The sequence below is a fragment of the Calypte anna genome, chromosome 6 (genome assembly GCF_003957555.1).
Source record: "Calypte anna isolate BGI_N300 chromosome 6, bCalAnn1_v1.p, whole genome shotgun sequence".
Taxonomy (NCBI): domain Eukaryota; kingdom Metazoa; phylum Chordata; class Aves; order Apodiformes; family Trochilidae; genus Calypte; species Calypte anna.
The window spans coordinates 18001867-18145678 of NC_044252.1; the positions used below are offsets into that span (position 1 = coordinate 18001867).

General features: G+C 40.2%; 7 protein-coding genes across 9 annotated transcripts; 5 read left to right on the forward strand and 2 right to left on the reverse strand.

The window, feature by feature from the left end:
• The first annotated feature begins 169 nt into the window (after nt 1-169).
• Nucleotides 170-9587, forward strand: LOC103535917 (lipase member M). The gene is made up of 10 exons (XM_008502027.2): nt 170-235; nt 1534-1645; nt 2736-2853; nt 3583-3781; nt 4150-4259; nt 4951-5087; nt 5643-5789; nt 6482-6553; nt 8089-8160; nt 9342-9587. Exons 1-10 carry the CDS (start codon nt 219-221, stop codon nt 9573-9575), a joined length of 1218 nt encoding a protein of 405 aa, XP_008500249.1. The 5' UTR covers nt 170-218; the 3' UTR covers nt 9576-9587.
• Nucleotides 9588-18099: 8512 nt separating this feature from the next.
• Nucleotides 18100-28782, forward strand: LOC103535916 (lysosomal acid lipase/cholesteryl ester hydrolase). Its single transcript, XM_008502026.2, has 9 exons — nt 18100-18234; nt 19106-19220; nt 20669-20867; nt 21461-21570; nt 22652-22788; nt 23349-23489; nt 25534-25605; nt 27161-27229; nt 28232-28782. Exons 1-9 carry the CDS (start codon nt 18103-18105, stop codon nt 28463-28465), a joined length of 1209 nt encoding a protein of 402 aa, XP_008500248.1. The 5' UTR covers nt 18100-18102; the 3' UTR covers nt 28466-28782.
• A 1729-nt stretch (nt 28783-30511) lies between these two features.
• ANKRD22 (ankyrin repeat domain 22) lies at nt 30512-42335 on the reverse strand. 2 transcript variants are annotated; one of them, XM_008502025.2, is made up of 6 exons: nt 42315-42335; nt 36091-36282; nt 34256-34363; nt 33071-33148; nt 31340-31438; nt 30512-30621 (listed from the first exon to the last, which is right to left on the reverse strand). In XM_008502025.2, the coding sequence occupies exons 1-6, from the start codon at nt 42333-42335 to the stop codon at nt 30544-30546; spliced, it is 576 nt and encodes a 191-aa protein (XP_008500247.2). In that variant the 3' UTR covers nt 30512-30543. The 2 variants fall into 2 exon arrangements, with proteins under 2 accessions (XP_008500247.2, XP_030309445.1); XM_030453585.1 differs by lacking the exon at nt 42315-42335 and having other exon boundaries at nt 36091-36306.
• A 3112-nt stretch (nt 42336-45447) lies between these two features.
• Nucleotides 45448-54891, forward strand: LOC103535914 (lysosomal acid lipase/cholesteryl ester hydrolase). Its single transcript, XM_008502024.2, has 9 exons — nt 45448-45582; nt 46475-46589; nt 46828-47026; nt 47835-47944; nt 49778-49914; nt 50835-50975; nt 51934-52005; nt 53203-53271; nt 54658-54891. Exons 1-9 carry the CDS (start codon nt 45451-45453, stop codon nt 54889-54891), a joined length of 1209 nt encoding a protein of 402 aa, XP_008500246.2. The 5' UTR covers nt 45448-45450.
• A 2472-nt stretch (nt 54892-57363) lies between these two features.
• On the forward strand, nt 57364-82201 carry STAMBPL1 (STAM binding protein like 1). 2 transcript variants are annotated; one of them, XM_030453586.1, is made up of 11 exons: nt 57364-57665; nt 69205-69399; nt 70284-70501; nt 71888-71963; nt 73391-73486; nt 74942-75296; nt 75889-76013; nt 76853-76990; nt 78699-78811; nt 80261-80360; nt 81898-82201. In XM_030453586.1, the coding sequence occupies exons 2-11, from the start codon at nt 69316-69318 to the stop codon at nt 81952-81954; spliced, it is 1362 nt and encodes a 453-aa protein (XP_030309446.1). In that variant the 5' UTR covers nt 57364-57665; nt 69205-69315; the 3' UTR covers nt 81955-82201. The 2 variants fall into 2 exon arrangements, with proteins under 2 accessions (XP_030309446.1, XP_030309447.1); XM_030453587.1 differs by having other exon boundaries at nt 69312-69399.
• A 443-nt stretch (nt 82202-82644) lies between these two features.
• Nucleotides 82645-93151, reverse strand: ACTA2 (actin alpha 2, smooth muscle). The gene is given in 10 exon segments (XM_008502020.2): nt 82645-84067; nt 84874-85055; nt 85986-86177; nt 86434-86595; nt 86682-86712; nt 86714-86767; nt 87213-87323; nt 88597-88725; nt 90353-90524; nt 93096-93151. Coding segments are annotated over 9 exon segments (1134 nt in total). The 5' UTR covers nt 90482-90524; nt 93096-93151; the 3' UTR covers nt 82645-83923.
• An 8610-nt stretch (nt 93152-101761) lies between these two features.
• Nucleotides 101762-121071, forward strand: FAS (Fas cell surface death receptor). The gene is made up of 10 exons (XM_030453225.1): nt 101762-101768; nt 105938-106224; nt 114365-114530; nt 115106-115240; nt 117220-117331; nt 117818-117882; nt 118258-118320; nt 118455-118525; nt 119076-119103; nt 120590-121071. Exons 1-10 carry the CDS (start codon nt 101762-101764, stop codon nt 121018-121020), a joined length of 1365 nt encoding a protein of 454 aa, XP_030309085.1. The 3' UTR covers nt 121021-121071.
• The last annotated feature ends 22741 nt before the right edge of the window (nt 121072-143812 follow it).

Sequence of the window (143812 nt, forward strand, 5' to 3'; positions counted from 1 at the left end):
AAACAGATGCTTATTGCCAAGGTGCTGAACGACTGAGGAAAAAAAAGGTGCAAAACCATTTTTAAAAAATCAAAGAATCATAGAGTTGTTTTGATTGGAAAAGACCTTTAAGATCATCAAGTCCAACAGTTTTGCTGCCTTCTTTACCCAGCACTGCTTTCAAACACCCCGGAATAGAGTTTCTGTTCTTCTGTCATCTCAGTCACACAGCCAAACACATGATTTCTGGTGCAAGGTTAGTAATGCTTTAACATCTCTCTGACCAAAAACTGGTGAAGGATTTGTGGGAGCTGCAGAAGACTGGTAAAAAAATTTAGGCCTGAGGAGTTGCTTTATTATTTAAGAATATATTTTTATATTGTTTTTTTTTCTAACTCACATGGGTGAAAGAATGGCTATTTCTTGAAATATTCCTTTTGGCTAAAGAGTAGTAGCACGACTCACCTGGCCCAAACTTAGCTAAATCTGGGATAACATGAGAGGCATGGGAAAAATTCCAAGTGTGTGAATAAGATAGCAACAGTTTTCAACAAAACGAAGAGGGGCTAAGTAAAATTATATTTTTAACCTATCTGTTCCTTTTTCTACCAAAGGAGCCAAGTATTTCCAAGATTCATGTTATCAGAGGGTAGTGTGAGAAAGTTAGAATAGAAATTGTCCTGTGATAAGGAAAAATAAAAATATTATTTGGGGAAAAAGTTACAAAGTTTTGTTGACTGAGAAAACCATAAATGCAGTAGATTTGTTGGTTAATCCAGTCAATCTTAGATCTGTATCTCTGGGACAACAGAGGTTCAGGTGTGGTCTCCAGGGTGTTTTTTGGTGTAGAGAGAATGCGAAGTCAAGCACTATATTTTCTTCAGGCTAGGCATAAGTAGGTGTTCACAGGTGTGCATCAACTCTGAGAGAGCTGAGCAGGTTGGTTTCTTCTCAATTTTCTTCTTTCTCATTTCCTGAACAAAACTGGACATCCCTGCACTGTCTACATTGCCATTGAGCAGCTTTACAGAAATTATGCTAGACAACTATAAATAAGTGTTTTATTTAGGTTCCTAGGTTCTTAACTGAATTATAAAAAAATGTAATCTGTTTGTTTTCAACTGTATTTGTTTTTTCAGTTAACTATCCAACACCTAGGTTGTCTCCACTTTGAAAACTTCTCTGTGACAATTGTTTATTTAGTTATGAGTTGACCAGTAGCTCCAGTGTTCCCCAGAGTTAGACAGAAATGTTTCCTGATTAACTTACAGAACAAATGTGTGGCATGGTAATGCAAGTGACTTGCTTCTCAGAAGAACAAGTGAAATCCACTTTTCCAAAAGCTTTGCAACTTTTCTTGGAGTCACTGATAGTTTGATCTGTCTGATATGTGTTTAAACTCAGCTGTGTTCCATTTAATTAGTAAGTAGGGATTACCAAACCAGATACATTCAGTAGCAGGTAGAACTTCCCTCATCAAAAAAAGCACAGAACCTGTCTGGTTTATAAGTACAGAGAAGGACTACTGACAGATGAAAATATCATTCTATCCAGAGAGAAGATATGGCTGGTTGCTGCGGTGATATATTTGTTTCAGGGAATTACTTATTCAGAAGAATTCAGGACAATGAAGAGAGATACGAATCCTGAAGTATTTATGAATATTGTAAGTTGCTCAGTAGAGTGACCTGGGGATGAAAGGAATGCACATCTCACAGCACAGGGCTTTCTAGGAATTGGAAATAACCAGGTAGATGAGCTGCCTTTCCTTAACCCATCATCTCTAATCACGTTACATACCAATGCTTTGTCTTCTATTGTCTTCTTTCTGCTTATGTAACAGCACATCTTAGATTTGCTAGAAATTAAGGCAAACACCTTCCTTTGGTAAACCTTCAGACTTAATTTCCTTTTAAATATCAGTTACTGGTTTGCTATTGCTGACACTATTGCCCTATCTGAAAAAACAGCCTGCTGGAATGTCAACATTTTTGTCATCAAAGAGGACTCTAAACAACTCGTGGTGTATGTTTTCCCTGGTTTTGAATGGCCAGCATAGATCAGGAATGTCCTGCTTTTCAGACCACCTCTTGCAAAGCAAGCTTGTCAGTCTTTAGTAACTCATTAAAATCTTGTCTTTTCTGTTCTGTGTGATGAATTACATTGAGTAATTCAGTATAAGTTATAAAAAAAAATCTTCTTTTGTAACTAAAAAAGTTAAATGTTACAGGATAGGAGTAATATTTATTTCGGAGCTTGAGAGTGTCCATGCTATTGATTTCCTTTTTGACAAAGCAAGTTGTGAATCCTGGTTTTCCCCTCATGTAATCAATTTTTCAGTGGTATTCATTGCAACTGTGCCATTCAAAAAAGGGTAGCTGTGAAGTGGTCTGGAGTTCTCTGAAGGCAATTTAAATAAATTACTTTCACTTTCTCATATGCTAGTGATTCTTGTTTCACCAGAACGCAAGGTTTTGTGATTGTATGGCAGCAGTATAATGCAGGGGTTTTGTAACAGATTTTAACCAAATAGTCAAATCCTGGATATAACACAAGGAACGAAGGAAATTTGTTGAAGCTTTAAGGTTACAATATCCAATCTAATATTGCTTTATTCAGATGCTTAATATATGTAGACTAAATTCCCAGTTGTACTTCATTGTGAATTTGGCACATTTCTTCACTGTGAATATCTTATACATATTATATATGACATGGACTTCTGCAAGCTAATGTGTTTGTACCTACTCTTCTAGAATGAGCTCATTACTTACAAAGGGTACCCCAGCGAGGAGTATGAAGTTACAACAGAAGATGGTTATATCATTACAATTAACAGAATCCCTCACGGTATACAGAACCAGGGAAACCCAGGTACAGTTCTTTGAAGTGATACAAAGTCAGTCTAGATAGTACACATTCTAGAAAGAGATGTCTTTCCGTTTTGGTAAGATATATTTATAAAAATGTCCATCAAATCTTGTGTCCGTAAGTGAAACTTTAGTAGAGAATTATGGCTACCCTGAAGAGCCTGCAAGATCAACAGGATTTGAATCAATTGCATTTAGTTATTTTGAAAATCCACTCTAATAAGATGCATATTTCTCCATAATAAGAGGTAGTGAGTAGGAGTTTAAAAAAAAAATTAAAAAAATAGAGCTAAAGCTGTAATCTGCCGACCAGACTGTTTTGAGAAAGCTGTTTCAGCTTCTAATTTTGCTTTCCTTTTGCTGACACCTAGTTAATATCAATGACTAATTCATACTTTGGGTAAAGAAAACCTCTGCAAACAATCCCACACTTTCATTCTATATATCAGTGTTGAGAATCTCAAGCTACTGTGGTAGAGCTGGACAAACAATGGCTGTGGGATGCCAAGCTTGTTTCTGCTGATGTCAGCCTGATCTTTCTATGAATCCTTGCAGAAGTTCACAAAAAAACTTCTGTTTTCACAGAAAGGGACATTTTGTTCTTATAATTAGTTTTCTTTAAGTTGGTTCAGGAACAAATAACAATTTTGAATATGGGGCAGTAATGTCTCTGGACTACCATAAAATCAAGAAATGTTATAAAATGTTGTTTTGTTTCTGATTTGCTTTTCAGCTTTGAAACCTGCTGTGTTTCTCCAACATGGATTACTGGGAGATGCTAGCAACTGGGTCACAAATCTGCCCAACAACAGCTTGGGCTTCCTGCTAGCTGATGCTGGTTTTGATGTCTGGATGGGAAATAGTAGAGGGAATCGCTGGTCCAGAAAGCATCAAAATTATTCCATTTTTCAAGATGAATTCTGGGCTTTCAGGTAGATTGAAACATTGAAAAGCATCTCCATTGATCATCCTTACATATATATATATATTTAAGCTGGTTAAAAAAGTGGTTCAGCTCCACTGAAGGAGCTCTGTCACTATACCACCACCTCTTCCTTCTGTGTCAATTGTTTGAATTCATCCTGATGCTTCTAGAAGTTACAGTCCCTCTGTATGTCAAGAGAGAAAATCTTGAGTAGTATCTTCCATATACAGTGCCAGAAAATGACAGAGCCTTAAACAGCTGAACAATTCACTGAAAAGTTCATGTTGCTTCTTTGATTATAATTATGTAATTAAAATGTGATTTTAAATGGATTTTTAATTTCTGCATGCTTCTCTTTCAATCTCCTGCCTGCAGTTTTGATGAAATGGCAAAGTTTGATCTTCCTGCAGCAATAGATTTCATCCTAGAGAAAACAGGACAGGAAAAATTGTACTATATTGGCTATTCACAAGGCACTACCATTGGTAAGTTACACACAACAGACCCATGTTTCAGGAAACTAGGTTAAAAGTTGAGATACTGAATGTACATGAGGTTCTCATTAACCCTTTGCAGGTGTAAAAACACAGGATAAGCTGTGTTCAGCATTTAAGCATTTTTAATTTATTATAAACACAATAAAACAGAACAAGTTAAATGCACTACTGCTATACATCTGTTGCCTTAAAATTATACTGGAAATTATTGTTACTTTCCAAGATACAAGGGTGTGCCCAAAAGCAGATGGTTAATTGACCAAAATTAACAAACTAGGAAGATGAGACTACAAAATGAGAGGCTGGCCAGCTTGGACAGCACATGCACACAAGGAACAAAACATAAAATTGGATTGACAGGAAGAAAACAACTGCGCCTCCCAGTAACATTTGGTATGTGTGTATGTCCATCAGAGTTAGAATTTATGCTTAAATGGATTTGGAAGAAAGCTGCAAAGGCAAAATATAGGGAGAAATTTCTCTCTGAAGAAGGAACTAAAGCTACAATCTGGTGACACATGGAGAAGGGATTTCACGCAAACATAGGCTGAACCATAGTCTCTCAACAGCCAACAAGGTTACTTGCAGGTTTGAAATTGCAGAACAGCATTTATCATTGCTGAAAACAGTCTAATGTACAAATAATTATTCTCTTATCTCTTCTTTTTTGTCTTCTCAGGTTTCATTGCATTTTCAACAATGCCAGAGCTGGCTCAAAAAGTCAAATTCTACTTTGCGCTGGCACCTGTGACTACAATTAAATATGCTAGAAGCCCAGTGATAAAAGTCCTCTACCTTCCAGAAAAATTGCTCAGGGTATGTCATATCTTGGTTTTAACTGTGTAACCATATACTTGTTTGTTCAACTATGAAAATGTATAAACAGGAAGTGCAAAGCTTTATGAAATCTACTCATTTGCATGTGGGTAGGTTTACCTTATGGTGAAGCTTATTAGAAGTTCAGACTGGACACTAAGAAAAATTCTCTAGGGCAATAGTGTAGCACTGGAACAAGTTACACAGGCAGATACAGAGATATGGAGTCTCAAAGGTTCACAAGATTCTTCTAGACAAAGCTGCAATTGATGTGCAAGCTTAGAGACACAACACAAATTTGAGAAAACATTTCACACATCTCTTAACTAAAAGTGATGTAACACAAATTGAGTAATGATTGAGCAGGCTGATGCAATAGGAAAACACATGATTTGTTTCTTATTTATGGGAACATCATCTGAGAAATAAAAAAAATGCAAGTGAGAAGCAATGAAAATGCTGGAGAATAGGAACAGGACACAAACACCTTCTAAAAATGGCAGCCTAATGCACAATAGTACATTCCTAAGTGAAAGTTACCTTTGTATTTCATAGGGTTTGCTTGGAAACAGAGAGTTCCTTCCTCAGTCTGAGTGTCTAAGAAGGTTAATAGTCCCCTTCTGCAGTCAACCAGCTTTTTCCAGGCTTTGTAGAAGTGTCTTCTTCAGTCTGGGTGGCAGTAATCTGAAAAACATTGACATGGTATGTACAACTCTTACCAACTATACCAAAAGCTTGCGCTCCTGCTCCCAAAATTTACATTTTATCCCATGGTGTGAATTCTGAATTTGTTTTTGCCAGCATCACAGTGCAGGCAAGAGTAGTCCCCCTACTAGATGGCAATATCTGCTGGTTGCTCCTCTTTGCAGGGGACCACTGCTTCACTCCTAGCCAGGCACTTGGCAGCATCCCTACAAACAAGAGCTGCTCAAAGCCCCCCAAAACTCTGCAGTTTGACTTCAGCCAGACCTCACCTAGGGCATTGTCTCCTGGTTCATACTGAACTGTTGGTCTTGTTGGAGATCTTCAAATCACACCACCAAAGAAGAAATAAAACCCCTCTGTTTCAATTTTACAGGAGCTCTTTGCAATAGAGAAAGTAACAAAAAAACTTATAGTTTGGAGTCTAAATCTCTAAATTTCTATTCTGTTTTCCCCCTCTTCGATTTTTCTTAGATTCTCAGTCATCCTGGAAAATGTTCTGACTGGGGGCTGTTCTTTTGCTGTTACTCTGAACCTGACACACCACCATATCTGGAATAACTCTGAGAATGACTCTGATCATGCCACTCTAATTTCTGTTGGTTTTGTTGGTAGATCTGCTGCAGCAGGTGTTTTGATGTACATCTGAATGAATGACAGGAAGAGAATACTCACTGAATGTTTTCTTTCAGAACAGAATCGATATATATATCGCACAAACCCCTGCTGGAACTTCTATGCAGAATATAGTCCACTGGAGTCAGGTACTAACAAACTAGCAGTACTGGAAAAATAAAATAGGTACTTACCTCTGTTTGAATTGTATAGAGTGGATGTAGCTGATATCCTGCTGTGAAGCCATCACTAATTTTTGGAAACACATGCAATCTGTGGTTTATAATTGAAAGTTCAATTCAAAACACTATTTTTTCATTGACACTTCTTTTGCCACCAGGATACAGATATGACATAAGTGCCTTTGAATCCAACAGTTAGATTCTGTATTTGTGTAAAAACCTTTGCTGGAAGCAGTCTATACAGACATGTTTATCACTCTTTCTATTGTGTATCCAGTACCTTTTATAAATGATGCTTGTACAGAGCTTACCTTAAAAAATCATTTGTTTCCAACATGAAGTTAGGCAATGAGCAAGACATAAGCTGCTCTTTAAAATATCAAATTTTACTAGTAGAAGCCCTTGTAGCCTCAGCTCTTGTTTTCAAAACTGTGAGTTTTGACAGCAATTGAACTGTAAAGAAAAAATCCTTCATTTAGTACATCCATTACTTAAAATACACTGTGCTCTGTCACAGTACAGCCTCAGCAGCAGTGCTGATAGAAGCTACTTTTCTGTCTTTGGGTTTACGTTTTCAGGATTCATAAGATCTGGGCACTGTCAGAGAAGCTGCTGCATACAGGACAGGTTTCTTGCAGCACTTCAGGCTCTGGAGCAGAGCAGGAAGAATCTGTGAGCACTGTGAGCTTGCAGGAGTTTTAGTGTATTTTTCAACACAAAGGTTGATGGAATTTTCAGACACACAGGTGTGTTGGAGTGACATCTGTGCACTAGTATACTCAAAATCAAACAACACTTCCGCAGTGAATTGACCTAAAGTATTAGCACCAATTTCATTGCTTTTGTAACCTTGACCTAGGCCTGTACAGAAAAAGGGTACCAAAGGCACTGTGGGGGAAGCTCAGGTTTAATTCATCATCTAGCCACAGGCCAGCAAGTAAAACCATGTAGGGTTAATACTGCTAAGCCTTTGTTGTCATTGCTCTTATTACCAGTAAAGAAATGATTCTGTGACCTAACAGACATCCTGATTCAATATTAAGAACCCATTATGGTGATTCTCACAGTAGTAACAAACAATGCTGCAGGCAAAGACAAGGAGTACAAGGGAAGAAATAGAAATAGTGGCTTCTGAATTCAGACCAGAGAGGAAAGAGGAAACATATGAAGCAGCCACTCACAAAGCTCAGGGATGGCAACACCACTGTAACAAGAAGACATCACAGCAGCAGTGAGAGGAACTTGCTGGAGCAAGTTGTTAAAAAAAATCTTTAAACTAGAACAAATTGCCTGTGAAAGTAACCCAGAGTTGTTCTGCCAGGGCAGTGATTTTTTTGGCTCTGTCAAAAACATGACTCCTTTTCTCTGTGACTTCTAAGTTACTGTTCTTCTGCAGTTCTTGACAGAACTTCGGTTGAGGCTTTAGATTGGACTTAGAGGCTGAGCCAAAAACATCCTGAATGACAGCTTTGTAAATACCCTTCTCTTGTTCATCCTCTTAGGAGGCCCATTCAGGGAAGTTCCAAGCTTATGACTGGGGCAGTCCAAAGAAGAACGTGGAAAAATACCAACAGGTATATTTTAGTGAAACAATTTCATCACATTTGGACAACAGAGAAACTCAGGAAGACAGAAAGGTTGTAGCAGGAGGCACATTTTGAGAAAACAAGAAGATGGGTTTAACTGCCACCACCTCTATTGCTATTTCCCAATTTGGAAGTCAACAGAAAACTATGCAAGCACTAACAGCAATAACAGAAGAGAGCACACAAATCTTCTCAATTAAATGATCAACAGGAATAAAGAAGAAGTAAGGGCAGGAAAGATATAAAATGAATTTTGGAAAAGATTACATCTAGTGGGTCAGACCAAAGAGGTCTTTTGCCTACTAGCATGATTGACACAGTTGCAAATTCATGAGAGAGTGGGGAAACAATATTATGGAGCAGGCAACAGGAAGCCACTAACAGGTACCCCTAGATTCTAGTAGTCAGAGACATAAGGTACTCAACCAGTCCCTGACAAACCTTCCTCTATCCAAAACTCTAATCGTATCCTTGACCCTCCTGAGCTTTGGGACTCTACAGAAGCCTTCATTGAGTTACATGTTTCAATGTTGGCTTGCATAAAACACAACTTTCCTTGATTTGTCCTGAATTTGTTTGCCCCTGGCAAGTTCCTGGACACCTTCTAGGTTCTATGTTATGAGAAGCAATGGGATTACTACTTACTGTACTCCTCCTTCAGCCTTTTCATGATTCTATAACCCTGCCTTCTGTCCCTGCTCTGGCCTCTATTTTCCAGACTCAGGAGTCCAAGCTAAGTACCCTCTCCTCCTACAAAATCTTAAAGACCTTTTCATCCTTGTTACATGTTGTGTTTTATAACTAGTCCATGTACATCTTTTAGAGCCTAACCAATAGGCCAAAAGGATCAAACCAGGGGTTTATCCAGATGCATTCTGACATATTCTGACTTGTTCTGGACTCCTGTTCTATGAATACCAAGTTGATAAGGCAAAGACCCAACAGTAGCTCTTTGTCAGCTCGGGAGACATTTTCCTTAAGCTGTGATATCAGATGGGTCAGTCCTGCAAGCACAGACAGAAAAGGCAAGCAAGAGCTCTTCATTCCTCTTTGGCTCAGGCACCTCTACTTTGAACTGTGATAGAAGAAAATCCCAAATGAATGTTTAAAGTTTGATGTGCTTTCCTGTATGGCTTTCATGAATTCCTGTATGGCTTCATGTTTTCCAGGCTACTCCTCCTCTCTACAATGTAGAAGAGATGACTGTACCTACTGCAGTATGGACTGGGGGACAGGACTTACTCGCAGATCCCAAGGATGCAGCTGTTTTACTGTCCCAAATTAAGAAGCTGATCTATCACAAGAAGATTCCTGGATGGACACACCTGGATTTCATCTGGGGATTGGATGCACCTTTGCACATGTACAGTGAAATTATTGATCTGATGCAGAAGTATCCTTAACTCAGAACCAGTAGTCATATGTCACTCAATGGCACTTGCTTTCACTGGGTATGATTAAACCTTTTTGCATCAGATGGTTTCTGCTAGAGTGAGAAAAAGAATTCCTTCTGATGCTGCTTTCATACCATGTGTCACTGCAATGCCTTCTGTATCCTAATGGTGCACTTCATATTTTCTTTCAATTGATTGTCTAGATTCTGCAATAACCATACTTTGCTAATGTAAGACAGAGTTTTCTTGCAGTCTGCTCTCTGCTTTAGACCCTGTCAAGAGTGAAAGCACTAACTTTCTCTGTATATGGCCAGTGATTTCAAAAAGTTCTCTGTTCTTCATATTTTTTCTCAGTTTATTAGGCTGGCAGTTCTTGAAAGGCATTGTGTAAGCCAAGACTGATTCCAGCTGTTATGGTGTTGATTAATTTTGTTTTAGATGAAAAGAAGACCAAAAATTAAAAACTGAGTTCACATTAAAAAGTAACTACTGAAAGAAACATGGTTCATCTTTATTTGTAATAGAGCTGTTTACTTTTTTCGTGGGGAAGAGCAAGGGTTACATGGAGTGTAGACTCTGCAGAAAACAGTAGCCAGTCTGGTGGTTCAAGCATGCACCTGGACAGGAAACTTCAGTTAAAGGTTCCCCCTGAGACAGAGAAATCTTGGAAACCTCAGTCTCTGCTGACTAGACCCTCAGCATCCATGTAGATGAAGTTTTTGGAGTAGGATAAAGAAGCTGAGTTCATCTTGGCAATGCCAGCATTTCAGTGGGACACTTTGGTTAAGTTACACTGCAAACCCAGCCAGAACATCACATCTCCTGCTTTTTCACAGAAGCTACTGTCTACCACAGAGCTGAGCTATCATGGCTCTGAGAAGCCTCTTTGGGGGTTAAACAGTAAAACAAAAAGTACCCAAACATTGCCAGAAAGGATCCATTACCTCCATATTTAGAGCACTTTGCCAATTAGTGGGAAAGACTGCTGTGAAAACAATGCTGAAGAGACTGTCATCCTGTTGAACTTCCTGAGAGAACTCTGACTCTACCAATGATGTTTCAAATAGTTATTTGTTGTACAAAGACACTCATCTGAAGGGCAGCCTCCATGGTTATGAGGATACAGTAATATGGGTCACTGGGCCTTCAGAATCATATGCCATCAGCTTCATTACGTACAGGAACACAGTGAGCATGACACCCTATTCTCCATTTGAATCAGATATTCACAAGGGCCAAGTCTGGGGTGCTAACAAGGGTAGGCACAGCTGTTACACTAAGACAGTTCATAAGTGACCCTGTGTGACCAAAGAATCAATGTCTCACTCTGTGAAACAACAGATTAGCCAAACCATGGATGTGTCCCTTTCAAGACAAAAACCAGTCCTGATTCATCTCCTGAGCCCACTGCTGAAGCCTATCCTGTTCCCTTGTGCTCCATAAATGTAAATAAAGCTCGATCCAAATAAAATGTCTCTCCACCAGTCAAAGACATTTCTTATGCCAAATACAAGTTTCTGGGGACAAATACCCTCCAGGGAGTCATACCTTCAACTAAGTTAAAGCTTGTAGGGGAAATATATGTGGATCTGAGAACTACTTTATGAGTTATCAATACTTATTATGGGAAAAGCAGTAACAACATACCTAAAGGAAGATAGAGTATCTCCTGAATTTACCTAAGAAAGAGATTGCAATTGTGTAACTAGTTTAAAACTTGGGAGACTACAGAGGAGTCAGGGTGCTGAATTTTCTGGAAAATCAGTACAAACAGGTTAAACAAGCAGCATTGGGAACATCATGATGACTGTTGATCCCACCTTGGAACACCAGGAGGGATTAGACATCATGTTGCAGAAGCCTTTCTGAGTGATTTATTTATGTTTTGATGAAAGTTATTGTAGCAGCAGAGACGCTGAGTTGTGCTTTTCACTGAGAAGTTACCAGATTATCTTTTTCACCATCTGAAACAATATTCTCTACTTTGCATATAAAAAGGAGCTGCTACTGTGGCTTCACTGATATCCTGTTCTTATTTCACTCCTTCCTTTCCCCCACCACCGAAAGTTATCATATTATTTGCCAAGGTGTTCCTAAGAATACAACCCTTTCATCTGGTGTTCTGAGAAATGTTCAACAGACCAAGTTCTTCTGAAGATATTTTTGAGTATTTGGCTGTAAAGGCTGCTACTTATGTAGAGGATTCTACTTTGTAGCCTAAAGACAGAGAACATGTCCTTCTGCCCATGATCATCAAGCCAGATTCAGTCTGACTATAACAAATTCATCACTTAGGCAGAGATCTCCAAAGATACTATGTTTCTAATGTTGATGAAAATGTCTTGGGAGAAACAAGAACCTTTATTTGGTCCCTCACTGGGAGACAGATTGAGAGAGTTGGAGTTGTTCGTCCTGGAGAAGAGAAAGCTCCAGGGAGACCTTATAGCCACCTTCCAACACCTGGAGAGGGGCTACAAGAAAGCTGGAGTGGGACTTTTTACAAGGGTATGTAGTGGTAGGACAAGGGGTAACAGTTTAAATGTGAAAGAGGATAGATTTAGATAAGATCTTAGGACAAAATTCTTTACTGTGAGTGTGGTGATACACTGAAATAATTTGCCCAGGCAAGCTGTCCATTTCTTATCCAAGAAATGTCCAAGGTCAGGTTGGATGGGAGTTTGAGCAACCTGGTCTAGTGAGAAGTGTCCCTGCCCATGCAGGAGTGTTGGAACTAGGTGATCTTTAAGGTCCTTTCAAACAAAGCCATTCCCTCATTCTATGGAAGGTTATATCATGTATTCATGCCTTCTTTGGCACCAGAGAGACTGTAGAGAAGCCACGTCAACTCTGAGTGACAAATTCAGAATAAGATGAGTTCCATGAGTTGTGCCACTCATTGAAAAACAGACTTAGCAGTCTGTGTGTGATGATAAACTTGAAGTTAACGTAAACAAAAAGAAAATATCTGTGACAGTATTCTTGAGAAAAGCTGGACACTGCCTCCTCACTGCCTAAAAGATGACACTGAGACCAGTCCCCTGGTTGGGCAACAGTAAAGTTCAAGGTCTGCTACAGCCTCAGGGAATAGGAACACCCAGGTCTTATCTAAACATCCTAACCACTGATTTATAGGTTCCTAAACTGTCCTGCTCCACAGTGCATTTTGGGTTTATGAACTTAACCAGAAGATCTTTTTCATCATACAGATTTCCCCACTTCTAAAGCACTGCCAAATCAGCTCTGAAACACACTCTACAATACATGCTGCCAACTCATTACACTCACAGCTGCTGCCCTGAAGTACTCATTGTGTTTTGACTTCCTTTTATCGGCACAGGTTTTTGCCAGTGAATCAGTCTGCTAGTGGAGACCGACCAGGAACTGTGGCAGAAGGCACAAGCAAGGCTGTCAAAGCAGAGGTAAGTTGACTGTTCATGTCTGCTTATGGTCTTTTTCTCTGTTGCCTGTCTCCACAAAGATGAGCAGTCTTTATTTTGTGCAGTTGCTTGTAAGAATAGACAGCTTTTTTGCCTCTCTCATCTGTAAACTGACAGCACAGAAGAGATTGTTTGCTCATGTTAGAAGATATATTTGACTTTCACAAAAGGCAGAAAGAGAGCAACTATTTAATTTTCCTCTATGTGTTTTCTTCAACCTAAGAACCAGGGAATGAAGGTCCCAATGTTGCAACAGTGGTTGCAAACTGGACATCCTGCTCTTCCAGTGAAATGTAGATGCATTTTTTCCCAGTGAGCTGGGCGGTAGATTCTCATACGTATTGTCACAGTTGCTTTTCTCATTGGTGTGTGTATTTCTTACAGCTTATATAAAATAAATTATAGACTGCGTAAAGTACTAGTATAGATGGAAGGACTTTTGAAGGGCTTGCATCTTAGTTTCACAGAATCTTAAAATTACTAAAGCACTTTCAAGGGTGTTTCTCTATCTGACCTTTTTTCCTTCCAAGTATATTCTTTTATGACTGTTTACCATGTCCAATATTTCCTTATGACTTCATCTCACTAAAATAAAAATGATTGTTCACATCTCCTGACCTTCTTATTCCTGGTGGCTTGTCAAGACTCACATTACTTTATTACCTGCTTTATCTGGTTTAAAATACAAATGCCTGCAAGTCCATGAGCCATGCCAGCTAAGCCAGGTGATCTTAGAGTGCATTGAAAAAAATTGTCCCAAAAAGAGGAATAATTAGCTTCTGCATTGCCTCAGCTAGGCTTGATAGTGATTTGAAAACAAGCTGAGACACGTACTTCTTCCCTGATGAGATTCCCTGTGCAGGGAGGAGGCGTATTTTATTCCCATTAGAATAGAATAGAACAACAGAAACCAAAAGGTTTTGTGTAGACTGAATATGTAGTTTTGAGGCATCCTATTTGAACAACAAAAATTAAAGGGTATTTCATATACAAAGGAAATGGAATGGAATGTGTTTTGATGTCAAGTTTAAAGTTTTGGGTGTTTCCAAATGCTGCTTCATTCCAGCTGTCTTATGACTCGTGACGTTTGACCTCTTCAAATTCAGTCAGTCAAATTTTAAGATTGAACTGAATATCAGAAAAAGTCAAAACTCCTCCTATAAGGAGCTCTAGAGAGTGCAAAAATCACTTGAATACCCATCCCTCACTCTACAGAATCCTGCTCATCTTCTCCATTAGTTGCCAGGGAATAGTCTTTTATTTTCTCTTGATCTATAGCTCCATTTCCAAGTCCAAATAAATCTCATGGAGCAGCATGTCTCATCGTGTATTATGCTAGACGCAGACTCCAGAAACAAGTAGCTGCCTGTGAATCTCTGTTCTTCATTAAAAAGTGGATTCTCCACATCTAATGGACCTAGTGATGTATGATTTCAGGGAGACTTCTTTCCTGAGTATGCTGAACTTCCTAATGCAAACTGTAGAGCAGGCAGCTCTCTGATGAAATTCTCTCATAAACCCTGATGCCCAGCCATGCATACTGTGGCTGCTTTGAAGCTACAGACACTGAGAAGTTGGCTGATTCACTCTTGCTGACTGCTGAACCAGGTGCCCAACCTACCCCAGCTGCCTCTGACCTGCCTTCCCACAGAGGCACTCACCCCACTCAATAGTCCTCTCCCAGCAAACTGCTCAGGAGATCCTGTGAACCCCATTACATTACAGACTTGTATCTCAGTGCTGAGCTTGGCAGATATTTACCAGTGACACTGAAAGTTTATTAAAGGGTGTAAAGGAAGGTGAAAAAACGTAAACACACAAAGATCATAGAATTATGCCCTCTTCTTCTGAGGAAACCAAGCCTACAAGAGCAGTAATGTCCCCAACAATTACTGGTGTAGGAATCTCACAAGATGACTTCATGAGCTGAAGCTTTACAGCACATTATGTATCTCTTTTGTCCTGTGGAAAATTCTGTTGTTGAACATTTAGGTAGCCTGAGTGATCATTATGTTCTTTATCCACATGCAGAATGGCTGCTACTTTCTTCAGAGCCCTTATTCTCTCCTCATGCATGCAGGCACAATGAGAATATGTACAATGAATTAGACGCATAAGGACTTTTCAGGGCTTTTCCAGAATGTGTAAGCACAGTGCTGAGCTTACAGCACTGTAATCAAAATTACAGCATTGAATCAAAAGACTGGAGGGAAAAGTCCTATCTTACTTATCTGCAGTTCTCTTGTAGGCAAGGAGCCTACAAGAGGTGTCAGTATTTCTTTTGCTCTCCAAACAGTTTTAACTCCATCCCACGGAACTGGACTGTTTCTGGAATACAGAACCTGCTCTTTCCTTTTCTATGGAGCATTTGAATCAAAATGTGCATGCTTTAAAAAGGTCTGGGAAGCTCACAGAGAGTAGTATCCCTGCACCCACTGGCTGAGTTGTGGAAAATAAAGTCTTAAACCAGCAAGCATACCTGCTGTATCTGGCATAGGCATAAACCAGTGCTGGATAGATTGCACTCTTCAATTTCTGTTCAGAAAAGCAAACCTGATAGCATCAGTTAACCCAGGAAAGAGTAAAGGTTCACCTCCCACTGAGATCAAGATGAGATACGCCATAGGGACAGCTTTTTCTAAGAGATAAAGGAGACTTTCCTCCACATTAAGGCAATCTCAGCATTCATTGTTCGCTGCTCTAAAACCAAACAGTTCCATGGTTTCTTATGGCACCCATCAATTCTGAAAGACAGAAACTTTGGGCACAGAAGTATCAGCAGGAAAAATACCATTATCTGGAGACAGCAAAGCAGGTTTTTGGAAGAAGTGAAAAGTAATTTTATCCCAAAGGAGCAGAGGGCAGACACCATCCCAAAACTTTCTCACCTTGCTCCTGAGGAGACAGGAAACAAGTACTGCTTTCTTCTCCTTTCTTCTTTTCTGCTGGCAGAGAGGTGGAGGCAGATAAAGGCAGGCATCTGGGTGGTGGTCACTTCAGTTACTCATGCTTCAAAGTTCTTCTTGACTCATGCCAGGAGCTGCCCTTGTCTACCAAACACAGCTCTTGTCATCTAGAGAATGCCCAAGTACAGTCACAAAAGAAGTGTTTTATTCACCTGTTCTGCAGCTCTCCCTGTTACACAGCATGAGCTGTGGACAATCACTCACACACAGATACTCTTTGTGGAAACCCCTGGGGGAACACACCTTGGGCAACCTTCAAGACACGTCTCACTTGGCTCTTCCTCTGTAATTCCCCAGCACTTTCTTCCTAAACCAAACAAGTACTAGAAAATAGGAACAGACATGTTCACACTTCACAGGTTTCCTAAGGACAGAACACAGGAAGCAGGGTTGCTGAATTTCTATCTTTCACTCTTACATCATTCTTAAGATCTCCACAAAGTCAGGATAATTCAGAGCTAACTGGCCTTTGAATGCTGTGGTGCTCACTGAACAGAAGATTTAGGAATCTGTGCTCAGTGTTAAATTCATACCTTTCAAATCACTTGTGGTTTTGTGGGTTTTTTTCCAAATATTACTTAACAAAGAATTGTCCCTGAACAACGAGAAAATGGCAGTTCAAAAATCAAGGGGCAGGTTTGAAACCAGGGACTACACCAGCTTCTGTACAAACCACATTGTTCTTAGGTAGCAAATGCTGAGAAAAGTTGGTTCCTCCTCTTCATTCTATATGAATGTAGTTATGGCACTTGCTGAGATAGGCACCAGTATAGGTCAAGATCTATCATAGCTTCAGGGAACAGGAATCCCCTAGGACCCTGGTAAGTATCCTAATTACAGGTTAAGCACTTCTTCTTTCCTGCTTCACTTGATCCAATTTGATCTTTCCAAATGCCACGCCAAATTGCATGTACAATTGCAGCGTACCTCCACCCTTTAAATACTTGGAAGCCAGCTCTTAAACCTGATCTCCTTTATGTGCAGACACCACAGAGCACTCTACTGCTGCTCCTAAGTGAAATTTTGACTCCCTTTATATATATGCAAGGGTGTCTGTTAGTGAATCAGTCTGCCAGTGGGCACAGGCCAGGATCTGTGGCAGGAGGCACAAGCAAGGCAGTGCAAGCAGAGGTAAGTGGATTTTACAGATCTTTTCATCCTCTCTTTCTCTGTTGCCTGTACCCATAAAGATGGGTAGTCTTGTGGTTTTCTGTGTTTGCTCATCAGACTTGAGAGACTGCATCCTTTCTGATCTGCAAGCCTGATGCTATGCATCAGTGGATGTGGTTGCTAAAGATGAGGAGACAAAAAAGTCTTCGACCTATGAAAATTGGGAAAAGGAGTAACTCATGGTTTAATTTTGGTCTACTCATGTTGATGGGTTTTTTCTACAGATGTCTCAGTGAATGCAAGAAAATCTTGGTATGCAAAGTGTGTGCATCAATTGGATATTTTACTTCTACATTTTCAAATACACTTAAGCTTCCCCTGTAAGCTAACCAGGAGATTCTATTACTTACTACCCACATTTACTGCCCTGGTGCCTTTAGTCCTAAATACAATATAGATGAAAAAAAAATATCCTGACTCTCTCAGGAATGCATTGTTGACTTTCTATCTTGCCACTGGTACATCAGAAAATGTACTGGGTTTATGACCTCTCCATTTCTTTTATGCTGATTACAAAGTTGGCTACAGCCAAACAGCAGAGCACTAACTAATAGAATGCACTTTACAATTTCTATTCAAAAGAGCTTCCCTGGTACCATTAGTCAGTCCCAAAACTCCATGAAGAGAAAACGCTTCCTCCAGGCGTCTAAAACACTCATTTCAATAGCAAATAGGACAATACATGAGAGAGAAAGGAACAAACTCATGGCACAAACTAGCACCAAAACCATACATTCCAGCAGGTCAGTTCCCCATCTTCCTGGAGCCCTTGGCTCACTTCTGGCCCCTGCTACACAGCATGAGCTGTGGACAGTCCCTCTCACACCCTTTGTGGAAGCCCCTGGGGGAACTCGCCTTGGGCAACCTTCAGGACATATCCCACTTGGCTCTTCCTCTCTAATTCCACAGCACTCTCTTCCTGACTCAAACACCCCTGCGTGTCCTCTCTCATACAGCCCCAAGATGTGGTGTCTCCTCCTGCTGCTCTGCTCCCAGGGAATTGCTTTCTCAGCAGGATCCACAACGCCCTTCACTCCAAATTCGGACAAACGTCAGTACAGGAAAACTCCCAACCCCGAATGCTTTATGAATGTTGTAAGTTGGGTCACCTTCTCTCCTTTCCTTCCTAAACTGTCAGTCCCAGTACCACTACCACCCTCTCATCACTAACAGTCCCTGTCAGGAGGCTGGAAGTAGGGCTCTTTCAAAAGTGTTCCTCCAGCACTGGGACAGGGAGCATCCCCCTAGAAGAAACCTTGGTGCTCCTGCCAAGTAGTGTGAGCTGCTGAAGAGAAGAATTCCTTTGCAGTGGAGGCAAAAGTTGGTTCCCAGTCTCAAGGGAAGCAAAGTCCACTCCTTCTGCAGCAATCTGTTTGCAAGGGAGGTCAAACCTCCTTCTTCAGACTGCAGGGTCTCTGAACACCAAGTAATCCCAGAACCCTTGTTGTGGATCATCAAACATTTCTTCCTAGTACATGAAAAATTAGGTGTAGGTGGTATCATTAGCTCCTTAGTGACGGGAACACCACCCTTGTTTGCCTTCCCTGCATGGCTTGCCTAATCACACTTTGGCAAGAAAGGATGAATTATGGAGTAAAACACACTTTTGGCTTTGTCTCATGCAGATACTTCTATACATTTTATCTGTAGAAAGGTATGATCTCCATGAGCATTGCACTGCATGACAAACTATTTCCCAAAAGGTTAGTCACTCAATACAGATTATCTTTGTCCCATAACATGAGGTCCAATGCCAGACAACTACCACCTAAGGAGGTCTAGAGAAGATTTTGATGCTTTTTTTTACAAGACCTGTAGCATTTATTCGCAGCTGTGGTCCTTGTGGCCAGGGGCCTTGCATTATCGTCACAGAACAGCCCCCATCCACTCTGCTTATTTTGGTTACCCTCCAAAAAGAACAACGAACAATGTGAATGTTAACAAAATCTCTTCTGGCTTTCCACAGAGTGAGATTATCAGATATCATGGATACCCCAGTGAGGAATATCAAGTTACGACAAAGGATGGATACATTCTTGGTGTTTACAGAATTCCAGCTGGGAGGCACAGACAAAATACAGGTGAGACACAGATATAGGACATAAGGAGTGCTTGAGAGCCAGATAAATCCCTCATCTTTTCCCTTAGCATACGCTAAATGACATGTTCCCCACCTTTCCATCTCAATAAGACCACTGAGTCAGGATTGTGGCCCGAATTATGAATCCACAGTCAGTGTCTTTGTCCTTATTTCAAACTTTTTTAATACATTTGTCACATGCCAGAATTTGCCGCCATGTGGGCTAGCAGCGGGCTTCATAGATTCAGTTTAGGGATGTTTTAGTTTTGCACTAATATCATAGAATCATAGAATCATAGAATCATAGAATCCTTGGGGTTGGAAGGGACCTCGAAAGATCATCTAGTCCAACCCCCCCTGCCAGAGCAGGGCCACCTAGAGCACTTCGCATAGGAACGTGTCCAGGCGGGTTTTGAATATCTCCAGTGAAGGAGACTCCACGACCCCCCTGGGCAGCCTGTTCCAGGGCTCTGTCACCCTTACAGGAAAAAAATTTTTCCGGATATTCAACTTGAACCTCCTATGCTCCAATTTACACCCATTACCCCTTGTCCTATCACTGGTCACCACTGAGAAGAGCCTAACTCCATCTCCCTGACACTCACCCCTTACATATTTGAAAACATTGATGAGGTCACCCCTCAGTCTCCTTTTCTCCAAACTAAAGAGACCCAGCTCCCTCAGCCTTTCCTCATAAGGGAGATGTTCCACCCCCTTAATCATCTTAGTAGTATACATTTAAATTGGAAGCTTGATAAGAAAGCCTCTCAGGTTAGGCACATGAATATTTATTCCTGCCCTTCTGAAGGACAGAGATATTCCTAAGGATGTTAATATAAAATCACGTAATCAGTGAAAACCAAGTACATTTCATCAATTTCATCACATTTTCTAATTGGAATAAAAATATCTACCTGGAATTTGAGATACCTGGGATACCATTACTTTGTTTATTACTCCTTGTAAGAATTATAAAATAACTTATTTTAGACCCCTTCTCTTAGTTGGATCTCCCCACACCCCTGCCCTGTAGAGATCACATGGGTCAGCCTTGCTCACTTATCAGGGACTTCTCAGCCCTGCCCACTCAGCTACAGAATGCACCCAAGCAGAGATCTGCTTCTTTGAATAAATTATTCTTTGTTTTATATACACTAATATTCCCTCAGCAGTTTTCACCTGTAGGTAGATTGTTTCACCATAGGGAACCCATAGGTTGTCTTTCCAGATGCTAGACCTGTAATAAAATTGTTATGAAATGTCATGAAACAGTTCCTGCTTGCATGGAACAAGTACTTCAAGTTTCTCAGACCAATATCTATGTATAGTTCTCCTGTGAGCTTCCTGAAAAATGAAGATCTAAAACCTTCCACACACTAAACTCTGCAACACAATCTTAAATACACATAAACTACTCTTCTAATATAAGAATACTTTCATGTTTTCCAGGGCAAAAACCTGTAGTCTTCCTACAGCATGCTTTTCTAGGAGATGCAACCCACTGGATATCCAACCTGCACAACAACAGCTTGGGCTTCCTCCTCGCAGATGCTGGTTATGATGTCTGGATAGGAAACAGCCGAGGGAACACCTGGTCTTTAAAACATAAGACCCTTAAGCCCAGCCAGAAAGAATTCTGGCAGTTCAGGTACTCTGTATAGGGAGAATTACTCAAGACAGATACTGGAAGGGGACTAGGTATCCTCAGCCTGATGTTTTTCAACTAGACCAACATCAGAACTAGTCAAGAAAATTAAAGACCCAGACAAAGAAGGAAGCTTACTCCTAGTCAGAGTTGGGAGCACTGGTTGGAGAAGATATTTCAGACACAGGGAGATGAAACAGGATGCTGAAGGGGGGAAGACAGCACTGTGGGAGTGAGATAGAGAACTTCAGCTGGAATAGGCTGAGCAGACTTATGTAGAAATCTCTAATCTCTCACAGCTGAATTCAACCAAGAGAGAAATGTTCTGTGACCCATGGTGGTGAGAGCACTGATCACATTCAGTCCCTCAAGGGCTGCTGCTGACTGGTAAAACTGGGACCTCCCCAGAGAAAGCCCCAGCCATCAGGCAGCCTGGCAGTACAGCTGCATCCCTCTACTCAAGCAAGAATGCAGACAAAGCCTGCAACCTCATCTTTTAAGGAGTTCTCCTTAGTGCAATGAACAAAACAGACATTCAGTAACTCACACTGTGGTAGCTAAATTGCCTGCTGGCTTTTTGTGTTTCTACCCTGCAGTTTTGATGAAATGGGTAAATATGATATTCCAGCAGAGTTGTATTTCATCATGAATAAAACTGGACAGAAGCATGTGCACTATGTTGGTCACTCCGAAGGCTCCACATCAGGTAATGTCTGTGGTTCATAATCATTCATGTTCTTGTCTGATCAGTAGGTTGGGTCTCCCCCTTGACTCAGGTGTTTCACTTGTTTGTGAAGAGCTAGAAAATATAGAAGTGTCCTCTAAATGGAGATTTGGAAAATATACAAACTTTTCTAAAAACAGATTTTTCCTAAAAAAAAAAAAAAAAAAAAAACCAAACAGTTTTTTTTCTAAAAACAATTGTTCTAAAACAACTTTGTTTACTCTTAGTAAGCAAAGAATCTTAATAGCACATCTAAATATATTTACAGCTTTTAAAGAATTATAGACATAAAAGTGGTTATCTCCTGAGTGCTTCATGTTCTGGCACTGGCTATTTTTCTCAGAATCTCAGCAAGAGGAATTTTCATGAATTTCATCTTTTGCATTAAGCTATAAAATTTCTGTCCTTGTTAAAGGAAGCAAAAACTACAACAGCAAAATAGAGTAAATATTTTCAAAGAACAAAAAACAAGGAAAAAGAAACTCAGCATTACTATGTGACAGATTACATGTGACTTAATGGCAATGTAATCAGAATTTAAAGCATTTCATGACTGGCTATAACTAACAACATTACTGTTTAAAAACATATTGCTGAAGACTGTCAATTAGGAAAGAAAAAATATTAATAGCTTAATTTTTTGTAGTGTAAGCCTTTAGCAGTTAACTGTCTTCTTGGCCTCTGAGTCCAACCTTCTTTTAGCATTAGCTGAAAGTTCCTAATGTTTAATGGTTTAAAACCATGAATGGACATTGAACAGAAATGAGCAACTGCCAGTTCACTAGAACAAAAAACCCAGAAAAAATAAAAATAAATAAAAAAATAAAAAAAAGGAAATGTGAAAATCATATGTTGCCACAGTTCTAGACTTTGTCTTCTTGTCTTTCTTTTTCTCTTACTGGAGTTTTTATAGCCCCTCATAGCAAAACATGCAGCCCAGCCAAACACAGATGATGAGCTCCAAATCTAGGCTCATTTCTTGCTTCTTACCTACTGCTTGTATACTGATTTTACCTATTGAAGATGTCTTCACTAACTCAGGCTGTATATTCTGTATTTGCAGGCTTCATAGCATTTTCTACATACCCAGAACTGGCTAAACGGGTGAAACTATTCTGTGCTCTGGGCCCAGTAACCAGATGTTCACATGCTACAAGTCCTCTGGTTAAGATAGCAAAGCTTCCTGAGCCACTTCTCCGGGTATGTCAATTTTCTTCCTAAGAGGCCCAGTGCCTGACTTATCTTCCCTCAGCCTGGGATGATGTGTTCCCAAACAGGTGACATGCTTGGAATGAACTGAGGGTTCTTGAAAAATCTGTTCCCAAACTCTGTGGGGAAAAATAGTGGAGAAAAAAGGCTTGTGTCAGCAGGCCTCTGTGAAGCAGGAGACTTGAGAAAAATCTGTCTTGTTGCAGGACTCTTACTATTAAGTGATATTTTACTGGTCTCATGCAGGAGGAGCTAAAGCATCACTGCAATAAGAGCCATGACAGTCTCTGGAACTTCAGAAATTAATGAGCATTGAGGTCACTAATCTAGAACTGGCAGGATGGCTTCATCCAGGACTTACGGCAGTAATACGAAGATGGAAGAATATGTGATGCACTGTGGGGGAAAAAGTTTTCTAAGGGGTACTGGGGGGACAAGCTGTTTCAGCAGGTTTTGAATACTGAGTTAGGAGATAAGGCTCTTAGTAACATTTTTCTGCATGAAATGCTCCTGTAACGAGAAAAAAAGTGTTGTGTTTCTCCCTTCCTCAGTTAATATTTGGCTGCAAAGGAGCCCTGCACCAAATCGAATTTCTGAAAGGACCTGTGACAAAATTTTGTGCAACCCTGGATAAGTTTTGTGGCCACGTGCTCTGTTACATAGCTGGAGGCAACATAAAAAATCTGAACACGGTAAGTGTATGCAAGAACACCTATTCAAAACTAAGGCAACCTTGGAAGTTACATTTGTGCCGTCTATCCTTACCTAGTAACTGTCACACATGTAAACCTACATAAACCACAAGATAGTTCTCAGCAGACTGAGGGAATGGCAGCACATTCTGTGTTATTATCAGGGCTTAACACTAGGCTCCCACAGCTAGGCACATTCCAATCCCAGAAAGAAGAGACTGGATTCAATCTGGAGCTATATTGTACAGGTCAATAGATATACCCTCTTTTGGGACTAAGAGGACCAGATTTTTAACATACACAGATGATTAAAACAAAGACAATGCATGATGGAGTCAATTCCCAGTTTCCTTCCTTAGCATACAGACACCAGAGTTTTTTGAACACTGTAATAATGAAAAGACAAGACAAAGCTCCTTTTCCCACTTTCAGACTAGTTGCACCAGAACTCTGTCCCAAAGAACTACTGTAAGGGCCATTTTCCCATTTTTTTTGTCCTTAGAACTGAGCCAAACAACTAAATCCACAGCACACAGAGTTACAGAAGGTGCTTGCATTGTGTCTGAGGTCTGCAACACACCTACAGTGTGAATCACAGGAGAGCTGCTGTATATTTGCTAATGGAGGAACACTGTTGTGTGTCACAAATACCCATTACAGTGGCCAAAGTATACAGGAACTGACCTGGGTAATGTTTTTGCTGACTACACCAAACTTTGAGGTGAAGTCAACACCCTGGAGGGAAGGGATGCCATCCAGAGGGACCTTGACAGGCTCAAGGAGTGGGCTCATGCAAACTGCATGAAGTTCACCATAGCCAAGAGCAAGGTTCTGCACCTGTGTTGAGGCAATCCCATGCACAAATACAGGTTGGGAAGAGAAAGGATTGAGGACAGCCCTGAGGAGAAGGACTTGGGAGTCGTGGTGGAGCAGAAGCTGAACATGAGCCATCAGTGTGCACTTGCATCTTAGAGAGCCAACCATGTCCCGGGCTGCATCAAAAGCAGCACAGACAGATGGGTGAGGGAGGTGATTCTGCCCCTCTGCTCTGCTCTTGTGAGACCCCACCTGGAGTACTGTGTCCAGTTCTGGAGTCCCCAGCATAAGAAGGACATAGAGGTCCTTAAGCATAACCAGAGGAGAACAACTAAAATGATCAGAGGGTTGGAGCACCTCCCCTGTGAAGCCAGGCTGAGTAAGTTTGGGTTGTTCCCCCTGGAGAAAAGGAGGCTCTGAGGTGACCTTATAGGCACCTTGCAATTCCTGAAAGGAAAGCTGGGGTAGGGGCTTTTTTCATGAGTGTGTAGCAAGAGGACATGGGGAAATGGTTTAAAACTTGAAGAGGGGACACTTAGATTAGACATTAGGAATAAGTTCTTTCCTGTGAGGGTGGTGAGATACATTTTTCTCCCTCTATAACCACGCCAAAAGCACATACATGAAAGCAGTGAGACTCAAAGGTTCACAAAAGTAATTAAAGGCATTGCAGCCCTTTTGAATTGTAGAACTAAACCACTAAGTACCTTCCTTTATTTGGGTTAAGTCATTAATGTTGCTCTCAGGGCAAGATCACAAGTCTGATTAGGAATCCAGGGAGATGGAACTGGAAATCTCCGTAACAGAACTGTAAAAAACAGAAAAAAACCCCAGTTTGTTTTGTGAGCTGGCTTCTCTAGCAGTAATAGAAGCCAAAGAGAAAAAACAAAGAGAAGAGAAAAACAAATCTTCAAAACATTCCTGGGGGTTTCATGTGAGGTGAGGAATCTACTATGTAAGGACTGGAAAATTTTTTGCTACTGTTGCTGAAACACAGAATCCCACAGCAGTATTATCTTCATGGAAAAGATTTGTTTTTATGGGGAAAGTGTGCTCATGTGTAATAATAGCCAGTAACACCTAAATCCACTTCTCAGCTTTCTGTCTGGTATTTGAAGAGTATCAAAATAAGTGGGGTTTTAACACAGCAGTGATATGTTGCTCGGGTCCTTCAAAGATTTATTCTGTTCCAATTCCTGCCTTTATTACACTTCTGTTTTCTCTCCAGAGTCGAATAGATACATACGTAGCACATTCACCTGCTGGAACTTCAGTTCAGAACATTCTTCACTGGCATCAGGTATAACCACCTGCTGACACATAACCACTCTTTCTGCTGCTTTTTGTGCAACTGAAAACCTCTAGGGAAGTCCAGAGGAGGTGGATCTGGGATACTGCTTCTCACATCTTCTCACATGCTGCCCTGAGCACCTGCCCTGGCCATTTCCCATGGCTCACCAGACCATCCCCAGAGGGTTAATTGCAGCCTGGATCTCTTCCCAAAGCCAGTTAACCACATAAACCTTCCTGCTGGCACATCAGCAATCTAGGGAATCTCTTTATAACACTGCAGTTCATTACAAGCAACATTATTCTACAGGGATGTTCCCAATAGCCAGTTTTTTTCAAAATCATTTTAGTCACTCTTGCCATTTTCCTGATCCTGGATTCCAGTTCTCTAAAGATGGCTGACTGGTTATGCTTTGGCTGCTTCTTCTCACAGTTTGAATTAGGCCACGGTAAAACAGTTCCAGCCAAGAAACATCACTGGATGTCTCCAGGTGCACATGTTGAGCCAGGATGTATCTGCATACCCCATGCAGGCAGACTCCCCATTTCTGCAGACACTTCACATATATATGCAATATATCTGTGCTACTGAGGACATCCCTGATTAAAATTCCCTGAGCTCAATCCTTCAGGATACACCTACTAAGAGCCAGAAAATGGGTTCAAACCACTGGTAGCCAGTGGCTTTGCAGCCTATTTTTCCAGCCTTTAACAAAGTCAAGTAGCTAAAAAGAAAACCTGGGTGTAGCAGGACAGAATAATATAGAAAAAGCAACATATGAAACAGATTTTTCTAGCATATCCACAGCTACTTGAAGTCTTGAAGTCAAGGTTTTCTAAACTGACTTTATCTCACCCTGAACTATATAGTAATTCACAGAAGAAATTACTTGTCAAGACTGTGTGAAAAAGAAAATAAATACAATTTGATATAGCAATCAAACAAACAAAAAACCTCCAAATATATATGGACTTAATCCTTCACTCATCAGTCCTGCAGGGCATATATCATATCTTGTAGACAACTAAGACTCCAGAGAGTTGGTTTCTTGTGTCCAATGACCCACCTCAAAACTGCTGTCTGAACACAACTCATATTCAGCCAAACTCTTGTAAGAAGTAAGGAGCCTCTGGAAATGTCACAACCACTGTAAGCAAACCAGACAAAACTGACACATAAAAGACAAGGTGTTTGCATTATGCTAGATTAATAATAGATCTGACATATTCTAGACATTAAGGTCCTCTTTCTACATGAAAACTGAGCCTCACTCTCCATCACAGAGCCTCCAACTTTAGTTAGCTAAGATAGTCAGGAAAAATTTTAATAACATAACATACCAAAGGCATCAGTTGGGGATTAGCAGAGAGCATCAGCAAGGAGAAAAGCAATGAAACCTCTCACCCTATGATCCATCCTCAGTATCCCTGGAAACAACCAGAGGGAGGGATGAGTGTAACTCACAGTCCACTGCCAGAGCCTTGGCTTAAATCAGTCAGGACAATGAATCCTATGCTCTGCATCTCAGTCTCCTAACACTTAAATTTTATCTGTTTTTTAATAGCTGGCATATGCAGACCGATTTCAAGCTTATGACTATGGCTGTCAGGAAAACATGAAGAAATACAACCAGGTAAGGCAATATGGTTTTCCTTAAAACTCATCAGTGGGCCTTGGCAAAACTAAGAACAGAAAAATTCAGATTTTAGCACCTTGAACAATACAGAAAGGAGAGATTGGTCAGAGATAATTTTTCACCTGAACCTGTCACTCATAAGTGCAAAAGCCTGTTTTCAGACTTGACATAGACAGTTCCTAGCAGATAGCAGAAGTTCATTTTGCTTCCTCTACTGATGCAGAGATGTATCAAAAGGTGTGTCAATTTATCCATTCCAAAAGGCTAAGAGCTACACACAGGTCCTAGGACTGGATGAGTGTGGAGCTCTTCAGTTCCCTAAAAATCATCATCAAGGTGCCTTTATGTTAAAGGGGAAAATGAATACTACAGCTATAGAGACCTCTCTAATTGGCTGGCAATAATTTTTTTTTTTAAACAAGCACATTTGACTTGCAATATTCTGTGATGTACCTGGGCAAGCTTTTGACAGCTTTTCACAGACAGAAAGGCTCTAGATATACATTCTGTCACTTCTACCCAAGCACAGTATCTCAGAAAATTTCTAGGGTGAAATTATAAATGGTCAAAATATTTCCTTGACACTTAATTTCCAAGCATAACAACTGAAACCAGTAATTTCACTCCATACAACAAAATTTAAACATCTTACCATAGTAAATATATACATGAATAAATTCCACAGTCAGAATAAACTCCTAATCAAGACAGACTGCTCTTTCCACATCCCCACCTCTGAAGGGCACAAGCAGGTGTTAAACTGCAGGTAAGTCAGAGACAGGCACTACAAGAGGGCACAAAAACAGGATGCACCATCCCCTTTCACCATGGGCATGGAATGTGGTCAGAAAATAGACCCTACAGAGGGTGGCCTTGATCATTGCTGTTCTGCTGTAGAGAGTGCAAAAGGAAAAGAGAGAGGTGTTTGCACAGAATCCTTTCTCCAGACACAAGTTTTGATGCAAGAGCATTCACTCAGGTCTCCTCCCTTTCTTACAGTCTACTCCTCCTGCATACAAGATAGAGAAGATAAGCACCCCAACTGCTGTTTGGAGTGGTGGAGAGGACAAATTTGCAGATCCAAAAGACATGGCAAAGCTGCTTCCTCAGATTACTAATCTCATTTACCATGAGCATTTTCCTACTTGGGGACACCTTGATTTCATCTGGGGCCTTGATGCAACTGAGAAAATGTATCATAAAATCATTGAAATCATGACAAGATACCTTTGAAATCACACGTGGAGTGTCAATTCGCTCAGGAAAAACCTCAAAAAATTCTGTTTGGCAATAAGAGTGAACCTGGGGAAGCAATAAACATTCAGACATACATAATGGATACCAGTATAGCTATTCATCTGTTCTTGTTTTTTTTTTTTTTTCTCATATTTTGAGGTTTTGCAAGGTGTTACTGTGACTGTTGTCTTGCTCAGAAATTGGAGGTGTAGAGGAATGAAAGCTGAAAATATGGGCATATTTGAACACACACTTCAGGAATCATTTAATCTGATCAGCTGTTATTTCTACAAGACTGATTTTCCTGAGCCTAAATTCTGTTGTTCTTATGTGTATTTTACATATCCCAGGGCATTCCTGTTTCAAATTTCTATTTTTCCATGAAGTTGAAGTAAAACTGACTTTTGTTTATATTAAATCTTTTATCCACTTGACAGAAAACTTGGCTTTTTTTCCTTCTTTCCTGCTCTCATTTATTTACAGTGTCAACACAACTAAGAGATCTTCAGACACTTCAGATCTTTCAGCTCATGAATTATTCTTGACAGTGGTAATGAAACTGTAGCAATCACTTTGAGCTCTCAACTTTGACTTTTGCATAACTTTAACAGGCCTTGTTTCCAGGCACTTTCTTCAGAATGGGAAAGGAGTCATTTGTTTTCCCTTTTGAGCCATTATCCTAGAGATAACATCTTCATTATCTACACAAATGCCTCACAGATACCCACCTAAAAGTTTACTTGGTAGGCAAGAGTGTCTAGACCCAGGTTACACCCAAAATGTTCATTATTACATGCTCAGACAGCTTTCTTTCTTGGGGTGTTTCTGAATGGGACCTCAAGTTCTTTTTGCCCAGCCAAACCCCTTTGCAGTTCGACTTGGCATGCAATAGAATAGTTACACTGGAAATATATTTCTGTTTTCTGCAAGAAGGGAACATACACTAACTTGTCTGTGCACCCAGTCTAGCAACCACTGGCAGTGCTGATCATGGCATCTATCTTCCAAACTTATGACAGCTTAGAGGAAGTGGCCAAAACTATAAAGAAAAGTAAAGATTCACTAGATCAGGAAAGCAAGAAGCAGCAGCCTTTAAAAGGAGATTCTCCTTTATTGCTACGTTATTAAATCACAAAGCACAAGGGCACGTGCAATGCATTGCTCACCAGTGCAGGTTTTTTTCTGCCTTTGTAAGACAAGGTTCACAATGATGATAATTTTTTTTCTTAGTGTATGTAACCCCTGTGTCATACACCACTCTGAAAAGTGAGCTATCCTGTCCAGTCCCCTGGGGATTATATATATCTGGTTCCCATCAACAACATTTCACTTCCTGATATTTGTTTCCTTATCATACTGTTAATATTGGAAAGGTGGTCAAGAGACTTGTTTCTCTTCTGAGCCAATTATGATTTCATTATTATTTCCTATTTCATAAAAGCAACCTGGGAATTGACATTCTTTGTGTTCTCCAACAACTCATCAAATCTCTTTTTGCTGTTTCTTACATAAAAAAAATAAACATAACCTTCCCTTGTAGCGAAAGAGTGAGAATTAAGATGTGTGACATTTGTAGCAGGGATGGAAGGAGGAAGTGCTAAGCTGAGAGATCTATTTTTCCAGTCACTCACATTGTTGAAAGAGAAATACAAAGAGAAAGGGTGCCAGGTTTTGCATAAGCTGCTGTGGCATACTGTTCAGTTGTCAGGTGTATCCCCTATGGAACAAGTACCACACATTCTGATGTAAATTTTAATTTTGTATTGTTCACAATGTTACAAATGTGCAATATTTAAGCTTCCAGAAATGCTATAGCTAGTTTTCAAAATGCACAGTTTGCACAAGTCAAGTAATAAAACTGGGAAGCAGATGGGAAGGGCAGTATTTTGAACACTGATGTAATGATTCATGGCTTAAAAATCAAAGTAACTCCTTTCAGCCTGCATGACTGTGAGGTTATGAACAAATTTCATCTTTGTCAAGTAGCAGCTCTCAGCCCTCTGCCGGATTCCTCCTGCTGTGCAAGATGGATTGCATGTGAGGTAATTTTCTGTGTGTTCAGGAGTCCTTAATGACTAGGAAGTTTTCCTTAGCATGCTTTCAATGTCGTGGAACTTCAATCTTCTTGCTATATCTAAGGGAGTCTCCCCATCCTGAAAAGAAAGAGATGAAATGCATTGCAATATGGTAGATGTAAGCCATGTACAAAGAGCTTTCTTCAATTTGCAACCCAGATGCAGTGCCCTCCCTGCCTAAATTTCACTGTCACACTCTTGCTTAAAAGAAAAGTTTCAGAACTTAGTGAGTCTAACACCACTCTCAGTGAAGCAGGGTCAGAGTCCTCTCCACCTGTGCTGACAGCCATTCCACTGCTTTCCAGGGCTGCTGTCCTGGAAACATTGCTCACCTCAATTCAGTAATGTAGATACTCACAGGCCAATACTTATATGCACAACATTTGAGCTTTTCTGATGACAGAAGCAGCTAGGCTTAGCCCTTCTCAGAAGAATGGTGTTCAGTGACATGAAAAGCACCAAGGGAGGCTCTTACCCTGCAGCCTGCATCTGAGGATCAACTGCAGAGAACCAGTTAAGAAGAGGTACCAGAAAGGTAGCCAAGAGATCTACAAACACAGTGAACATGTAAGCAGTCTTTACTGGCAGAAATTCAGCAGTGAAGGATTTGGACTTCAAATTTGTTCCGGCCAGCAAAGGCAATGGAGCAAACATTGCTCTATAGCACAGAACAAACCAAGATGCTGCAAGGAGGCTGTGTACCCTTTTCTCAAGCTGCTGCACACCAACAAGGGCCTACAATGTACTAGTTCACCATCCTGAGAGGGAAATACAGATATCATCTTCACCTTCTTACCTGATTCTTTACAGAAGTATCTGCATGAGCTTCAAGCAGTAGAGGAATGACTGCCAGGTTTTTCATTTCACAAGCATAGTGAAGAGCTGTGCTACCAGACTGAAGGGAAACAGAAACAGATGAATTTAGTTTTCTTACTTCTTTAGTAGATCTTAAGCAAATGCAACTACGTGTAGCCTTATCAGTTTATCCCTAACATTTGGATGTAAAAGACACACCATTTCTTGTTACAGTATACTACACAGTAAAACCAATTTTTGCTTATAAGGGAAAGAAGTACAATAAAAAAAAAAAACAAACTCCCCAGGATGCAGCTCTTAAAATGGGTTTATTACCTTTATCCAGAAGACAGTAATTCTGGATAGTGAGATCGAGTGTACCCTCAGCAAGGTTGCTTATGACACCAAGCAGTATGGTGCAGTGGATTCATGGGAGGGAAGGGATGCCATCCAGAGGGACCTTGACAGGCTGGAGAGTTGGGCCAGTGCAAATCACATGAAGTTCAACAAAGCAAAGTTCAAAGTCCTGCACTTGGGTCAAGGCAATCCCTAGCACAAATACAGGTTGGGCAGAGAATGGATTGAAAAAGGCCCTGAGGAGAAGGGCCTGGGGGTTTTGGTTGATGAGCTTAGTATGAGCAGGAATGTTCACTTGTAGCCCAGAAAGTCATCAGTATCCTGGACTGTCTCAAAAGAAGCATGGTAAGCAGGTAGAGGAAGGGGATTCTGCCACTCTATTCCACTCTTTTGATATCCCACTTGGAGTACTGTGTCCAGTTCTGAGATCCCCAACACAAGAAGTACGTAGAGCCCAGAGTGGACTATGTGCTATGTACTCATGGAGTGAGTCCAGAGGATGAAGCTTGAAGCATGAAGCTTGTCAGAGGGCTGGAGCTTATCTCCTATGAAGACAGGCTGAGAGAGTTGGGGTTGTTAAGCTTGGAGAATAGGAGGTTCCAGGGAGACGTTATAGGGGCCTTACAGTATATCAAGGAGGCTTACAGGAAAGCTGGGGAGGGGCTTTTTACAAAGGCATGTAGTAATTGGATGTTGGGAGGGTAGTTTCAAGCTGAAAGATTGAGGTTAGACACTGGCCCAGCTTGCTCAGAGAAGTTGTGAATCCCTGGAAATGTCCAAGGCCAGATTGGCTTTGAATAACCTGGTCAAACAGAAGGTCTCCCTGCCCCGAGGCATTCGAACTAGATGATCTTTCTAAACCAAATGATTCTATGATTTTCTAATTTCAGAAGTCTCCATTATCTTGATCTCAACAACTATGCCTTAAGCAATAATGTTTGCACATATTTTGTTGTTTTAGAAGTTGGTGCTGCTAAAACTGAGGAGCTCCCTTTTCTACCTTTGCCCACAGTCTTTTCCAGTCCAAGAACTCATAAATGGTAATTAACTCAGATCCTTGTATCATTAGAATTTTTAGAGGATCAAGTGTCTAATACATCAATATCTCTATACAGTATCTCTACAATGCCCTCTTAACAGACCACTGGTCAGAAAGGGAGAATTAGTTGATATGTGGAGACTTATTTCTGTGAACACAACAAAACTATTGCATAAGTATTAAGGAGAAGCAGTGAATCCTCCTGGTATATCACAATCAGTTCAGTTTCTGAACTTACTCTGAAAACAGGAATATATTGCTAGAAGATTCTATGAAAGATCTTGAAGTCTGCTTTAAGTTATGTTGCATCATTTGCATTTGAAAAAGTCCACTTACAAAGTCTGTAGCATTAACATCCACTCCAGCTCTAAGCAACATCTTGATCAGGTTTTCGTTCTGTTTAGTCTTTGAGATCTATTTAGTGCAAGGGAAAGAGTAACACAGTAAGAGAGTTCATCTGCATATGGTACTAAGTAGATGTTAGCAAAATACTGGCTTGTGTTTTTTTCCACAAAAGAAGAGTGTCTGGCTCCTGCATGTGCCAAACTGATGCAATGATTCAGTTCTGTTCTTTCACTGCCTTTTTTGTTTGTTATTCTCCGTCATTCCGGCAATGAAAACTCTTGTCTGTATTCTTGTCCTGGTTTGGGCCAGGATAAAGGTGGTTTTCTGTTTCTGTACTTTTGCTTTTAGCTAAGTCCCTTGTAAGTAGTCTCTCTGAAATTAACAGCAAGTTTCTCAGACAGTGTGTGCTTCTATGATTGATAACACTTGATGTTTATAGTTCCAGCCAGAGACTGGTATGCAGAGCCAAGGACACTGCTTTCCTCAGCTCTGAGGAAAATGTTTTACTGTCCAGGAGGATAAAGAGGTCCCACCTGAACCCTCCTTTAGGGAGGAACGGACAAGATAGATGCCAGAATTGACCAAACAGAGTATTCCATCCCATATACGTCACACTCAGTATAAATTTGAGGCATCACGTGGGCCGAGCCAGATCTTTTCCTGATTTCCTGCTTCCCTTCCTTCACCCGGCATCCTGGAAGGATCCTGTCTGTTCATCTGCCTGTGGTCCTGATCCGTGCCAGCCCATATCTGTGTGTTCCTGCCTCCGGTTCCCGACTGCTGCCGACTCCAGGAGTCCAGCCTGGACTTTCCCAGGGCTGCCCTACAGCCTCGGTGGTGACGTGAGAGTTATTGGGGAAGAGGGGGGAGGAATGTGGTATCCATTTTCCTGTATATTTGTATATATTTAGTAATTTTACCTATTTATCATTACTGTTTCATTAAAGTTGTGTAGTTTAGTTTCCAACCCATAAGTCTCTCTCCCTTATTCTCTCTCCTTTCTTTATCAAGGAGAGAGAGACATTAATAGAGAGCGTCTGTTATTCGGTTTAATCGCCGGACCAGTGTTAAACCGTGACAATTCTATACAGCTTTCTGGACTGAAATATTGCCATGAGAAAGGTGATAAGGTGAAAGGGAAAGGTACAAGGCTTTTCTTCTTTCATCCAAACTCACCATGAGAAGATATCCAATGAGCATAACTGGCATGAGGATTATGATGAGCACATAGTCAAGGAAGGTGAAACGTTTTCTCACAGCATAATGCAGACATGTGCGGTCTTTCTAAACACAAAATAACTCTGATTAATACCAGGCCTAGTTATCTGATTATATTAGTTAAATATTGGCAATAGTAGGTAATTTTATATTTCACAAGCTTTCTTCTAGGTTATGTACCAGAAATATTTATTGTGTTTTCAAGCAGAAACACACACGTTAATTTTGCTTCCTTTAAGTGTAATCACATTTAACAGATCCAGGTTCACAGAACTTGGGCTACACATTCAAGTAGGATGTAGGATACAAAGGAGTCCATGTGTATGTCTGCAAACTTGGATACAGCTTTAGGATAGAAAGCAGAGCGGTCATCTCATGTGGCTCTCACCACTGCCCAGCAAGTGAAATCAGCAGGAAGAATCCCCAGAGGTGTTACAAAGCAAAGCAAAGACACACATGAGTTTATGGCATCTCATTTGGCAGACATGAGAAACACAGACAAGTAGCAAACCTCCCAGCATAGTCCTACAGAGAAGAGACCTTAAAAAATATTTCTTTGTACCAAAGCAACTAAAGAGTAGAGATTTTAACTTGTGTATTAAAAACAGACATGCAGGTTGTAAAGCTAGATTTCAGTGTTACCTGGGGGCCCCAAATCAGCAGAAAAGCCTTTCTGTCATCCTTTGCTCCCATTTTCAGTCCCAAGCACCACAGACAAGCTCTGTGCCCAAAGGCATGATTCCATTTGTGAAGGTGAAGCAAAGAAACATTTAAGATATCCAGGCTCAGCTAGCAAATATCTACCAATGCAATTAGAATTATTTTACTGCAAAATACTGAACCCTTACAAAGGGACTTTAAAGTAAGAAGGAGAGCCTTTTGCACCAAGAAGAAAAGACAGGATAGAACATGCTTCTGACCTCATGAGCATTTGCTGCCCTCCTATGAAATAAACAAATACACTGAAAATGAGAGATATAAGATAGCCAAAAATGTATAAGAATCACTAAACATTGCCTTGGAGTATGAGATGATACAGTAAAATTGAAAAATTTGTGGTTTTTTTCCCCTGGCTATTTAGCACTCTTAGCATCATAAAAATAAATCAGTAATCAAGCCAAAACATACATATTTCAGCTAATTTTTAATTTTAATATACAAAGAAATATTCCACAAAACCCCACGTTCTTATCACCTTAGGAAAAAGAGCAAGTCACTGCTATTGTACAAAGCAGGTAGGGAACTTTTTAAATAGGGACCGAGTGAAGAACAGGCAAAAACTTCCTTCTTCACCTTCCAGCATGCTATTATGTGCAGAGAGAATAAAGAAGGATTTCATGGAGTCAGTCTCTCTTCAGATACACATTTGTGAGAAATGGACAGGCTCTCCTTCATACTTTCCTTTAAACAGAGTGAAGAAAATGACAGGGAAAAGAAAAGCTTCAGAAGGGGCAGATAAAAGCTGGAGGTCAAGATGAATGCAGAGTGCTGCTCAGCTAAGTGGGCAGAACCCACTGGGGGTGCCATGCAGTGTTACCTACACTGGTAGCGTTAACACAGAGAGAAACTCAGGCTGGCAATCTATCTTGTGTGCCATGGCAAGTTAGGAAAATAAATAAGAAGAGAGACGGAAGCCAAATGTTTTATTAAGTTTTTAGTTGGGGGCTACACTTTTGCTTCAGTTGGAAACAAACCTCAGGCTTGGCAGTACTGCCAGTGTTCCCACACATACACTCCAGGAACCTGACAAAGCAGTCACTGCAAATGAAGAATTACTGCTGGTGCCCACTTACCCTGTTCCTGAGGTTGACATCAGCACGTCTTTTTAGAAGGTAGCTGACTATCCTGTTGTTTCCCTGTTTGCATGCACAAATTAAGGGGGTGTCTCCACCAACGCTGTCCTGGACGTTCAGGGAGTTGCTGTTGCGCTCCAAAAGGAGGCGAACTTCATTGAAATCGTTATTATAAGCTGCCTGACAAATGGGCTGAAGAGAGAAGATAACATTCATCAGCACACGTTTCACTGAGGTATCAGCTCTTCCCATTCTACCTTACTACTTGCACAGCCTAGAACACTCGTAATAGGGGCTGTAATTCTACGTGGTTTCCAGAAGATGGTGGTAAGAGATACTCCTTCAGCAGCTCAGCCCTCACCCTGAGAAGTCACAGCCCTCGCACTCCCAGGCGACTGAACTTTCTGTTCCGTTTGAGCAACACGTCTATAATCCAAGAAATAAATCAGGTTTATTTGCAACCATTAAAAAAAAAAAAAAAAAAAAGCCCGGCTTCTGATCTCATATTATTTGGTCACTGAATTAAGTAGCAAGTGCTGACAAGCCCTAAGCTTGCCTAAGCAGGCTTCCCCTTGGGATGGGAACTGCTATACAAAGGGTACCACTTCTGACTCATCAAGTCCCAGAACCTTCAAGTTCAAGTCGAACTTCATACCTAAAAAGCCACACATGTAAGCCCACAGCTCGGATTCTTGGCTTTGGGGAACTGCTTGCTGTTTAAGTCTTCGCTCAGCTATTTCAATGCACCCTAGACCCAATCTTCCATGCCTCTCCAGCAGCAAGAGCTGAGACTAAGAGGATGAAAATGGCAAAAGTGCTATGAGTTTCTAATGGCCTAATACTGGCAGAAAACACCAGCGGGAAGCCTGCCAGGTTGGTAGCATTTGAAGTACTTCAGTGGAAAAGAGATTAAGTTCTTTCTTATCTTACCTTCTACACTGAGGTTTTTATACACCATTTAATGAGACAGGTGTTTTAAAAAATATTATTTACAGATTTTCCTGTCTGTTCTCCTTTTATTACATCAGAAACACATTACATAGAGAGGACCAGAACTCTGAGTCCTTTTGTCATTCCCCCGCATTTAGCTTTTTTTTTTCCCCCCACATTAAAAGCATTCATCTTATTTAAATTTTCTCTTCAGAAATACTTAGATCTAATACACAAGCTTACATCCAGTGTCATTGTTGCTTAGTCTTCTGGAGAGTTGCATTAGAGAAGATATTTTGCTTTCTCTAGATAGTATTTATACGTCTTCCAGACCTTGCACCACTTCATGCTTTGTTTTATTATATCAGGCAAAATTCTCCAAGGAATACATGCAACAATATAAATTTTACAAGCCTATGTGTACCATTTGCTATTATACACTCCTCCGGAACTGGAACTGTTTTAATGACATTTTAATGTTTAATGACTTCGAAGACAAGCACATAATGGTACCATCTAAATGAACAGTTTGCTCTAGAATCTTGTTCTATTATATTAGTGTCTTGTACTGTATTTTCATGAAAATCTTCACCTTCAGTATGTGTATCTTCATGAAAGAGAAGATCAAGTGGAGTCTGTCTGCACCTCTGATTTCCTTACTTTTCTTATTTTTAAATATTACTTTGCTTTTTTAGACATGCAGGTGATTTGCTCTTTGGTTGAATACCTGCTTAAATCCCAGCCATGTCCCACACAACTTCACTCCTTTCAAGCCTGACTCTTGCTAATTCAGCAGCTCCTCTCACCAAATGACATTCTTTTGTGTTATTCTTTCTGTGCTCTCTCAAAGAATTTTACTTGCTTTGTCATTAAGCTCAAAGCATTTCAAACTGATTTTCTCATTGACCAGTGGAATCTTTTTCTAAAGTTTTTACTACTTTTAAACCCTGTTCCAGATCCATGAATAATGATGTAGCACTTACCACTTCCTCAGAGACTACATGATTTGATACTGAAGTTATGCACAGAGACCAGCACATAGGAGTCACAGCCACTCCTTTAAATTTTATGAAACCTAATATGCAGGTGACTGACATATTTAAAGTATGTTTTAATTATTATTAGTCCCCTGCAGTAGGAGTTCTTTGTAAAACTGATTCATTCATGCATTAACATGTTCCATTCATATTTAAAAATAAACAAAACAAAGCAAAACAAACAAGAAACCACAAAGAAAAAACAAACAAACAACCCAAAACAAAACAAAAAAAAAAACACAAATATTTTTCCTGGCTTTATGGAATTTTATTGAGGCCTGCTCTGCTGGTTTGCACTCTAGAAATGCTTCTTTTAGTCAAAGAAAAGTGAGGAATCATGGAGATTAGACTTGTAATATACCTCACAAATTAACAAATGGGACATCTTGGATGAAGAAGAAACATAACAGCAAAATATTTAAGTGAAGAAACAAAGCAATTCAAACAACTCTAAGATCAGTATTTTGATATGAATAACAATTAGACTTCAGAAAAAATGTGTTAAGGAAAGAGTAAAGATAGGAAAAATTACAACTAATTGGCAATTGGTCACCTGTGTGAGAAAGGTGTTAAAAAAGAGCAACCACTGGCAACTTTTATATTAGGCAGTCTTTCTCAGAGAGACAGAAGAGAGCTGTTACTGAAGGCTCTAAACCAGGATAGTGAATACAGTTCCTGTCATCTGAGTCCAAACATTAATTCAGACACTGGCAGGAGTGTAAAAACTCTACAAAACTGAGGAATGTGAAGAGCTTGAAGAAAGACTGATTTGCCTGTCAGAAAGGAAGAAAAAAGACAGGGCTGTTTAAGTTTTTCAAAACAAATTAAAGGGTAAGTATTAGAGAAGAGCCAATTGTTTCCAAAACAGGCTTCCAGTAGCAGCAGAATGGACACAAAACCTGACTGGCTCCATGCTGGAGCTTGAGAAGTGTGCAAAGATATCTGTGGTAGTGATACCCTTGCACATATCCCACTTCCACCTTTCACTTGGTTGTCACTATGGCAGCTCTACCTAAATTAGGACTAACTATGCTTATGGCTGTTTTAAACAATTCTCCAAACTATATTCAGAGGCAATTAATAAAGTTTCTTACATACACACAGTTAGGAGGCACCTGTCTGGAATACTAGCAGTAAGGTCATACATAGAGCTGGGACTATGTTATGTACAAGCAGTAGATTCCATCCAAACAGATTTCCTTTCTGCCTTCAGAAAAGCATGGAGACTAAAAGTCTGGAAACCTCTCTCAGTTTTCTACAGTGTTAGAAGACCTCAACAAAGATGTAGCTTAAGAATCAGCTTTTGGTCCATGTTATGGTTATTACATTATTGTTATCTACTCATTATACACAAGGGGGAAATAAGTCTATGAGATACATACTCATAATAACTGAGCTTCATGTGCAAGATAGAAGCAGTATCAGAGGAACACAAAGTTCCTTTCTCAGATCATGACTCAGCTGTGGAAAGGAGGTCTTCAAGTACAGAAGTCTCATGGCAGCTGAGGACAGCCAGGAGAATCCCTGCAGCTGCCTTTGTTAGAGATTCACTGGCAACTGGAGCACAGATTTAAAGTTTATGGCATCTCTTCCAGGCACTTGTGAGAAACAAAGGCCAGCACTTCCACAACAAAAACACTGAAGATCAACGGGAACTGAGCTTACAACTTGTGAAAATGTTCACAGTCCAAGACACAGAGACTGTAAAGTGGCTACTCTCACTTACACCACATCGTTTGTAAACCCCAGCCTTCCAACCACCCCAGAGAACCCCAAACAGACCCAGCCCACCTCCAGAACACTGCAGAGCAGTCCTGCCATATGCACATCAAGCATCCCATCAAATGTAAACAGTGGCTCTAGGTCTGAAAAGAAGCAGTGCAGAACCAAGAATTCCAGCTTAGGTGAAGAGGAAGAGAGCACCTCTTTGAACACCAAACTCCTCCTACCCTGACCAGTGGTGCCGTTTCCCTGCCACAGCATCAGGGTTAAGCATGAACTACAGCACATGTCACTGCTAAACTGAAGAAAGGAAAGGGCAGACACTAGGTACTGAAAATTAGAGTTTGAAAATATGCCAGTGACTGAGGGATGATCAACCAAGTCAGGTGTAGAAATGAAAATTGGGTATGCAGTTTTAAAGCAAAACATCTGTAGTTAGATTAGAATCTCACTTCTTACACTATTTTTTTCTACAAGCCCTTCAGAAGATTTAATTGTCCAGTATATTTCAGGAAAGGTGAGCAGTAGGCTTTTTATAAAGGCATGTAGTCATAGGATGGGTAATGGTTTTAAACTGGAAGAGGGCATACTTAGGTTAGACATTAGGAAGAAATACTTTAGTGTGAGGGTGGTGAGACAGCAGAACAGTTTGCCCAGGGAAGCTGAGAGTTCCCATCCCTGGAAGTGTTCAAGGCCAGGTTGGTTGGGGCTACGAGAGACACGATCTAGTGGGAGGTGTCCCTGACCATGCAGGGGGAGATGATCTTTAGATGATCTTTAAGGTCCCTTCCAACTAAAGCCATTCTATGATTCTATGACAGTCAAACACTTTCTGAGATCACCCAATTAAAGATCACCAGATAAGCAGTGCAATAAAAATAAAAAAACTTTCACCATCAGGAATAAGGACAATACTTTTTCACAATTTGTATTTTAATTTATTATTTTTTTAATCAGTTGTGGGTCATGTGATTGAAATCAGGATCTGGTGTTTTACTTCCATTCAGGTGAACTGCCACATCAGAATTTGGATACTTGTTTTCAGAGCTTCTTGGCACTTTATCTTCATAGTGATAAAACATGAAGTAACTCTACAGCAAATTCTATCACACATGAGATAAAGGTTAAAGGCACCTAACTAAGGACAAAGCATTCAGCTAGTAGAGAGGAGGCTAAGTTAGAACTGGTCTTCCAACTGGGGGAGCAAGTTCAGATTATAATGGTTACTTTCTTTCAGAGCTGCAGGGGATTGCCTAAATTACAGCTGTCCTGGTTTGAGTCAGGATAGAACCACTAAAACAAATGACAGCAACTACTCTTCGTAGTTGTGTAGACAAAAAGGAGTCACTTCATAATGTTCAGATATTCTGAACCAGTCCACGGTCTCTTCCTATGCACTAATATTTATCCAGAGGTGTACTACAAACTAAACAGAAAAGTCTAAATCGTGTTTGCAATGATGACAGATGCATTAATATCAAATATATACCTCTCAGAAAAGGCAGCTGACACTTTCTTGTTTGTAATTCTCTAGATTTCTGTTCTTTATGAACGAACCATACTTTACCCAGAAAACTATATCTCACTCAAAATTTTTAAAGCAAGAGAACTAAAGTACATGAAAACATTACCTAATGAGCATGGAAGATATGGGCAGCATTTGAATATTCTCTAAACACTTCTTTATTTAAGCTAAATGGCACTGGTCTCTTGCACAATACTGTCTCACAGCAGTAGATCTGGAGAGAGGCAACAAACCCTTTCAGAATAGAGTCAGTCTACCCACCAATCACCTTATGCTCAGATTCAAGCTCTATAATACTGAAAGAGGAGAAGATACTTGATTTCATTGAACAGCCTTTTATAAATAAAAGAGGTGGCTTTCAGCATAGAAATGTAAGCTACTAAAGGAATAGCTATATTGTGCTATCTCCAGACAAAGAAACAGCAGTGCAATCCACTGTATTCAGAGTCAAAAAGAAACAAAATCCTCTTTTGTTCCCAAGTGTACAAATCGAAAGTTTATAAAATAATGAATATGTTTAAGTTTTAGCACTTATGCTAAAAATCCAGGGGTTTGCTAAATGGACCCCTTTCTAGGGACAAGTCCATAAACATAGATTAAAAAAAAAAAAAATCACATTCCTAAACAATCATGGAGCTGGAGGGATGTTTTCTTCGATATAATCTTTATTATCTGTATTCAACCTAAGCCAAGGAGTTATTTGCAGTTTGCAAAGTTGTTTTTTGTTTGCACTGTGCTCAAAATTATTCTGATCTCAACACAAACCAAAAAAAAAAAAAATATTGAACAGTCACTTTGTCTGTGTAGTCACACAGGTTTCTGTATTTTCATTATTCCTACAAACAGCACTCCTCCCAGTTTGTAGTAGCCAAAATAAAGCATTTCAAAGGAAAGAACTTCCAGATCAGTATAAGCCTGTTTATGGAAGGCTGTGGTGGAAAGAAACCAAACCCAGGTGAGTATTCACATCTACAATAGTTTCGGTTACTGTGCAGAAAATAGTAACATACCTCTGAATAAAGTATCCCCATGTCTATTCTTCACTGTTTGAGGCTCTTCTTCTTCACCAGCCCAACAGCTTAACCTCACTTGAAATGCTCTTGAGCTTGTTTGAATCTGGTTAACATTTAACTTAAAAGAATCGCTCTTAAGCTATATCTATTTCAAGTCATTTCTACTTGATAGAAACAGTCATTCATCTTAGAAACCCAACCCAGGCACGTAAACGTGTGAACAACAGGGGACTGACAGAACAAGTTACAACAGAGGAGCATTTTCCTTTGTCATTTCTGCAACAACAGCCTCCAGTTGCCTAAAAAGGAAAGTAGCAAAACAGGCTGAGGAGGGGAGGGGTGAGAGAGAGAGGAAGAAAATTTCACAAGTGAAGAAAGGGAGTGGGAAAAAGAAAAAAGAAGGCATGAAACCTAAACCATAAAATATGTAACTACAAATGGTAGCTAGTTTGCTACCCAAGCTACTTTTGAATAAAACATATCCCAGACCTTGTGCAACAACTTCAAATGCCTACTGAGGAATGGGAAGCAACTAGATCCCACACACTGAATGAGAGTTCCCAGTATAATTAGCTTCAGTCTCTTATTAAGTAGGCCACCCTCTCTCGGTACCTATTTATTCTCCAGTGAGGTGGGAGGCCATATAAAATGACTCATTCTGTCTCTATCCTTCTCTGCCAAAAGTATTGTAGCTCCACTAACTGTAGTGTCAATTTGCTGACACCATTTCTAACTCTCAGTGGCTGTTTATAAGAAGAAAATGAGGCTGCCTTCCAGCAGAAGCATACACTGTACCTAATGGTGACAAACCTCTCTAGGATCCTCCCAACAGATTGATCCTTCAACATGTCATGAATATTTTGTCAGCCTACAGACACAATGGAATGAGTAATATCTCAAAGGTATTCCTTGCCAGTAATTCTTGTCATCCAAATCCTAAGGAATTAATGTCCTCTGATGTCAACTGGCTAGGTTGTTAGAATTTATAGATTACAACTCATCTCATTGGAAGACACATCAAATTGTTCAGCTGTTTAATATAACAATTTAGCAGTTTATTTAATACTTTCCTAACACCAATATACACATGCATGGTAACAAAAAAAAGTATTAAAAAAGAAGAAAAATATAAAAAAACAATCCAACCCAGACTCCTCTGTGAAACACAGCAGGCATTTCCTCTATGAAACCTTCAGGCATTATCTCTGTTGGAACAGTAGGAACAGTTACTTAATCAAGCATCACATCTCTGGCCCTCTTGAAGATCAGCCATGAGATTTACAGTCAGAGCTTTATTGTGAAGCACAAGCAAGAAATCCAACTGCGATGAGGCATGAGACTTATTCAAATATATGTTATATTGCATATTTCACATTAGCTACCCAGCCAATACCCATGCAGCACTGTAAAGGCTTCAGGGCAGAATTAACTCAATAGCCCCAACTACTAACAGCCACAGAGAAACCCCTTCATGGCAACAACCAGAGACTGCATTGTGAAACACAGTGAACCCCTTTTTTTACATGAAAAATGCAGCCCATCCTGTGGCTGAGCTTAAGGAGTCAGCTGCAGTCCTTTATGTGCACTACTGATCTGTTCCACCTCCACCACAGTTGTCAAATGACCCAAAGAACAGTCAGAAATTACCATAAACAAAAAACACAAAAACAAACAGAGAAGGTGAAAAGGAAATTCTGTTACATGGGCATACAGTAACCAAAGAGCATTAGGCTCCCTCATAAAGCCCTTTCTGCTTAAGCATGTCAGGCACCAGCATAGGTCAAGATCTGTCATAGCTTCAGGGAACAGGAATCCCCTAGGACCCTGGTAAGTATCCTAATTACAGGTTAAGCACTTTGTTTCCTGCCCCATGGTGCAATTTGATCTCTCCAAATTCCATGCCAAGTTTCTGCTTATCATAAAATACCTTCCACCCTTTAAATACTTGGAAGCCAGCTCTTAAACCTGATCTCCTTTATGTGCAGACACCACAGAGCACTCTACTGCTGCTCCTAAGTGAAATTTTGTCCATCTTTATATATATGCAAGGGTGTCTGTTAGTGAATCAGTCTGCCAGTGGGCACAGGCCAGGAGCTGTGGCAGGAGGCACAAGCAAGGCAGTGCAAGCAGAGGTAAGTGGATTGTACAGATCTTTTCATCCTCTCTTTCTCTGTTGCCTGTACCCATAAAGATGGGTAGTCTTGTGGTTTTCTGTGTTTGCTCATCAGACTTGAGAGACTGCATCCTTTCTGATCTGCAAGCCTGATGCTATGCATCAGTGGATGTGGTTGCTAAAGATGAGGAGAGAAAAAAGTCTTTGACCTACTCAAATGGGGAAAGGGAGTAACTCATGGTTTAATTTTGGTCTACTCATGTTGATGGGTTTTTTCTACAGATGTCTCAGTGAATGCATGAAAATCTTGGTATGCAAAGTGTGTGCATCAATTGGATATTTTACTTCTACATTTTCAAATACACTTAAGCTTCCCTTGTAAGCTAATCAGGAGATTCTATTACCTACTACCCACATTTACTGCCCTGGTGCCTTTAGTCCTAAATACAATATAGATGAAAAAAAAAATATCCTGACTCTCTCAGGAATGCATTGTTGACTTTCTATCTTGCCACTGGTACATCAGAAAATATACTGGGTTTATGACCTCTCCATTTCTTTTATGCTGATTACAAAGTTGGCTACAGCCAAACAGCAGAGCACTAACTAATAGAATGCACTTTACAATTTCTATTCAAAAGAGCTTCCCTGGTACCATTAGTCAGTCCCAAAACTCCATGAAGAGAAAACGCTTCCTCCAGGTGTCTAAAACACTCATTTCAATAGCAAATAGGACAATACATGAGAGAGAAAGGAACAAACTCATGGCACAAACTAGCACCAAAACCATACATTCCAGCAGGTCAGTTCCCCATCTTCCTGGAGCCCTTGGCTCACTTCTGGCCCCTGCTACACAGCATGAGCTGTGGACAGTCCCTCTCACACCCTTTGTGGAAGCCCCTGGGGGAACTCGTCTTGGGCAACCTTCAGGACACGTCCCACTTGTTTCTTCCTCTCTACTTCCACAGCACTCTCTTCCTGACTCAAACACCCCTGCGTGTCCTCTCACACAGCCCCAAGATGTGGTGTCTCCTCCTGCTGCTCTGCTCCCAGGGAATTGCTTTCTCAGCAGGATCCACAACGCTCTTCACTCCAGATTCGGACAAACGCCAGTACAGGAAAACTCCCAACCCCGAATGCTTTATGAATGTTGTAAGTTGGGTCACCTTCTCTCCTTTCCTTCCTAAACTGTCAGTCCCAGTACCACTACCACCCTCTCATCACTAACAGTCCCTGTCAGGAGGCTGGAAGTAGGGCTCTTTCAAAAGTGTTCCTCCAGCATTGGGACAGGGAGCATCCCCCTAGAAGAAACCTTGGTGCTCCTGTCCAAGCAGTGTGAGCTGCTGAAGAGAAGAATTCCTTTGCAGTGGAGGCAAAAGTTGGTTCCCAGTCTCAAGGGAAGCAAAGTCCACTCCTTCTGCAGCAATCTGTTTGCAAGGGAGGTCAAACCTCCCTTCTTCAGACTGCAGGGTCTCTGAACACCAAGTAATCCCAGAACCCTTGTTGTGGATCATCAAACATTTCTTCCTAGTACATGAAAAATTAGGTGTAGGTGGTATCATTAGCTCCTTAGTGACGGGAACACCACCCTTGTTTGCCTTCCCTGCATGGCTTGCCTAATCACACTTTGGCAAGAAAGGATGAATTATGGACCAAACCCCACAGCTTTTTTGGCTTTGTCTCATGCAGAAACAGATAACTTGCAAGGCCCAGGAATAATCTCATTTACTGGGAAAGTAAACACTGTCATGAGCTTTTATAAGCCTGTGTCATTGCCGGTTACCACTGCTAAAGAAAGATTACTTAGCCAAAACTTAAGCAGTATGGGGTACATTAGGAAAGCTTCAAACATAACTAGGTGCCTCTACCCGACTAAGTTGAGCTCTTGGTATTTCACTTTGAGAGATACAGTATAAAAGAGCATACACAAGCCATGTTACTCAAACAGCTCAACTGCTCTCACTGTTGTTAGCATCCTAGATCCCTTCTCCGCCTATCTCTACACTGTAAATGTCTGTTAACAAACTGTTTTGGCTTCCCACAGAGTGAAATTATCAGATACCATGGATACCCCAGTGAGGAATACCACATTACCACAGAGGATGGATACATCCTTGCTGTTTACAGAATTCCTGCTGGGAGGAACAGCCACAATAAAGGTATGACAGTTGCAAGATTTGAGTGTTTGAGAGCCAACTCTTACATGGGTCCCCCATCTTTCCCCTTTACATATGCAGTGGCATGTTCCCCACCTTCCTACCTCTGTAAGAGCACTGAGTCAGGAATGAGGCACGAATTCTGCATATAGGTTAAAAAAGTCGTGCAAAACCATATTCTACACCTCAATTTTAACTACATACTACTATTAGATCATAAGGAAACCTCCTTCTTTTACAGGAAAAAAGCCTGCAGTCTTGCTACACCATGGCAATTTAGGAGATGCTACCCACTGGATTTCTAACCTGCCCAACAACAGTCTGGGCTTCCTCCTCGCAGATGCTGGCTATGACGTCTGGCTGGGAAACAGCCGAGGGAACACCTGGTCTTTAAAACACAAGACCCTTAAGCCCTGCCAGAAGGAGTTCTGGCAGTACAGGTACTCCATGGAGAAAAAAAAACAGCTGAAGAGAGCAACTTCCAGGGGACTAGCAAGCATGGATAGTTAATTAATATTGGGGTGCAGAACCTTTTTCCTTTTAATTAAGGTTTCCCTTTAAAGGAAAACCATACTGTTTTTCATATAATCTTATTTAAAGTGGGGTACATGCAACATCTAAGGAGGCTAGACCAACCCTTTTTCCACAGCTTCAGCCACTTCTGGGCATACTGGTTGTGGTCATAAAAAGGGTTTGGCTAAGTGATGTGGAGGGGCTCTTCTGGAATCAACAAAGAAAAGAAAAAAAAGAAACCGGAAAAAGAAAAAGAAGCTTGAAATACATAGCTTTATTACCTTTATCAGTACACAGTGCTGGTTTCTTTGGGGAAAAGACTTTAAAACTGGGAGGTATCTGTAACCTTGAAGTGTCCCACCAGATACTGTGCCCCAGGTGCAGAGAGGGGACTGCTTAACTCAGTCTAGAAATCCAATTTATCACAACTGATGCTAATTGAGAAAAATTTTTGTGACCCATGCTGGTGAGAGCACTGATCACATTCAGTCCCTCAAGGGCTGCTGCTGACTGGTAAAACTGGGACCTCCCCAGAGAAAGCCCCAGCCATCAGGCAGCCTGGCAGTACAGCTGCATCCCTCTACCCCCTTCTCCAACTCAAGCAAGAATGCAGAGAAAGCCTGCAACCTCATCTTTTAATGAGTTCTCTTTAGTGCAATGAACAAAACAGACATTCAGTAACTCACACTGTGGTAGCTAAATTGCCTGCTGGCTTTTTGTGTTTCTACCCTGTAGTTTCGATGAAATAGGTAAATATGATATTCCAGCAGAGTTGTATTTCATCATGAATAAAACTGGACAGAAGGATGTATACTATGGTGGTCTCTCCGAAGGCTCTGCAATAGGTAATGTCAGGACACTTGTGGTTCATAATCTTTCATGTTCTTATCTGATTAGTAGGTCTTCTCATCAGTAGGTTCTTATCTGATCACCCTTGATTCAGGTGTTTCACTTGTTTATGTAGAGCTAGAAAATCTGAGAAGTGTCCTTCTCAGTGTCCTCTGAACTGAGATTTGGAAAATATACAAAGTTTTCCTAAAACCAGCTTTGGTTATTCTTGGTAAGCAAAGAATCCTAATAGCAGTTCCAAATATATTTACACTTTTTAAATAATTAGGGACATTAACTTTGATGAGATAGGTAAATACGATATCCTGGCAGAGACGTACTTCATCATGAATAAATCTGGGCAGAAGGATGTATACTATGCTCATCACTCAGGGGCTTACCTAGGCATAAAACTGTTAATGCAAATACCTGATTGGATTATCTCACTGTTAAGAATCTTTCTCATAAAAAGTTACTGAAAGAATAAATGCTTTCACAACTGACACTTGCAAAGTATGGGAAACTTCTAAGAACTGTTGTATTTAAAACAAGCAAATAATAGATGATCCAAAAGCACCTTTAACTTCTTGAAGGACTACTGGTATATAATAGCTGTTATTTACCAAGTACTCTGTACTATAGTTTACTAAATATCCTCTCAATTTCACTCTAAATTATTTATTTATTGTTTTTTCCAAGTATTACAACAATTTGATGTTTTTCTTAATCATCTTAAAGATGTTTTTCTTTCAGTAACAATAAGCTTTTATTAATATCAGGTTTTAAGATTTATACGTTAAATCTTCAGGGATTAGATGTGAATACTGGTGCAACAACCCATAAAGCAGTTCAAATGACAGAAGACAAAAGAATTAAAAAGTAAATCACTATGTCTCAATTTAATGTCAGATTGCTACTTAAAGCATAGTTCAAGTATGACTATAACTTACTGCTTTACTATTTAAAAATTAATTACCAGACACTGAATATTAGAAATGAAAAAGAAAAATTGGTGCTAGAAACTTCTTTGTTATTAGCAACTGCAACGGTGGTTCAAGGGTTGGACTCGATGATCTCTGAGGTCCCTTCCAACCCAGCCAATTCTATGATTCTATGATTCTATGATTAGCACCTGCATAGCAACATCAACTCACTTATAGTCTTTAAATGTTGTTAGTAGGTATGATTGACATGAAAGATCCATGAGTAGACACTGGGTTTTATGCCACGGTTTTATTGCCCTTTTACAAAAATAAACTTGAAAAAAGAGCACAGTATGGAGGGAAGTGGCATGTGGTCATATTTCCTTTCTTCTCATAAGTGACTTCTGTGGATCTTTTGGCAGAACAAATTATTCAGGCCAAGATCTCCCTTGTCTTTAGCTACCAATGTTTTAGGCAACCAGTTCCTAAACACCAAATCCATCAGCTGAGAAATTTAGACAGATGATAATTGTATTACTGCATGCCATCATCAAGTTATACATTCTTTAAAGACTCCAAGAAGAAAATCTCATTATTTTGTTAGTCGGGGGAACTTTGGAGACAATCTGGTAAAGCATCTGGATAATGCATATTTTCCTATAAAAATGACCTTAATGCAAAATTATCAGTTTTTATAAAATCATTATTAGGACATGCACTAATTAAATGGTATTTTTAGAATAAATTCTGTCCACTAAATAAAAGTTTAATGAAAAATCTTTTTTGTTAGGTCTGCCATACAGAAATGCACAACAAACAATGGGCTCATAATGTAGCCTCACTTCTTTTTTTCTGAATACTACGTTTTATTTATTTGGCCTGTTGAGATCTCTTCACTAGCTGGACTTGTGTCTTCTGTTTTCACAGGCTTCATAGCATTTTCTACTTACCCTGAGCTGGCTCAAAGGATTAAGGTATTCTTTGCCTTGGCACCAGTAACTACAACCACGTATGCTACCAGTCCTATGATTGAATTTTCACGTCTTCCCCAGTCACTGATCAGGGTATGTCATTCCTCTTTCTAAAAGATGTACTTTTCCACTTTTTCACAACTGGATTCTCTTAATCTGAACTGATTTTAGGGAAGTGATGAGTTAGAATTAATTCAGTGTATCAGACTGCTGATAGTGTTGGTAGACTTCAGGCTTTCCAAAAAGCTCAGCTGCAAGGCTTGACAAGGTGCAGTTTTAGAACTGAACACAACACGTATACCTTCACCATTGTTTCTTTGAATCAAATATTTCTCAAGGAAGCTTACAAATATAAGAATAAAAGGAGCTGAACACAGCCTACTAAATCTATCCCTAAGCACTAGTAGAAAACCACAAATAAGGCATTTCACATCTTATTTTTATAAGATGTGCAGTTCGTTTATGCTTGTGAAATATTTATTCTTAAAATGGCAAAGGAAACTTACACAGAAATACCTTTTTCACTCCAGAATTTTCTAATTTAATAGAATTTTCTGGAAATGGTAAAAATCATACATGCTACACCTCATGTCAAACTTCAGGAGCACATGCTCGTTCTGTCCAAGCTGTACTCATTATGTAATTATAAAGCATCCAGCTCTACATCTTCTTATTTGTCAGCTCCCTCTTAGTAGCAATACTCACAGTGTAGTGTTATGTATCTACCTAGAAGGTACTAGGGACTTCTGTGCTCTGTAGTCATGAGTGCAGCTGACTGTCCTTTTTCACTGAGGTCATCTGATCTCCAGGACTCATGCCAAATAATCAGAAACAGGAAAAATACGTGAAGAGCTTTTGGTAAGAATAAACTTTAAATGATATTTGAATAGCAAGAAGTTTCAACAACCTCAGTTAAGAGGCAAGGCTATTAGAGAAGATGGAGTGACTGTTTTCTCCATGAACTACTCCTGCAACAAAGAAAAAAAAAATGTTTTGCACTTTTTTTCCCCCAGCTGCTACTTGGCTGCAAAGGAGCTCTTCATCAGAATGAACTGCTGAAAGGACCTGTGACATGGTTCTGCAGACATCTGGGAAAACTTTGTGGCAGTATGTTTGGCTACTTAGCTGGGAACAGAGTACAAAATATGAACACGGTAAGCATGTCCAAGAACAACCTTAATACAAGAAAAGCTAAAGTAATCTTGAAGAAAAACAATATTTCTGCCTTATATCTACATATAGAAGGGACACAGAGAAATGTTTTGGGGTTTTCAAATAATGTCAACTAGGATGTCAGCTAATGCTGAGATGTGCTACCTGACACATTCAAATCACACAAGGAAGGCTGAATTTAGAATGCTTCCATCTTGCAATGATGTTCTTCAGTGTTCCCTCTTCTGAGCCTAAGGCAAAGAAAAATTGAACAGATATCAAAACATTTTGAAAAGGACAAATAGGGAGAGAAAGACCCTTTTTCTTTTGCATAATTCATATTTTCTTTCCTGAATAGGAAGACATTAGGAATATCCTGAACATAAAAGATTGTTTCTTTTGGTTGCCACATCTCAAAACATTTCCAGCCAAAACTCAAAGATGTTTTCTGATGCTTCTCTCAGCAATAAGGTCTCATTTCTTTACTGTGGCTGCTACTATTTTTATTTTCTTGTAGATCTTCCATATGTCTGTTCTTCAGTAGCTTTTGATCTTTCTTATTCAGACTATTTAATATGTACAAAAAATACTCACACTTGTAGCCTCATTATGCTCAAGTGGACAGTCTATTAGCAATTCTCTTCTATTCATGATGCACAGCACTATTTAAAGCATCATCTAGACTGCAGAAACTGGGGGGGGTGGGGGGAGGGGAAGACCATACACACCTCCCAAATGTTTTCCATATGAATAAGTACTTTATCCAAAGGATAAAATTATATGTACTCATTCCTACTGTAAAATCATGTATTTGTGATCCTCTCTCAATCTTCTGTTGGAGATTTTATGATTATCATATCAAAAGGGGGTTTTAACACAGCAGTGGTATGTTGCTCGGGTCCTTCAAAGATTTATTTTGTCACAATTCCTACCTTTGTAATATTTGTGCTTTCTCTCCAGAGTCGAGTAGATACATACATAGCACACTCACCTGCTGGAACTTCAGTTCAGAACATTCTTCACTGGCATCAGGTATAACCACCTGCTGACACATAACCATTCTTTCTGCTGCTTTTTGTGCAACTGAAAACCTCTAGGGAAGTCCAGAGGAGGTGGATCTGGGAAACTGCCTCTCACATCTTCTCACATGCTGCCCTGAGCACCTGCCCCAGCCATTTCCCATGGCTCACCAGACCATTACCTGAATTGTCCCTTTGATATCAGGCACTGAGGTTTCCCCAGGGCACACCACAGCTCTCTGTATGTTGGGCTCTAATGGCTTCCAGCCTTCTTCTTTATTTATGAAGACATGTGCCTTAAAAGCTGCAGAAGTGAACACAAGCATAGTCTAGGACCTGGCAGGCAGTAGGAGTATAGTGGAAACTTGAGCAGCTGGGGGATGAGCCAGACAAGGAAGTGATCCAGGTTAAAGCTTTTTTTTTTTTTTTTTCTGCTGGCACTAAAGCAGACCAGGGAACTGCCTCTTTTCCTGGCATCTAAAAAAGACCATGGTGAGAGTCAGCTCAGAAATACATCAGTGCGTGTGCACAGAATTGTGGCCACTTCTGCCAACACTTACTATGGTCTTAAATATATTCATGCTTCAGCACACACCTCTGATTGAAATTCCCAGGATCTAGATCAGGAATGCACAGATACAGAAAATATAGACAAGTTAGCAGATTTATAGAGGATTCTCAATTACTTAAACATAAATAAACTGCTGTCAGAGCATAACTCATTCACAGCCAAACTCTTGTAAGAATTACAGAGCCTCTGGAAATATCCTCACCACTGTGAGCAGGCCTGACAAAACTGACACACAAAAGAAAAGATGAGTGAGAAGACATCATATGTTACACTATACCAGTAATAGCCCTGATATGTTCTAGACATGAAGGTCTTTTCATTGTGAAAACTGAACCCCTTTTCATGGCATAAACAGGGACCCCAAATTTGGTCAAGCAAAATTTTAGTAATAAAATATACCTAAGGTGACAGTTGAAGATTAGGAGAGTGCATCAGCAAGGAGAAGGGCAATGAAGCCTTTCACCCTACCATCCATCCTCAGTATCCCTGGAAGTAACCAGAGGAATAAACAGAGGTGGGAACAACTCACAGTCCACTGCCTGAGCCTTGGCTTTAATCATTGTCAGGGCAATTAATCCTACACTGCTTCTCAGTCCCTTTACACTTAAATTTTATCTGTTTTTGTTACAACATTAATAGATAGAACATGCAGACCAGTTTCAAGCTTATGACTACGGCTCTAAGGAAAACATGAAGAAATACAACCAGGTAAGGAAATATGGTTTTCCTGAAAACTCAACACTGGGCCCTGGAAATACTGAAAAATTCAGATTTTAGCTCCCTGAATGCTTTGAATGTTACGGAAAGAAAGACAGAGTGGTCTGAGATTATTTTTCACCTGAACCTGTCACTTGTAAAGTGCAAAAGCCTGTTTTCAGACTTGACATAGACAGTTCCTAGCAGACAGCAGCAGAAATTAATTTTGCCTCCCCTGCTGATGCAGAGATGTATCCAAAGGTGTGTCAATTCATCTGCCCTTCCAAAAAGGCTAAGAGCTACACTCAAGTCCTAGGATTGGATGAGCACGGAGAGTTACATTGATTTTTGGGAAGCTACCTACCATTAAAATAGAAGAAATGCTTCAGTAGAGCACAGTTCTGACTGCTGCTGTGGTGAACTCATGCATTCTATACAGAAAAAAGGAAACAAACAAAATTTGGTTACTACCAGCTTTGGTTGTTTCTCAGCAGCTTAGACATGTCTCTTTCCTCATGAAACACTGACAATTTTTTTGTAAAATTTGATCAGATCAGTTGACTTGTAGTGAGATTTTCTCCACTGAGACAAGGCACTTTTTTGGTGGTTATTATATTGTTTTACAAATGAGGAAAGATTTCTCAGACATCTTCCTTTCACACATGTAGTCTTTAAATACTTAAGTTTGAATTTTTGAATTGATAATATGTTATTCCTAATGCTTAGGATGGTTAGAAGCAGTCAAGAAAAACAAAACAACCCTTAGATAATAGAGGTCAAATTAAAAGCATCTTATGTGTGGTCCCTTATCATCCAGTAAACAAATAACCATCCTGCCTTAAGCCTTTTGGCTCAGGACTCAGAAGATCTCCATTCAACTCTTCCATATTTCTTCAGATTCTACTCTGATGTTATGCAAGGCAAGAAGTTTCAGTGGCTATTACTCCATAAGTAGCAACAGTGTGATCTATAGAAAGTGTCAGGTGAAGTATGGAACTGTGTAACTCAAAGTCTTGCAATATGTGCCCCATATTAAAGAGGGCCCCATGCAGGACAAAAGCAGACACAGACGAACAACAGATCCGCAGCCTTTGCCTAATAAGCACAGACACCTCTCTTTCCACATCCCCACCTCTGAAGGGCACAAGCAGGTGTTAAACTGCAGGTAAGTCAGAGACAGGCATTACAGGAGGGCACAGAAACAGGATGCACCATCCCCTTTCACCATGGGCATGGAATGTGGTCAGAAAATAGACCCTACAGAGGGTGGCCTTGATCATTGCTGTTCTGTTGTAGAGAGTGCAAAAGGAAAAGAGAGAGGTGTTTGCACAGAATCCTTTCTCCAAACACAAGTTTTGATGCAAGAGCATTCACTCAGGCCTCCTCCCTTTCTTACAGTCTACTCCTCCTGCATACAAGATAGAGAAGATAAGCACCCCAACTGCTGTTTGGAGTGGTGGACTGGACAAATTTGCAGATCCGAAAGACATGGCAAAGCTGCTTCCTCGGATTACTAATCTCATTTACCATGAGCATTTTCCTACTTGGGGACACCTTGATTTCATCTGGGGTCTTGATGCAACTGAGAAAATGTATCATAAAATCATTGAAATAATGAAAAAACACCCATAAGGCTTCCCATAGGGACCCCACTCATCCAGTAAAAACTCGAAGGTTACTATTATCAGTAATATTATCTAATATACTATTAGAATATGGGTATAAGGGTTGTTATAGGGCTTTATAAACCACTGTAGATTGTTTTGCAATTTTCACATGTTGTTTTCCATGGTGCTGCATTAGTGACTGGAGTCAGAGGAATTTGAGGTACATGGGGATGATTGCTGAAAATACAAACATATTAGCAGGAACACCTAAGGGATCACTTCAGTTTGGAAAAGTGTAGCTTTTGTAAATCATTTTGCTTCAAATTACTTTCTCTTCCCTTGTAGATAAATACACCCCATAATTCACCTGAGACAGAAGTGTTATCCCATGAAAACCCCCATATTGCAAATAATCATTTCTCCATCGAAGTATTAAGGATCTTTGTTTAAATTAAATCATCTAATCCCTTGATAGAATTCTTGTCCTGTTTCTCTCTCCTCATATTAGCAACAGCAGCAAGCCAGACCCAAAAGATGTTCAGATGTAAGATTATCCTGGCACCTAAGCAGGCAGTAGTTTGTTTTTATGGGTCAAATGCCAAGAAATTCAAACTAAGAAAACCTGTGTCAGAAGAACATCACTTAGTTGTTGGACAGGTGCAGATATTCCTTTACCTAAGTAATGCTTAGTTCACCCTGTGACTATGAAGACTGCAAATATCTTCATGACAAGCGAGGACTGAGGAGATCCAGACAGAGAAGCAGCCTGCACTCAAAGGCCTCCAGAAATATTCTTGGCATTCAGTAAATATGTTATTTCAAGTTTTCCTGGCTTTGAAGTTCACCACGTTAGTGCATCCTTCCTGATAACTTAGAAGAGTAATTCAGGAAATGAAAGGCCATATCATCACAACAGACCGAGACAGGGTAGCTCAAGCATGGTGGGTGGTTTTGGGTAGGGACTTGGGCCTAGATTCCTCAATCAAGATTTGTGGCAAACCCATTTGATGATAATCTGGGAGATAGGCATCAATATATAAGCAAAAGATGTTTATTTTGTGCAATATAGAAAAGATACGCTAAGGAGATGACACATCTTATCTAGCAGGCTATGATAACAATGGGAACCGAACTTACAACAGAGATGTTTGCAGTTCAAGACACAGAGACTGCAAAGTGGCCACTCTCACACCACATTACTTATAAACCCCAATCAGAACACCATGAGTGTTCCAATCACCCCAGAGAAGCCTGAACAAACCCAGCCCACCTCCAGAACACTGCAGAGCAGACCTGCCATATGCATCAAGCATCCCATCAAATATAAACACAAGTTCTAGGTCTGAAGAGAAGCAGTGCAGGACCAAGAATTCCAGCTTAGGTGAAGAGGAAGAGAGCACCTCTTTGAACTGTCCACCTCTGCTCACTTTCACACTTCTGCAGCATCACCTAACATTCAGACAAGATGTACACAATGAATGTAACAGTGTGACACTGCTTAAAAGGTACAGCGGAAGGGAGAGGAAACAAAGAAACACCAAACTCTTCCTGTTCTCACCAGTGGTGCCTTTTCCCTGCCACAACATAAGAGCTAATAATGAACTAAGATTCTCCCTGGGTTAGCCCAACTAAAGAAAACGATAGGCAAATCCTGAGGACTGCCCTTTTTTGGGAGAGTCATCAAGAAGAATCTTAGCAGTTCCTCAAAACCTGATTGTGTGGACCCAGGTCTGAAACTAAGCTCACTCAGCTTGAAAGCAGACACCAAGGTGCAGTTTAGGACAAATTTCTCCAGGGGGCTTTTCGGAACTGTACAAGCAGAGAACACCGCCACAGACACACCCAACCCATGTTACAGGGAAGCATTCAGGTAAGTGACCAACATTGCTTGGGAAGAACACAACATACAGTTTCTTCCATACTGAAAAGCTAAGTCAGCCTAACATTCAACATAGCATCTCCTCTGACTTAACTGAGGACTTGCCTCCATCGAGTAGACATTCCTAGCAGCGATGTTGGTCAGCCTACAGCCCTGCAGGGCCTCCTTCAGAAACACTGACAGCCTCTTACTACAGCAACCCCTACCTTAGGTGAGAAATTCCCCCCTCTCCAGCAATCCCTCTTCCCAGGCACCACAGTCCCATACAGCCCACCGCACCGCCATTTAAACCTTCCTCCCTACCCCCAGACACCTTCCTCACCAACAGCGATAACCGCCTCTCCACTCCGCTCGCCGCAGCCCAGGTGATCCCACCAGCACCCATGGAGGTACGGACTTCCTTAAGCTGGGGCTGTACCGACACCAGCAACGAGGGAAACGTAGAGGGGACACAGACCCGGTGAGCTGCGGACACCTCCCTGAGCCCCTCTGCCCTGGCCGCCTCCGCTCCCTCACGGCACCTCCTGCGCTCGCCGTTTGCCCCCGCCCCCGGGCACCCGTTGGGCTGCGGCGGCCCCGCGGCGCAGAGGGATACGCGGACACGCCGCGGGCCCCGGCGCCGCGTAGGCTCCTCCCTTCGCCCCTACCGTAACCTGGGCCGGCCGCGGCGGCGCAAGGCTCCCGGCCGGGCTCGGCTCGGCTTCCCCTACCCCTGCCTCCGGCACCTGCCGCCCAGCCCGCCGCTCCTGCGCAGGGCTCCCGGGGACGCTGCGTCCCGGCGGGGAGAGGCGAGGCCGTGCGCCGGAGGCCCAAGCCGTCCCGCTGCTTCTGCCTTCTCCCTGCGCCCGCGGCAGGGCGGCCGCCTCTCTCTTTGTCTCCAGCACCGTCCGCCGGGGCCGCTCAGACGGATGCGAGACCCGGTAAGCAGCTGTCGCCTTCGCCGGTCTGGGGAGCGCGGGCAGGGCCCTGTCGGATGCTGCCATCCCGCTGCTTGGTGCCAAGGGTCCCTGCGGGCAGAGAAAGAAAGGCGCCGGGGCTGTGCCGTGCGCTGCCTCATCCGCGGTCGGGGAGCGGTGGGAGTCGGGGTCGGTCCGAGCTCTATCGGCTCCGCCGCCCCGGTGCCCGTCCCCGTGGGTGAGGTGCTGCGGTCCTAGGAGGCCGGTCAGAAATCGCCCTCCACCGGGAAGGGCGGAACTTGGAGTGTTTGCAGCCTCGGGCGGGAGAGAGGAGGAGAGATGGAGCAGCCCCGGGAAGGTAGGAGCAGGCTGGGCATCATGGTGTCACTGGCAACTTGTGGGTGTGAGGGGAGGCGGGGAGCAGGCAGCCCGCGCTGCTGCCGCTGCTGAGCTTACTGCGCCCGCAAAAACGGGAGACTGTAGTGTGCTGGGGACCCTGACCAGAACGTGATCAGGTCTCGGAGAAAAACAACTTGTAACAGTACTCTCTTTTAAAGTAATTTGCATATATGTGTGAAAGAATATGGTTGGAACATAAAGTCAATTGAAAAAGAAAAAAAAAAAAAAAGTTGTATTTGCTGGGCATCTGTAACTCTCTCATAAGCTATTTCTGCCCATAGTCCTCATTCTGACCTTCATCGTGTTTCTTTGAAGTGCACTGAGGAGCAAAATTCACTTTTCCCACACATGGATGTGCTGTTCTCTTCCAGAAAAGTGGCAAAAAGTCTCTTTTGGTGGAATTCCTTGTGATTTGGAATTTTTTTATTTAATGTGTGCACAGTTCACAGGCAGAAAAAAACCCCACACCTTTTGCTTGATATGGAAAATGTTGAGATAATGAGGTCTTGGATGGGCAGCTAGTTCCCAGGGCACTCATTCCTAGGGTGAAGCCCTGCTTTGTGAAAGTTCTGTCTTAACAGAAGTGGATTTTCTCATCATTGCTGGCTGGCCAACTAGTTGACTGTCTAAAGCTGTAGTTGGCATATATTTAATAAATTGCCGTAGACCACTGTGTCCTAGAAAATTGGATACAGACCCATAATTTCATGAAATGAAATTTCATGAAATTCCTAGGAGACTGGAGTCCGGGTTTGTTAATGTGGTTGCTGCTTAGGCAATATATTATGTTACTCTTAACAGCTGGATTTTGTGATGTGCTCAAGGCATTTCTGCCATGCATATTGCAGGTCTAGGTGCTAAAGGTATGAATAACTAAGCCAAAGACCAGTGTTGACAAATCCAGAGCTTTCTAAATCACAGGGAAGCATTATAAATGCCATTTATTTCTGTAGATACAATTTTCAGGGTTAACATTTTTTATTGTATTTTAAATAATTGTTATCATAGGGGGTCATTTTGTGGCATTATGTTTAAAAATAGGCTTCAGTGTCTTGACCAATCCTGCAATCATGTGTATTACTGATATTGCTATGGGAATATTGCAAAAGAATTTCTCATGTGGATTTCTTTACATGCATAAAGTGTGCTCAAGGTCAGACCTTAAGACATTTCCTGGAAATTAATGACCAAGCTGAGGAGGAGTACAGCACAAGGTGAGGAGCATTGTAAAACCTCAGCTGCTGAAGGAATAATAAGGTGGTTTATGCACAAAGACACTGAGCAAATGCTCTACAAATTGCAATATTTGTTGTCTGTTTATTGGACTTGCATAGTGGTTGTTTTGTTGGGATTTTTTTGTTTGTTTTTTTAATCTGATTCCTTGGTATTTTATTTCTGTATCAAAGGTTACATTTCCAATTTGTGTTCTGAAACTTATTTTTCTACCTTATAAGAGAATTCTTTGTCTACATAATTTTATTAAATACACAACAGTTAGATTGCCAGGCCAGAAACATACTTTCTGGTCATAGTTTATGTTATAAATAGAAGTATCCATCTCTGAAAGCAAATGAGCTTGTTTATACAGTTCCTGAATGATCTCTGTGTAGTGTCTTAGTACTGCTGTTGCATCTCTCTTATAAAACCTCAGAATTTTCAATCTTACACAGAAAAGGATACCTCATGGTAACTACCTCATGGTAATGCTGTGAGTCAGGCACCTGCTCAGACACAACCCTTATCCCACTTCCTCCTGGCAGCTCGAGGTGATTCACAGTTTTGTATGGAACAGAAGGGAAGCTCTGGGCTCATGACATGATCACCATAGACAGTATCTTCCTTTTTTAACATCTCTGAACCACTTTCAAAAGGCCTTCAGGGGTATCTAGCTCTCTCTATTGATACAGAAAGGAGCTTGGATAGGCTGCAGTGATCATTTGTCTCCTTCTGAGGGAGAAGCAAATAATTTGGAAATAGGCCCAGAGCAAGTCTGTGTGTAGCTTCACCAAGACGAAGAGCCTGTTGGCCTGCTAGTGTGTAAAATGTTAGACACAAATGATTGTGCTCAGCTTTGATATTCTGAATGTCCATCTGACTTTTGAGCAATCCTGAGAGCTGACTGTGTTACAGTCAGTGCTGTTAGAAAGCATCTGCTTAACATTGTCAGCCTTAGTAAACTTACAAAAGAGAAATTAAATATTGCAACAGTATAAGTAGAAAAAAGTGGTCTAAAACACATTGAATTCCTCTTGTGGAGCCAGACATTCCTGTTTTCTCCCCATTTGCTCATAGCATGAGACATCCTGAGTCATCTAGGATAGAGCAGAAGGTCAAAGACTTCACTACGGTATCTTGTACAAACATCATGCTGCAGAAACATGCCAGATTAACTAGTAGTTATTTATACTAGTTGACTAGTATATTTATTTACGACTAGTTGATATCTGTAGTTAATATAAATTTCAATTTTTTACTTGCACTTTGCTTGCTTTACAGTTTTGCACAAAATAGAATGCATTTAATTAATGCCACATTTTTTGTCTAGTTTTGAGGTCACAAGACAAGCATCATTTTTAGAGACAATTTAATAGCCTTCTGTAAATGAACTGTGAATTTGTGTGTCAGAAAAGTCAATTTAATGTAATTCTCCTCTTTTTGTAATCTACATTGTGAACCACAATAGGTAAGACATAATAAGAACATGTCATCAGATAAAACCAGAAATTGCTGTAAGCAGTTACTCACCCAATTAACAGTTGTCCATATTAGAGCTTATGGAGTCTAAAAATGTTGTAAAAATAAGTAGCAAATATTGCCAGAAAAACAATTACTTTTTATTGGAAGAACAGGAAGATTCTTAAACTTTCTATCCTAGAGGGACTTTGCCTCTGAGAGAAGTAGGGCTACACAGGCAGGAAAATCTGACGACCTGAGGATTTTCAAGGAATTATGTTTTCTTTGTTTCTTGGAAGTCTATGAAGTGTTGCAGACTTCTGTGGTGATGTTAACCTCATTTGTTTCCCTTGGCAACACAGCTTCTGTTCTTCATGGAGGAAGTTCACTGGTGTTATGTATTACAGGTACCTCTCTTTTTGGCGTTTCAGCTGAATCAACAAAGAACAAATTATATAACAACATCTGTTTCTTTTATTCCTGTCCTTTTCTAGCTTACTGTGCCCTGTTACATTAATTTGGATGGGGGATTGTTGTGGATTTCCTAAGGGCAGGAAATAGCACTGCTTCTCTACACCATGGGTAAAATATCCTTTCACTGGAAAGATGCTGTTCTGTCTTGCATAAGTATATTTAAGTAACTGTGTAAAAAGACCATTGCCTGTAATCCAAGACATTTCTAACGTAATTTATCCATTATGCTAAAAATGCTTTTTTGCAGAAACTGAATGGTGTTGCTAAACAGGGGAGAAGGAGAGATTGTAATTTGTTTTGACACCAGAAACCACAAGAGAAAAGCTGTCAGCAGTTCACAGACGCATGTTCCAATGTTCGATATTTCTAGTCTGTTTTTCAGGACATTCTCTTAAAAGTGACTAATATTTGGCAGACAGCGTATTTGTAAATCTGCTAGTGAGCCATCACTATATATACAGCTCAAAAGCATAGGCCTGTGTTGTAGTGACAGGAACATAATAAATTTTGACTTCAAAATAGTCTGCATAAAAATTAATGACAAGCAGGTGAAGGTCAGAAGTCTCCTCTGTGCTCTGAAGCAATGGGAAAAACCTATAGGTCCTAAATTCATATTCTCTGTAGGCATTAAAAGTCAGGTTCTTGCATGTATCATGTCAGGACCTTAGCATGTCCAGTAGCAAATTGACTTCATTGATGTAGCTTCTTAATGCAGTAATGTTTAAATCTGTTCCAAAAAGAAAACTGTCCCTAGAAGACAGCTAGTCAGTGATATTTTAGTAGATAATTAACTAACTACATTCATCCAAATATTTGCAGAACAATTTTATAAGTTTTCAATTAATTGTTCTTTGTTCCTTTTTTTTTTTTTTTTTTTTTTTTTTTTTTTTTTTTTGTGCGTTTGTAAAAAGAGATCCTTGTGTTACCGACATTTTGTGATGTAAAATAGAGCACTGAGTGATGTAACAATACAGGCAAGACTTGGGTATGGCAGATCTGTTCCTGGGGGATCTCCCTTTCAGTACCCAAAGAGGTGATGATACTATTGTTTGCATGCCACTGAAGAGTCTGCAGAGGCAACTCCAGGCAGGGTGAAAGGAGGTGGATGGGACTGGTCCTTCACAGGGTATGAGAATGAGGATACAGCCTTTCCCCTCTCATAGGAGAGATGATTGTGTAGCTCAGCAGCTGCCTCTGGATGATAGTGGAGCCTGGGAGGTCTTGATAGTGCTGTTTAAAGGCACCCATGGAGCTAAGGATCAGTGCTAAATTATGAACCATTACTGAGACAGGCTTGGTAGCTCTGACTGAACAGAGGAACTTCTTCATTGAAAGATGTTCAGCATCTTGCATTTTTAGCAAGTGGTTCCTTGTAATTCTTTATTTTCACCAAAAGGCTATTTTGTTGATTTTGGCTGGGGGGGTATTTATCTCTGCAGCAAAGAATGATCTTACCATGACAGTTCTTGTTTTGTTTTGTTTTGTTTTGTTTTCAGAAGAGATGACTTACTACACTAGCTGAATCATCTGCTGTAATGGTGAATGGTGGTTTCCAAAAACAGGTTGACAGAAGACCATGCTGTTTTCCTTTTGGAGAGGGCCAACAGAAGGGAGTTTGCTATCTAGACTAGTTTAAACATATTTTATATCAAATACAAGTGTATATATAAAATGTTATGTGCTGTGCTAGTACATGGGCTATCTTTCCAGAAAGAGCTGAATTAATTAGGTGACTGTGTTTCTAACCTAGTTTTCACCAAATTAGTCCAAACATCCACTTCAAAGTAGAGAAAGACAGGGTTTCTGCGTCACAAGTGACTTAGTGGCATGAAACTGTCCTTTTATATTCATCTGACAATCACTGGATGTGCCCTATTTTAAGGTTGTTGAAATAATTTCGATCCATTGCAGGTAATTAAAAGGTGGTTTTGCACTTCATAATTTGTCTATCTTAGTGAGGACAGATCCCTTTATGGTTAGAGGTACATCTTTGCACCTCTAACACATCATCTTTGCACAATTCTATAATCATCATGCTTTCTATTGTGGCAAAGCAGAGTATTACTGCTTTAACTTCTCATGAAAATATTAAAATAAGCTTTTCTTACCATGGGATGAATGCAGAACAATGCTGTAGAATAGTTTGTAAAAAGTGGAACTATGCTACATTTTAGCTCTTATGTTAGCAAATATTTCTAGATATTCGTATTTCATTCCAATGAACAGAAGTTATTTATTTTGATGAGAAACACATCTGGGCTCTATATTCCACCAAAATATCAAAAACGGAAAAAGGATGAGTATTGCTGACATAAGACTCTTAAAAATACACAAAGAATAAATAATTGCTCATGCCCTTAGTCCCTGTTATTTTTAACAGAGCCTAAGCTTTGAATGAAAAAAACAAAACCAAACCAAAACAAAAGAAAGAGCTTTTCAAAATTTTACTGGTAATGCCTTTAACTTTCTGTAAAACAAACACACAACAGTGAGAAGTATTTGTAACAGCAGTGAAGTCAGGGTGTTGGGACTAATTCCATGGGAAGGGGAAACTGTTTCAAAGTGTTATTAGGTGATTAGCTACAAGGTTTCAAAGTAGCAAGATGCATTTTTGTGGCTGTCAACAATGTTTCAGTGCAAATAAACACCATGTTTCAAAGTAACTAAGGTTACAAAGTAGAAATTAATGATTAAACTAATAGTGAAATTAGTCTTGTTTATAAATCTGAAAAGCTCACGCAACATTGCAAAACCTCTTCTGACTAAGGAAAAGATTCAAGATCATTATAAGGATTTGAAATTCAGTCCTCGTACTTTGCTGCCTAGTTAGCTAGTTTCTGGGGTGCACTGGTACTCTGAGCTCCTCTTTGTGTCTCTGTCTTCTCCAAAGTTTGAGTAGCTTGACTGGCAAGAGTGCTGCCAGTCACTGTGTGCATCCTTTGGCAGAGCATGGTCCTGCCTGGCTTTGTTGTCTTTGCTGGTCCAGTCCATCTGAAAGAGCCAGGTTATATCAGTGAAAGACACATCATACGAAGTAGATGTTTCTGTGCCTGGGATGAACACTGGTACAAGGTCTTTCTTGTACCCGTGAAAGAGTTGGCTCCTCACAAGGCACTTCAAACACAAACTGTGTGACTGAAATGGTTCATACAACACTGCTAAGTTGATAACCTTGCTGTGCAGCCATACACATCACCTTTTGCCACCACCAACCTGAGTTACATGCACACAAACGTTGCTGGGTTATGCCTCATGGGCTCTTGTTTGTCAAGATACCTCCGCCCTGGGAACTGTGTGAAATATGTCAGCATGCAGCAAACTGGGAGGGCTTTGGAGAAGTTGTGGTGGAATATGATACTATTCCTCCCAGAAAACCAGGAGTATGTGTATGTGTTCTCCAGATATTCTCATACTCCTCTGCCTTAATAGCCTGTTTCTGAGGTATTTTGTGTATATATGTGTAGATAATACACATAATGTGTAAATATATAATATGTAATTGTCATTAAGCATTGTTATAATCATAACTATATAATTATATTTTAAATTTACACTTCTATTTATATTGATACAAATAATACATATATATAACTTATTATATATGATAATTATAAGTGTTATTAATATACTTCATGTATCTTGATGTATACTTTAAGTTTACATTGTTTTCTGATTTTTACTCCCTTGGTGCTTGGCACCAACCTTCTTAGACTGACCAGAAAGAATGGATTTTATGTCACTCAAATGCTGTTTTTTCTCACTTTGTTCTATTTCCTGTGTCTGATTAATGTATAGTATAATAAGCTGGTTTACACAGCAAAACAAATGGTTTCTCAGGAGGAAGTGGGATTTAGTGAGGAGTGCCAATGAAATCAAAATAAGTTTTTTAACTGATGAGTGGATGTTGAATTCTTATATTCTGATACTGACTCTCAGAAAATTCATCATTTGAAAAAACTTGATTTGCAGGCCAAATGTGTAGATGTGTTGTGTTAATCAAACATTACTTCAGTCCAATTTAGTTGGAGTGCCTGAAACTGTAAAGCAGAGAAGTGCATGTTTCCTCTCAGAATTTAGAGCACACTACACTGAAATAGACTAAGGCAACTCCAAGCTATTGTTACTACTTGTCCCCTGGGGTTGGTGTTGGAATGTACATGACTGTATTAGCATTATTCTTTTGTGTATTTGAAAATAATTAATTTCAGTTACATAAAGAAGTCTGATACTTGAATTCCTCTTCACTCTTGTAGAGTGAAATATAAGTGTATTTGCAGAAAACAAAAATGCATTTATCAGGACTGGGAAATTCTTGTAGACAGTGTACAAGCTCTTTGGGTGCATTTTCAAAGCCAGTTCATACCACGGTAGGACATCACTGCCTTGGAAAGGGACAAGTCTCTGCTTTGCTACCTCCATGTTTCTACTTCCTCCCTTGCATTCTGAGTTTGAGACTGAAGTAATTAAATTTACAAGTCCACTCAATTTTAGTTTGGATCAGCTACAACTTGCCTTGAAGTCACTGGTGTCAGCTAAGTACAGGTACAAAGAAATATGGTGGGGGTGAGGGGAGCCCCTTGGTTGTTACCTCAACCTCCTACCAGCTGCAGGTGTTGGGAAGCTGCTCCATGAGAAGTGTTATGCAGAGACATTCCAGGGTGCTGGCAGACAGGCCTGGGCTGGTGTTTTTAGTAAAGCTTAACTTTTGGCATTTTAATAGTTTCTAATTCTGGTCAATGTGTCCACATGTTAAGGATAACACCTGTCCCCATTCTTTTAGGATTTAGGGTTTTAATTATACCATCACCTGTAATAGCTGATGTGTTTCAGTCTTATTTAACACTTCTGTAAAATTGATACAAATTAATCATAATATTTTTTTCTTTATTTATTGTGTCTGGGTTTTAATGTGTTCCTGAAACCAAATTTTAAAAGTCAGCTTCCTCTTTTATTTGCAGCTGTTCTTCTGCTTGGCTCTTGCAGTGTGGCTTGGCTTGGGCTCTCTGCAGAGCTTCTTCATCCATCCAAAGCTTTGACACAATTTTGAGGAAGTATGAGTTTCTGCTGTTACCAGAGGTCACCTCTTTAAAATACCTGGTATTAGATGCTTTCTTTTTTTCTTATTATTTTTAATGCTTTTGTATACTCTACTGAATAAACTTGTATTTATAACTTTAATATTCTTAGACAAAACCAAGATGAGAAATGGTTTCAAGTAAAGGTCTCCTTATAAGAATTCCAAAACCATTTCTTTAAGATCTTTTTGAGAATATTGCCCCTCTTCCTGCCCTTCCCCCCCCAAAAAAGTGTCAAACAAGCAAACAAAACCCAAACCAAAACAACAAAAAAAACCCCACCCCACCAATTAGTCTCTTTTATATTTCCTGCTTTCTGCACTAAGATTTTCCCACTTGCCTATCACTTAGGCTGAAAGGCATTCACAGTGTGGTAATAGTTGAAAGCAGCATGTGATCCATAGCCATGCCCTCCACGGGGAAATGTTTCAAGAGCATTCTCTTAAATGATCATTTCCTCACTAGATTTTGGAGAAAGTCTATAAAGGAAGAAGTCCTTGAGTAGCACTTTTCTTGCTCAAAAGCAGCTAAATGAAATAGAGAATTGAACAGAAATACAATTCTGCACCCTTTATTTTGAAAAATATTTTTGGAGTTAAATGGAATGACTAGAGTATTTTACAGGTTGTCATACTTGGATGCACACTTTAGATCAAACCCAGGGGGGTTTTTTCAGCTATTGTACACCTCAAAATTGCTTCTGGAGAAATAATAATGGGTGAGACAGTAAATGGCTTTAAAATATATACTTATTAGCACTCTTCCCCAGCCCCTATTATTTTTTTTATTATTATTATTAATTATTTTTTAATTATTACTTTATATTCCTGAGCACAGAGAGAGTTTGAATACAGTCTTGTATCTGAAGATTTTATTTCTGCTCGGAATCTGACGTGGCAGAGGTGGAGGTATAACATAATATCCTCCCTGGCCAAACTTTATCCCTGTCTTTCCACAGGCTACCACATCTATGGTAGTCCAGCTGGAGAAGAATTTCATGTGGAACTATCTATAAGGCAGTATTTTTCTTAGTATAGGAAAAAAAAAAAAAAAGTCATTATTGTTGTCCCATAGGGCCTCTCTAAAGTTTGTGACAATGAATAGGTGTATTACTTAAATGATTTAATGCCTACTGTAATACTTGCACTAATAGCTAAAATTGAAGAGTGATCTAATAGATACTGTTAGGTTTTGGAAAAAAAAGACAACCCAAATCAGTACTTGAGAAATACAGCGAGCTAAAAACACATTATGATTGCAATGCCTTTGACACTCAGAGTCATAACTGCTTAGATTTAGAGCAGAGAAGTGAAAAACCACATTAGGAGCTTAATTTTCTTACTCCCAGTGCAATTTAAATAATTAATTTCCCTTCCAAATCCTTGCTGGGTTGTTTGTTGGGGGTTTTGGGGTTGTTGGTTTTTTTCTTTTTTTGCTGATGACCACAGCATGCCTAAATATCTGTCCTTAGCTGTTCAGAGCTCTGCAAGGAGCACTTACTCTCAGCTGACTTGTCAGGGTTCAGTGCATTTTGAGTACTGTTGAAGTCAGCAAGCTGTGCAGATGGAATACGTGGTGCTTGAAATATTTTCTCCATTTCATGTTACAATTGTGCGTTTGTGTGATAAGTTTTATTTTTAATTACAGGCTTAGCAGGTAAAAGTACTAACATTGTTTTGAAATATGTTTGTCAAATCACGTGGTCAAGAAAACACAGGTTCTATGATTACTCTTTGAACTTTTGTGATTTTTCATCTAATTTTTCACCTTATTTTCCTTAGCAAGTTTGTAGACAACACCAACTTTGTTGGGAGTCTTGATCTGCTTGAGGGTAGGAAGGCTCTGTTGAGGGACCTGAAGGTTGAATTGGTGGGCCAAGGTCAGCTGTATGAGGTTTGGCCACAAGGCCAAGTGCTGGGTCCTGCATTTCAGTCACAACAACCCTATGTGACACCACACACCTGGGGAAGAGTGCCTGGGAAGCTGCCCACAGAACATGAACCTGAGGGTTCTGGTCGTTACATGGATGAATACGATCCAGCAGTGTGCCCAGGTGGCCAAGAAGGCCAACAGCATCCTGGCTTGTATTGGGAACAGTGTGGGCAGCAGGACAAGGGACGTGATGCTGCCCCTGTACTTGGCACTGGTGAGGCCACATCTTGAGCACTGTGTTCAGTTCTGGGCCCCTCACTACAAGGACACTGAGGTGCTGGAACGTGTCCAGAGAAGGGCAACAAAGCTGGTGGAGGGTCTAGAGAACAAGTCCTGTAAGAAGAGGGAATCGGGATTGTTAATTTGGAGAAGAGGAGGTTGAAGGGAGAACCTACTGCTCTCTAGAACTACCCGAAAGAAGGCTGCGGGGAGGGGGGTCTTGGCCTTTTCTCTCGAATAGATAATGATAAGAGTAGAGGAAATGGCCTGAAGTTGTGCCAGGGGAGGTTTAGACTAGATACTAGGGAGAATTTGATTACTGCAAGAGTGCCCAGGTGCTAGAGCAGACTGCCCTGGGAGCTGGTGAAGTCAGAATCACTGGAGGTATTAAAAAACTGTGCAGATGAGGCACTTCAGGGCATGCTCTAGTGGGCATGATGTTTTTCTGGGTTGACAGCTGGACTTTGTGATCCTAGAGGTCTTTTCCAACCTTGACAGTTCAGTGATTCTGTAATGCTTGAAAGCTGGGGTTGTTTAAAGTTGCTGTAAAAATAATTCATTCTGTTATGTTCTAATCCACTGTCATAACACTGGAACAGGTCAGTCAGTCAGAAGTTGTCCTGTAAGCCTGCATGCATTTCCGTTTCAAGTTCTAGATGCCTGGTAAATTTTAGATTATTATTAAAAATGTAAGTAATGTGATACCAAAGTGATGAGTGGGTGCAGGCATGAAAAATTATGTGACATTTGAATATATTTGTAATCTGAATGGCTTGTCATATTTTTTCCAGCACATGACTACAATCAACATATCTGTGTTCAAGTTTCCCTTGGGCTAATAAGCTCTGAGACAGCTGGCTGCAGATACTGAATACTGTATTGATATTGCCCTTTACAGTCAAATGGAGACTTTGGAGGAGAAGAGTGATCTCCTAGGTCTGCAGACAGACAACAACATGGAACAACCATTCACTGTCAGCTCTTTGGTATGTATTACAAACCCTTTAAAGGATGAGCACCCTCCCTTTCAAATAGGAAACAATTCAAGAAATCTGTTTAACCATGTTGACTGCCAACTATAAGGATCTCTTCCTGTATGGTATCAGTTCCTCCCACATGCTGCCTTATGGTTTGCTGGAATTTATTTTATTTTTATATATGTGATTCATGAGGTTTTAGCTTGTTCACTTCAACTTTTAAAAACCTGATCACTAGAACGTTTTGAATGGTAGGAGCAGACATTTTAATAAAGAGGAAACAACTTGCAGAGATCGATTGTTTAGTTATTTATCAGGAAAGTATTTCTTCTAATAAGCAGCTATAGCTCTTCAGTAGAGTTTGTTCTAACTTCTTAAGCTTTGACTGCCTCATTTGAAACTGGAGATAAATATCTGCAGAGAACTGTTATCTTATTGTTCTCTGTTAGTGGAACTATACCCAACAGTCATCGTGTAATAAGAGTCTTGAGCATTCAGGCCCATCACCAAATTATTGAAATAACTTAAGGCAGAACCTTGTACAGTTTCATGTGCAGGGGATTCTGAAGAAGACACACTTTGAGTTGCCATTGACCATTTCTACAAGGGTGTACTTAATTTTATCTGATTTTTTTTTTCTGAGATTGTTTTATAGTTTCTACATTTGGGGAGGGGTGTAAGATCCCTCTTCATTTGCAATTATCATCACTATTTATGTGCATTTGAGAATCAGATTGGAATGTTTCAACTGTGGCTAGCAGTGGGGGAAACCATCCCTATTTTGTGGAAAATAAAAAGCTGAAATTTTCCCTTGAGTTTCTTGACTGAGATAATTTACTGAAAATGAAATACATTATGTGGTTCTCTTTTCTGATCTCTCTGTTCCTTTTCAGAAAAAGCTTGTAGCTATTCCTGACCATACAGACATCTCTGTAACCCCAGAAGAGAGAGTACGTGCCTTAAGCAAACTTGGCAGCAATATCACAATCAATGAAGATATCACCCCACGTCGTTACTTTAGATCTGGAGTAGAGATGGAGCGAATGGCATCAGTATATATGGAGGAGGGAAACCTGGAGAATGCTTTTGTTTTTTATAATAAGTTCATAACGTAAGAAACCATTTGTTGTCCTTACATATTATCATTCTGAGCAAACTGAAAGAAAGTTTCAGTGAGAACAGGGCAGTTCCTCCTTTAGATCAGGATAAAAATCTTTAGTGTCTTCTTGCAGAACATCTTTGTTTTTTTGTAGAACTTTAACCACAGGGTGCATTATAATTTCATCTCAGCTGTTAGGATAGCACTCCTAGCCATCTGTTAATTGCCATGCTAACCTCATACATCAAGGTTTAAGTTTACTGTACCAGGCTATACTATGAGCACTGATTCCTACATCTTATTCTGTATCTATCAGCACGATGGTTAAATGCATGGCTTAAAAAGCAATATTTAGAGAAAATTTCTGGACCTTTAATAGCTATGCCCCCTGCATCTGTTGATGATAGGATTGCACAGCGATTCCAACACATGACCATATGTATTTTTGCCTCTTTTTACTTTTCTTCCCCCAAAGGATTAAGAATTTATTACCTCTTACAGGAGTAAATGCAAAATCTCCACAACATATGTTAATGGTATGATTATGCCTCCCACCCCCCCAAAAAACCCAAACCTGCACAGCCTTCATTATAACTCTCAAAATATCTGAAATACATACGAATGGTAGATCTACATTTTTAACTAACTAGTTTTGCTGTATTTTTGATTGGTTTGTTTTCTTCAAAAAATGATTTTTAAAAACATATATATATTTTCAAATAGGATAATTTATTTCCTCCTCATTTTCCTCAGACTCTGAAAGCTAGACCAAATCTTACATGCTTTTGAGCTTAAGTGTAATAAGAAACCCTGTGGAAAGAGTGGAAGTGAACACTATACAAATTGCTGAAAGAATGAGAGCAGCTGTGCATTCTAAAGCTTTGCAGCTGTGTGTTGCCATAGTTTAGGTGTCTGGTTAGGTTAATAATACTGCAGTTAGCTCTGCAGCTTGGACTTGTAAAAATAGCTACTTTAATGGTAGTCAGTGCTGTATCTTGAACTTTCCATTTAAAATTCAGCATTTCAGTTGAGGACACATAATGGCAACAGAAACAGGATGCATTAACCCTGGCTTGGCTGAAGGCTGCATTGAAGGCTATTTTCAGATGCTGGCTACTAGTTAGTCTTATTTTTTTTAGATTCAAGACACTACTAATGAAACCCAGAATACATTCAGATGTAGAAAATCATCTTCTGTCATTACCCTATGTGCCTCATCCAAGTCTATATAAGAATCTTAAGTGTTAGTTTAAACAGATGTGTAGAAACAATCTCTGAGTCATCTGGATTTGAGTGTTTAATAGTTATGTGAAACTGATTTTTCTGTCAACATAAAAGAAGCTATTGTGGATATTTGTCTGACTACTGAGACAAACATGTGCATGTTTAATTTTCTAGCTTGTTTGTGGAAAAGCTACCCAGTCACCGAGACTATCACCAATGTGCAGTACCAGAAAAACAAGTTATTATTAAGGTAGGGCTATGGTTTCCTGGCCTTTTAAGAAATCTTTCCCCCCAGAATCTATCCATTCTTTCTTAGCATTCCTTTTCTCTCAGCTCACACATAGCCCATGGCAGACAGCACAGACTGAATTTCCAGTACCTTTACATATTATTCATTTTGGTTTAACTAGTTAATCAGTACTGGACATGAAATTATCATTCTGAAAGGTGAACAAGAGCAGTCTTTGAAAAAGCTTGAAGAAGATTGCTGGAAATCCAAGTACACCAATTTCTGAAAGTTCATGTATTAAAAATAAATTAATTTGACAGTACTTTTCATTTCTAGTCCCAATTATGTGTGTAGGTAGTGAATGGTCCAACCTGACTATTGCAAATGTGGGGAGAGAGAGATATGTGACAATACTGGCTAAATAATCAAAGTATAGTTTTGCTTTCTTTATTGCCAAATATATATTGATTTTAAAAAACCTAAAAACGAACCCAAACATATTATTTCTTCCACCTCCATACAATATATTTTCACTCTCTTTCTTCTTTCTTTTCTTTTTTTTTTTTCCTCCCTATAAAAGAAAATTCAAATACAGCCTTATACTGAGCTTAAAGTATCTGGAACTCTCCAATAAGAATGATAACTATCTTTCTTGGTTTGCTCTGCCATATTTGCACGCTTCCTCTTCTGTTAAAGCTGAATAATATAAAAATGCTTCTTGCCTTATTTTGATTGTGGTCAAAAATCTAGGAAAACATCCCTGTTATTGAAAGGGAGTCTAACATTCTCTCTCTTATGACACTCAGTATGATTAAGCACATGATCTCCTACCTCCCCTTGCCTGCAGCCTCTAAATTATTTTATAGTAGCCTCTGTATCAGTAAAAAACATTGGGTACTGGGCTTTATTTCTGTTTTGAGAAGTTTTACCTGCTAGAGCTGTTGTAGGAAGCTACATGTGTAGCTATCCTTCCAAATAAACATACACACAGGCACACCTGCCTAAAAATGGGTGTATTCTGTCATATTTCTGTCCAGGGAGTCCCAGAGAAAATTGTTATGTTCCTACCTGAAACACTGAAAGTTCGACTTAGCTTTTATTACAAATCTCACATATGACCAAAATGTTTGTCATCACCTATTAAAAAAACCAGAAATAACTGATTGCTAGAAAAAGTACTAATCTTTATTTGAGATAGGAAGTGGTCATGTCACTCCTTCAAATGGCATAAACTGGTATAGCTTTATTGAAACTGGGATACTATTAAAGTTTAATGATCTGATGATATAGTGTGTACTTCTCTCTTTCTTTCCTGGAAGAAGAGCAGTATTTTTCTTATTAATTTTTGTACCTTTTTAAAAATCTGTATTACAACAGTGTTTGTTTTCCAGGTAGTTATTTTAAAATGTGAAAAATAAATTTATGCACCTTTCTCCCTTATCCTAAAGAAATTAAAGGAGGTTGCATTTCCACGGACAGAAGAATTGAAGAGAGATCTTCTAAGAAAATATAACCTAGAATATCAAGGATACATTCAAAACAAAGTAAGTTTTATGTGGTTATTAAATAAATTTTTGTATGATTTTTTTTTTCCTTTATATGAAACTTCTTTAAAATTAAGCAGAAAAATGCCAGTTGTACAAGAATTTAATCACGTAAAAGAATGTATGCATGGGCTGTAGAGAATTACTCCACTCCTCAGAGTGTAACTGAGTATTTAGAAATAAGAAATGCAAGTGTTTACTTGGAAATACATGTGCTGTAATATTTACGTAATGTCTGTTGAAAAATATTCAAATAGTTATCTGGTACACTCTGATCCTGTTTTATAAGAAGGATACTGTTGAAACACTTCCATGAGTACATAGAAAAGGTCCCTTGGCTCAGAATGTTCTCAAGTTTGAATTGATCCAGTTTGGGTCTCTAAGTAACTTTAAATATCTCCATCATTTGTATTAATGTCACTGAAAACAGGACCCATAATTTTAAAAACTTGCCTTGGAAAGTGTGTCCTAGAAGAAATACCTTTATCTTTCCTTCCTTTGAAATAAACTCAGAGAATTTAGAAGAAAAAAAAAAAAATCAACAACCTTTAAAAAGTAAACCCACAGTCCATATTCCTGTCACTGACTGGTTTGAGACTTTATTTCCTGCTTCATTTCATTAATGACATTTAAGAAATTACTTTATGATTTTTTTTTAAAAACTTATTTCTGGAGATGCTTGTTACTCTCCTTTAACAGGAAGCAGGATGGGCTGTTGAAACCTGAAGCTTCCCTTGCAGTTTGTGGGAGAGCAGGTGGCTTAGGGTAAGGGAATCTAGTTCAGAGTGGAGAACACACCTGATGTGTCAGAAGCTAGGGAGGTAAAAAAGGCACCAATGCCAGGTTAAACAATCCAGGGTAAATCGAGGGGAAAAAAGTAGCAGGAGAAAGTCAACAAACCTGTTTTAAACCAGCAGCAACAAGAGAGAAAAAAAAAAAAAAAAAACCCCCAAAAACCAAACAACAACAACAAAAAACCAAAAAAACACAAAACAAAAAAAACCAAAACCAAAACCAAACCCAAAAAAAGGGCTATGAAATCTACCAAGAAAACCCAAGTGCTTGTGGATCTCTTGTTGCTTTTCAAATCATAAAGGCTTACACTTGTGTGCCTCTCTTTGTCATCACTATTCTGAAGAAAGTCTTTTTTTAAAGTTACTTCAATAAGTAAATGAGGCAGGTGCTGTCACTACTGAGGTCAGAACACAAAGCACCACAAGTTTGTAGATTGGAAGCTTTGTGTTAGGAATCCCTTCCTTACCATATTTCATTCCAATATTATACTGTTTTGGGGGGATACAGTTGTATTTCACAGTACAGCAAATAGGTTGCAAAAGAGTTAACATTTATGGCAGGATTTGATGGTTTTATTAAAAAATTAGATTGGTTCTTTCCCTCCATTTTTGGTGCTTTTCCGAGTGCTCTGATGATGTTACTATTTTGTATATGTTTCAGAACAAATGTAAAACAGAATTTCTGAAGAAACTAGAGCATCAGAAGCTAATAGAGGCAGAGAAGAAACGAATTGCACACATGCGGCAACAGCAGCTGGAATCAGAACAGTTTCAGTTTTTTGAGGATCAACTTAAGAAGCAAGAACTAGCTCGAGATCAGAAAATCAAAGAGAGCATGGTTATGTCTGAACAGATAGATGGAAGTATGCTATCTTGTATTTCTGTAGCAGAGAACAGTTCCTTGTCTACAGCCTTGGTTGAGAAAAAAGAGAGGAGCGGCACATCTGAGTGTGCTGGACGTTCACCTCCAGTAAACAGGGTCTTAAAGCCAGCGGCTACTTTAAGTGCTGTTCAGAGTAAGTGCAAAGAACTTTAATTATTTTTTTGAGATATTATTTCATCTTCTTCTGCAGCTTGCAGCAGACAATATTGCATACGTATATATGTATTTTTTCACCGTGACAATGTTGATAGTGAAATAAGCAGGAACATGTTGAAATGCACACAACAGTTTCATCTTGTGTCTTCATTTTAAGAGAGGAGGTTGAGTCACAATATCACATTTTCCAGTTGAGTACCACTAGACTGATGCAGAGATTGAGCCTCACTGTCCAAATCTTGCCACAGGCTTCAAGGGAACAGAAGCAGAACCTGCAGGTTCATCCTGCAAAGCCCTGGCCTGGGAAAATGTTATCAGCTCACTGCCACCTGAGGGACAGGCACGTATGTGTGTGTGTGTGTATTATGGGCTGGTGACCTCAGCTTAGGGTGGAATGCTTGTGCTCTAGATTTATTGTTATTAGAAATATGTGATATGGTAAGTATAGTTCTTCCACTTCTAATAATTTTCTGTAGCTGTGTACAATCATTTATTTTTAGGGAACTTCACTGTGTAAGCTGCATTTTAATCTCTCCTTTGGTTTTTTTTGGGTTTTTTTTTTTTGTTAGCTCAACTGGCTGAAGCACTCAGAGGTGTCATTTTGCCCAGGGATCTCTGTCACAAATTTCTGCTGCTCGCAGAGGCAAATACAGTAAGAGGAATAGAGACATGTGGAATTCTCTGTGGAAAACTGGTACAGTTTAACCCTCACATTTGTATGGGGAAAAACATAATTGATAGTGATGTATTTTCCTGTAATGTATCTATTTCAAAGCAAAAGCAGTTTTAAACAATTAATCTTTAATGTAATTAATTTCATATTCACACTTCAGCAGTGTGGGCTTGCCTTATTGGGGAAATATCAAACTACACTGCTGATGTTATAAAATGCATCAAGTTTTTCAGCATGCTGTACAAATACGGGCTTTTTCAAGTACTTTCTCTGGCATTCATCTAAGGTAAGTGAGGTTTAGTTACAGGACAATGAATTATAAAGACTGTTAGAATCTACCGGAGTCATCAGATTCATAATGGCACAACAACAGCCACCAAGCTGTAAAACATCTGAACAGGCTGTTTTTCTCCTTTGACCTCAAACTCTTAATGTTTTTTCAGAGCAGGTGAAAAGTGCCATGGATGATGCTGACATAAAAATAACTTTTAAGATTATTTCCAAGAGTATTTGAATTGTATAAAGAGAAAGAATAGCAAGAGTAATGATGTTCCAAGTTTAATTATAGTGTTGCCAAAATTCTTTTTTTCATTTTCCTAATTTTTTTGTTTTTAAAGGACAGCTTTTCATACTAGTCTCTGAACATTTTAATCCAACAATCTTATGTTGCTATTAGTATTTTCCTATATGTTTTCATGATAAAATGCTGAGGAGTATTTTTGGCTGCAGTAAGTCAGTATAGCTGACCACTGGACCTATACTGCTCTGCTTTAGCTTAAAGGCTGACACCTTTCAGATTCTGATTCAGCTTTTATTCATTACTTCATTTGTTCTTCTCTGAGCCAATGTTTGTTTTGCAGACACATAATGAATTTACCATTACCCATGTAATAGTGCCAAAGCAATCCTCAGGACCAGACTACTGTGACATGGAGAATGTGGAAGAATTATTTGGTGTTCAGGATCAGTATGATCTCCTCACTTTGGGCTGGATCCATGTACGTATGACTTGTAGATTCTGGCTTTTCTATATCAGTTTTGCATATTACTTGAAAAAAAACTTGGGAATAACAAAGCAAAAAATACCCCCGAAATGGAATAACCCAGATTAATTTTCTCATTTATTTCTAATTGTATTGATGTAAATAAACAGTAATATTCTCCACATATGACTATTTCTTAATGAAGCAGAGGTATCCTGTTGATACAATGATCCTGCTTTTTCCATTACTGTTTTTGTTTGTGTTTATGCAAATAAAATGGTATTTTGTGACTTTCTAATGCTACTTATTTTTCTACTATATTCAAAACTTGTGGGGAGGATATTATGTTGTTTAAGCTTTATATAAATTTCACTCTTAGGGATTTTGGACAATCAGGTTATTTCACTCTGTCTTAGGATTCTTCAATCTACCTTTTCCCCCCACCCCATGATCTGAAAATTTCTTGTGCATCTGGTTGTGAATATACCTGCACAACCCTTGTACTGAAAAGCCACCCAAGCAGTGTAGAATCTGGGTTAACAGGAATTTAAGAAACCATCTCTCTTGAGTTAGAGCAGTGGTGTTTTGGAAGTGGGGAACCACAGGAGTGGCTCCTGTGAGAAAATGCTGGAAGCTGCCCCAGTTCCAGTCCTTACCCCACCTCTGGCTAAGCAGATCTGGGAAGCTGGATGCTCCTCTGTGAGTAATATATTCAAGAAAGGGAAAGCAAAACTGAAAAAAAAAAATAATATAAAAAGTACCTGCAGAGCAAAGTAGAGGATGAAGTGAGAGAGAAATGCCAGAGAAAAGAGACCAAGGTCAGTGAAGAAGGAGAGGGAAAGATGCCCAAGCAGAGATTTCCCCACAGCCCACGGTGAGATGGCAGCTGTGCCCTGCAGCCCATGGAGGAGCACAGTGGAGCAGTGCCTGAAGGACCACAGTGGAATAAACGTGGATTTGTAGCCCCTGAAGTGCCACAAGTGGACAGACATGAAGCAGCAGCCTGTGCAGGATTGCAGAGAGGGGCAGATATGGCTCTGCAGCCATGGAAGATGCTGTGCCAGAGGAGGTGACTGCTCCTGAAGCAGCTGTGACTCTGTGTGCAGCCCAGGCTGGAGCAGTTCCTGAGGGACTGCACTTGGTGAGAGGGACTCGTGTCAGAGGGGTTCATGAAGGACTCTCTCCCATGAGGGGAACCCCACATTGGAGCTGGGGAAGAGTGTAAGGAGTCCTCCTCCTGAGGAGGACAGAGTGGCAGACAGAACGTGTGGTGAACTGACCCTAAACCACACTTTTCCCCCCTGTATTGCTGAGAGGGAAGCAGGAGTGAAGAAATCCAGGCCCAGGAAGAAGAGAAGGGTGGGAAGAGAAGGGATTTAGATCTAGCCATTTTTTTTTCTCATTCTCCTTGTAGATTAAATTAGTGGGTTTTCTTCCTTTGTTGAACTTGTCTGGTTTTTTGCCTGTTACTTTAACCAAGGAATGGAAACCTCCCTATTCTTTTCTCAATTAATGACCCTTAAAGTTGATTTTCTCCTCCCCATCCCATGGTGGGGCTGGGGAGTGAGCAGACAGGGTCCTGGTTGATACCCTAAACCATGACACCAGCCTCAGGAAGTATTGGCACTTTCATTTGTTACAAATTATTGTTCCTTCCTAAATGTATATCAACCTTTATTTGTAAGAAATATTTCATGATGTTGTTTTCCCTTTCTTTTTGTAGACACATCCAACACAAACTGCGTTCTTATCCAGTGTTGATCTTCATACTCATTGTTCTTATCAGCTAATGTTGCCAGAGGCCATTGCAATTGTTTGTTCACCAAAGCATAACGAGTGAGTCCTTATTTTTTCATTAAAGTAATATCTGAATATTTTACCTTATCTTATAATTTGATCAAGTGCAAACTGCACAGCTACTGGACTGAAGGGCAGGAATGTTGCCCTTTGGGAGTTGTTTTAAATTGTTTTAGGTTTCCATTCCATACAGTCTATATACACAGTATTGTTTCTGGCTTCTCTCTCCTCCTCCTTCCCAGTCCCAGGTTTTAAATTTTATTTGTTTTTATCCTCTACACCACCAATTAGTAATGACAGGAGTTGTTCTTCTGGAGACCTCAATGCCTGTTCCCTGCCACAGGTTTATGTTCATTCCATGGGATCAAGGAAGTGAAGGGGTTAGACACTTTTCTCTAGGGTGATATGAAAACTACAGTTTGGGGATTAGAGAGATAAAGATCACTTCTTTTTTATATTAAGGTCCTATTTTTTTATTTTATAAAATACAAAAAAATAAGTATCTGGAAAAACCTGGAACTGTGTAACCGCTAAAGTGAAGTTTTATAACAGAGCAGGGTGCTTGGAGATATTCAACACCTGAGCAGATGTGGTCCTGGGCAACCTGCTCAAGGTGATCCTGCTAGAGCCAGGGGGTTTGGACTAGACAATCTTCAGAGGTTACTTCTAACCTCAACAATTTTGTGATTCTGCTTTGGTGTGCTTGGAGTTTCAAGGCCCAGGGCTCATTCTGTTGTTTAGACTCTGCATTTTTTTCAGCCCTTTTCTGGCCTGCACCTGTAGATGACTACAAATCCCATTCTGGTTGCCTATCTTCCTGAATGGGCCATACAGGTAACAGAACTGTAAATACAGCTTGAGTGCCAAGTGTATTTGGCTTTGTAACCCAGAGCACAATATCTGCATGCCTTTACAAATCTCCTGTCTTGAAAATCTCTTGTCTTTCTACCCCTTAATCCTATCAGTAATATTTATTAATCAGGTGCTGTCTTATAATTATGAGGTATTCATGTTCTTTATAGAAGGGTGAAGGTTCTAACTCTGTATTCTGTACTCGAAGTTTTAGGTCATACATATGCAGCAGTGTATTTTCCAGTGCTTTGTATTATTTGATTACTGGAAAGAGTGGGGAGGATGTGTACTCTGACCAGAGCTTGCTCTGGGGCAGTCACTGTTTGAGATGCCCCTCTAGAGTTCAGTGAGTGAAATGCAGTCCGAAATTCCTAAGCTACTGTTCTGTATATGTTTCTGGGTAAACTAGCCTCAGCCATTTAGTAGGCTAACCTGCCTATTTCCTAAAGCAGGAACACAGCTCCCCTTGATTTCAAATAGCTTTAAGAATCCAAGCCAGCCCGAGCCTCCTGTCTACCTGGGGATACTGAATACCATCCCATTGTCCTTATGTTAAGCTAAGAAATTTGTTTGTGAAGCCTTGGACTTGTATTATGGGGACAGTATGTAACAGTAGTTTTATCTTTTACTTTTCAGCACAGGCATCTTCAGGCTTACTAATGCTGGCATGCTAGAAGTTTCTGCTTGTAAAAAGAAGGGATTCCATCCACATACAAAGGAGCCTAGGTTATTTAATGTAAGTATATAATCCAAGATGGGTTTGACTGTTTAAATTCTTGACTGTCGTTCTGCGGCAAGCAGAAATTATATGTTTCAGATTAGTTTTCTTTAAATTCTCTGCTCCCCCCCATTTTAATAATTGACCGTGCTTACTTCATTGATCAAGGCAGAAATCAGGACTCTCCTTAAGCAGCCATGAGACGTGTTGCAAGCTGCCATTCAAATGGTGGCTAACCAGAAGCACTTACCATCACTCACCCCTTTTGCTTGCTTTCAGAAGCAAAAGCCACAATTTGAAGTGGGAGTTTTTCTCAAGCTCTTCAGTTTTTAAACAAAGCATTCAGTTCCTATCCCCAGCTCCAGTGTCCCAACAGAACATCCCAGCTGTTGGGGGGATGTGCAGCTATGAGTAGATTACACACCATTTCCCTCACTGTCCTTCATTTCCTTCTGATTTCTTACAAGCCTTTCTCAGTAACTACCATATCTATGATCGTATGCTACATGTATGGCTGAAAGGTATAGCCAGTCAGAATAATCAGAAATGTCACTGTTTTCTAGAAGCCAACAATATTTACCTTTGAATAATTAAGATTCTTTTAAATGGGGTCATGTCAAATACAAAGCATCTCATATAGCTCAAAATGAAATAATCTAATGCAGAGAAGTAATACTGAAGCTCACTGAAATTGACCACTTTGTTGGAAGACTCTCAATGTCAGTCAGTATTTTTCCTAAAAAAAAGTTGGTTTCTTTGTTGTGTTCTTTCATCATTGACTCCAGGGCTATAAAAGTTATATTAACAAAATTTTAAGACTTTTGTTCCAGATAGGCTTTTCTCAGTGGTCCCTTACAGACTTAATTCATGATGGCCACAAGAGCTCAGCTATAATCATTGATACACAATACCAGCAATGTATCTAAGAACAAATATCCTTTGAAGTGCAATCCCCCCAGTATATTGTTCTTCAACAAAAGCAATAAATTCACAGTCCCAGAAAAAAAAATATCAGGACTGGCTCATGAAATATTACGAGAATCATCCTAACCTGCACCAGTCTGGTTTCTAGCAAATGCTCTTCTCTACAGACCCAAAACAATCTGTTACTTTGTCATGACTAAAGGACAGTGTAGTCCTAAATGCTTTAAAAATCATCATGTGTACAGACATACATGAGGCTACTACAAAAGAGATCAGAGTTCATTCTTTCCTTGCTGCTGTCCCCCCGACACCTGTTCTAATGCAATACATGCCACCTTCCTTGTCCACTCCAGGTATCCCATACTGTGAGAAAGTAATAAGTCAGAATTATAATTTCACAGGCCAAGCTCTAAGCAATATTCTCTTTAGAACTCCACTTCTGATTGTTTTATTCCTTGCTATACCTGTGATGGTCAGGTTTGTCTGTAAATAGGCACAGAAACGGGTGCAATCAAAGTTGGATAGATAGACACCATGTTAAGCAGACTCAGATAATTAAAAGGAAAAAATAGCCCCTATATGCTATTTTAATTGAAACTGATTTCTTTGTGTAATGGGTTGTCTTCTGCAGCCATGCAACCATGTGGTTGGGAAAGACATAAAGATAATTGTGCTGGATCTGAGGTGATGTGGATGGATGACAGAGATGTTACTGTTCAAATGGCCAAAACAAAAAAAATGGATTCCTGTTTTTCCTACATTTTCAGAATGGACTTTTATATTTATACATTTTAGATTGAATTGTTTGATATTTATTGCTCTAGCCTGTTTTGGAATCATTTTGTTGCTTTGTCAAGATGGAGTTCAGTGGCATTAACCCCAAATCTCCAAACAAATCTCATCTATAAAACGCAACAATAAAATGAACTTCAAACAACACTGACTGTGTAGAAATATCTAATGCTTCTTTTGTCACTTGTTGACACTAATTGTTTTCTGAGAATTAAAGATTTGTAATAGTGGTTGGCTTTTCATGATTTTCAGATATGTACACACCTTTACTGCTTCCATGAATTTGCATTATACATAGAAGAAGCAAATAAATCAGTTTTTTCACTGTCCTTTTCCAGCTCAAGTTTAAGCTAAGTTATGAAGCAGAAAACCATTAAGAAAACTCTAGTCCTCTACCTGAGAGCCCACACCTTGACATAGCAGAGATGCATCCAAGTCCCTTGGAGAAATATGTTCAATTCAGCAACCCCCTAGTAGAAATTTTTATTTTAAATCAAGTTCTTACCCTGAAAGATTCAGGGAAATTCTGTCTGGAGTTAGATAAAAATAGCTAGATAGAATCAGAATGAAGAAACATGCAATGTTATTTGTTCTTACAAGAGTTTATTAAGTACCTGTTCCAGGAACCTAGTTGAACTATACTTTAAATAAGAAGATTAGTATAAAAAATGTGGAACATGTTCTAACAGTCAGAAGCTGCACAAGATCTGGAACCCAGAGGTTACACAGACATGGTAAATAACTGGTGCTATTGCAAAGAGCTTACAGTTGGAAAGATAACAAATCACAGGCAAGTGAGGTAAACTATTGAATTTAGACAGGACTTTAGGTAACAAAAATAAATAGCATCCTTTATCTGGAACTCTAATGAATTATACATAACAGCAAGTTCCTCAGAGTGGACCTTTCCAGGTCTGTCTCAGTTAATTCTTTATTCCTATATATACTTTTCAGACAGTATTACTGGCCCCAGGTTCTTTTATACATATGCCTCTAAATTGAGTATGGTTTTGATTTATTAAGACTATAAATGCAATCTGAAAAATAAAATTTTCTAAATAATTTTAATTACTTTGATTACATTAATTCTCCCTCCAAAAAATTGTTTTGAAGAGAAAGTGTTTTAGGACATCTTAATTACTCTTTAAACCTTGCCCAAAATTACAGCATAAAAATAAGAGGCTGCACTGATCCTGAGGGCATATGATAGGAAAGTCACATGTTCAATCCAATACCAGTGTTTAGCTATGCTCCCAAAGGAACAGGTTTCATTTCTTTAAAGAAAACACTCAGAATTTTGCAATATGCCTCATACAGCTGGGACACACACTAAAAAAATCAGCTTTTTGAGCATGGAAGCCGTGAATTAAGAAGTGATGTGGATAGATAATATTTCTGGATAGAGCAGATGCAAAGCAGAATGCACATGCTCATCCTGGTATCAAACAGATGCTATACTTCTTTGCTATGGCCCAGAACTTTGAAAAAAATCAAGAATAGTTCTGTTTGCAGACTAAAATGTTTACTGAGGCTAAACTTTGACAACGTGCAGCTTGATATTTGATCATTTTCTAGCATTGGTACATATCATTCAACAAAAGGTACTGCTTTTTCTACTAAGCCTGCTACAGTGTAGTAAAAAAATTATGTCACAAGGTGGCGCGTCACACCAGCGGGAAAGGCACCTCCAGAAATGGTTTGGGGTTTTGCTTGATTGAATTAACAATTTATTCCGAAAAAAAATACATAGTATCCAATTAATTAGAGTCATTATGATGAAGGATTTATGGAATGAAATTATAAGCTGTATTTTCCTGAATATGATCACAGTGATAAACTAAGGAGACATATAAAGGTAAAGCAATTTAAAAGCATTTGCGGTGAACAATGGATGGGCCAGCTTCATCATACTCCTGTTTGCTTATCCACATCTGCTGGAAAGTAGACAGGGAGGCAAGAATAGAGCCTCCAATCCATACGGAGTACTTACGTTCAGGAGGAGCAATGATCTGTTTAAGAAAAGAAAGCATTAAATATAACTACTCACTGTAAATAAAATGCATTTGTTATACAAAAATATTACAGCAGTGATATTTAGTATTAACAAAAGCACTGTGTACTTATGTGCTAGTGTCATTCCTGGCATTACAGCTAACCACTGTTGCAAGCTGTAAAACTTGTAATTGTAAAAAAAATAACTGTAAAAATCTGTTATTTAAGTCTAATCTTAAATCTTCACTTTCTCTATTGAGTTAGTCTGCCTAGCAAGAGATGTGCATTTGTGTATTAAAGACTGCATATAAGTAGAGGGGAGATAATTGCTCCAGAAACATACAATGAAAGCTCAAGAGGGCCTGGAAAATTGGCTAACCTACGGAGCACTCTTATTGGTGTGGCTGATAAAGTCTTTGCAAAGCAAGGAACTGAAGATTCAAACAGCAGAGGGGAAATTTTCTTGTCAGAGGCTCTTTTCTAAACTTTCAGGCCAAGGACAAGACCAGGATTTCCTCTCTCCTGTCTCCATCAGCCAAAAGGAGATGAAGAAGGTCAGGTATAGCCCAGAGGAAAAAGTATTCTGCTGGGTCCTTGCTATTTGCCTTTCACTATGTTAGGGCAGTTGGCAAAATTCACCATGAACAAGGAAATGAGAGGAGAGCATCAGCAGCAGTTAGCAGGTGGTGATTATTTGCTAGAAGGTACAGACATGATTCATATATATACAGAGCACACACTTGGTAGTGTTACTATGTTTCACTAAATTCTTGAGGACTTCCTACAAGCCAGCTCAAACAGACTACAAATGATTGCACCATACCTTGATCTTCATAGTGCTGGGAGCCAGGGCAGTTATTTCCTTCTGCATCCTGTCTGCAATACCCGGGTACATTGTGGTGCCTCCAGAGAGCACGTTGTTAGCATAAAGATCCTTTCTGATGTCTATGTCACACTTCATGATGCTGTTGTAAGTGGTTTCGTGAATGCCAGCAGACTCCATGCCTGGGTAAGTCAGAGGAACACTGAGGAAGCAGCTCCATACAGAGACATGAATTGGTAACACAGAACTGACAACATGAGCTTTAGTGTCTCTTTGGAAAGACATCAGCCTTCAGAGTTGTGGAAGTCTGGAAGTCATTCTGCAGCTGCCAAATTATTTGCTTAGATAACCCTTTATGTACAGCTTTCCTCTTCCCGTACACACACAACTTGTCCTTAAAATAAAGCTGGGAGATGTGGAATAGTAAAGTTTCCACAGGCAATCTCAAATGTCTTCACTATTCCTTATATGGTCTTGAAAATAATTTGTTTTCTTTTTTTTTTTTTTTTTTTTTTTTTTTTTTTTAAATTTTAAATTGAGCCAACTTGGAGCTGGAACAATCAAAATATGTCCTAATACCTCTAAGTATGCAACTACTTTGTCTATTTCTTAGCTGAAATTCTGCCAGTTGGCAGAACTGACACTATATTTCTGTCTGACCTCCTTGCAAGTCTGCCTTCATGGCTGTTGATTAGCATGGCATTGTATTGGCCTTGCCCTGCACATCTGATGAACCATGGGTTCAGGATTTGGAACAATCTTTTTGGGAAAATAAAATAGTGATTCCTGCAAGCACATTCAAACTCCAGCTCTCGCAGTATTAAGAAAAGTGGCTGTGCAGCCATACTTAATAGTAGCCAAGTGCTACTTTAAACATGGCGTAGCCCCACTGCAAGAAGTCAGGAATAAACTATCAATTTTGGAAAAATATTTTGCCTTATTGTTTGGCATGAAGTGCCTCCCACCATATTAACAGAGCTGTTCTAAAATATTATAATGGGTGTTAGGATATGCTCGTGTACATCTAAGTGAGCTAGCAATGGAAATAAAAGAAAATAGGGACTTGCTATTTATATGCAATTTACCAAGGTAGAACCAATCATTCAACTTACCAATGAAAGATGGTTGGAAGAGGGTCTCTGGGCAGCGGAAACGTTCATTTCCGATGGTGATCACTTGACCATCAGGAAGCTCATAGCTTTTTTCCAGAGAGGAGGAAGAGGCAGCAGTGGCCATCTCATTTTCAAAGTCCAGAGCCACATAGCACAGTTTCTCCTTGATGTCACGGACAATTTCACGCTCGGCTGTCAAGAGGATTAGATTTTTAGAATGGCATTCAGGATGACCCTGACATGTTTACAGGTGGTTCCTTTCTTTTCCAATACATTTTTTCCCCCTCCCCCATTTTTTAAAGAAATCCTCTGATAGTCTTTCAGGAGGCTTCCCTTTTGGATTCCTTCTTGTGTCTAACCAACTGCAGAACAACTCCTGGCCTCCTAAGGCCACTAGAGAAATTCTGCAGTAAGCAAACCTTCTCCTCAGTCAGCACCATGTCCTTACCAGTGGTCACAAAGGAGTAGCCACGCTCTGTCAGGATTTTCATGAGGTAGTCTGTGAGGTCCCTGCCAGCCAGATCCAGGCGCATGATGGCGTGAGGCAAGGCGTAGCCTTCATAGATTGGCACGTTGTGAGTGACACCATCCCCGGAGTCCAGCACAATCCCTTTGGGAAGATAACACACGATGTATTTGCAAGTGCACCCCAACACAAATATTTCAAATGTCTGTGCCACCTTCCCATGGGCTTACCTGTGGTACGGCCAGAAGCGTAGAGGGACAGCCACAGCTTGAATAGCTACGTACATGGCTGGCACATTGAAAGTCTCAAACATAATCTGAAATGCAATTAAAATTATTGATGTAACAGTAGAGGTTTTAGCTCAGTTGAAGCAATATACAGAAAGAGAGGGAGCAGATAGGATTTTAATATCTCTTGATATTTAGTAGCAATAATAAAGGAAATACAAAATCTAAATTTTAAAAATATCTATATGTAGCTGATACCTGTAACATAAGAATATAGATACTTACACATATTAAACATGATTTTGTATAAGGCCTGGGCATAAAAATATTAAGATAACATTAAGCACAATTTCTCACATTAAAAACATACACTGACATTCTCAAGTAAAATGCAAGTATGACAGGTGGTCAGTATTTACTTTACATCTTCCATAAAAAAGAGACATCAACTACTGTATAGCAAAGCTGGCATTACTAACTGAAATGATAATGTCACAAAATTGGAATTATTCCATAGCTTCATTGTGAGCTTACCTGTGTCATTTTCTCTCGGTTGGCCTTGGGATTCAGTGGTGCTTCAGTAAGCAGAGTGGGATGTTCCTCAGGTGCAACACGGAGCTCATTATAGAAAGAGTGATGCCAGATCTGAGGACAATGGGAAAAGCCAAAAGAAGCTTTCTCACGGAGTTGTTCTTACTACCTTCACAGAGATTACCAAAGTAATTGCAGAAAGAAAAGTGCTGTCCTTAGGTTTTACTACTAGTAATATATTTCTTTTAAGGACACGTAAGTTAACTAAAATAAATACATTATTCTTAAAGTAGAAGAGACAGTGCAAGACACTTGGTTCCAGAAATGCTATTTCAGTAATGATTGGAAGTTAAATATTTCCAGAACCACTCCAGAGCAAATGCAGACCTGCACAATAGAGATCAATAGATAGTGGGTCTCTTAAACATAGTTTCATCTTTTGGTTTGTAGAGGCCTGCCCAGGAATTCATAAAAAGAAATTATGGCCAATGGTTTGTGAGGCTGAAAGTCAACTTGTGTCTATGGCTCATTCCTACCAGCTATAAAAATCTGACTCCAAGTGGACTGCAATATACAAATAAGAGCTAAAACCACTAGATGCTTTCTAAAGGCTAAAAGGTTTTTTCTAAGTTTGTTTCCAAGCTAGTGGTGATTAGCAGCAGGTTTGATACCTTAAGCATCTGAAAGCTTTTGTTGTCTTTCCAAGTGAAACATACAGTGCTATGACAGTCAGTAAGTCCTGTGTGGCTCCACACTTGTGGTGTGTTGTGATCACAGAATCGATTGGGTTGGAAGGGGCCTCAACGATCATCAAGTCCAACCCTTGAATGTCTTAGCTGTTCCAATTAGCCCTGTCTCCACAGCACAGCATTACATTGAAATACATTAGAAATGGAGCAAATCATATTAACTGTACAGACTATGACTGTACACACGGTTCTGGAAGTCTTTCACCGAAACATGGCTCTGAAATAGATGGGTTGCACCGTGATATTGCCAATCTTTCAAACATTAAAAAGTAAATATGTGTAAACAGTGCCCTTCACATCAGAATTACACACAAACATTTTTTTTTTTCAGAAACAGATATTCCTTTCTAAATTACACTTTCCTACTAGCAAATTGAGGACATTCCTATTCTTTCCTTTTTTTTTTTCCCTTTCTTGTTACTCCAGTAATTTGTAAAGATGTCCACATCACACCAGAGTAAAAGAACTACTGATAACTAGCTTGACACAAGTTCACCTTGGCTGTTAACAACCTTCTTGTTAAACCATACTTGATAGCACTATGCTTTCATCTAAAATTCAGTGGGTATTCTGTAAATATTTGTTTTAAATATTTCTGTTTCCTGGTGGTACACATCAACGTTTCAAAGCTGAAATACCTTTTCCATGTCATCCCAGTTTGTGATGATGCCATGTTCTATGGGGTATTTCAAGGTCAGGATTCCTCTCTTACTTTGAGCCTCGTCACCTACATAGCTGTCTTTTTGACCCATACCAACCATCACACCCTATAAAATAAAACAAATGCAGTTAGTCCGTAAAGGAAAGATATCACAAAGTAATTATAATATTAGCTGTGAAATAAATTGAGTTGCTGTTGTTATTAGTTACAAAATAATTTACAAATTCTAATGAATACAAAATTACTTTTTGCTCTTTGAGATCCAAAATTAAAAATTCAGTTTACTTAAGACTCTGTTCATGTTTCTACTACAATTTAAGTAAACAGCAAAAGAATGATGTTATATTTGTCAAGATAAAATGGAAAAAAATCAGGTTGTTTTAATGTTTGTTATTGTCTCAGGATGAAATGTCTGCTAAAGTATAATAAAATGGAATGAAATCTCAAAGTGGTTTTATGCCATCTAAGGGTCAAGATTGAGCAATACATGCTTTATATTTCTCAAACCTTAAGTTTCAGCATTTTTAAATAAGTTTTTTGAACACTGTAATATTGCAATTAGAGATAAGACAATTTAAATCTACTTAAAATTACACACTTTTGTTTCAGTATTTTCATGGATCCTTTAAAAATAGTCCATGAACCAGAAGCTGGACACTACTCTGGATATACAGTAAGTTAAGTTAAAGTTAGGAACATTGAGGAAAGAATAGTATATTGTAGGTTGCATTGAGTGCATGATAATCTTAGCAGAACTTGGTTCTTACACACTCCAGACTTTGGCATTTTGAACTGAACTGTCTTAGATAAGATGGATTTGCAAATTATGATGGGATGAGCCTTGCTTCAGGGCACTAATGCTATTTCTGATATGTTACCAGGAATGAATGGTTCTAGAAATCTGCTGTATTTGCTTCCACTCTGATGGTATGGGTTGCTTTTGTGATACTAATAGCAGACTAATAGCAGAAGCTGGTATTTTAATAATTCTTTCTTATTATGTCAGTTCCCAGAGGCTTCAATTAGACACACATTTCTTCTGAAGGTCTTAATATATGTTTGCTAGATAAAGAAAGTGCTGCACCTAACAACAACTAGTTTACTTCTTCAAATGAGCTTAGCCAAGTTTCTCTAGTTAATGCTAGTGATGATCTGGCTGAGAACGTATATCAAACAGCCCAGACAATACATGCATTTTGCAGACTACTAAAATCAACTGGAATGCATCAAACACTCAGAACAAAGCTTGAAACTAAATAAACTCAAGCCTAGACAGGTGTCCATTTACCACGGTGTTAAATCAATAACGTCAGGAAGGTTAATAGGAAGCTGACTGAAAACTTCTCTTTCCATCTTATTTTTCCTCACATCACCTATCAGATTTTAGGGCAGTCAAAATTCCCAGATCCTTCTGTGTTCGGCTTTTTTTAAACTAGCTTTACCCATCAAGTTCTCTCAGTAATCCAAAATTAAGGGACAGGGGGAAGAGGCCATATAGGAAAGTGACAAATTTTAGAACTCCATTCAAAAGGCGAGACACATGCTTTGACTTAGGTTAATGCACTGATGGGCACATTTTGCCTGGGAATACTGTGTTACACAGATCACCCAGGGCTGGGCTAGTCTCAAACACAGGAAAAGGTGGTTTTGGAATGGAGGGGACAGAGCAGTGAAGCCTTTTGCAATAATAGAGAATAACCAAATAATACAGAATAACCAAAGCATTTCATCACCTGGTGCCTGGGGCGACCCACAATGGAAGGGAAAACTGCTCTTGGAGCATCATCCCCAGCAAATCCAGCTTTACAGAGCCCTGACCCATTGTCACAAACAAGGGCAGTGCTGTCTTCTTCCTCACACATCTTCTATGTCAATGTCTTCAGGCCCTCCAGACAGGAAATAGCCCTATGAAAACAGTAGGAAAGGTTATTTTTTTAAAACCATACTCAGGTAGCAGATCTGTCCTTCAAGATGGAGAAGGTTGTTTGAAAGTATCCAAGACTGGCAAAGGGAGGTATGGCACCCATTTTGCAATCACAAGACCTGCAGGGCCTGTATGAGGGCACAGGCTTCCTTTTCAGGCTTCCTTCTCAAAGTGTGAGAGGTCTTGATCACACCCATCAGAGGGCTGTCTGCACTAGAGATTATCCAGGGGATTCCACAGAAGACTTCTAGACCTGCGGCATCGTGAAACTCATCAAGAAGTAGCAAATGTTTATCTGAATTTGGTCACAGATGTCATGGTTGAAGGTGGGTGAAAGATAAAAGAATAGTAGGCTGACGGCTGCAAAAAAATACCCCTTTGCATCAGATTCAGTATGATTGTCCTTGCTTCTCTATCACCCTGACAGCATTCTGACAGTTGTGGAAAGCTCTCAAAGGAAAGAGCATTTCTGTCTTCCCCATCCAGTCTTGGGCTTCCCAAGGACTAACCATATTAAATACTAGATATGTACCAGGGGTGTCTTTCTGATGCAGATTTTAACCCACTGGGTCAAGATGGCCAATTAGGTTTATAGTTAACCTTTTAAAAGACAAGAAATTTTTCCATTAAAAAAAAAATAAAGTAAAAAATGTGCCTTTCCTAGCCCTCCCCTAGTCATTTAGAAAGAAAAAAAAGAATTAAACACTTTTACAATGAAGTCAAGGGCGGTTTCTGTTTTAAAAACAGGCATTTCAAAGCAGCTAATAAACTGCATTTGTAGAGTGACAGATTAATTTATGTTGGCTCCTTGTCTCAGTAAAAATAAACTGTTTCCCTCCTCTGGCAACAGGAAGATAATATGGGTAATAAAAATGCTTTGAAGGCTTTGTATTAAACTCAGTTACAGAAACAAGCACTGACTGCCAGGACTCAAGAAGAACTATTTGCTTGCAATTTATTGTGTAGCAGGGAATCAGCTAGCTAGCTCTGAACCTGGGCTGCCATGCACATTTCAACAAATGGGAGTGTGTGAACAGCTAAAGGAGACGGCTGTCATCCACAGACCAGATGGCTCCACACACAGTCTCTCTGCAGCCTCGTGCCAGTGGAATACTGGAAGTGCAGGAGGAAGTGGGAATGGATCATCAAAAGCCATGGCTGGGGAGCAAGAGAGTCCACAGTCTGTGGAGCCTCTACATTGGATGGAACAAGCACAGACAGTTCTCCAAATCCTTAATTAGAGACCCTCCATCTCTCCCCAGCCAAGCAGCCATGCATTCCTGCAGCCCGCATGGGTATAGATCCCAGGAAAAGACAAGGACAGGGAAACTTGATATACCCCAGATATTTGATCAGTATTACTGGGAAATGAAGGTTGCAACTTTTGTATTTTGTATTTATTAAACTTCTGGGGAAATATACTCTTTATATCCAGCTAGTGAATGGAGTACATTTGTTACCTAACATGAATGAACAAACTGGTTTGGACAAACCATTTCCTAATTAGGAAATAGACTTTTCAAGCATCTGTTTTTAGAACACAGTTCAGGGTCAGGGGATCACTCAAACCCATGCAGCTACTGCAATGCCAAAAATCACTTGGGGGAGGGGAAAGAAAGGGGCAGGAAAAGCTACATTTCTGAGTTTAGTGAACTCTGAATGAAAACCATATTTAGTAATAAAGTACAAAAAGTTGGAAAATCAAAGCTAGATTCTCTCAGACAGGATGCTTTGCTGCCAGTCAGTGAGTTACAGCTCAGGACTGCCATGGCATGCAGTAGTAATATCTTATAGCAGCAAATGCCACTCAGAATTGTAGAAGAAAGGAATTTATTCTCCCAAGTAATTAATACAGTATTTAGCCTCTTTCTTCTACTTGCTTTATATCTAAAGATAACCACTCATCCCACCAGTCTCCAAAAGCTACGAAGAGAACTCAGGACCCACAAGAAATACTGTTTGTAACCTGTTCCTTAATGAAATATTAGGGATTTTACAAAATAGTTTCACACATAGAGAGACAAGAACAAATACACAGGCATCCTCATCATACCCTAATAGACACTGCTATTTCACCTACTTCCAGCTTCTCTTCCAGTCACAATCCCCAAAAAGTACCAGCTTACACTGAGTTAACAGCACTGAAACAAACCTGATGAGAATTCCTGGTACACAGTGAGCATAATCACTCATTCAGGAACTCTGTTCTGTACAAAATTGACACCGCAGTGTCACAAAGGTTCATTTAAACATTGAAAGAGCTGTCATTACAGCCACAGCACCATGCAGACTGTGTCTTTATGATATTTCTGGAGCACTGGTGTAATTAGCCAAATCATCAGGCAGAACTTTTATTTCTCTTTCAGAAGAATTATAAAATAAAGACAACTACAGATAGATATTATAAGCATCTTATAATTTCTGTTCAAGTAAGCTGACTGAGGCAAACTGCAGCACAGCATTATATCCTCCTGAATAGCTTCCCTTTGACAGTATTTAATTGGAGTCCTCCAGCAATCTGTAAATCATGCTACTGGTTCAGTGCCACTTACCCTGACCGTGCTTGGCTAGGAATAGCTGCTCTGGGATGGTGCACTCTGTATCTGAAAACTCTGAGGTTATATAGCCCCTTCAGCTCTCCTCCTCCCACTGGCCTCCCAAACAAGGAGCAGAGACAGACAGAGACAGAGCTGAACTCTCTAACAAAACCATATAGGGACCTTATTAAAAAACCCTCTCATTTGGGTGGCCAGAAGCCCTGGGTTTCTTCCACTGCATTCCAGCGTAGAGCTCATGAAACAAGAGGAGACTTTCATTTGTGTAAGTAAATACTTTAAAACGTCAGGAGAGTTGCTAAAATACTGAGAGATGAAGTGTGCCCACAGTAGAAAACCTCTGGCAGCAGGGACATGTGTTGAAGCAAGAGACATCCAGCCCTCCAGAGAGGCAGAATGAGATGGTGGAAGAGCAGTCATTTATAACAGAGAAGGTGTTTTTAAAGAGGGTGTTTTTAAAGAAACTTGGGGTTTTTTTTCATTAAGGGTTGTGACAAAAGCGATGAAAATATTTCTGTCAAGATGAACAGCTGCTGAATTTTGCTACAAAGACTCTTTAAATGCTCAGTGTTTTGCTTGTATGATAAATAGTGCCTATACATTTAAGGGCAGTAAAAAACCTGTTGTTGTATAGGGTTGACAGTGAAGGCTTTGAAGGTTGTGAAAATGTTCTGTTGAAAGATTGTTATGATCCCCTCTGGACTATGATGGGTTAGAATCCACTTTGGTTTTCTGTCAGCTTATTCTCAAAAACACTAGAACTGTGGGCCAACTTCACCCTGGTGCTGCTCCATTTATAGCCACAAGTCTGGACTGCCATAAACTCATCTTAAATTTCTCATAACAAAGTTGTTAAATTTTATAATCCCTATTTAGCCTTTCCATTGAAATACTTTTAGCATATAAAGCAACGGTTTCTCACTGTACAAGTTTTTCCAGCACAGAACTGGATTTTTTACAGCTGTAGCCAGCTGTTCTCTGGAGAGCCTAATTCTAGCAAGCAGCCCTTCCATAGCCAACAGTATTTTGTCAAAATAAAGACCAGAAATCAAACTCCAAAACTAAATTGCTACCAGTTCAAAACTGTTCTACACACACAAAAATGACATGAGCATCCTTGCCTTTGTGAGTCTTGTTAAAATAGGGAGGGCATCATGTGTTTGCTGCCTCATTGAGCAGTCTTAATGCAAGAAAGTCTCCCATACAAATGCAGTGGGAGTTTTTCTGCTGTAGAGATTATAAAAATTACTCCACAAGCAACGATCACAGATAGGCAGAATTACAGACTGAAATCCTAAAGGAATTTAACTCTTAAGGAAAGGAATTTTTAAGGAATGTAATTTCCTTTGAGGGTCAGAAACAGAAGCTAACAAGTGTTGGAACATGAGCCATGCAAAAGCTATTTATTATTTCAGTTCTCACATCCAGGCAAAAGATAAGAGATAGTTAAAACAAACAAACAAACCAACAAAAAAACAGCAATAAGACTTACCAAGGCAAGGCTACAACAGAGGACATGAAAAGATCCTTTTCCGTATATCTCAAACTGACATAAAAATACAGCCAAAATCAAACTGTTTCTTTTCCAACAATACTCAAAATACCAGAGAAAAAATTACATACCTCACATAGAACATATGGCATTAGATTAGGGAACTGAGGTTGCAGGTATAGGAGAATTTCACATAGCAGAACCCCTCAGTGCAGTACCATGTTTGATTTTGATACAAACACCAATTACTTCTGAGACTGAAGCAAATACAATCCAAGGTTTTCAGAAGTACCATATACTACTTCTCCTTGGAAACACTGAGTCTGGGATAAAAATCCAAAAGAATCTAAACACTTTGACTTAATGAAAAGAGGTGCACACTTCCAAAGAAAATTACTAGTGAAAATGCTTTAGCAAATAAAATACATATGTAACTGACAAGCCAAGTAAACAACCCTCAGTAGAACTAATACACCATTCACACTGCACCTCAGCATAGCTAGGAATACAAGCCTACAAGAAATCTCTGCAGCTATTGTAGGAAACAGTGGCACACATACCACAGACATCTTTGTAGCTGTTAAGCTTCAGTTCCTGTGAACTCAGCCTGGTGTCTACCACAATTACCAGAGGTGGCAATGATGGCAGCAGTAACCTGGCTGCTCTAAGGAGTTGTTATTTGGGTGGGGATATGTAACCTAACCTACCCTGGGCACCAAAAATGTAGGAATCCCAGCTTTCAGGGTGCTCATGAAAATTATATGGCTTAGAGAGTGTCATTCAGAGCAAGCAGCTGTTGATACAGTGATACAGTGGAAACACCAGTTGTTTGTAGGGACCTACCTTATAAAGGATATTTATCCTTAGATTAGAGACAGGGCCATGCAGACTAGAAGGGAGAAGTAAGCCCAGACTGAGTGAGCAGCAGTGATGGAGACCCAGGAACAGCACAGCAAAAGTGCAGAGAGGTTTCTCTGCCCGGCCTCCAGCACACAATGGAGGGAGAGGCAGCGCTGGGCAGGAACTCGTGTCTGAGGCATTACACTATGGAAGCACCCAGAGCAGAAAGGAAGGAAGGCAAACAGGTGAACTATGCAAGGAAATTAGGTCAGTCCAGCTCAAGGCACATTATAGAATATAGGTATTTCTTTGCTTAGTGATTCCATGCTCAAATTATGATCATGTAGATGTTGCTACAGCTAAAAAAAGCCCTCAGGGGAAAACGACAGTGTAGTTTACACCTTTGTTCTCAGAAACATAGGTCATTTCCAGAGAGGTAGGAGGGAAGGGGACAATGTACTTGGCATAAGGCAGGAATAAGAATCTAGAGAGAACTGAATAGAGCAAGTCCTCTGAGAACCAAGTCTAAATGCTGGGGATCAAAACTTCGAATCTTTCTCTATGGATGTATAGAGAACTTAGCCCAAATATATATATAATTTTTGCAGGGAAAAGAACACAATTCCATTCTTTAAAGTTTCCCCTGTGGAAACCACTTCCACCACCACTCTCTGTTGTGTACCTTTCAGCACTTATCCCACTCATTTGTATAGAAATGGCCATAGCATGGTTTGCCTGGTCTGTCTATACCCTTAGGTTCTAGTTCTTTCATTGTATCCACAGCCAAAAACTATGATTTTTATTTGTCTTCCCCTGAGAACTTATCTGTTTGTCCATAGTAAACCATTTTGCAGTCTCCATCACAGGAGCATATGCAGACTATGATGAGAGAAAGGAAAATAATGACAAAAAATATATATTTTTTTCTTTCTTTCTTTCATACCCTTTCTCCCACTTTCTTTATAGTGTTATTATCAAAGCTCCCATGCACATTGGAAACTTCCCTATTGATTTCAAGAGTCTTCAGGATATCAGTGGAAACTCTAAGCTACTCGTTCCTCAAGTCAAATTTTTGGTTATTAATACCCTGTGCAGCTTGTTTTATGGACAGAAAATGTGCTTGGGACTTTACAGCAGAAGGAGCTGTACAGACACAACTCCTGTGAAATGGGCTTCAGCTGGCCTGAAGAATGCCAGCACAGAGGGCCTACATCATTTCATAGATGCCATACTTTTTCGGGAAAGGGGGAGCAGAAGCTGCAGTCTTGTCTCCAATGCTACAGAAAACTAGGAATAAAGTAACCTCTTCACCTATAACATTACAAGCCTTTACTTTATAAGGGAAAACAAATTCTGAGGCACGCATGGAGACCTCCCTGCCTATATCCAATTGGCTGTTGAGCTATGAAACTCTGCTAAATATGTCTCTGACTCTTTTTTATTTGAGGATTCCTTTCATCTCCACAGCATTAGCAGAATCTCTAAATGTTTTGGTTTGTCTGGCTTCAGAACCTCCTCTAGCTCATTGATAGGCTTCACAATTCTCCACCCCCATTTTTAAGAAAGGCAAGAATAAATAAGCTTTAGGGAGCAGAATGTCCCTCTGATAACCTGATTCATTGCAGAAGTTTTCATCTGTAAAGTGTCAGATCATCCATAAATTGCCAGACCCACAGACAAGCTTTCCCTGTGATTGTCAGGCTCTCGCACTGGTCTTTCCTAACAAATAAGACAAAATGGCTCTAAGAATTCTTAAATATGAAATTTTCAACTCACAAAGTTTGTAAAATAGCTTTGCCTGTATTGTTCAAGAGCTAGAGGATGCAGTGTTTGACTCCTCAGCATCTTGAGTGGAGTGATGAAGCATGTTAATTCTCAAACTTCCTTCATTTTCTTGCAAGATATCCTTCTCAATGGTAATGTTAGGCAAATATATCCCTCATTCAAATCAAAGGAATACACTCAAAGTAAATAGTGAGCTAATAGCTCCTTCCCCATTCTTCTAAGTTATATATACAGAATACAAATATGAGTCCTGCTGGGTCAGGCCAATACTCATCTAGCTCAGTATCCTGCCTCTTGGGATTTCCTGATAGCAGATACTTAGGAAAGAAATGGGATACATACAGTGATGATTTTCTTCCTATATCCTTTCTGCTTCCTTCAATGCACCATAAGGATTTCTTGAGATAGGAGTTTGTACTTTTCCCTTTTTGCATAATAGAAGTGGTCAGATTTTTCCTCCATACATTTGCTTAATTTAAACACATAGCTTTGGAGATAGATTGCACTCCATTACTTTTTTTGGAAATAAACTCTGCATTTTATATGCAAGGTAGCACCTGTAGCTCACACACCAGCTGGTGCAGACATGCCTAATGTTAGAAAGAAAACATCAGATACATCACAGGCACAAAGGAACACTATACCAAGAGCTGCAAGTCCACAAGAGATCATGGACAAGCCCTCAAGTCGCTGGCCAAGACCATGCTCTGCCCCACTGTGTGAAAGCTTTTCACAGCACCTCAGTAGCTTGTTCACAGTTCATTCAGACATATCTGTTCTAAAGAACATTGCAGATAATAATGTTGGGTTGGCACATCTCCTAAGAGCTAAGAGAGACCAGATTCTCCCAGACATTTACCAGTACCTCTTCAGTAACATCTAAAGTAGTCAAAAATATAAATGAAATATTCCCACCTTACAATTGTGAAAAAAAAAAAGCCCTGTATTCCTGAGGAAGTCCATCCTATGTGGGGGGGGGGGGCAGAGCACAGGGGTCCTTTCTCCACAGTAACTTAGGATAACTTAGAGCTCCCCAACTAACATATTCCCATGCTGAAAACAACAGAGACCAATTTCCCACCTTAATTATAGAATCGGTTGTCCTGTTAATGTCTCACCAAAAGAAAGGTTTCAAGATGAGCTTGCACATTATGAGAAATAAGATCATTCCCATCACAGAAAGCCATGAAGGAGGTTTCATGAGGCTATTGTAGATGAAAGCTGTGGGCTCATTGCACATCTGGTTCTATCAGCCAGCTTCACAAGCTCAGGTGTGTATCAGCCAGCTTGGCTGGCCTTCCAGCAAACATCAAGGATCTCTATAGGGTAATCTCTTTCACTACCAAATTTAATAATTTTCTGCAGTGCCAGTGTTTCACTTTTCACAGCTGACACAGCTTCTTTGCCAACGGGCTTTGGAGAAAAACAAACTGTGGAGTCCCTTTCTCCACAAATGTCACCAAGTAGGCACCTGCCTCTCCAGATGGTCCAGTCTTGCTCTCCAGCCCCTTTCTCTGGGCACCAGGGCTCAGAGCAGTTTGGTGTTGCTGCTGGCAGGACAAGGAGTCCTGACCCCACTGCAAATTCCTCTTCAGTATGAGCCACTCAGCATAACCTAGAAACAAACAACTCTTTAGAGCACAGCTCAGATCTTTTATAAACCTACATGAGAACCACTGTATCACAGTGAAGGAATGAGCATTACATGGCAAAAAAATTGAAGAATATACAAAATATAAAATGGGAAATCCACAACCTGTGTGACTGAATTGAACACATACTTTTAAAAATACCTCAGGATAAAAAGACAATTTACAATTGAAATTGGCATGGCAATGCATGGAAATATATGCTGTTATATGCAATTATCAAAAATAATGTGGTGAATGCAAACATATTTAACACATGCATTTTTTGTAGTAGGAAAAAGTCAGATGTCAATTCAAAGCATTGCAAAACAGTTGGAAGGTTTCTATTCCAATGTGATTGCAGGAGGGTGATTTTAAAAGAAGAGCAGTAAAAAGCTGGGCCTGTGCAGGTCTGGATAGCCCACATCCATACAAATGTCCCAGAAACCAGGCCAAAGTACCCCCAAAACAATTAACATTTTTTTTTAACATTTTTTTCCTTAGTCCTTAAAAATGCTTAAGGAGTTTTCCCAAATCAGAAAGAAGGGTAGCTTAACAGAAATTTCAAGCATGTAATGGCAAGAAGTACCTAAATATAAACTTTCCAGATGAACATATCACTTTAAGTCAAACTATTTTAACTGCCAATACATAATCCAATCAATAAAAGCAGATAATGTAACAAATTCTCACTAATAAGGTTTTGCAAAAATGACTTCCTGGCACTTTATTACAAATATTACAAACACTTTATTACAAATATTACAAACTCAGAAAGTGAAAGGCTTTAGATTACTTTTATAACTAAAGCATGAAATAACTAAAAATAAGGTGAATGTGGAATCAGCCTATGTAGTATGAGAAATGTCTGGCTAAATTCTCACAGCATGTCAGTGTAGGGAAATCACTGCTGAGTGGGTGTGATGCTGTGGAACCTTCCCTACCCATCATTGGGTACCACAACACCTTTATCAACCATTTGAACAATAACACAAGTTACAGGTAAATGTCAAGGGTAAAGTGTGTGTATGTGTTTTTATAACTTGCTACAGTCTGCATTATAGATCTAGGATAAAACAGAGTCTACTGAGCAGAATCCTATTCATAATATGAGGCCTTGAGAAAACACTTTGCATCTCTGACCCATGCAAGAGAATCCCTACCCCCATCAATTGCACTTTTGCTGAATGGCATTTTGGTTGATGCAAACAAGCTGCAGGCAAATGTACCCAGCCAAGTGGTACCTAAATCACCCCAGAGGGGCAGGACTCCACTGGTGCTCTCCTGTGCCCTGTGAGCAGTGTCACCCTGCCCTGTCACACCTTCCTGCACACATCCTGGCTGCTGCTGGGGCCTGGAGGACCCTCCTGCTTTCTCCCATGGTCTCCAGAAGTCTGCCAACTGGTGATGGGCAGTCACTTACCCACCAGAAACTCAGCACTCATGGTCTAGCACATTCAGTTTCTAAACCTCTCCCCAAACTATGCTCAAGCCTCACAAGAAGCTTGAAGCAGACCAGTTTTTCACCTTTGATTTGCAGATGCATCTTAGTTATGTAAGGGATTTTATTATTCTTCTTTCTTACAGAAATTCAATAAGAACTATGGAAAAGCATGCAATTTTTATTCAATAATTTGGTTGGGTTTCTGACAGAATGCCAGCATTTTCCATCCAAATTTAGGGTTTTGTTTTTTCCTCTTCCACTAGATGCTTTTTTTACATGCTTACCTTCAAATTTTTTCTCAAATTTCCTATTAGACCAAAGAACAGCATTTTGGTTTTTTATGATCATACGAGAAATTCAGACACGTATTTTTGAAACAAACATACCCATCCTACAGAAATAATGAAAAGCACAGAACTCTGCAAAGCTTTTGCTCATTTCAGCCCATTTCAAGACAGATCCTTGTACCACTGGCCTCATGGGGTCTGAAGAATGTCAGGACTGGGGTATAATTTGGGGCCTAGCCTAGAGATTTCTCCAACCTCAACTGCTTTTTGATCCATTTCTTAATGAGATCACAAATACTGGTCTGTATTGCCCAGACAAATACATTGCACCCACAAACACAGCACAGACACAGCTCTTTAGGCACACAGATCTCCATTCCACAGACTGAAGGCTGACAGCACTGCTTCCCCTGAAGTTTCAGGACTTCAAAAATACCTATAGGCAGACAATGCTAAAGCCTGCTGATTGATGTTCTGTTCTTCTTGCAAGTCAGTAACAGCACTAAATAAAACACAAGGTTTTGTATATTTCTGTCAGAATTATGGTTTTTACCGTGTTATCAGTCCTGTAAGTAATTCCCAAGTTTCTCTTCTTTCAGTTCCTTGCTAGTAACTTCCTGACTAGATGTAGAAACATCTTTTACTGCTGCAAAACAAAACACTGTTACCCATGGATCTTAAAAATGCCTGGATAGCTTCCACATCAGTATACCAGAACTACACACAGCTCTTCCAGCTTCCTAATTAGAGCCTGTTACTTACTGCATTGTATTTAGCTGTCTCTGGGAATTAATTTACGAGGTCAAATGCTAAGACCTCTTCAACAAAATATAAATCTTTCCTCATCACTCTGATCAGCCTGTGTTACAAAGCATGAACACGTTGTTTAATAAAAGGAGAAAATTATGCAATTAGCAAGTCCTCCACACAAGCACGTCCCCCTTTCTGAACTGTATTTAAATAAAACAGTGGTGCTATAGTATTTTATAGCATTAATAACTCAGCACCACTTGCATTACAAACAGCCAGGCCACAGGAAAATGGGCGGGAGGGAATGAGGGACGACCACACTTGGGAAAAAGGGTCTTCTTACACAATACAAGCTACTGTTTTCACAGGGGCTAAAACTTCCCTGTTACTTTGATTTTACGTTCTGGGCTTGCAGATGTGGCTTCTGCTTCATGAGGATGGATGGTAAGCCCTGCCTCCTGGAGGCAAGACCCCAGCTGCTGATAAAACAATCCTTTGTAAACACTTTATGCACATGTAGTGAAATAGTTGCTTCACTCAAAAAAACATCAAAATTGCCATTGATCTCAAGAAAAATCATGGCTCAATAAAGTGATTCAAAGAGATCTAAGAACCCAGTCCAAAACCTCGTATCAAGAAGACAATTTCCTTACACCACTACAGCAAAGGAATGAGAATCCCTCATCATTTCTCACACAAAACTGAGGAATTGCTCCCCTCTCAGCAGACTACCTCCAGAGAGGGGTTTTCTGAGCACCTCCAAGCTGGGAAGAATGCACGAGAAACCTGGGTCTGATAAGCTATAGCCTGTGCTGGCACCAAACTGTGCTGGCCCATCCCAGGGAACCAGAAATGCTCTTTCTGCCATGCATCCCTCTGCAATCCCCCAATCTGGGCTCCTGTTCTGGCGTGTGAGCTGGCTGATAGCAGGAGAAGCAGCTTCCATGAAATGCAGAAAGGATGCCTCTTCTGCTATACCTGGCTTTAACAAAGTATTTGAGAAATTATTAATCTGAAAAACACTGAAAAAAAGAAAAATATTATCTGGGAACTTAACAGACCAAGGCAACCTTGCCTGCTGCAAATTCTGGAGGGAGACAGAGCTCTGCAAAACATTTTTTAAAAAGTGTATTTAATACATCAAGTCACAAAGTCAAATTTTAAGTGAGCCAGCATGATGTGCAAAGTATTAGCTAAGAAATGCAGCCATCAGAATCTCAGCATTCACTGGTAGAGTACATACACAGAGGACTGGGACAAGATGGTCCCTTGGCTAAAATTAAGTCAATAAGCAATCCTCAGATAGAAACACATCTACATTTATGGTAAGGTTATACTGATTGGCTGTAGAAGACACCAGGCATCCATCCAATTTGCTTTTCCAGTCTAAGGAAATGCCCAATTTGTTTAAAAAAATTTTTTTTTTTCCTGCTGTGAAGAATGCATTGACGTCATCAAACCAGGTCTGCTGAACAGAAGCATGGGTCCAGGGTTTTATCAGGAAGCTGAATTGCAAGAGAAAGGATATGCATCTGTTTCAGCTTTCTTTCAGAGTGACAGGGACTATTCCCAATTCTCCTTTGTCACCCTTCCCTGAGGAGAACTGTTAGAGGTACAAATGACTTGGTAGGAGTTTCAGTTTCCACTCTGTTTTGTTGTTAGTGTGGTTGGTTTAGATAAACATGAGTACCTAAGGCTCCACAGGCCAGTGTATCGACTCACTATTACTTCTAACTCACTATTACATCTAACAGGAACATGATGCATGCCAGAACTCCCTGATCAGATTTGATGTAACACCATGCAGCACCCTTACCAAAAAAAAAGAACAAACCAGCCACCCACAGGGTGTTCATGAGCCTCTCCAATCACACACTGCTTTCATACCTCTGTGCCACCACGTCAGCTTCTCCACCCACAGAACAGGATATTCGAACCAATACACTGCGTTGCTACCACATCATCTGACCAAGAACCTTTCACTGTACCACTAACCCAGATGAATATAAATATTATCTTAAAAAGAGAGGAAGGTAACCTCCATTTGTCAGAATGCAGCCACATCACACTGCAACAAGACAGCTGATGGCTATAGCAGTTACAGACCATTTATGGTACACAAGACCATAAAGTAAGTGGTGCAGCTACTGGATGGAAAAAGATTATAATTTTAATAGAATTAAGAATTATGAATTATGAAGGAGATCCAACAGATTTGTGTGAGCAATGGATTACTCAGCCTAATATCTGAAACAAAATTAGGTTTCCCTGAGCATACATGAGAGTGGAAAGAGGCAAAACAAAAAAGCAAAGTAAAAACAAACGCAGAGTTTTTTTAGTTTTATTTTATTACTCTACTTTGGGCTAAATTATTAAGTTGTGAGCTTTCAATTTCAGTTTTTTTACAAAACATGAATCACATAAAATGTTTCATTTTAAGTATCCCCAAAACATCTATTCTGTATTCTCTTCTATTTTCCTCCCTTTACAGACCAATTAAGCTCTATCTGCCAATCCACATCTCAATGCAAATTTCCTGTCTACTAAAATAAGAGGGGAATAAGTTAACATATACATGACAAGGAAAAGCAAAGCCAACATGGAGACAACTATAGTAAGGAGTTTATAACCCTTATTGAATTCAACAGCTCCTACATTTATTATCTTAAGGTATCTCTGTAAAAAGTGCAATGATCTTCTAATATGTACTGTAGGCCAAAAGAGAATTAAAGTTTGATGGAACAACTGTGGTTAAGTTACACTACATTAATCTCTTCACCCAGTCCTACTACAGAAGAACTGCTGCTTACCCATATGCCAAAACAAATCTAAACCAAGTATTAGAAAAAAGCAACAATCACAACAATATACTTAAAATAAATAAATAAATAAATAAATAAGTCCGTAACATTTTAATAAAGAAATTAGTGGAAAGAAAGTCAGATCTTATAGTGTCCTCCTCCTCAATTATTTTTCAACATTTTGAGATGATACCAGTGCACAGGACTCTGGGCCCTCAGACATGTTTTATTTCACCTTGAAAATTTTAGATTTGGAGACTAATTAAGTTAGCATAACAATTCATAGGGTCATAACACCCTGAGTTTCTCTAAATGCAAGTAGGCTTCTGGAGAGGGGAAAAAAGGTTTGATTCCAGTTAGGGCATGAATAAAGATTGTAACTCAGAAAGTCTCAAAGCCAGAACACTGCAGTTGAGTGTGTCCACAATAATTCCTTTGGTGGTTTTGCAGCTTGAACAGACCTTCCTATGACTGGTGCACATATGTGGAGATAGACAAACAAGGAAAAAATCAAACCAAACACAAAAAAGCCCTAAAAACCACAAAAATTTAAAAAAGCACAGTGAATTAATCAAAATGTTCACTTTGTTTCTAAAACCTTGTATTTTTATAGGTGAAACTGCAAAGGAACTAGAAAGTCAGTCTCCCGTGTGCTAACTGTTCCGGGAGTTCGATCCGGTCGCAGTCTGACCCCTCTTGGCATGTTAGGAAAGCTGCAAGACCACCTGCTATGGAGGAAAAAAAAAAAAAGTGCAGCGTCTTGTACCCTTTAGATCCCCTCAAGTGACACATGAATTAAGCTTAGATGAAGGGCGAATAAAAACAAATAGCCAAGACTGCCTGTTTTACTAGCCAAAAAAAGCTGCTTCAGCCCAAGGAACACTGCAAAGACAAAGACAGTGGCATTGCAGCACTCATGGATCCAAGCTCAGGATGGTCAAACATCAAGCAAAAAATCCTCTGAACACATGGCATGCTGTCTATTGGTTTAGATCCACTATACATATATTAAAAAAATCTAAACAGGTAAAATTATGAGCTATGAATCCAAGTAATATGCAGACACTATTGTTTTGACACAAATCTGGTGGCTTCACAAACGTCTCTCAAAGTTCCCTACCAAGACAAAAACACTTGGCTGCAAAATAGATACCTGCAAGCTGTCATCACTCCTCTGGGGAGAAGTACAAACAATATATATGTGTCTAGTAGATGTTAGCTACATCAGTGCAAAATATCAGGCAATTAGGGCAAGAAGCACACAGAGGTGTTACCAAATGCGACGTGATACCCACTGATGGCCCAATCAAGTTAGCTTTTGGTTTTAGGACAAACCACAAACACCTCAGTAAGGTATTTGAAAAAAACTCGGCAGAGCTTTGTGCTGCAGCAGAAAAAAAAAACAAGGAGTGACTGGAAATAGAAGTCACAGTCTTGAGAAATCCTTTCAATTGGACAGGAAAAGGCAATGCTGCAGTGTTTGTAGACTACAAACCACCTTCCTTCTTCTTTCTTCTTTCTTTTTCTTCCTTCTTCCTTCCTCTTTCTTCTTTCTCCTGCTACTCTGAATGACTTCTCCTACGGATTCAGGACTCCCTGCCCCAAGCCTGTCCTTACCAATACTGCAAAATTGGAGTTTCTGCCCTTGGTGGGGATGCAATTGCTCTACCCACCAACTGAAGCACATCAAGCAAATAATTCATACACAGCCCAAGCTCTCTTGGCATTTTGCTTCATGACCTCAGAGGCATGTCTGGCATTCAGGTGCTGCCAAGCGGATGCATCCGACCACATACTGCCCGAAAACTTAAGACCCTCGTGGAAACCGTCGTGCCCACGACAGTAAAGCGGGGCCGGCGTGGCCCTGCCTGCCGCCTGCAGCTCAGCCCAGAGAGCGGGGGCTGCCTGCCGTCCTAAACCCGCGGGCTCATCCGGGATGGCTGCGGGCCCCTCCAACCTCCCTTCCCCCTCCTCCCCCGCAGCCGGGGGAGGGACTGGGCGCGGGCCCGGCAGCTCTGGCAGGATGTATCACTTTCGCTTTGCCGAGGACAAGGCCGGGCAGCGGCGGCATGGCTCAGGGACTCCTTCCCCTGCTCCTCGTAAGTTTCTGCCCGAGCGAGCGGGCGAGCGAGAAGGGCTGGTGCTCGGCACCGGACGGCGGCGGGGCCAGCCCCGTCCCGCCTGGCACAGCCACCGCCGGGGGGGACGCGGGTGCTGCGGGGCGCGGTGCCGGCAGCGCTGCCGGGGGCCGGGAGCCGCCGGACGCCACAAAGTTTCCTCCGAGATTTGAACTAACTGCTTTAGGCGTCTTTTTTTCCCCGCTCTCCTTTGAGAAACGCACGTTTGCATTTAGGCACTTTATGGTTTTAGTCACTTAGGGGGGCAGGTGGAGGGAATCAGGCCAGCAGGTCCAAGGAAGTGATTCTGCCCCTGTACTCAGCCCAGGTGAGGCCACACCTCGAGTACTGTGTCCAGGTCTGCGCCCCTCAGTTTAGGAAGGATATCGAGGTCCTGGAGCAGGTCCAAAGGAGGGCAACTAGGCTGGTGAAGGGACTCGAGCACAGATCTTATGAGGAGAGGCTGAGGGAGCTAGGGCTGTTCAGCCTGGAGGAGAGACGGCTCAGAGGAGACCTCATCACTCTCTACAACTCCCTGAAAGGAGGTTGGAGCCAGGGGGGGATTGGTCTCTTTTCCCAGGCAACTCTCAGCAAGACAAGAGGGCATGGGCTTAAGTTGTGCCAGGGGAGGTTAAGTTGGATATTAGAAAGAATTTATTTACCGAGAGGGTGATCAGACATTGGAATGGGCTGCCCAGGGAAGTAGTGGATTCTCCATGTCTGGAGATATTTCAAAAGAGCCTGGATGTGGCACTCAGTGCCATGGTCTGGTAACTGCAGCAGTAATGGATCAAGGGTTGGACTTGATGATCTCTGAGGTTCCTTCCAACCCAGCCAATTCTATGATTCTATTATGGAAAAGCAAAGGGAAAGAGAAGCTCGATGGATGCATATGGGTGCTAGGTCTTGTGTCATAGCTGCGGGGACCCAGGGACAGCTGGCGTGTCTGCAGGCGCCCAGACCCGGCCGGAGATGCTGGCCATGCAAGGACAGTGGACTTAGGTCTGTGGCTGTGTATCTGCCCTGGGAAAGACCGCATTAGTAATGAATGCTGACTTCAGTGCACCTCAGGCCTCTGTAACAAAGTGACCTGGTGAAGCGATATAAAAGTGAGCGCCTGGGGAGGAGTTTTGGTCCACTTCTGATGGTGACACTGTAAAAGCTAAAGAAGTCCAGGTCTGGTGGCATTGAGGACCTACTGAATAGTTCAGTGGAGCTTTCCTTTCTTGGCTTAATAATTCTGCATGCACAGTGTAAGTCTTTACAGCATCAGATCTTAGGTCACGTGTCTAACTTTGTCGTCAATAAAGTTACCTTTGCCAACACTCATTTTGAAGAGCTACTGTCAACAAGGAAGGTGAGGAGGTGTTTCAGTGTCTGCAGCACAGGGATCTCCACTGGTACTGACGCCTTAGGCCAAAAAGCTGCAGGGGCAGCCAGCTCCTGGGCAGGAGACCCAGGTACATGCAGGTGCAGATGCACTGAGGCTGTTTGTGCCCTGGCAGAGCTGCCCAAAGCAGCCCAAAGCAGACCAAAGCAGCCCAAAGCAGCCCTGCTCTGGGAGCCCAGGGTCTGGATAGTGGGGATCAGGCAGCTGTCAGTAAGCTGCAGAGCAGAGGGCTGCCTGAGTGGCAGCGTGGATGCTCTGTGCATTGCTTCACCAGCCCAAATTCTCACCTCTTTCTGAAAGAACTCACTGGAGTACACAGTCAAAATCTCTTCACGGTATGGTTACATTGCTAATGAGTGCAATTTGTTAAAGGGTTTGGCAGGTAAAAATAAGATGGTAATGTAAAAACTATTCAAATTCTGATCTGATTTACCACATAACACGTAGTAAAATAAAGTGATTCAGAGGGTTATATCCATGCCCCTGCACAAGAAATCAGAGTATAGGTAAACACAAAGAAGGATTTTCATCTGATAACAGAGGTGTATATTGTATGTTCCTATACAGAAGGGCAAATAACTAGTGAATGTGTCAGTCTAAATGAGTCTCTTAGAACTATTCAGAAGGCTAGTAAGGTAAAAAACACTCTTTCTTATCACAGTGCTTCCAGAGAATAAATATAATTACTATTATTATTTTACACTTGTTTCCAAATTTCAGTACTTAGGTTGTGGCACTCTCATATACTTCTTTTTTTTTTTTAATTAGCAGGTTATTATACTATTTATAAATCCAAATATGAAAGTATTTTGTTGAATGAGACCTCAATTTTGCAAGAAAAATATATGTTGAAGTAGGAGCAAGGATAGTCAAGCAAAATAGTGATGGCCTATGTAATTAGAAAACATCTAAATTTTTGCTGCAAAACAAAACCACATACCACTCAGGAACACTCCAAAGGAACAGCCCATCTTAAGAGAGTGGTATGTTCTCTAAATATTTTGTAATTGTCTCATATGACTACAGAGCAGGCAGTTTTCTGGAAAATTAAAAGACACACCTTTGAAAACAACTCCTGCATTACTGCAGTGACTCTTCTTTCTCATTTTCCAGTCAACTAATACAAGCATTTAAATGTATACCTATACAAAAAAAAAAATTATTAAGTCATGGCATGACCCAAGACTCAAGTGAAAAGTCCTCATGTCTGGAAAAAATTATGTACTCATGTATGTTTCCACAGTTAACTACCTTTATCTTTAAGGCAACTCACTGAACAAAGAGAAAATACCAAGAAAACTATGGTGTTACAAAAGGAAAAAAGGGAGGAGCTGCTAGATTTCTACACTGTCTACATCTTAGTCTTTCTTAGTCAAAACACCAAAGAGAGGTGGGAGCTGTTAATATTGCTCTGAGTCTCCCTAATTTTATAGTATTTTTTTAGGTGTTCATTACTACAGTAATCCTAAACAACAAAATTAATTAAAAACAACAACAACAAAAAAACACAAAATAACCAATCATAGCAGCCCTGCCTCCCAGTATATTGTGGTAATTCACATGTAAGTTGGCTGACATGTGAAGTAGTAATGGAGTGAATTTGGACAGTAATGATTTTAAGCAGTTACTGGACAGTTACGGAGGCTTTTTCCTCCCCCAGGCAGTGACCACACGCATCTCACTTTAAATTTGAATAATCTCAGGATTCTTGTGGTTGTGGGGAAATACCAACTCCCGTTGCTGGGCTTCAGAAAGTGGAGCTGGATTCTTTTTATCCTTCTCATGTAGGATTTTAGAACATGAAGTACTATTTTTAGTGGTTATTTGGTGTTAACAATTATCTTCTTCGTGGGAAAAAAAAGAGATGGGGGAAGAATGCTGGAGAGCATTGCTGGAAAAATTATGCTGGAGATACTGGAAGCAGAAATTGGTTATCATTGTAAAAGAATTGGAGCAGAAAATCTTTTTAACAAGCAGTGTAAAATTACCTACTCTCTGAAAAAGCCATACTGACAGGGTTAATGCAAAGGAGATTAATTGCATTAACAACTGTATTAAAGTGGAGCTAACTCTAGCAACCATTTGTCAGAAGTACCAGAAGCAAATCAAAGTTTTTCTCAACTCCCACTAGGCAAAAAAGCAAGAAAAATTCCCTCTTCCCCTGCTTAACACTTAGAAAGCCCCTGATGAGCTCATGCACTTATTCCCATGTGACAAATGTGGAGTGGAGAAAAAAAAGGTCACCATGTTCTGAAGGCATCAGCCTTCTCATCCATAGGCATCTATGGATTATAAATGGGAGAAGTGATTTGATAAATATAAAGTGTATTATAAAGAAAACAGGAGAAAGCAGAAGCAATTTTTTTTCTCACGGTTAATAGTTAGAAAGCTTTAAGAAGTCCTGTATGCAAATAACATGTCCAAACACTTCCAAAGATGAGATTACATCCCCCAAATGTAGGTCCACTGAAACATTTTACTTGATAAGTTGACCTATTATGAAGACTACTGTGATACAGGAAGGATTTGAGGCCTGGGAGTCCCCAGAATCACACAGGTTTGTTCATGTCACTCTACCTTGGAATGACAGAGGGAGACAGGTTTATGAAGTGTCCTTAGCAGGTGCCTGTTGGTGAAAGCATTTTAGAAGACTGTAGGAGCAAAGGAGGTTAGGTGGAAAGGCCTCCTAAAAGCCTAGGCAAAAGAAGAAAACCCAAGAAAATAGCAGTGCAATGGAAGGAGAGAAATTTAAAAATTTGGGCTTGTGATAATTTTTATGGATTCTTCTAAGGTCAGCTGAATAGTTCTGATTCCCACTGACTGCTCAGTTCAGCCTAAGTCTTCAGTTTATATATGACAACTGCATTTTAGATTAAGATAAGAAAGGCAGGAGAGAGCCTCTGTGAGTCATTTTAGTCTGAAAACATACAGCCACAATTTATTTGAATGTACATATCACAAAAAAGCATCTATCAGCCCTGCCCTGTGAAAGGCCCTAATGTGCTTCCTTTCTGCTGTTAGCACTTGCTGCTCAGTGACACCAAGAAAACCTCAGCAAATAAATGAAGAGCTGAAAATGCAGGAAGAGGAAAAAAGTTTGAATAAAGGGTGCTATGCTGAAAGCTAAAAAATCTTCACAGTTTTCTCATTGTTCTGTGTATAGGAAGGGAGTGTGAGATGTTCCTGTGAGCAGAGCTAATGTAGGTGTTTGGTGCTGCTTATATGTCAACTTCTGAGAAGTGATCCTCAGTTTTCGTAAGTGTACCTGGAACTTCATCTCTGTGACCAACAGTGGAGGCCTTTTATGAAAAAGTCTTAAATTTATGCCCCCCCTCACTGTATCACCATAACTTGTTTGTATAAATGCCCAAGCAAGAGGCAGAGAGGTTTGCTTACGGGAGGGAAGGCTGCATCTGTGCCCACACTGTGTTGCAGGCATCCAGTAAACATGAGAAAAAAACTCAGTTAACTTTTACTGACACTAGTCATTCAGAAATGTTTCCTGGCATGCAGTACTTAGTATGGTTGATTTTGGTCACACAAGTGTGCTCCATGATTACCCAAAGGAGGGCCCCAGATCTCACGGTTTTGCTCCTTTTTTTTTCAGGGCAGGATGTTTTTTGGGGCTAGGGGGTGGTCTTGGTTCTTCATGCCATTGTTTAGTGGTAGCAGTGGACATCAATCATAGTCAGTCTTAGAAGCAGACACTGCCTGGTGCAGGATCTGGAAAAAAAAGTCCTGTGAGGAGTGGCTGAGGGAATTGGGTTTGTTTGGAGAAGGGGAGATTGAGGGGAGACCTTATCACTCTCTACAATTATCTGAAAGGAGGTTGTAGCGAGATGGATGTTGGCCTCTTCTCTCTAGTAAGTAAAGATAGGACTAGAGGAAATGGTCTGAAAATGGTCTGAAGTTGCACCAGGGGAGGTTTAGACTAGGTATGAGGAAGAATTTCTTTACTGAAAGAGTAGTCAGATGCTGGAACAGGCTGCCCAGGGCTAAGTGGTGGAGTCACCATTCCTGGAGCTATTAAAAAACTGTGTAGATGTGGCACTCCACAACATGCTGTAGTGGGCATGGTGTTTGTTTCTGGGTTGACAGTTGGACTCTGATCCAGAGGTCTTTTCCAACCATGAAAATTTTGTGATTCTGTGATTATATCCCCTTTTCTGCATGACGCTGGACATTTTTTTGTATGCACACTCTGTGAGAGCTGTGGTTATCTTCACTGTCTTCTCTGTGCTGTTGCACATGGTTTTCCATCCAAAAAAAAAAAAAAAAAAAAAAAGTCTTGCCTTGTCTGGTGAAGAAAGCAGATATTTGGGTGCTGGAAGCAGGATGCAGGTGTCCTGGCTTCTCCAGGTGTGGCTACAAGTGCTGGTGAAGGGGAGGGGGGCAGGCAAGGTGCACCAAGCCTGGGCAGGCTCCTTGGATCCGGGGCTGGGCTGTGATGTTGGAGCACAGCAGGGAGTGGGTGGTGGGGCTGGTGCTGTGCTCCTCGCCAGCCCTGTTCAGTTCCTCCATCAGTGCAGGGAGATGAATAAGTCATTTCTCCCCGTCAACTTCCTTATTGCATGAGCAGTATTTGCTTTGGCCTGTACTGGCCCTCAGGACTGGAAGTTTTCATGTTCCATCAGTTTTCCTCAGGGGACCCACAAGCCCTCATGCTGCCCCAGCACCTCTGCACCCCAGCAACTGTCTTGCTTCTAAACACATCTGCTCCTCAGGGCCTCAAGGTGGGCAGTCCAGTTGGGGTGTGATGACCCTCCAACTCAGAGAGTCAGGAAAAAACATTTCCATCCAGTATTGTCCTGTGGCAATCCGTTCCCTTGGTCCAGCACATGGCAGAGGAGCAATGGAGTTGTGAGGTTTCACCCTGCTTCAAGGCAAACCAGGCCAGACCAGATGCTTGCCTCTAAAGAACAGTTATTATGGAGTCAGTCAGACTTTCTGTTCCAGTTTTTAGTAAGGTATTTCCCCCAGGCAAAGGGAAAACAAATGATGCTGCTATGACACGTTGATTTGACATTTTCTGTTTAGATCCTGCATTAATTTTAACATCATTAGGTTGGGATTTGGAGAAAAACACCCTCAAAGTTTTGGCAACAAAGGAAGAGAGTCAGAACACTGAATGGGGCAAGTCGTGGGCTGAGTGTCCATACCCACCATTCCTCAAATGCTCTACTGCTTTTTCAGCAGTCGAAGCTCCTCCTTCTTAATTGCAATCTAGTACCTAATATTATACACATTTTTTTAAAGTTGGCTACTGTGGAAAGAAAATGCTTTTCACCATCCCATCTCTGAGTAGACTACAGGATCAAAAGAACTGACTACTTGTAGAAATCATCTGTTACTGGTCATATTGGTTACTTTAATTAATTAGCCACAGAAAACACTTCCTCTGTTTGAGAGTCCAGTTTGAAAGCCAGACCCATTTTTCAGTAAGTTAATATTTAAGATAATTTAAGAGTTTTCTGCATCTGACTAAAGTTATGGTCAGCATCCAAGCAGTTTCACTTGCAGTCATAAAGAATTATTGAGCTGTCAAATATCACCCAGGCAGAAATTTTTTTAAAAAGTAACAATAAATATAATCAGTCCTAACATTATTGGAGAATTCCTTAAAAATACATGTCCTTTGCTCTTAGTATTAACAGATACAAATTTGTATTAAGATGCAGTTCTAAAATGTTCGAAGATAACTGACCATTCAGAATTAGCTTCTTTGCAATGTCCGAGGCAAAATTAAAAATCAATTATTCTAGTCAAGATGCTTTGCAAGGTGATTTAAAATGTGAGCAAACTTGTGATTAATAGGACTTTTAGTCCATGCAGTGTGCCACTGGTATGAGGACCTGGCAGTTTCTTTCTATTTCACCCCAATTCCCTCCGAACCATTGACAAGAAGGCAAGCTATAGCACATCTATCCTCATTTCCCTTTCTTACTCCCAGAGCAAAAAAACAAATGGCCTCTGGTCCTCTTTTCTTGTTACCAGGAAAAAAGGCAAGACACTGTCAGCTAGTAAAGTTACTGCTGACAAGTAGCAGGAAAAAAAACCAAAACCAAGCACTGTGCATTTTAACTTGACTGCATCCAAAAACATGAATCAGGGTGCCAATTAATTTAAAAGGAGAGTGATACTTCTTTTAGGATTATATAGGCATCACCTACTAAGGAGAAAAATAATTGAATTAGAAGACAAAGTGAGAACAAGATAATTTTAGAAATCAGGTATTTGTGGCAAAGATTTTTTTTTTCTTCAAAGAATCATTAACTGTTCAGTTTTCAAGCAATAGTAAGGTGGAAAGAAATTAATATAAATTCCATTTGAATTGAGGAAGGTCTCTATGGAAGATTAGTGTTACTGGCTGGAAAAGGGCATATTCAGGCACTGTGATGTGAGGCAGAGAAAGGTCTTCAAAAAATAATGAGTTCCTCTAATCTGCACTCTATTTAGGCATATGAGGTAATCTTACAATTTAGATGTATGGGCTTGTGCTCAAACATTAATATTCAAACAGTTAGTACCTGCAGTCATAGAGCTGATACAAATAAATCTGTGTCCTTATTGTCCATTAACTCTTCTGAAGTAATGAACAGCTTTAATAAGGGGGTGAATATCAATATGGTTAGCAATAGAATAACAATATCAATGTAACTCTGCACTAGTAGTAGAAGACACCTACAGTGGTTGGCATTTCTTTTTTTATAACTTGCCATTCTTCTCTCCTAGGTGTCTGTTTTAATTACTGAAACGCAGTGCAAAAATTATACTGAAGCTGTAACACGTGTGGCACACAATAAATTAATTAAAAGGAGGATCATTGCTAAAAGGGAGATAAAGTGTAACCTGGATGAATACAATTCAGGTGTCAAGTGTTGCAAGAAATGTGAACCTGGTAAGTATCACTATAAAACTGTTGACAAGTCAGAAAGAGTGGAAACTACAACCTTCACAATTGCTTTCTGCTGGGATAGCTAGGGGGCATGCTGTGGTTTTCTGCATGCAGTGCTTTATTCTAGCTGTATCTTTATCTGTTAATGGACATCAGAAACTTGATAAGTATTTTTTGATCACAGTGCACTAATAACTTTTAATTTCAAATAGATTTCACGCAACATGGTTGTCACAAAACAGCTAAAAATTACATTCGCATCTGTGACAGATGCTTTTGCCACAGGCTTTTGCCAATGAGACTTCATATATTCATAGGTTTTCCAGTTTTGTATGTACAAATTTGTTTGGTGTGTTCTCCTTCATCCCTAAATTCGATGAAGATGAGGGATAATCAGATCCTATATATACTACATTCCTGAAGAGCATATATGTATGTGTGTAAAATATACACTGTGTCCATAGTTGTAAATAAAAAAGTATGAAGGATTAAAAAGGAAGTCTGATATAATTCTTAGAGCTGATAGCTTCTGGCCAAACCTGTTGCAAATCTTAATTCTTGCTTTTCTGTCTCTACAGGTTTTGTTAAAAATATTGACTGCCCAACAAATATTAGCAAGCACTGTGTTCCCTGTGAAAATGGAAAGGAATACATAAATCACGTCAATGATTTGGAAAAGTGTTTGCGATGCACTTCATGTGACAGGACATTTGGTACTTATATAGAAATAGCAACTCTAGCACTGAATTTTTTTAATATAGGATTTGACTTAAAGGTCTTGACCGTTCCTGAATAGAGGGTAGCGTGCAGATTAAAAAGTTTTAGTGATAGTACATGAAGGAATTCATTACAAATTTATAAGATTATCCCCAAATTCCCTTTCATCAGACACAAAGTAAGAAGAACAGGCTATATTGGTCTGTTATTTCTCCTTATATCTGCTATTGCTCAACCAAAGCAGTCCTTGCAAAGCAGACCCCAACTTAGAGTCAAGGAATAACTCTCCTCACCCCCTGTTGAAAAGGGTGTTGTAAGAATCAGGGAAGGGAGAATCCCCAATGGTTTCCTTCATAGTCTTTCATGTAATTCATAATATTATTTAAAATTGCTGGAGCTGATAGAATGATATCTTTTATACATTCAAAATGGTTGGGAGTTATAGGGTCAAATTATGAAGCCACAAGGTATACCCTATTGGGTCAGATGAGTGATTCATCTACCCCACTATTCTGCATTAAGCATTAGAGGCAAGAGATCCATCCCATTTTGAGAAAACACAAACAAACCTGTCTACTTTCTATGGCCTGTTCCCTTCAAAGTCTACCAGCATCCAGACAAGAGAAAGAACATTAGAGGTCCATCCCTGCCTAGTCATTTTATGAGCCCTTTGTGCATGGACCTGCTGGGAGACACCAGGTTACAGAAATTCACTTTCTGTTGCATAAATACCAATCATATATTTTAATATTTTTTTTAATCTATTAAGATGATCTCCTACCAGTGCCTCCAGCTGTTCTGTAGTTCTAGTATACCTGGACTGGGAAATGATCATTTTTCATTCCATATATCCCCAATCAAGTTTGATGGGCAGAAAGATAGCTCTTGTAGCTCCAATGTGGTTGTACTCAAATCACCTGCTGGAAAACCAGCCTTTAGTGCTTTCCCCTTCCTGTGTCATCATCTCCATATGCATAGAAAACTTTCTGTCATTAGCTACTGTAAGAAGCAATTTTGGTTGAGTTATGAAGTTGAGTACAACAAAGCAATTCAGCATTTTGTATAGTCCCACAAAGGAAAGTATTAGTTAAAATGAAGGGAAAAGAAAGGGTAGAGGGATGACTCGTCACATTACTTCATGGAAAATATGGTAGTTGAAAAGAAGGCAGTTGAAAACGTTAAGCAGGAGGAAAAGTACCACTGAAGTTTTGTGAACACCATCCTTGGAATCATTCATGTGTAATATTTTCATTAACAGCACTGTTAGTGCATTGTTTTCACAGTAGAGCTTCATCAAATTTTAGAAGATAATCTTTTCCTCTTACAGGAGGGCACTGAATGTTGGTAACTCAAAAACTCACTTCTATTCCTATATACATATGAGAATATCTTTCATAGTAGCTAGATACTTTTTTTACACTTAAAGTTATTTTTAATGCTGAAATAATTTTGGATTGATGGAGGTAACTCCATTATATACGCTGAAGACAGCAGAATATTAATTCATTTGTTTTGATACTTAAGCAGGAAACATGTTACCTAAAAAGAGACTGGAATTCCTCACTATTGGAGGTCCTCAAAAAGAGATGAAACTTGTCTTTCAGGGAGACTAAAGAACCTATCTCTCTGACATCAAGCATGGAGATTCACTGCGTGATCTCCTGAGTTTCCTTCTGTGTGGGAAAAAGAAGCTGACAACATTTGACAGTGCCAGATGAGTCCTCCACTAGCAAGTACTTTATTTGATCAGGCTTTTAAGCTCTCAGCCAGCAGAGGTGTCTTTGCCATCTCTGCATTTCCAGTACTCCAGCAGCAGGGCTTCTTATGAAAGTTATGTTGTTCTTACAATTAAACCTCACCAGTGCCAACAGTGGCCAAGCTAAAAGCATGTAAGTGAGGGCAAGAGCTTGTGAGCAGAGGCTTGCTTTTGTGGCTACTTTTTTCAAACTAACAAACTGTAAGAAATTTCTTTTAGGTTTGGAGGTTGCAAAGAACTGTACCCCAGTACAGAATACAGAATGCGTCTGTGCAAAAAACTATTTTTGCAATTCTTCTTTACCATGTACACACTGTGATGCCTGTACCATGTAAGTTTATGAATTCATCATTAAATTTTTATTATCATATTATCTCACTTTTTTTCCAGCCGCTTTCAAGACAGGGGCTAAGGTAATGTATGACTTCATGTTATACATACGAGTTTTCCTTTGTACTTAGCTTGTTAAGTTCAATCAACTTAATTGCATCTATGCAGGCTTTCCAAGGCATGCAAAAAAACTTGTATATATCCATCAAGTCTGTATATACTTTTCAGAAAATGTAATTAGGTTTCTAAACTTCCCTGTTTTTTTCGTGTGATCTAGTATTGCATCCAGAAAATAATTTCCACACCTCTTTCCACTCCCATACCTTTCCATATAATTTTCATGCCTGTTAAATTCAAAACTCCAACGTCGTGATATATGAAATATTTAGCTAATAAAAAGTGTCAAAAAGTTTTTATTTGCTCTGTTGACAGAGTTTATAAAGAGAGAAACGAGTCCTGTAATAATTTTTGTTCATGTTTTCTGCAGATGTGAAAGTGGAATGATTGAAAAACAGTGTACTCCAAGTTCAGACACTGTGTGCAGAAGCAAAGGTACAATTTAAAAACCTAGCATGGTCTAGCATCTGCTATATTTTGAGGGGCTATTGCAATTTTACTGTGTGTTCTACACAGTGGCCCATAGTGATTTCTGATAGCTAGGGGCATCATACCTATGGACCCTGTACTGACTTGCAGTACTTTCCTGATTTCTCTTTTCCCTTCATCACTGTGCAGCTGTAGGAGTTGTTACTCCTTTCCAGGGGTGACTCATGACAGGTAAGACTTCAACAAATATCTGGCTTCTGCCGTCAGGAGACAGGAGAAAGGGTTTTATAATCTGATTAAATCTGTTTAAAATTTAGAGTATATTGCTGCGTTTGCATGTCTTGGCTTAAATTTCATGTAATTTTTTCAATGTCCCAACAGGAAAGCCATTGTGGATCATTGGTCCTATAATCATGTTATTAGCAATAGCTGGGATATTCTGGTGTAAGTGATTTCTAATCATTATTCCTATCATACCCTTAAGTAAGATATTCAGCTACTTTCTTAGATGTATTATATACTTAGAGTCCAAAAGAGAGATATACTTCCTGTATTTTATAAAAGCTTTTTTGTTTCAGACTGGAGGAAACGTAAGAGTCGTACTAGCAAGCAGAACCAAAATGAAGTAGTCCCCAGAGAAACTCCTTATGTAAGTATTGTTGATTAGATCACAAAAAAAGTTGCTTCATGCAGGAACTTTGTTCCATTTAAATTACATTGGGACTCCCCAAGCATGTGCATGCCTCTGTTCTGTGATATTAATGAAGTAAATTTCACCATGAGGACTCTTTGGGGAGAAGTAAGAGAAACACTGTATTATTTCTTCAGGATTTGTTGATCTGCTTCCTAAGTTACATGACCAAGTTCAAGACTTCATAAATCATCAGGTCTCCACTGACTCAGGGTACCTGTCCCCATGCATACTTTTAGGCAATAGCAGTTGTGAGTTGATTCCTGAAGCTTACCCAAGATGAAGAGGTCTGCTTATTCAATCTGATTCCTTTTCTCAGAGAACAGGGGAGTCATGGAAAAAAGAAAATTTACAAAAGTCAAGTGTCATTAAATGTGTTTATCATCCTATATAAGGATGCTGGTTTATAGACCTTGTATCTAATCTTTTCTCCTTTTCTTTTCCTTTCTTTTCTTTTCAGGAGACTATACCTCTGAAGCCGAAAAAGGCCAAGCAAAACTGTTTAGAGACAGAGTTTGAGTCTTTAAACAGCAAAGGTATTTATTTTCGGATCCAGGGAACCCCCCCAGCTTGCGCTGGACAAAGAGTTCCAAGGGTTAAGGGAAAGGGTTAGGATATTTATACAGTAAAAGGGTAGGTTACATCATCCTTACATACATATTCATAACAGGTGGAGTCTGGGCGGAGTTGTCTTTTTGGGGATGTGTTCGGGGGTCTTTGGGGGTCTTCAGATGAAGTAACGAAGTCTTCCTCAGGGTTGAACTTTTTACCTTTTTTGCTCTTGATGACTTCATCCCCTTGTTATAGAGGATAATTGGACCCTTGCAATAAAACTTCCCCTTATCTGCTAGTTCTGGCAGCCTCATCCTGCCTTTTGTGCCGGTGTTTGCACTCCCCCAGTGCCCAGCTGTCTCAGTGGTGCCAGGACTTACACTTCTAATTATCTCCAAGACAGAATTTAATCCCGTTAGGGTCTTGACATGTCTCATCTGCTTTTGGTCACTTCTTTCTTAGTTTATCCCTGAATTCTACTGATTATGAACACAAATTCATTAACACATATTACAAGTTCTAATTCTACATAAAGTAAATTCACACAAACAGTTTGGCCTGATCCACTCTCTTCTTCACCTCTCATAGACACAGGTAAGAAATGAGAAACTTCTCAAAATTCAGTATAAGAAAAAAAATACAGACAATCAAATCCTACACTAAAAAACCAGGTACTTCTGTATTGATTTTACCACTGCCTAGACCTGTCATTTGAGCACAACAATGGACACTTGCTAGAGAAATGCCAGTTCATATTGGGTTTTAGTGTTCTCATGAAAATTTCTCATTTAGTGCTCTCATGAAAATTTTTCCTTGTTAGGAATTTCTGTTGTATAGGAAGGAATTTCTAACTGAGCAGTTGGATTTCTATTCTTGGTATGGTAGAGACACTAGGGAGGAAGATGGACTTCTAAACTTATGGATAATTATGATAATGGTGTAGTCCCACACCCAGCAATGGGACTGCAGAAACACCATCTACCTATGTTCATGTGCAGATCCACAGGAGTAACACACAATAGGAAGAGAACATAAGCTTCAAGGATGTATCACAACAAAAGACATGACTTGTTCCAGGGCCTTTTCCAACAGTATTTTGAGCAAAGGAGGTATACAAGGCACTTTAATCAGGCTCTAATATTACACAGAGAATAACATAATAGGTTACAGAAGAAACTGAGATTCCATTTGGACTAGATGATCTCTGAGGTCCCTTCCAACCCGGCTAATTCTATGATTCTATGATTCTATGAATAGGCAACCCTAATATGTGAATTGCCTAGCATCTGATAGAAACATGTTTAAGCAGACCCACTATATATTGTAAAAAATCACATATAGAACATATTGAGTCGGGAATACCTGAAACTTATTCTGTTTTGGATAGGGGAAGTATAAAATCTGACCACAGGTGACAAGAAACAGTGATGTAGAAGTGCTGAGAGCATTAATTTTCTTTCATGCTTCTAGATGTTGACCTGAGTAGCCATGTGGCTTGTATTGTGGGAGAGATGACACTCCAAGAAATCAAGATATTCGTTCGTCACCATGGAGTATCAGAACCTGTAATAGATCAAACTGTTCAGGACTATATAAATGATTCGTATGAACTGAAGGTTAAGCTATTTCAAGTGTGGTATCAAGAGCACGGGATAAAAGGAGCCTATCGAACGCTAATACGCAGCCTGAGAGAGTTGAAAATGTGCGCTGCAGCTGATAAAATTGAGGATAAACTAAAGCCAATTCTTTCCAAGTGTCAAGAAGGGGGACAGCCTGATAGTGATGATGCTGAACAAAGCAAAACCTATGCTCAGGAAAGTACAAACTCCTATAATGATAATGCTGAACAAAGTAAAACCTACTCTAATAGTTTGGAAGAGACACAGCACGTAAACATTTGAAATATATTTCTGACTGAATTTGTATTTTTTAATAAAATAAATAACAAAGCTTTTAAATGTCATTTTCATTGGTAGTTTGATTCGAGGAAGTTATATGAACAAAGGCTAATTATGATTTCTCTAGCAGTATCTTTCATTTTAAAAAGTTTTCATTTTTTATAAAAAAAAATTTTGAAGCTTCTTTCCTCTAACCTTTTGCATTTTCCAAGTGTCTAATAGCTACTGCTATATTGCCAAAGTCCTCACACTGTGCTGCTCTTCAAAGGAAAACTTTCAGGTTGCTGTAGCTGAGTGGTTTGATATCCATGTCCCATGGGCTGATTAAGGCATAGCTTTTTATAAATGATTTGGCTCTGTGCTGTATGCATGCAGGTCTGACCTGCTGTGTCAGTGAATTGCACATGTATAGGAGAATAAAATGTCTGCCTTTCAGAAAAGCAGCACAGCTGTGGTGTGCCATCTCTCCTAGGTTGCAGTTATGCAGAAGCACTGCCAAGCACTGCAGAAAAGAAGGAAATCTCCGTGCTTTCACAAGCCCTGCTCCCTGTACCATGTCCCTCCCAGGAAGATAGAAAGTAGCTTAGAAGTATGTTTTCAGGTGCTTGACTTAAACCTTGGATTTCTTGTCTCCTGGCTTCATCTCTCAGAGTGAGGCATCTGGCTGGCAGAAACTAAGGTTATACAACTCAGGGCTTCTGTGGGTCAGTTAGTATAACTGGTATGGACTCGGCAGATCTTAAAATGAAGGCATCAAATGTTATAAATTTGCAGCAGTGAGACAGAATAAGAATTTTTATTTTGATCACACTGGAATTCCCCAACCTCAGTATAACGAGCATGTTTTTAAAAAAGTCCCTGAGCAATGAGTCATATTCTCCTTAGAAGATGCCTTCAAGCCTGAACCCAGACTGCCATAACTAGCTGTTAGCATACAATATAGTCTGTTCTTAACTTGAACACTGCGCATCAAATAAAGGGCTTGATTATATTGTGCAGTCAGTTTTTCAAAGGAGTGTGTCTATCTCTGCATTGCAGGCAGCAGTGCAGCACAGAACTATCTGATCAAGCATAAAGTACTTGGACCAGGGATGGAACGCCATTTAATTCTGCTGACCCATGGTAATACACCTGAGTTTTCCATTGCCTTCTGCTTCTGGCTTCATTTTCAAACTAGGGCTGCACTTGGGGGAACCCCCCACCATGCAGGCTGTATGAGCACTGCTTCACCTTTTGCTCTCACCTTTGCTTCTCAGAAGTGAAGTGTACGCCGAATCTCATGCTGGTAACAAGATGATTGCCACTGCCTTAGCTGCTCTCTGATAAGTTCTGGTATCTTTATACTCTGCACCTTGTACACTTTCAGTGACCAGCTGCTTTCTCTCCCGTACAAGGCTGTGTCATGAGTAGTGTAAAACAATTCTTTCTCAGCTTTGGGGTGAGGGGGAAGAAAAAGATTTAAAAATGAACCAACAGAAATTACTTTGAAAACCAAAACTCTCCTGTTTCATGGAAACCCAGTATCAAAAAAGCAAAGTGAAACTGAAACAGAAACTTGTGCGGGGAATGACTTTGCACGTTTATAAACAGATTTCAAAGGGAAAGCTCCCTCTTCAGGAAGCCAAAACTTTGCAAAACCCTTGCATTTGTTACTAAATAGTAAACCCAGGACAATTATGATTTAGAAGTAACAATAATAGAAGAATGGGAACATAGAAATACAAGACCAGAAGGATGATCTCACTTCAGTCCTCCACAAATCGAAAGTGAACCATCAGCAAAAGGGCTGTTCAGAAATTCCACAGGATATTTTGCCTGCAAACTGTTGAATAGTTCCTGCTGCCCTGCAAACAGATCTCACACCTGTGAGGAGCCACAAACATGATTACCATCACAGTGTGGCACCAGAAGAAAGCAGGAGAGCTTCAGGACAGCTTCAGGACAGCTCCAGGACGTGTTTGCTGCTGTATGAAAGAAATTATTTTTAAAGCTATTCTACAGGCTGACAGTTCCTGAAAACACGTGGCTGAGAAATGAAGTGCTGAGTCCAGAGTCTGAAATGCTTCTCCATGGATAGCATGACAAGCATGCTAAAGTGTGAGAGAGCTGTAGACTTATTTCCTTTATGGGGAAGAGGGAAGAAAAATAATACTAACAAGTTTGTGAGAAAAATAAAACTGCATTCGGAAAAGCCTTGAAGTTGGACAATTTTCTTGTTCTGAGGGAAGACACAACCTCAAAACTCACATTCCTCTTTTACTATGTGTCAATACTTTGATTTTGGGCTTGAAAGGGGAGCTTGCATGCCTGCTACCCCACTGCTAGCAAGAGAAAAAATGCCAACCATGTGTATCTAGCCTCCAGTACAGAGCTGTGGTTGAGAATTATGAGGGATGTGGGAACAATCACAAAATTTAAGGTACAGTCAGTTTTTTCTGGAGAGTTTTCAGTGGGTTTAGTTGAAGTTCCTTTCCAAAAAGAAGTCAAGTATTTTAAGGCAGAAAGAATACTAGAGGGCCCTGTTTGAATCCCATAGATTCAAACAGAATGCTGAGGTTTAGAAAAAACTTTAAACAGAGATTTCCCTCTTCCCCAAGAAACCAGCAACTGTGATGAAGTGTGATTTCTATAGCTGGCAACCTAGTGAGGAATCAGCAAAATATGGAAGTGGTTGTAGGGATGCTGAAAAGAGGGTCCTGAACAGGTGCAGGGAAGGAGTTAGTGATGGAAAGCTATCACGGAAGAGAGCCAAAGGCGCAGCCCTTGGAGGCAGAGCACTCCAGGGCACGCAGCACAAATTCACTGACCCTGCCTCCCATACCTCTTCCCTCACTATTGTCCAGAAACTGGCCTGTACATTTGTCACTGGGACAGGAACAAGGAAGGATGAGGTAGAAGTATCCAATTTCAGTTCCTGCATGTTTATCCTACAGTTTTCTATAATTGGACTGATACATTTTCCAGATAATCAACATTTGAAGATTTACATTCTGCTTTTTGTCTTCTCCTGGTCCTTCCTTCAATCCTGTGTGAAGATTTCTCTCAAGACATATCTCTGGGATAGCTGAAGCTATAGGGAACATTTTAGGACACCCCCATACTTCTCTGATGCACTGTGAGCCCTCTGGCAAAGCACTCCCTGTCCCTGCTGGGGACTTGTTGTGTCCTGGCACCTTCACTCCTCTGGGTAGGAACAGCAGTCCTCACTGTAGTTCACGGGGAAGAACAGCTCTGATCTGGGCTGATCTCAAAAGGTCTTGAGATTTAAGGTCTGTCTCTCAGACATGAGGACAATATTTATTTCTGTACTTTGGGGAACAGGGCAATGAAGTTTATACTAGACAGAAGCTCCTCATTTAGCCAAGAATGGACAGCAGTCACTCAGTAGCTCAAAAACTTTTTAACCTCTCAGTTAAATCCCTTCAAATTTAAATTCCCTTAAACTTGTTTAAAGCCCCACCCTGGGAGGTGGCAGAGGATATTTCTGGGGGAGAAGGGAGGTAACATCCAGAGCCTGCAGCGCTCTTCACAGGAAGAGCTGCCCGGGCTTTGCATCCTGTGTTTCCCTGCCGCTGCTCAGCAGGTGGCAGCCTGTGTCCGCACAGAGCCACTCCTGTCCCCTCCTCTCGGGCCCCCTGCACCCCTATCCCTCTGCTGGCTTGGAAGATATGGACAGAAGCTCTCTCCCCGCCACGGCCTCCCCCTGCTCCTCCCCAGGCTGCCTCGCTCTCTGGGGAATGAATTACGCTTACGGGGAAGCTCGCACACGAAGCAAGCCGCAGAATGGCTCTAACAAGGGCACAAAGCCTTGCCCTGGTAGAGCTCAGCCTGCCATCGGGTGAGCCAGTTCCAATTCCAATTTTACGTGTGATCCTTCTGGGCATGTTCCACAAGACTTAAAATGACACCTACAAAATCATAAAATGTGTGTGATGGCTCTTGCAACACTCCTCAGGTTTGAAGAGGAGCAGAGACTCCCTTCAGCCAGCCCTCGGATTAAGCAGCTCAGGAAAGTCCCGTGCTGCAACGTCAAACTGCAGCAGCACAGCCAATTATTTGGCATCACCACTTCAAAGTTTCATACTGTCGTAACAAAACCTTCAGCCTGCAAACCAAACACTCAGAAATCTGGAACTGGCACTGTTACTGAAGTATGTGCAGCATTACCTGATCCAACATGAATATGCACTGCAGTAAAGTCTTAATGGCATATTAAATAAACCAGCTGAGGGTTAGACATTCACTTGATCGCTACTTATGCAACTGCCAAGACACCAATCAAAGATACATGAGGATGTCTAGGAAAGACAGGATGGCTGTCCTAAAGTTTGACCTCTGAAGGATAGTCTTTGTATCCTCATAATCAAGTGAAAAAACAACTGGTGAAGATGGGGGAAAAGAGGTGGGTGGTGACAGCTTAGAGGTTTTCTGGAGGAACTGGCTTATGAATAATATTCCTTAATTGCTATAACATGCAATTGTAGGTGGTTTTGTCTTTTTTTGTCTTCCAGGCTTGTAAGTTAGCCTATCATTGTAAATAACTATACATTAAATGCAGTTTCGAATTCGGTTTAGCTATAGAAATGTTGGGAATAACCACCCCAGGAAGTTTGTGGCCAGTATTTTTTTTTTAAATCTGTGGCTGTTGCTTCCATCAGAAAAACTGGAATGATCATGAGAAAATCCTGTACCATGAGACATCAGAGCTCTCAAAGTACTCTGTGTATTTTTTTTTTTTTTTTTGTTAGCTCTGTTTATGTGTCTTTTAGCTAATAACAAATCAGCAGCTAGCTGTGCGAGATAAACAGCTTTTTTACTGAGATGTCTTTCCTGAGAAAGGGTCTTACTGTAGGAGCTTTATCCAGATCTCCCTGAAGGGCTCAAAAGCCTTTCCCTGACATCAGACTGCAGTGAGGAACTTCCAGAGTCCCACATAAAGGTTCTGTAAGGAAAGTCATGAGAAAGGCTACTCAATGCAATTTAAATAATAGTATGACGTAACACAGGTTCTCTTAGGCACCCTTTAAGGAGCCTAGGTTAAACGATTTGTTGAATAATTGTACTAACAGGCACTTTCAGGGGTTCCTGAGCTGTGGCACTACTGCAGGGCTGGGGTGCAATGCTTATGGAATGCAGTGCCAAGCTACCTGGTGGCCAAGCAGATGTACAGAAAATCTATGGGGTTATGCCTCCTCTCATCATTCCTTTCCTTTATAACTGTAAGGCTCTATTAACCTGCTGTGAGTGCAACACTTAGGATCTTTTATGTTTGTAAATGAAAACAGATTAGTAAATTAATGAGCTGGACAAAATATAAGAGTTCTGTTCTGTGTAAACCAAATAGTCTTTCTGACACCAGCTTCCTGCTTGCTCCTTCAAAGGCATTTCTATATGTGTCACAATAGAGATACGCAGATCCTCATGGAAATGCTGTTTCCAGCATCCCCTAACTCATCCAGCAACCAACAGGACATGCAAAAGCATTTATCAGAAAGGAGTGCTGTTTTCTTACATTCTTCTCTCATCTATGGACCTATTCCAAAGAAAGATAGTCATGTTACTTAAATGGAGGAAATAGTTCTTCCAAATGTGACTGAAAATACTGTTGGTCAAATTAGATCAAAACATTATGTCTGGACAGCAACCAGGTCCAGAACACTTCAGCAAACAAAAGTGTTAGAAGATTTAAGTAGTTCAAAACTTCAAGTTTTGACTCCAAGTGAAATCCTGCTCTACTTGGATCACCAACTGAGATCAAATGGGCAAACTATTAACACTAAAAGCAAAAAGAATTTTTGTTTTCTAGGCAGCATTCTCCCTGAGGATTTAATACTTCATCAGTTCATACTCATCGTTGACCAATCTTGGCAGGCTACAGACAACCTAAGTATAGATAAATCTGTAGGTGAGTCCCTGACAGAGTCAAAAAAGCAAAGTAGACTTTTAAAATATGAAAATACTAGAACAGCCTTCTTGGAGCTAAAGGTATGATTTCAAAGTAGATGATGCCTATCTCTTTGGTGTTTTGCCATGCTACCAAACAAAGAAATGCAAGTCAGATGTTTCTTTCTTCCACTCTAACCCCATGGTAATTGGCACAGAGATGTGGCAGAACCTGGCTGAAATCCCCTTTTCTGGTCTGGAGCAAATCTGCCTCTCAGAAGAATGAGTCATGGCTACCAAGGACATCTCTTTACCAATCCAAGCCAGTTCCAGGGGTGATGCCTGAACTGTTAAGTTATTCACAGTAATTGTCTAGTTTACTATATTTTACCAGAAAGGCAGCCAAGGAATTGTCCAGCTTTTGAACCTAAGGCACAGGGGCTCAGCAGCTCACCACTAATTCTGTTGTAGACACTGGCATCTACTGAGATGTTAGGAACCTGAATTATTTTGTGGGACTAATCTGGGTTACATGGCAGAGAGTAGCAAGAGCAAATAATGTGCTGTGAAGGCAGTGTTCAACTATAAAGTTTTTCCTTTTTTTACCTTGTCCACACAGCATTGTCCTTTGGTGGTTTTTTTTTTGTTGTTGTTGTTGCTGTTGTTGTTGTTCTCTTTTCCTAATAAGGTATCTGGGACTTTCTTCTTTTAGAATACAGTACTTTTTTGATATCAGAAAGGAAATTAAATCTTCTAGGTATGGTGAAACCCAAGAATTTTTCCTGTTGAACAATGGACTCCAGAGAGCATTCCTTTTTTAAAAGAAATGGGTGGAAATTCCAGACACCTCAAAATAAATGCCCACAGTCCTTCTGCTTTAACATCTAGTGGTTACTTTCTGAGGCTGCTAAGGCTGGAAAGATCTTTGATAGGTCATTTACTTCAGTCCTTTGTCCTGAGGCAGGATTAACTAAAATGGTTTTTGTTCAATCTCCAGAGATGGAGACTACAAAACTCTCCAGGTAATTCATAGTTTCCCACCTCATCTTTTTTTGCTCCTTTGGGTTACACAGAAGCAGCAGTTTGTTCAGCCTTCCATTGAAGAGCACATCTTCTGCAAAATGACAAGCACAGAAATTAAATGAATACTATTTTTCTTCTGTTTTACAGGATCATATTAGCATGATTGATTAATTAATTCTTCATTGACCATCAGTGAGTTTTCCTTCCTTCAGGCTTTTTCTTTAAAGTCCAGGGTCTGGAGTTCACAAGGGTTGGTCTTAGGAGTAAAGACTGAAGCAAAGAAAGGCATTCAGCAAGTCTCCTCCTCTGCATCCTCTGTTATCAGGGCTCCTGACCCATTCTTTCCACATTTTCCCTATTCTTCCTGTCACTGATATATTTGAAGAAGCTCTTCTTGTTTCCTTTTACTTCCTCTGCTAGTTTTAGTTCTAAGAGGGCTTTGGCCTTTCTTGTTGCCTTCCTGAATGCTCTGACAACATCCCTATAGTTCTCCGAAGTGGCAAGTCCCTTCTTCCATGAGCTGTGAATTTCTTTCTTTCACAAGACTTTCTTCAAGAGTTCTTTGTTGATCTACAAGGTCTCTGACTACTTCTATCCGATTTTTTACTCAGGAGAATGCAGCTACCTTGGGCTTGAAGGAAGTGATATTTAAAAATTGACCAACTTTGTTGGGTTCCTTTCCCTTCCAGAGTCTTAGCCCATGGGATTCCTGCAAGTAGATCCTTAAGGATCCTTAGCCCCATGGAAGTCCAAGGTTGTGGTCCTACTTACAGCCCTTCTTCTTCTTTGTAAAATACTAAACTCCACCATGTCATGGTCACTGTCACCAAGGCTGTTTAAAACCTTAGTGTCCCAGGCCAGAAATTCTTTATTTGTTAATACAAGGTCCAGCAGCGTACCTCCCTTCACTGGATCTTCAACTAGCCACATCAGAAGGTTATCGCTAAATAAAATATCACTAAAATATCTTAATATATCAATATCTTATCACTAAAATAAAATATTGATCACAGAATCACCAAATTATGAAGGCTGGATAAGACCTCTGAGATCATCAAGTCCAACCTATGACCTAACACCATCATATCATCTAGACCATGGCACTTAGTGCCACATCCAGCCTTTCCTTAAACACCTCCAGGGACGGTGTTTCCACCACTTCCCTGGGCAGTCCATTCCAGTGTCTGGTCACTCTCTCCAAGAGGAAGTGCTTCCTGAGATCAACCTAAACCTCCCCTGGAGCAGCTTCAGGCCATGCCCTCTCATCCTGTCACTCGATGCATGGGAGCCCAACCCCCCCCATCTGACTACAACCTCCCTTCAGGCAGTTGTAGAGAGTGATAAGGTCCCCCCAATCTCCTCTTCTCCAGGCTAAATAACCCCAGCTCCCTCAGCCTCTCCTCATAATACTTTCCCCCTAGTCCCTTCACAGCCTCATTGCTCTTCTCTGGACCCACTCCAGCACCTCCATATCCCTCTTGAAGTGAGGGGCCCAGAGCTCGAGGTGAGGCCTCAGGTAGAGGACAGGAGTAGAATTACATCCCTAGTCCTGCTGGCCACACTGTTCCTCATACAAGCCAGGATGCCATTGGCCTTCTGGGCCCCCTGGGCACACTTCTGGCTCATGTTCAACTGGTTCTTAACCACTACTCCCAGGTCCCTCTCTGCCAGGCTGCTCTTCAGCCACTCTTCCCCCAGTCTGTAGCACTGCAGGGGGTTATTGTGGACAAAGTGTAGGACCCTGCACTTGGTCTTGTGGAACTTCATACCATTGGTCTTGGTCCATTGCCCCAGCCTGTCCTGAGTCAATTTTGCCTGGCTGCTAGCTTGTGGGCATCTTCCTACCCTCTGGCAGATTGACACTACCCCCCCAAGTTTGGTGTCATCCATGAATTTACTAAGGGTGGAATCAATCCCTTCATCCAGGTCATCGGTAAAGATATTGAATAGGACTGGGCCCAGTTCTGATCCCTGGAGGACACCACTGGTCACCAGATGCCAACTGGATGCAGCACCATTCACCACCACACTCTGGGTCTGGTCAATCTAAATTAGATAACTGGATATTGGTAGCACTTAACACTTTAAACTAAGGCAAATAAATACTTCTATCCCTAACTCAAAGGCATCATTTTTTATATAAATATAGGTTATGAGAGCACATGAATTGCTACTGTGCAATACTCTAGATGAAAAAAAAAAAAAGAAAAAGGAGGCTACTAAGAAACAGGCATTGTGTTCTCACATAGTCATGTGTCCTGCATGCCATCTGCTGCTGGTGGGATTCCATTCAGATCAGAGGTTTGTCAATATTGTTGATGTGCCAATCACACAGCTAAGACCCTACAGGTAAAACTATTTTGTAGTTTACCTCTGTCCAGAAGATGACAGTGGTGAACCAGCTTGTTACCAGTACAACTTTGGATTCCAAACAACTTTTGGAGATCAAACCTAGGAAGGAACCTTATCTGCCATTTGGTTCCACATCATTTGAGATGCTATGTCAGTCATCAGCATGCAGTTCAAATTACTTAATATAGGAGAAAGGAAAAGGAAATCAAATACATGCAAGTTTGATACTTAATGAGATGTTGTACTGAACTAATTCCAGAACCTAAATTTAAATAGAAATGTGTATTTGAGTTTTATTTTTATTAACTGAATAAGTATTTTCCCATTTTTTAAGTTTTAAGAATAAACAAAACAGCGTAAATATTTTACAGTCTTTCAGAAAGCCAGACTGTTTAAACAGCTGCATCTGTACCACTTCAAGATGAAGGTAAAATTTTGCAGAGTAAACAATGTGATAGTGGCTCCACATAGGCTACATCTGCAAAAAAAATTGGTTTTCCGGCTTCTCTGTTGAGTGAAGGTATCAAAAATAACAGCCTAACTGCATATATGGCCACATGTCTCTCCTCCTAATCTTCGCTTGCCTAATCTTAAATCTCAGGCTATCTCTGTTCTTGAGTTGTACTCAAATTTGTCATGATCTTTATGATCCTTAGCACTGAGGGCAGAAGTACACTACAAGATGGTTTTCTTAGTTCCCTCCTATAAGCCATGTGTGCCACTGTCCTTTGTCACACAACTGCATCAGCTGCACTTGGAACAGCTCAGCCTATTTCTGCAAGAACAGAAGGTCTGTTCTGAAGGCTGGGTGGGCAATGCACACACAGCCAGCATGATGCTCCTTGATACCACTGAAGCTACTCTTTAGGCATGGTGCACTCACATAGTGAAGTGCTTGGGGAGAACAGTGGCAAGGAACAGGCTGTCACTGCCACAATAATTGATGCAAGCTACTGCCAGCTACCTTCTTCCTCTGCAGTAACCTGAGAGCACACAGGGACTGAACAGAAGAGCTCTTCTGGCAAAAGAAATAGATTCAACCTGGCCACCATGAGCATCTCAGCCCCTCCTGTCTGATTTGTGCCCATTTTTTCTGTCTTGGAAACCACTATGTGCAACTGAGGATAACAGAGAGAGAGACAGTTCCCAGCCTTATTTGCAGGCTGAGACATACCAGGAGCAAACAGGAAGAATGTTGGATGCTTTGTCTGTTCCTGAGGGCATCTGCTTCTCACCTGGCAGAAGTGCACCCTTGCCAAGAATCTTGTTCTGCACAGAAACATTCCAAGATTGCACCTGAAAGAAAAGGAATTTCATCAGCCTTTCCTTGAGGTTATTAATTTTCTGTCATCTGTCACAGGTATATTTCTAGGACAGTAACTAAGGCAGAAAAGCTGTGGGCTTGGCAGAAGTATATTTTTCACCAAGCCCACAGCTTTTCTGTCCTAGTTAGTAGAAGGGATCAGAAGTCTCACCTTTCAGGACACATTGCTTCCAGGATTTGGTTCCTTCCATACAGTCCACCAAAGGAAATAGCACAGATTTCAAGCACCTTTGTGAGGCATTTCTAGATGTTTGTTTTTCTGCTCTGACAGCCCAGTGTGCCCTTTCTGGTCTCATGCCCCGGGGAAAGGCAGTGGCTCTCTGTGCCTAGCCAGTTTACCCAGACATGTGCCACCATTCTTCTCAAAAACATTGCACAAAAAGAGCTTATTCTCACCACCTTTGTCCAGAGGGGTCTTGGTGGGGAAGAAACAATTGGCTCTTTCCACAGTGTCAAGCTGGAGCATCTTTCCTATGAAGACAGGCTGAGAAAGTTCGGGTTGTTCAGTCTGGAGAAGAGAAGGCTCCAAGGAGACGTCAGCGTGGCCTTCCAGTACCTAAAGCAAAGCTACAGAAAAGCTGGGGAGGGACTTTTTACAAGGGAGTGTAGTGATAGGACAAGGGGTGATGATTTTAAGGTGGAAGAAGGTAGATTTAAACCTTAAGAAGAAATTTAGTGTGAGGATGGAGAGACACTGGAACAGATTTCCCTTCAGAGCAGGGTTTTATAATTGTCTCCGTGTTCCACAGCACTAATGGTACAGGCTCTTCCACTCCCAGACAATCCACTTGATGTGGCCAAAAAAGAAATCAAACTAAGATCCTTCTCATGAATTTAATGTGTGAAGACCTTCTCCAAACTCAGCCTGACGTGCTGGTTGCAGCAGTTTCCAGCAATGTTTACATGGAAGTGGTTTGGTTTTGCCTGGCTGCTTTCTTGTCATTTGCTTGCCTTTTTTTTTTTTTTTTTTTTCTGTTTTCTCAACTGTAAATTCTCATCCTAAGCAAAAGTTTTATTGCAGGGGTGTGCAGATCTTTTTTCTGACCACTATAAAACCTTGCACAAGCTGCATCCCTTTCTCCCCTACTCTAAGGTCTCATAAAACCAGGTGCAAATATGAACACTATAGCAGAGCATCCTCTTAATGTTACAGACAGTTATTTTTTGTGGGTTTTGGATTGTTTTGGTTTTTTACACTGACCTTTCATAAGACTATTAAAAATCAGGAGATGGTTGCTTTATTTCCTCCCACTACAAGCCAAGCACAACTTCTTTTACCTTAATGAAAAAAAGTGTGCCAGCTGACTGCCCCTAAATGCCATGAATCCTGAGACACTGACATGGCCACCCCTGCACAGGGCTGCTCACCATGAAGTTTCCAGGCACAGGCCTGGCACTGGTGCACCCTCCCAGCTCTGGATCAGTGGATGAGCAAAGAGCCAACAAACCCCTGCATCACAGGCACCGTTTCCACCAAGTCCCTTTATCTTTCCTTGCACTTAAGGCTGGAGATGTGCTCCTGCCAGAGGCTGGGGTACCAACACCTCTCCAAGGATCCTAGACAGCCACCCTGTGCCTCAGGCCACAGCTTTTCCCCCCATTGACACAGAGGGCCTGTGGCTGCCAACAGGCCAGTGGACCTACATTTGTACATATAGAATGAGGTAGAAGAAAATTATGTAGACATCACTTAAAAAAAAAAAAAATCATACTTAGGTATCACAAAAGGAATTACTTCTATGCAAATTTTACTCTCATTTTGTAGTTTGAGCTAACCGTGAATTCACTAAGACTTTCACAGCAATCAAAAGTAAACCCAAAACTAATTTAAAGTTTCCAGATTCATAAGAATCTAAATTTCCAGCTGATTAAATGGGAGAAGCTTTGCTGAATTCAAAGCATCCACACTGACATATGAGAGAACTTGCTACCCCTATAGCATAAACCTGTGGGCTGGCACCTGATTCATCAGAATCTACATGTGAATTTTCTGCTCAGCCACTGCTGAGAACATTCTACTTAACACCACAATGAACAAACCCAATGATCACTACAAAAGCTGCAATGAGTAGTTGCAGGGGATGCGGCATTCATGTTGTACAGATATTTTCTAGCCTGAGATTATTGGTGACACATAAATGCCATGATTTTTATTTGTTGATTAAAGTAGCACTTGATCTTCTGCACTATTTGTTTCTCTCATCTGAAACACACAGAGCAAGAACAGTCCATGAAGGGGAAAAAAAGAAAGTAAACAAGTAACAGAAAAAAACAAATGTAACCAGTGTAATAAAGTTAGTACTATGGTTAGTCCATTTGTACAGCAGGCACTACAATGAAATTTAGTCTGGTTTTAGTCTGAACCATAAATCAGTCACCACTTGCATAAACACCCCATTCTATTTAATTACAACCAAGTTTCCCCTTGGAGAAGAACATGAATGAGACTCGTACACCCCTCACAGCTCACTGAGCAGGAAGTCTTGTACTGCATACCTGAGAGGCACAGCCCAGAACATTACCTTTAGACCTTCCTGAAACTATTGTGCAGCCAGGATCCTTTAAGACTCTGCACATGCAAGCACAGGTAGCAGGATGCCAAAAATTGGCAGGCTCCTTAATTTTTAATCTTGCATACTTATTTCCCTAAAATATTGTCTCAGCAAGTACACCTGGACATACCATTCAAATTATAAGTCACAAATACTCTTCTTCAAAGATGCCCTTAATGTATTCTAACTTAGCTTCAGTAATGTTATGTAAGGGTGACACAGCTGCCTACTTGCCAACAGGAAATGCATTAGGGACTAGATGTTGTTCTGACACCAAATGACAAAACTCCTCAATTTCTGTTCAGACTTTCTGAAGGGAATGGGCCCATGGTCCTGGCAGTTGCTCTGTGTGCTGTTCCCAGTCGATAGAGATGTCCATGGATCTGCTGCTCATGTGAATGCACATTTACAAGACACAGAGCTAAAGATTGTATCGTAGAAAAGCAAACAGATGCTATGAGAAAATACTCAAAAAATTGTGGCGTAGGAAATAATTTCTATACACCACGTTGCCTTTTCCATTACATCCATCAGGAAACTTTGATCACTCAGTTTTACTAATCTCTCTCACACACAATAAGCAACAAAGAGGACTGGAACCAGTTATGAAGAGAAGCCAGAAGAGTCCCTGTGGATTCAGAGTTGTCCCCAGGGTTAGGCTAGGGTTTTACAAAATGATGAAGTTTGGCTTCTTCCACTACACCCAAATTAAATCCAGCTAAATACCAACAATGTGCTTTTCAGTCCCAAAGGAAAACATCAAGAGATAAGAGAGAACAGATATTCAGAATGTCTGTGATTATGCTGATCATGAAGGGATGAAGCCTGTGGCTGCATTCCCAAGGCAAGGTCTTCTGGGGATAGAGAAATTCCATGACCTTTACCTTCTTGGTTTCTGGAAAGAGATAGATGGAAAAGTCAGAAGACTCTTCTGACACCAACATTCTCTCCTCTTTATACCAACAAAGATTTAAGGGTTCCTGATCTCCTGCAGATGAGGACTGCACAGTACTTGGAGATCTACCTAGAGGCAGAAAGGCAAAATACCCAGTGCCTCTTGCATAGCTGGAACAGCTGCTCCTCCAAGCCCATAGCTGCAACCTACCCAAAAAGTTCATGGCAAGGGCTAGTTAGCCATTAGGTACCTCAGAAGTTGTGCTCTCTGCTTCTGTAGGTAAAGTTACCAAATCATGCTTTGCCTGGACTAGAGAATTTCCCTGCATCACTTCTTCCACCCCATTCTGCCTCCTCTTCCTCCCATCATGGGGCAGTAAAACTGTCACATTCAGCACCAAGGTTTATGTGACCACTTTGTGAGTATATGGCAGTTTGTCTGTCTTTCATGTCATTGCCTCCTTTTCCCCGTGGTTTTACACTTTCTGACCAGTTTCAAGCAAATATGACAATAGGATATAACCAAAGAAAAGATGTTCTCTAGGCTGTAGCAAAAGGCAAGGAGGAAGGAAAATTTATAATGAAGAATTTATAATGAAGAAAACACCGCAGTGTGGATGCCACTTAGGTTACACACTGGGGAATCCAGGCATAAGTCATGATTCTGCAAGACAGGCATGCCATTAACTCTGCTGCTTAGGAAACACTTTTGACAGTCGTGCCTGCAAGGAGCATGCAATCTTTTGGTTATTTATCTGGGGAAAGTCAGTACATCATCCATACAGGAAGCCAAAATCAGTTATTAGCTGCACGCTGTTTTCACACCTGGATAAACTCACTGTCTTTAAGACTATTTGTTATGCCACCATCAGATTTGAAAGAGGCCAAAGGTTGGACAGGAAGCTGTTCAGAAAAGGAAGTGAGCAGATAGCAGACAACTGCATTAGTCACTAACATTATTCTGTTTAGATAAAGATTACCAGAATATAGCAGAATTAGTAAAAAGTAAGCTTATTTTTACTTATGGAGCAACTTCTGTAAACACAAAGCTTTCTCAGAATCTGAATGTAATTAAGATCAGAAAATTTTCAGGGTAGTAAAACCTTTTTTTTTTTATGCAAGCAGAAGAGGATTCTCTGTTTAAAAGATGACAGCATTAGGGAAAAGCTATACTTTGAGAAATCTTAGATTGAGCTCTGTAGAAAACTTCTTTCTCTTTGTCAGGCTCCTGTTTTCCTCTGTGTTTTCTGCTCTGGTATTCAGTGGCTAATTGAACAAACAATCAGCTCTTTTGTGCCTGTAAGGCAGTCTATGTGCACAGAGAGGTTATTGCAATGATATAGTAAAAACAAAGAAGCAGTGTGGTTATCCACCACCACGTCATGATAATTTCAGCATCTGTAGGAAAATTCGTACTATGGTTTCGCAACACAAGGCTTTGGTAGCAATAGTGCCTTAAAGTAGCCCTGTTCAGGCCTGTCAACCACTTACTTCTGGCACATGGGCCCTTACTAGCATGCCAAACCATATAAATGAACACATTTGACTTTAAAAAAAGTAAACTAGAGATGACCCTTTTTCTTTTTTCCCCAGAGCTGTTTTTCCATGGCAGATTAAGTTCCTGAGATGGCATACAGGATAGCTGAGCAAACACTTGAACCAGTGCTCCAGAAAAATTAGCCACAACACCATAGGTGCCTGGGCTCTGGATCTGGAGCAAGAACATCTTGGTGGATACTGATACTGAGGACTTTCTGCTGTACAACCACAGCCTCAGGCTCCAGCTTGACTATGTGCAGAAGCAAGCTGTGGCCTTCTATTACCAAGTCAGGCATGCCACAGGCAGAAAAAAACAAACCATTCATCCTTACTACAAACATTCCAACATCTCCATGAAGTTTGCAGCTGTGTCCCCAGTATTTAGGGTGTTAGGTGCCAATGGGACCTGGGACTACTCTGCATGTATTTTCATCAACCCATTTTCTAGTTCTCCTGCCTTCCTCTATTTCTTAAGCACACATTTATGCCTTATGTTTTCTATTTATTTTTTGTGTCCAATTTCTAGTCATTTATACCTGGATCTTGACCTCAGGTTTCTTCTTCAACTGGGACTTTCTGAGTTACTTTCCTCAGTCCCTCTCCAGCTGCTGATTTTGTGTCCACAATGCCATGTGTCAGCACAACATCATCACCAAGCCAGAACCTCCCCTCTACACTGCAGAGGTTTATCCTTCTGCTGGATTTCATCCTACGTAGGAACACAATGGAGCTGACAGACCTGTTAGCACCATAGAAGGACACCTCTGGGTGTAGTGTCACACAGGTAGCTCAGTGTGTGTGCCAAAGCAGGCTGAAAGAGAGCAGAGTCCAAGGCAGGGTCAGGGCACAGGACAGCATGGGATGCCAAGGATGACTGCACACAGGGGATGGCACCCTGCCTGTGATCCTGGGAGGTGGAATACTCCTCTCTCCTCCTGGCTCTGGCCTGGACCTCCCTGGCCCTGTGCCTGCTCAGCCATTGGAGCACTGCCAAAGCCCCAGTGACAATTCCCCCAGCCTGACCTTGCAACACCTCTGGAGCAGGTCCCAGAGCCATAAGTCTGACCTTGCCCTCCCATTAGCATTTCCTTGCCTGACATACCCCTCTCCAGTTGTATGCTACTGGTTTCCACTGCCAATTGGACTATCCTTTTGAGAAGAGGTGCAGACACAACACAGACCCAGCCTCAGTACCAGCAATATCTTAAACTACTGAGCTGTAGTTTATGACAAGGGTGCAGTACATACTGGGACAGCAGGCTTCCCCATTAACCCTCTGGGGACACTTTTCCTTAACCATGTGGCCCGTTCCCATCTGCTCTTGTCTTAGGTAAGTCCTGAAATGGATGGGTGCAGCTTGCAAAAAGATACTTGTGCAACTTTCTTTCTCTGTTTTGTCCAACCACTACATTCCATGCATCCTATTTTGTCCATTCATCCTGCTCATACAAGAGATCCAGGCCAAGGACCACAGTACAATGAAATGATGCAGGAGAGCAGCAATCACTTTTCCCCAGACAAGATCTGCACAGGATCAGCACTACTCAGACCATTCAGTACATGCCAACCACCTCAAAAAGATGCTCCAAAGAGAGAACTGCATCACTGAGCAAACTAGTGGAATAAACAGCTGACATGGAGAAAATGACAAGTTTTATTTTCTCACTTCAAGATTACTGACATCTCCAGACAAAGCTGCATGCCAGCTAGTGGCTGATCTACATCCACAGAGCAGCCACCCTCTCAGACCATTATGTGGGGAGCCACAAATCAGAATCACATGACAAGTGCCCAGAGGTCTCGCACACAAGCAACAAATGGGAGCATCATTGGGCAAGACAATGTTAGAAATCTGGGTAGGATGTAATGCAGTGATAAGAAGATGCCTGGAGCAGTCATCTCTTCACCTCCCCAAGACCTGTACTTACTGCTGTTTTGTGGGCCCAACCCTCCCAGCAGCAGGCTGCAAGACATACTTTGTGTCTGAGCATCAGCAGGACTCACTTTGTGATTTAATCCAGCACATACGTTCTTCAGTCTCTCTATATATACTGCATTGCATACAGCCTAACCATTATTCCCTGCAGCAACATACTTCACACTGCAGAGGCTTTCAATACTTAACCAAGCCAAGAGCTATGCTGTAAGGTCTTGGCTTGCTGGTTCTTGGTAGGAGACTGAAGGGTGACATTACTTTCACAATGACAAGATGCAAATACTGACATTGCTTCTTCCTGAGACAGTAACTGATCTGAGAAACTGAATGCTGAACCACAAAGAAAATGGCCCCAAAATCCCCACAAAGACACAGACTACAAACCAGGAAATACATGATACAACACATCGCTCACTAATGCCAGCACAATGTCTTCATTGTCATATGATTGTACTTGCAGGGCCAAAGGGAGTCAGATCCAACTACAGCCACACCTTAAACTGTCTCAAAACTTTTCATCTGGCAGATCTGCCATGTACACATGTTGTAAGTGCTCATAAGAGCCCATCCTCACTGGTCTCTGAACTTCCACATAGTATGCAGGTCCTGTCACATCTACCAGCTACCCTTTCCCAACTTTAGCAAACCAATCAATGATTAACTGCATGTGCTGTTAATCTCCCAGGGAACTGAGTAGTAGCATGTCAGATATTGGGTATTTCATGCTGATTCAACCAGTATTAACAGTAAGAAATTCCAAAGTGGAATTCCAGGTTTTGCTAGAAATTCTGCTACAGGCATCAGAAATGTCCTTCTTGGGTGACATTTCCACCCTTCACAGGTACCTCTTAAAGCCATGTAGCCACACAAAGCTGTTCCTGGTCAATGTCCTCTCTTGATTAAGTAGATGGGCTTGGTCTTTTGGAAAGGTACTTCTGTTGTTGCAGCTCTCTGATACAACACAGCAAAGCAGATGAGGGACTGAACACATGGTATTTAATTAATTGGTCATTATATCTCCTGAGGTTGTTACTGGAGCATTCCCACAGCATCTTCATCCATCTTCTGTCATAGTCCCATTTTGCAGTGCAGAGAATTGGTGACTTGTTGTAGTTGGAACATAATTAATCTTTTCTGGTTTGTATCATTTTACAGCAATGACAGCATGTAGCCATAGAGCAGCGATAGTGAAATGTATTCCACCTATTCAAGTACCAAGTGCACAGAGATATTTAAATAAACAACAAATTACTATTTAGCTACTAAACATCTAAATTATTTTAATTAAGTTCTAGGTGCCTGAAGTTCCTCTCTCTGAGTCTCAGTTAAACTTTTTGAGAGAGACCAATCATTATTTTACAAAAAAATAGAGGCAGGCTACAATATTATGAGAACAAGAAGGAAAGGCAGTGAGAGGAGAGGGTATAATTTATAATTAACTATTCTCATCAAAGCAAAGAAAGATTACTTAGAATGTGACAAATGAATCTAAAAGAAGTACTTGGGCTGCTAAATCAAGAACTTAGAAATTCAGAAATTGACAGTCTGGCTCATCTGCATGTGGGCACTGGGAAGGGGTCTGCAATTCCTGCTGTTCAAGCACACACACCAGCACTTAGCTGCACTCTGGGGAGCTCGCTGGGGTAGCCCAGGCCACCACTTATCCAAGACCAACAGAGGTGCACAGCTTATCTGTTGAGTAGTCTGGAGAATGAACTAATGAAAGTAGGGAATTGTAGGGACAAGGTTGTGTCTCAGCTCATCTGTTCCCTAAACAGACACAGGAGGAAAGTCTCACTGTTGAATAAACCTTAAACTTAAAAGAGTCACTTTAAACCAACACTGAATTCAGGTCATACTCAAGGTAAAATGCAGATAAAAGCATTTGATCATCACATTAAAGATAGGGAGAAATCTGTAAAATTTACAGAAATTACTAATCAAAATTCTTATTCTGATACCTGGATTACTTGGTTTTTAAATGTGATTAACATATATTGCCCCTGACTGAGACCATATGCAACCAATCAGTTCAGGATGATCATTGGGTTGGGGTCACTGTTCCCCACAATCTTTAAAACATGCAGTATCAGTCTCTGAGTGTGTTTCATGGCATGAACTCCAATTATACTCTTCACAGGCTGGTAGAGAACATCCGGGCTCTCTCAGGACAGAGATAGGAGAGCTTAAAAAATGACAAAAAAAAGGTATACTTTATCTTCTTCCCAGCAACCACAGCCTTGAAGTCTCACTCCTGTGTCTTTTTCCTCCCTGCCATTTGGTCTGACTGTTGACTCCTAAGCATTCCAATAAAGCATGGGGAACCAGCTCACAGACCCTCTGTCCTTATGAGTCAAAAATGATGCTCAGAACAATAGACCTTTGGAAAATTTTGTTATTCTAGTTTAAGAAATTGGTGCTGAGCTCCTTTTCAGTGTTCCAAATTTGGAACATTTTTCATCAGAACAGCAACATGCTAACTACAAATTTGAAGGTCAGTTTTTGCTGATATTCATGGTCCTAGTCTGACCCACAAGAGCAGGAGACCACCTAAAAGAAGGTATCACCAGAACCATTTTAAAATTGAAATCAAACTCATTCTCAGTCTCTAATATAACATTTTGTTTATCTATTATAGTGTTTAATCCACTGTCTTCAATTAATATCAGTTTTATTCCCCTAATCTTAAGTAACTGACTTTAAAGTATTTGGAGCAGGCTTTGTGCAATGACATTTATGAGGCACTGGCTCAGGACTTTTTAAGGTTTATACCAAAAAGCAAAGCTGTCCAATTTGCATGTTGCATAATTTGGCAGAATATTGTGTATTCTATGTAAAGCTGTGTGTAGAGCATACAGGATTTTTGATATAATTTATGACTAGGCTCTTGATGTCCTTAGCTAATAGAATGTTATGCATGTTTGCACAGATATATGCATATTCTATGTGTATATCCTTACTGAAGTACAATTGCTTTTGGTGTGTGGTCTACAGAGAAGAACTGCTGAAGTATGGTTTTAGTACAAGCTGTCAAAGTTTCATGTCACACAGCAACTATTACAGTATCTGGTCAACTACACAGTCCTTTTTGACATTTAAGTGTAGAGCCCCTAATAATTTCTGCAAAATCTGAAGACATTTCCAGCTTTCAGCAGACTCCTTGTAGTAATCAAATAAGAGAAAGGTCAGACAGACTACACTTAGCACTTCTGGGAACTGAGATATGGTTTTGAAAACAACAAAAAAAGTCATTTACAAAAAGCATCTTAAAGATTCCCATTTCTCTACATTGCTAATAAAATGAGGTTTCAGAAAGAGTCATAAAACAGAATAGGGAATTTCCCAAGATTTTAGGACTTCATGAGATCTATATCCTTACTCATATTTAAAAGCAAACACACGTTTTGTAAGAGGAGAGAGTTATATATCAGTAGCCAGCAGCTACTTGGGCTTTCCCTGTCTGAAAAGGAACTAACTTTCCTACTTTACTAGTAATTCTACTTATAGTTCTCACATGTTTTCCTTTTACACAGAGGCATAGAATGAGCAGACCAGCAGGAAATGAATTGAAAGCGACCAGAAGATAGAAGGAGGGGAGTAGAAGAGTGGACAGAGTGGGAGTTCAAGCACTGATGGAGGTTAACAGTGAGATGCTGACAGGGTGGAAAGGTGCTCCACACAACAGATCTATGCTGCTGACCCCAACCAGCCACAAGCTTCTGGTTTTTCCTGGAGAGAAGGGTTTTTCCTGGAGAAGAGGAGAGCTTTGTTAACATTCACTGTGTTAGGGCAGAACCAGGAATCCACAAGGATCTTAATGGTTGCCTCTGAAATGCTCTTTCTTATGATGATGACTGAAAAGGCTCCTAAGAATCATCTTCCACACTTTCATGATCCTTAGCCTCATATATTTTCCTAATATATTTCCCTAATGTCTAACAAAAGCTTCATTTTTTTACAGTTGAAACTCATTATTTCTATCCTACTTACAGTAGGTGTTGAAGAGAAAAAAGTTATTGCTTCTTTATTTGAAGGCCAGGATTTCTCCCCTCAGGCTTTCTTTTTGACTAAGCAACTGCAGAGTGCCAATTTTTTTCATCTTTGCTCATGAGTCATGGATCCTAAAAGACTCCTTATTGCTGTTCCTTTTCTATAAATTATCTCAAATGAGTTTACATCCTTCTAAAGCCATACTGCTCCAACTAGACATGGTGCTGTAGCTAACATTTTGTTAATGTCAAGTGGAAAATCTTGATCTATCCTGCAAGCTAAGGTCTTTGTTTATGTAATCCAGGTTTTGTCATTGCAGAGTCGTAGCACTCTTGATGCATTTTCATATTTTCGCCCAATCAAACATTTTTCTGCCCCTTAACTGTTTGCTCCCCTTCAAAACCTGTGACAGACTGCTTCATTTGTTTTTAAATCACATCTTATTTTCATCAGATCATTTACTCAATTTGGCAAGATCATTTTGAATTTTATTGTCCCTCAGTCTACCAAAGAAATTATCAAGACATGCTCATGAACGCCTGTGTCTTCCACTTTGTCCATCCTAGAATAATCTATGCCACGTTTCCCTAATTTCCTGATTTTCATAGCATCAAAAGCTGCAGTAAAATAAAAAATATCTGAAACCTACTCCTTTCTCCATCCTCACAAAACCAGTTAAATGAAGTCTTAGAAGGGAAATAGACTTCTCTGCTTAGAAATAGTGTCCTAGTTTATTATACTTGAATTAAAACTAAGCTGATGTGTCTGAGTCTTCTGTTTTCTTTCCTACTTTCTTTCCTATCACAGAGCTAGCGAAAATATAAAAAGAGGATCTGATCAGTGGATACAGCTGAGCTCAGAAGAATTTTGCAGATGAAGTCTCTGAAGTCAGAAGCATACAAGAAGTTACCAGAAAAAAAATATTGTAGAATTAAATGTAAGATTACCATCAGATTAGTGCAGCAATGCAGGATGTACTGGAAGGTCAGAGACTTTACAGTTAAGAGGTAAACAGCTAATATTCCAAAGGAAATAGTATCATCAAAAGTGAATAAAAATTGTTAGGACAATATGAAAAATGTTTCTAAACAGTAGTCTAGAAGTCAGTTTAACAATTGAAGTACATCCTGTCATTTCCAGCAAGAGAGAAAACCTACTTATCTTGTTTACATATTCCTGGAATGGAAAAAAAAATCATATTTATAAAACCATTTTGAATCCAAATAACCCAAGAGAAAGGAAAAAAAAAAAGTGCCTTTCTTAATCAAGAAAACTCTTGGTTAATTATGCCTGTTCTGAAAA

Bases quoted from the DNA above. Each gene is read 5' to 3' on its own strand.
- LOC103535917 (XM_008502027.2), top strand. The intron at 1,646-2,735 runs GTAAGTTGCTCA...CTACTCTTCTAG, and splicing joins CTGAAGTATTTATGAATATT to AATGAGCTCATTACTTACAA. The intron at 8,161-9,341 runs GTATATTTTAGT...CATGTTTTCCAG, and splicing joins ACGTGGAAAAATACCAACAG to GCTACTCCTCCTCTCTACAA.
- LOC103535916 (XM_008502026.2), top strand. From the start codon at position 18,103: ATGTGGTGTCTCCTCCTGCTGCTCTGCTCCCAGGGAATTGCTTTCTCA. The intron at 21,571-22,651 runs GTAATGTCTGTG...CTGTATTTGCAG, and splicing joins CTCCGAAGGCTCCACATCAG to GCTTCATAGCATTTTCTACA. The intron at 22,789-23,348 runs GTATGTCAATTT...TCCCTTCCTCAG, and splicing joins TTCCTGAGCCACTTCTCCGG to TTAATATTTGGCTGCAAAGG.
- ANKRD22 (XM_030453585.1), bottom strand. From the start codon at position 36,306: ATGAATGTTATCTTCTCTCTTCAGCCCATTTGTCAGGCAGCTTATAAT. The intron at 31,439-33,070 runs GTAAGTGGACTT...GTTTCCCTTCAG, and splicing joins ATGTTAATGCTACAGACTTT to TCTGGTAGCACAGCTCTTCA. The intron at 30,622-31,339 runs GTAAGAAGGTGA...CTTTCTTTTCAG, and splicing joins ATACTTCTGTAAAGAATCAG to GATGGGGAGACTCCCTTAGA.
- LOC103535914 (XM_008502024.2), top strand. From the start codon at position 45,451: ATGTGGTGTCTCCTCCTGCTGCTCTGCTCCCAGGGAATTGCTTTCTCA. The intron at 50,976-51,933 runs GTAAGCATGTCC...CTTTCTCTCCAG, and splicing joins GAGTACAAAATATGAACACG to AGTCGAGTAGATACATACAT. The intron at 52,006-53,202 runs GTATAACCACCT...CAACATTAATAG, and splicing joins ACATTCTTCACTGGCATCAG to ATAGAACATGCAGACCAGTT.
- STAMBPL1 (XM_030453586.1), top strand. From the start codon at position 69,316: ATGGAGACTTTGGAGGAGAAGAGTGATCTCCTAGGTCTGCAGACAGAC. The intron at 71,964-73,390 runs GTAGGGCTATGG...CTTATCCTAAAG, and splicing joins AAAAACAAGTTATTATTAAG to AAATTAAAGGAGGTTGCATT. The intron at 75,297-75,888 runs GTAAGTGCAAAG...TTTTTTTGTTAG, and splicing joins TACTTTAAGTGCTGTTCAGA to CTCAACTGGCTGAAGCACTC.
- FAS (XM_030453225.1), top strand. The intron at 106,225-114,364 runs GTAAGTTTCTGC...CTTCTCTCCTAG, and splicing joins GACTCCTTCCCCTGCTCCTC to GTGTCTGTTTTAATTACTGA. The intron at 118,321-118,454 runs GTAAGTGATTTC...TTTTTGTTTCAG, and splicing joins AATAGCTGGGATATTCTGGT to ACTGGAGGAAACGTAAGAGT.